The sequence below is a fragment of the Schistosoma haematobium genome, chromosome 3, assembly GCF_000699445.3.
Source record: "Schistosoma haematobium chromosome 3, whole genome shotgun sequence".
In the NCBI taxonomy this organism is placed as follows: Eukaryota; Metazoa; Platyhelminthes; class Trematoda; order Strigeidida; family Schistosomatidae; genus Schistosoma; species Schistosoma haematobium.
The window spans coordinates 41,554,133-41,667,006 of record NC_067198.1 but is presented as its reverse complement, the minus strand read 5'-3'; the positions used below and the strand labels follow the sequence as shown (position 1 = coordinate 41,667,006).

General features: G+C 34.3%; 1 protein-coding gene across 1 annotated transcript; it reads right to left on the bottom strand.

Annotated features, from left to right (window-relative positions):
* Positions 1 to 11,330: 11,330 nt before the first annotated feature.
* On the bottom strand, positions 11,331 to 106,695 carry ARHGEF17 (Rho guanine nucleotide exchange factor (GEF) 17). The gene is made up of 22 exons (XM_051213891.1): positions 105,135 to 106,695; positions 87,868 to 88,136; positions 83,669 to 83,746; positions 77,096 to 77,257; positions 75,318 to 75,434; positions 69,828 to 69,920; positions 66,039 to 66,206; positions 65,273 to 65,323; positions 63,381 to 63,487; positions 61,694 to 61,782; positions 52,816 to 52,931; positions 48,995 to 49,119; positions 45,784 to 45,875; positions 44,788 to 44,855; positions 37,499 to 37,713; positions 32,106 to 32,845; positions 29,740 to 29,824; positions 22,716 to 22,870; positions 21,194 to 21,351; positions 19,573 to 19,753; positions 16,721 to 16,894; positions 11,331 to 14,254 (listed from the first exon to the last, which is right to left on the bottom strand). The coding sequence occupies exons 1-22, from the start codon at positions 106,486 to 106,488 to the stop codon at positions 13,797 to 13,799; spliced, it is 5,055 nt and encodes a 1,684-aa protein (XP_051069910.1). The 5' UTR covers positions 106,489 to 106,695; the 3' UTR covers positions 11,331 to 13,796.
* Between the last annotated feature and the right edge of the window lie 6,179 nt (positions 106,696 to 112,874).

Here is a 112,874-nt window from a genome sequence, read left to right as displayed (position 1 = left end):
GACACGTCGTCGTTAGTGTTGATGGATGCTCCATCGATGACATACCTATCGACATCCCTATTTTTGAGTCCGTTGCGCGCTCTTGTTTGTATATCGGTTTTTTTACTGTCGTATTCCAAGTTAACTGACAGCTTGTTTCGAAGACCTGTCAGTAGGACAATGATGTTACTCAGCAAGACTACTGCGTCCGTGTTGCACGTGACACATACCCACTTTTGGTCTGACTTGCTGAGTTTGTTGTAAGCAGTTGCTGTCAGATTTGTGCATGCTTCGTGAAACCAACCTTTGCAGTTGTCACACTGCATGCCAGTTGTGACAGCAAAACGGCATCCCGGACGTTTGCATGAGTTTTTCATGACGGTGTTGAAGCAAACTATGTTATAGATGCTGGCAAAGCTTAAGACCTTTTTAAAAAAAAACACTAAAATGCACACTGAAAACGGACAAAAACGGACAAAACGAGTGATGTAAACTGAAACTAGTCTATACGTGAAAAACAAAAAAAACCGAATGTTTCGGTCCAAACAGTATAGCAGTCTCAGTCTCAGTTTCAATCCTCGAAGGAAAAGAGCTGGGTGGCTTGTGTTGATCATGTAGCGGTAAATAAATCCCCAAAATAAATAGCTTCGTAAGTCTTCGAGATTGGATGCTGACCACATTAGTTCTAGTGAACTCAGCTAGCTGAAGGCGCTCGGTCATGCATACGCACCAGATCACGAGTGGGAACGCCGTGCTCAACATCCCCTGCAATCGCTAGTCAGCCTAGATCAGTTGATCCTCAATAGATTGATAACCTATCAAATTTATCTTTGAACCTCCTGGCTTCTGTCTTTTGATTTCTCTTGGTGGGTGCGATTCACATTAGGTGTTACTGGTTAAAGCGTTGTCAAACTCCAAATACATGTGGCACCTTCAACCATGGCAATCGTGGTCTCTCACTTTAACCGAGTTTCTTCTGAAAGCGTTGACAGACGAAATAATGAGGTCCATTTGTTGATGACTCGATAGGAAAGTCGATGATCAGCTGACAAGTGAGTTGTTCGGGGCTTGTAAACACCTTACGTATTCTCATAAATCCTCTACTTTGTAAGACAAGAGAATTAAAATAGACTTGTAAGCAAAGATGGATAGTGCCTAGCAGTGGAATCCAGGACGCGCGTTTCGTCCTATTTGGGACTCGTCAGCTGGATGTGCCTGCATCTCAGAGTTGATGTTCACTCTGGGACTCGAACTCAGTACCGTTCGCTTCAAACGCCATCGCAGGTCAACCGACCTTTGACGATGGCCCGTTCAAACAGCTCTAAGCTTCCCCACCAAGCTTCCCATTTCAAAATAACTTTGTAGATGAATTCATCTGCCGATTGGATTCTGAAGATCATCAGAACCCCTCATTCCCAGGGATTATTCTGTCAAAGAAAAACCTCGGAAAACACAAAACGATGTCATCAACCGCTGTCACACTCTCACTCGTTATCCTAATATTCATCATAATAGTAGACGTTCCCAAGCCCCTCGAAGAAGTTCGTCACTAAAAAGATCTATCTCCATATCACGAGAAGCAGACAATCCTGATTGGTGTTGGTATCACAATAATCATTGAAAGTCTTCTAGAAACCACTGAAAGTCGTGCAGTTTCCTAATCTTAAAACCGTAGGACACGGTAAACCATTCGAGAAGCTTCACAGCCGGCATGTGTAACGATAGCTGTAGCCGGCGAACACAGCCGTCCTTTGTACACCACTGATGTGATGATGAACGTATACTAGCCTGTCGATACCGGCGCCGAAGTTGGCGTTCTTTCTGCAAAATCACAACGATCGAATCCACTAGCCCATATTCAACATGCAGGCGCCAAAAGGGAAACCGATTGCCACATACGGTAGACGGTGCGTGCATCATGACGTGGGTTTACTCAAACTCATTCACTGGGCCTTCGTTGTTGCAGATGTTTCAACTCTGTTTATTGGTACAGATCCGCCACAACAGCATAATCTACTTGTCGACACGTGAAAACGAAGTTCAGTAGACGGAACAACTAATATATATCTATTTGTGTTTCTTTTTCCGATTGTAGATTATCCTCAGTCACAGTAAAACACATGATCGATCAATACTACCAAGAGATACTTGTTAAGTACTCTGATCTGTACCAAACGCGAGCAAAATAGTCGTATGCGACCAGCAATGTTGCACACCACATCACGACTACAGGACCATCTGAATTCTCGAAAGCATGCCGACTAGCTACCGAAAAACTGAGGTTGGCCAAAGACTACGTGGGAGGCTTGATAATTGTTCAGCCATCGAACAGCCCATAGGTATCTCCCTTGCACACGGTCCATAAAACGGACACCAACGATGGGTATCCAGCTGGTGACTATCGGTGACTGTATACGAAAACCTATCCTGATCGTTACCGGTCGCCTCGCATTCACGATTTGACAGCTACCTTTAAAGGTACAGCCGTTTTTCTGAACGCCGATCTGGTTAAAGCATATAACCAAATTCCCATGGCTGCTGGCAACATTCCAAAATCCACTATCATCACTCCCTTTGAACTCTACGGGTTTTTCCGCATGCCACTTGGTTTGAAATATCTCACTCAAGCTTTCCAAAGATTATTCGATGACGTTTATAGAGGTCTCAACTTCCTGCATATGTGTGGTGATGACTGCTTGATTGCAAGTCCGGGCAGACATACTCATTCCATCATCTAGAAGTTGTCTTCAAGCGACTGCAAAAGACACGGAATTACTGTGAACATCCAAGAATGTCAAATCGGCACCGACTCACTAGATTTTCTCGGACATACTGTTGATGCTCAAGGCAATCGATCGTTGAAAAGCGAAGTGGCAACCATTCTGGATTGCTTAGAACCGACAACAATCAACAGACAACGCGGGTTCAACGATCTAGTAAGTTTCTATAGACAGTTCATGCTGAATTGCGCGTCTATTATGAGAACTTTAACCGATCATCTTCGTGGAAGTGCGAAACCCATAAATTTAAGCGATGACACGAAGAAAACACTCTCCACAGTTAAGGAACTTGTCGTCAAAGCAACCATGCTCGCACACCAGAACATATAAGCATCCATTAGTATAGCAGTAGATATATCCGACTCGGTAATTGGAGGAGTCCTACAACAGTGGGTTAACCACACCTGGCAAGTTTTGGCATTCTACTCGAGATGGTTGCTAGATACCTGAATGAAGTATTGCACTATAGGTAGGGGACCCATAGCCATTTATTGTGTTGTGCGGCACTTTTAACACTCTGTTGAAGGCCGACAATTTTAGCGATTGCAAACCTTGTATGTTCTGTTTAAACTCATCTTCAGATAAGCACTCTCCTCAGGAGTCTCGAAGACTGGACTACATTTTGCAGTTCACATCAATTATACATTTCTGGGGCAAACAATGTAGTTGCAGACGTTTTGTCTCGTATAACTTCCTTGGACAGTTCCCAAGGAATCGACCATCCCGAACACGCCCAGCTTCGAAAAGAAGACACTAATCTTCAGCACGAGTTATCTTCCACAACGCTGGAGCTGTATATAGAAGAGATGGGAACAGGTAAGTAAACTTTGCCATGCGACACATCTAAAGGTGGGGATCGTCCAATCGCGCCGAAACATTATCGACGCAACGTCTTCAAAACGCCGTACAAACTTTCTTATCCAGGTGTTCGTTCGACCATTTGTGAATGACATTTGAGCGACGCCAGAGTGACCTTCAGAGTGTTTACCTAATAAACAGGATCAAATGAGGCTTGTAAACCTGTGTGAGGAATTCAACCCATGATCTAGAGTTGATGGTTAAGGTCAGTAATTAGATTAAGGCTTTTCATCACGAACTGATATCATCTATAATGACAAAACTCTATTTATTCAAATACACAAGGGAATTTTCCGCCAAACTCTGAGACCTGTTATCTTATATCTGATTACCTCGTCCAGAAATTATAGTCTCGCCTTGGTACCTTTACCTGATCCAAGTGGATACCCTTATTTCTCAACTCGTGTAGACCGTTTCACTCGATGACCGGAGGTAATGCCCATCAAGGACATTACTGCCAAAAAAGTAGCCCACACCTTCGTCGAAAGATGGGCAGCAAGCTTTCGCTGCTCTTCAACTATCACTACAAACCGTGAGCGTCAGTTCGAATCTGGACTTTTCCGTTGTCTTACTACACTACTAGGAATCGTCGTAATTTATTTCGACGACCTCTCGAAACGGCTCACTAAGAACCCTTCGAAGCCTTCAATGTAAACCTAAATACTATGCCATCGATGAAAACGATAACATCAGTATTGACTGCGCACCCTAATAATATTGATTTTCTCTCGGTACACCCGAGTGACACGAGAGCCATAATTACAATGATCAACAAACACGACAAAACTTTGCTGGTTTCTTGAAATCGGTCTGAATCAACGTCAAGTGTGCGGTCAGAGAGATTGTACGCAACTGGTTTGTAGAGAGCTATCACTCTGTTATATCTTTATCTGCAAACTCCAAGATACTTTCAGGTTCATGGTTTCCTCCATTCCTAAGGGCCCATATATGTGTAAATTGTTGTAACTGGTTAAACGTAATGTTAATTTCGGCAAGAAAGTTTTACAGTCGTCGGGTGTTGGTACTATGGCGATCAGTATTTTGCTGTGCATGAGATATATTGAACTGTCCGATTTTTTAATTTTGGATTTCGGCCTTAGCGAATCCTACTGATGCGTACACTTAGCTGACTCTCCAGTATACGTAGGTATTGTATTTTTTATATCAACTAGTCGTATCACTGGCATACTGCACGAAGTGATGAAGGGGTTGCGATGTGAAGAATCAGGCGGTGATAGTGATATGTGTGGATGAGATGCGTAGAGTGCAATGAGTAGAGAACCCGTATAGTTAAATAGAGTATATAGTTACTGTTAAGTATTAGATGGCTTAGTACTGGCCGTGACTGTGGCTATAAAAATACTTTGGAGACAAGGTGTTCAGCTACTAAGTGAGACAGTAACTATCAATTGAACATTAATTAGTATGATCAAGAGATATAAACATGTAAATGTCAGTCACTGGGGACTTGCATAAAACATGAAGGGGAGGTTCGTGGTAAGTATGTATCAACTGTAAAGTATCGTTGAAATTTATTTTTACGGATTAAAAAGATACCCAAAACGCAAGACAGCATGATAATTCCAGTATTATACACCTCACAAGTGAACAAATAAATCCCGACAGACTTGAAAGAAGGATACTTCATCAAAATACCACAGAAAGGAAACCTGGTCAAGTGTGCGAAGTACGCAGGAATCACACTACCATCGGTACCAGAAAATGTTTTCATCAGACCATCCTTGAACCATATGAAAGGTTCAATAGACCTCTAACTTTGGGATCAACAGACCGGATTCCGTAAGGATCGGTCATGAACTGACCAAAACGCGATATCATGAATCATTATTGAACAATTAGTTGAGTAAAACGCGTCACCATCCATCAAATTCCTTGATTACGAACAAGCATTGGACAGTGTGGATAGGATTACGCTTTATAAATTTTCTTCGACACCATGATGAACCTGAGAAAATCATCAATATCATGCGGAATTATTACGACGGACGACACCAGAAAGCGGTGTGTGGGGAGCATCTTGTGGAAACAATAACATAGACCCCTTTAGTAAGTAAATTTTGTCATTATTCATATGGTTCGGAATTTTGCATAAATTTCTAAAATCTGTAAAAATCTGTACCACCCTGACCTTCCATTACGCATTTTACCTCTGCCCCCATTACATCTCGGTTATCGTCTATAAATGCACATGATTCTCGTTCCCACTTGGCCAACTGCCGCACAAATAGATCCTCAGTATGTTTGATATCTACATTTGTATTCCAGTTGTGTGATTGTTCCATGTTATATTGTATCGTGTTCGGGATTATTGATCACTTTTTATAATTGTGGATTATGAAACCAAAAACTCAAACACGTCCTTTATTGACAATTAAAGTCCTATAGTTTTTGTACATTTAATTTTTTGTACATTATCCACTATATCTATACTTTTGCCGAAAGACCCATCCCAAGTAAGGACCATAGTCAGACAAGGCTGCTTACTTTCACCCTTTCTGTTTCTTCCAGTGGTTGACTGGATTATGAAGTCCTCGAAAGATAACCAGTGTAGCAGGAGTTTCTGTATTAGCGGGCCTCAACATACGCAAAGGATAAAGAAAGACCCTCATGTACAACATAGCGAACACCAACCCAACCATACTTGATGGAGAAGCTCTGGAAGATGTGGAGAGCTTCACGTACCTGGACAGCATCATCCATGAACGTGAAGGATCTAACGCAGATTTAAAGGCGAGGAATGGAAAAGTAGGGACAGCATTCCTACAGTTGATGAGAATAAGAAACTCAAAACAACTGTCAACCAACATCAAGTTAGAATCTTCAATACCTACTAGGTAATAAATTAACAAGTCGAACTAAACCCAAAACACGTGAAAAAGTTGCCATTCCCAGATTCGGCTCAAGCATAAAAAGATACTATAGGTATCCGGAGTTTGACAACGCTTTTACACGTAACACCTTTAGAATCAAAGTGTGCCAACCCAGTCAAATCAGAAGACAGAAATGAAATGGTTCGAAAGTGCATTTGGAAGGCCATCGATATGTCGAGAAGCGTATGTTCTAAGCCGGCTAACCGTTGTAAAAGATGTGTATCACAATTTACTTGTGATCTGATGCGAATGAGTGACTGAGCACCTTCAGCTAGATGTGTCGAGTAAAACTAATGGGGTCAGTATAAAATGTCAAAGACTTACGGAACTATTTGTTTCGCGGATTGCTTAACCACTTCAATGTTGTAGAGATTTATTTAGCCGAAAGCATTGTACGACACATGTTATCGATATTTGTGACTCATAAGTTTATTTGATTTCAACATCTTATAATCACATAAGTTCATAGAAGTCGATGTCTATATTATCCCAAACTTGATACTTGCAACTGCCTTGCATACACCATCAACCAGTATGTATTAATATAAATTAGGGGTTCAGAGCACATAAGAACATTGAGCCTAGAGCATGTTCCTCATGAATGCATCCACGTTCAACCAACTACCGTCAGCTTCCTGTCTGACGGTGTTTTCACGTATTTAATGGATTTTCAATAACAGTTCACATGTATTAATAGTATTACTCAATTCTATCGCAGTTAATCAATAACGAGGTCGAGAAAATCTCCCCGTAGCTAAATAAACCGCATCAAACCTGAAATCATTAGTTGGGATTCTTCTTCTCCACGGTTACACTTCTGTATCGGATGGTCAGGGGCCTACTTGGGTTTGACAGGAACGGCGTGACCAACCAGTTGACGTCTAGATCACACCTCACAGTTAGTACCTAACATGGATTACCCTTTCGTCGTATCTATGTACTTTGGCAACTTTGATGACCACACAAGACAAACGACGTCATAAAAGAAATGTATTAGTAAGAATGTGCGCAAGAAACAAAGTGTGACCACTGAAGCATGAGCCAATCGATGGAGTGCAACTGATTGGTGCACGTTGGTTGTCCTTGACCATAACGAGGATCAGTAAACTGCCTTATGATCAATAACCTGACTGCCGGGTAATTTAGCAGGAGCCGTAAAACTGGCACTGCAAGTGTCTCAAACCTCTTTCACTAATACTGAAATATCGAAATTCACATAATGTTCCCTGGAGTAGTTGACAAACATTCAACTGACAAAACAAAAAACGTTTAGTCAATGATAGTTGTTTCCTTATTTACTTAATACAATAACGGAATGTTCAAATTTGTTGTCAATGACAATAGTGGACAAGGATTCCCAGTCATGTTTCCAATGTACAAATATGGAAAAAAAAAATCAGATTTCATATGAACGGTGGGAAAATTTAAAGTGACAGCTTGTGGAGGTAGTTAACGTAGACTTATTTTGTAATTAGTTTTTGTTATCATTCGCATTTTCTACAGGTGAGCTTTGTAGTGGCAGATACTATTTCAAGCCTACATAGAGTATTCTAGCTTCTGGACAGACCAACTTGTTCTTATTGTTACCTTTTCACTTATTGGCTGATTAATCTGACTGTTTTTACATGACCCACTAAAACAGGTCAGTAAATCTATGGTTCATATGGAAGCCAGTCACAAGAACTGAGTTCTTTGTAAGAACCCAGGTGAGCCTATCCCAATCAGTATATTTTACATCATACAGAGTTTACATCCAATACACAGTCAGAAAGACACACATGATGAACCTAAGGAGAAGTACAATCGATTACAGAAATTTGGATTCTTATTTAACCTGTAGTGGTTGTGTCATTTGTACGAACTAATGATTCCTTTATACTTGATTGAGCACTTATTACGAATTACAAATATAATACTTTCACATATACTCATCTAGTTCCACCTGCCTCAAAATGTACTATTTCAAGAATTCTTAGTTAGTACATTAATTTGAAATTCCTTAATATGATCAAGTAAATTATTCTGTTCAAATTATATTGTATTCCTCCTAGGTTCTCTTTTTTCTTCTAGGGACTTTAATTATCTTTAAACTGATATTATCTAATTCTGTCAGATTATGAATTTAATTAAATTTAGAGCAAGAAACTAAAATTAAAACCTGTTCTCATAGTACTAGCTACTGAAGATACCACAGATACTCAGAGTTTGACAACGCTTTAACCAGTAACACCTAATATGAATCGCACCCACCAAGAGAAATCAAAAGACAGAAGCCAGGAGGTTCAAAGATAAATTTGATAGGTTATCAATCTATTGAGGATCAACTGATCTAGGCTGACTAGCGATTGCAGGGGATGTTGAGCACGGCGTTCCCACTCGTGATCTGGTGCGTATGCATGACCGAGCGCCTTCAGCTAGCTGAGTTCACTAGAACTTGTAGGGCCAGTGAAATGTCACTGAGCCCTAGCCAAATCATCCGACAGTTGGATCACTGAATGTCGAACAGATCGTCGCTCCCTGCCAAGGTCATGTACAACCAACGCGCATTAGTTAATCATACGCCATGGACTGGCCCATGCGGCAGTGGTCTTACTTTCGCTTGTATCTACTTTAACTAATATATTTCTGTAATAACGTCCTTTGTGTTGTACAGTCTTCAAAGCATCTATAGTACCTTGTTACGTCAATGGGGGTAGTCCACGTAAGGTGTTGACCACGAGGTGTGACTTCGACGTTAGTTGGTTCGTCACACCATTCACGTCTAACTCGAGTCGGCCTCCAATCATTTCGACATAGATCATCTACGTTGGTGATCTACACTATGGGGGTAGTCCACGTAAGGTGTTGACCACGAGGTGTGACTTCGACGTTAGTTGGTTCGTCACACCATTCACGTCTAACTCGAGTCGGCCTCCAATCATTTCGACATAGATCATCTACGTTGGTGATTTACACTGGTGAGCAAGACTTCGAATAACGCAACCTATCACTATAATCTTTATTATTGTATTCTATACTTATTCTTTTTCATTTTTATCATCGCCTATGTTAATCTGTTACTGTGAACTTTCGTTGCTTCATGTCAATGTTGATTAGCATTTAAACCTAGATAATTCGTTCAATCGACAGAACTAACCAATCAACTACGATTATAATCGGCTATCGTGGTTCTTTAACAAGCATTAGGAGCATGTAAATGCTCCTGTGTAATATGTCTGTTAAAATATCAACCACTCGTGAGTATAGCCACAAGGCAACACGAACGCATATCTCTTTGTACCTTATCCACTGGTATAAATAAGACAAGATTAACTATCGACTATAAATTCATCTTTCTGCTTAACCACTATCCACTAGAATGTTCTGCTTTTTTTTACCACTGCCTGCCTAATTTCCAATTGCTGAGTTCCATGGCCAAACAGAGGATACGAATGCTAGAAATTCACGGTGAGTTTGAACTATAAATTTCCTGCGATCTTAGATCTCGTTTAGACTGTTCGTCAGTCTACAACGCTGTGTTAATCGAAAAATTTAATCAACAGTACCTCGTACATAATCCAGATTCAAACTACTGCCTACTTCATTACTTAAAGGCAAGAGTAACCCAGGCGAGTTTCATAATTTCATTAGATTATTTCGTACTATATTTATGATGCGTGATAACATTTCGTAGTTGCTTTCACGTAAACTAGTCATATATTCTGTCACTGCCGTCAAGTTTTAGTCGAAATCATGTACATTTATGACTCGTTAGTCGACATACTGTGGTAAAACATATTGCATGTACACGAGCACGCTTAGTCCATGTCCCAAGTACACATGTTGTCGTACTTAATATGTCACTTAATGCTAGGTAATAAGCTCTTTGTATCATCCTTTTACGAAATGGCCACGTTACCTGGACCCTCTAAACCTTAGTTACATTGGTGGTTACCATTTTAATTAATGTTTATTATACCCCTTGTATTTGCTAATAATTCACACGGTAAATCATGGCTCGATTTCCTTATTACACAGCAGTCATTTTAATTCTATTTTCGGTTTATTTACATGCGATACGGGTTTAGAAAATATCTAAACGTCCTCGAAAATTCTCCACGAACCCAACCATAGTTTTCGTATATGTTTTTATTCACACATCCAACTGTTACGCTAATCATACCTAAGCGAACGTTCAGTGCAACTGTCAGTATACGTAAGAACGATGTTATTTAGACTTGACATTGTAACACATCTGAACTATTGTAGTTGTTCTACTTCGATGTCGTACTTCATTTTATGAAGTATTGTTTCCTCGTGGCTGTTAATTAACAGATGATTCCGGTACATCAATCGGCTGTTCAACTACTCGACGATTTACAACCTGTCCAGTTCAATTGGTGGTCTGACGACAATATCATTCGCGCGAATCATCAGTTTATGCAGTCGAGCGAATCTCCTGCAAACTGAAAACGATATTGTCGCCTCTATCCCAACACTGACAGCGTTTTTCACGGGTATCATTGACATGAGTCCAGAGTGACACTCTTGGTTTCTTATGTTCTTTTCGATATTTTTCTGTTCACTAACCGAACAAACACGCAGCATTCACCGTTTATCATCTTTTAGAGACTTCATCGTGCCACCTTTTGCTGTCGATTTGTAGCCTTCAACCCTTACTGACTGTAACAGCAGTCATCGACTTTTCAAACTGTGACTACAAGTTGGTCAATAGCTTCGCACAACGAAATCACGACCACTCTTCACTGTTATACTTCTGTACTTACGGTTAGTCTGTTAGATATAGATATAACTAGAATTTGACACTAATTAATAGCTGTCAACGACACTGTCCGACTTACAACTTTAAACTAATGACAGTACAAATATGGATATCGATTGATAATACACTTATCCTACTATCGCTATAGCATCATTACTCTTGCGGCAGACTTAACGTTTGTCATCGGAGGAACTGAATTACTTGTCAAGGCTATATATTTCAGCGCGACTTGATAGAACAATAAAACGTTTTGTTCTTTTCATTATTTCTATGGTTAATCGCTTTACGTTTAACCAACGTCCTAATAACATATTATGACTCGCTGTTTCGCGACCAGTTTCTGCCGCCTCCTTTCCATTTCTTTTACAGATAAGCAATACCTGGAGGATTTATAATATTCGTCTGGCACTCTCCGGCGCGCGACTGCTCCCAACATGTTTGGTACCGATTCAAACGGCCGCTGAATCTGGTGGGGAGTATTGTAGGGCCAGTGAAATGTCACTGAGCCCTAGCCAAATCATCCGACAGTTGGATCACTGAATGTCGAACAGATCGTCGCTCCCTGCCAAGGTCATGTACAACCAACGCGCATTAGTTAATCATACGCCATGGACTGGCCCATGCGGCAGTGGTCTTACTTTCGCTTGTATCTACTTTAACTAATATATTTCTGTAATAACGTCCTTTGTGTTGTACAGTCTTCAAAGCATCTATAGTACCTTGTTACGTCAATGGGGGTAGTCCACGTAAGGTGTTGACCACGAGGTGTGACTTCGACGTTAGTTGGTTCGTCACACCATTCACGTCTAACTCGAGTCGGCCTCCAATCATTTCGACATAGATCATCTACGTTGGTGATCTACAAACTAATGTGGTCAGCATCCAATCTCGAAGACTTACGAAGCTATTTATTTTGGGGATTTATTTACCGCTACACTACAAATATATTTTTATCTACTGACCAATCTATTTTACTTTATCTAAGTTTGAACTCAGCTGTTTGCATGTTGATTCATTGTCGTCATAGAGTTATGAATATTTTATCAATCTGTATACATGAAAATGTTATAGTAGAAAAATAAACATTCACTATAATGATGAAAGAAAATAAAGAAACATATGTATATACATAGTGAATGTAAGTAGTTGGTGAGACTATAATTTATAGACGAACAAATCACGTATAAAACAACGAGTTACGAGTTTTGAGCGTCACAAGACAAGCCCTCACATGGGATTCTCAAGGCCAAGGGAAAAGAGGAAGACCAAAGAACACATTACGCCGAGAAATGGAGATAGACATGAGAAAAATGAACAAGAATTGGATGGAATTAGAAAGGAAGACCCAGGACAGAGTGGGTTGGAGAATGCTGGTCGGCGGCCTATGCTCCATTAGGAGTAACAGACGTAAGTAAATAAGTATGAGTTTTGGCACGAAACTTATTCATACATTGGACTAAATAGAATCTTGATATTATAGCTGATGTCATTTGGTAATGAAAATTCTAAATCTAATTTTTAACCTTAACCATGAACTGTAAATCATAATTCTAACTAGTTTATAATCCTCATTTCATCCTAATCAGTAGGTATCCACTCTCAAGGTCACTTCAGTGTCGCTTAAAGGTCGTCCATAGATTATAGTCTCACCATTCTTTCTTCAACATTTATTTCACTTACTACTGATATCTATTGTAGTAAGCTATATATTTCGTGACAGTTTACTTATTTTAATGGTTAAGATCATGAGTCAGTTGAAGCTAGACCACCATGGAAAACCTGGAAGCACTGGACGGCCGTTTCGTCCTATTGTGGGACTCCTCAGCAGTGCGCATCCACGACCTCGCCCCCTGCGAGATTCGAACCCAGGACCTACTGGTTTCGCGCCCGAGCACTTAACCACTAGACCACTGAGCCAGCTGGCATCCAATGGTGTTAATGTCTAACTTCAACTAATCCACGAAATTGAGCGACACATTCACCATTGTCTTCAGTGAGTTACTATCTCATAAGAGACCTGGTTGAACTCCACTGGTCACTACTTCTCAATAGAACTCCAGGATATATCTCGTGAAGCCAGTCACTAGTGAGCATATGTTGATTAATATCAGATGGGTTTTTGTGGAGATTGTAGTAATTTCAATGGTTAAGATCATGAGTCATTTGAAGCTAGACCACGATGACTAGTTTGGATGTCATGATATCTATTATTGTTCAGATACTAAAATGAAGAGGAGAAAAACGTACGATTAAAGTTTTACTTAGAAAAAAATGGGATATTCAGTTAGTATACATGAGTTTTGGATATATATATGTATATATATATATTCCGTAAAACAGTGAATAGGTTTTATAAATGTCTACTATGGATGATAATTTACAGTAGTTCGATTTGTTTTCATTTGAAAGAAGTGTCTTTCGAATATGAGCTTCTAGAACAAACTTACCATACAGTCATGGAATAGGAATTATCTTTTTAAAAGTGTTTTTTTTTTAAAATTTCTATATGTTATATAATATGAATAGTTATTTCACATCCCAAATAAGAACATAATTATCACTGTCATCATCACCAATAGTACAACAAAGATTATTATCATATATTCCCAATGTTGTTAAATCTTTTTTACTAAATTCTTCACGTCCTTCACCACCGCTAATCACTTTCATTTTTGTATTAATAGTAGTACATGGATTTATTGATGATCTACGACTACCACTAAAATGATGTCTAGATAATTGACCAGATTGACTATGATCAATTGTTCGACTAGAACTAACTAAATGAGATGATGTGTTTGTTTCATTATTATCCGATGATGTTACTTTATCAGAAAATGGGGTTATTGCTGAATTTGATATGTATATTGATTGATTAGATGTATTGATTTTTTCATTTTTACATGTTATTGAATTTTCATCATCTGCTATATTATCCAAAGTTACAAGGAATCGAACTTGTCCAATATGTCCATATGATAAAGCTGAGAAAAGTAAATATAAAATGTAAAAAAAATGTTACAAACTTAGAATAGGGTTCAATTTAATACAATTGATTGATCTCAGACGGATTATCAATGGTAAACAGGGAATACTAGACAACTAAGATCATTTTGTGACGAGTATTTCTTTTAAACTAAAATATTCTTAATAAAGTACCTTTATAAAAAGTAAATAATTATTCCTTCCATGATTGTTATCATAGTGTAAATAACTTAATGTGTAGTCTATACAAACCACACAGGATTAGTGTTATAGTTATCATATAATCATTTCTAAACACAAATTACATCGTCAACTGACTATGGTTGAAAAGTGAAAATGGTGAATTTCAACTAACCATTTAAAAGCTATATATAAATCTATATCAGCTGAATATGCTAAATTTGATTATATACATGTTTGTGAATATACACTGCTAAAACATCTCACTAGTAAATGAAATACAGTTTTGTGTTTTAACTTCTATTAGAAATTCCAATATTCTACCATGTAACTACTCAGGAATACATAAATACGGCGTATAACCTATAAACTTCATGTCTCATGTAAATCTAGATGCAAACCAGTCAGTGTTTGAATCCTTACTTACTTACGCCTGTTACTCCCAATGGAGCAAAAGCCGCCGACCAGCATTCTCCAACTCACTCTGTCCTGGGCCTTCTTTTCTAGCTGCATCCAATTCTTCATTTTCCTCATGTCTATCTACATTTCCCGGCGTAATGTGTTCTTTGGTCTTCCTCTTTTCCTTTGGCCTTGAGGATTCCATGTAAGGGCTTGTCTTGTGACGCAGTTGGGTGCTTTCTTCAATATGTGTCCTATCCACTTCCATCGCTTTTTTCCCATTTCTTCCTTCTCTGAGATCTGGTTTGTTCTCTCCCACAGTAGGTTGTTGCTAATAGTGTCCGGCCAACGGATCCGAAGTATTTTGCGTAGACAACTGTTAATAAACCCCTGTATCTCCTGGATGATGGCTTTCGTAGTTCTCCAGGTTTCTGCCCCATACAGTAGAGCTGTCTTGACATTTGTATTGAAAATCCTTACCTTGACGTTGGTAGACAGTTGCTTTAAGTTCCAGATGTTCCTCAGTTGTAAATATGCTGCTCTTGCTTTGCCGACCTTCGCCTTCACACCTGCATCAGATCCACCCTGTTCATCAATGATGCTGCCAAAGTATGTAAAGGTTTTTACATCTTCCAAATCGTCTCCGTCAAGTTTGATTCGACTAGTGCATGCTGTGTTGTGTCGAAGAATCTTGCCTTTCCCTTTGTGTATGTTGAGACCCACTGCTGCTGAGGCTGCTGCTAAACTGGTCGTCTTCTCCTACATTTGTTGTTGCGTCTGAGATAGAAGGGCCAGATCATCTGCAAAGTCTAGATCGTCCAACTGCATCCTAGATGTCTACTGTATCCCGTGCTTCCCTTCAGATGTTGATGTCTTCATGAACCAGTCGATCATCAGGAGAAAGAGAAAGGGTGAGAGTAAGCAACCTTGCCTAACACCGGTCTTTACTGCGAACGACTTTGTCAACTGTCCTCCATGCACGATTTTGCAGTGTAATCCATTATATGAATTCTGTATGATATTGACTATCTTCTGAGTGTCGAGGAAGCTTCCATAGTGTTGTTCTGTCCACGTTATCAAACGCCTTTTCGTAGTCAATGAAGCTGATGACTATATATATATATATATATATATATATATATATATATATATATATATATATATATATATATATATATATATATATAGGATTGTTAATAACTGTCATCAGAGAAATCATTCTTATTTCAGCTTATCTGGATTTATACGTTATGTATGTCTACTGGGGATTTGAAAAAAATTGTCTTTAAGTAATTCTGATTTACTAAGCTTTTAGATAGTTTACAAGTATTATTTTTCAATTAGATCTTCATATTCATCTTTAAGATAGGCGGTTATGAATTTGTCAGACCTAATACATATTAACATCAAGAAATAGGTATTTTTTGTTATTCTGTAAGCTGCCAATATTGATAAGAAATATCGGCGAGACTATCCTTTATGGACGAACCAATCATATTGAATTTTGGCACGAAATTCATTCATTTGGCTAAATAGAGTTTTGGCATTAAGGCTGATGTCAATTCGTTATGAAAACCCTATATCTGATTCCTAACCATAACTATCAACTGTATATATTAATCCTAATTCCTCACACTGGTTTATAACGCTCATTTAGCCGTAGTACGTAGGTGAACATTCTCAAGGTCTCTTTAGCTTCGCTCAAAGATCGTCCATAAATTATAGTCTCACCGAAATATCTTTTTTTGGTCAGTCCGTAATCTAAATGATAATTCATGATTTATGATCAGAAAAAACATTTACTGTATCTCTCCGCACAAAACACTTATTTCAACATAAACACACAAAAATACACATTTGGACTAAAAAGTAATCTTCCAGCTTACTCTCTAATTGAGGTTGTTTAATGTTCTCGTGTGTAGGTCCTGTACCGAGTTTTGGTATTGCGACAGTGACAATAACTCCTGCACTCGTTCCAGCCCACAATAAATCTTTGCATACTGTTAAACAAGTAATTCTTAGACAAGCTTCTTTATGTCTCATGATAATTTCATCACAATCTAATAAAAGGTAAGCAATTTGTGTTTACGGAGTTTAGAGTGGAAACATAAAATTTGAATTAGGAGTTAATAAGTTGAAATAAACTGTTGGATACTTATCATCCACAAGGAAGTAAAGCAAAATAACTTTTAATCAGGTTGAAGTGAAGAGCTTTATAGCAACTTAGTGATATAGGGAAGTTCGTAGAATGTGTTATATGGTTAGTATAAAGCACCTAGTTTTTAGTTTACCACAACCTGAACTTACTTTCAACATTAGTTATCATCACTTTATGGATGATGTAATTTGTCAGTTTAAGTTGACTTAGTCATGAAATATAGGCGAGTTGGTTTCGCTTCATCAGTTTCAGTCAGAGAATCAGTGTCATCACTTGATGTTTCATTCGGTTATGTAAAGCTACCTTTAAACATCCTTCTAAATATTTAACCATAGTAGGTCACAAGAAGACATGATCGAGGTCCTGAATACACTGAGACTCCTTCTGATAACTGAACCAAAAAGATGAATAAGTTCAGTGAAATAAGGTGATTTTAGCTAAGGACAGGCACATTGTAGAAAATGTCGGAATGCTTATATGAAATTAATGTTGGTGCTACTCATGAACATTTAAAATACCCTAAGCCCATTTAAACATTATTGCACAACTAAAGTGTTTTTTCCTGTCAACATGAATATATATTGCTGGAGTTAAACCATATCTGGTATGAGGCAGTCGCACTACATTGACATTGAAAAATGAGTGGTGACTATCACGGATTGATTGGTAATAGGCATTTAGACCATTGGATATTTCCTTATTTGTTTAAAGGTTGAGCATTCAGCTCGAGACCAAAGGGTCTTGGATTTGATCCCTGATGATTTAGTAGATGTATATCACCGGAAAGTCCTATACACAGATGAAATAGCTATTCAAAACTCTCTTTTTTAATGTTTGTCTGGATGAGATCAGCTCATGATGTTCACTAAAATGTATAGTGAATTCTAGTGCATGTTATAAAGGCTTACAATGATTTTACAAAACAATTACTAATGTCCTTTTTGCATGGTACTAATGCTGTGGATCCTCATTTTAGATTTAGCTCATCACTAAAGCGTTGTTACTAGTCAAAGAATGCGATCTTCATCTTTATTGAAACAAACTTAATTAAAGTTGGTACTAAGTAAATATAACCTATTCAATATGTGTAATTGAACATAATTTTTATTCTGAAATAGGTACACAAATTTCTCTTTTAATATACTGGCTATCACCAGATAAGAATACTTTAGGGTTACATTAGAAATTTGTCGATCCAATGTTGATAAATCTACCAATCAATTGAGATAAAATTCAATGTCTTGTTCACTAAAGATATTCCTTGATTACGACTTCTCACCTGCTAGAAAAATATTATGTCAAATTATGACAATGAAAAGCTCTGGAAAGTATCTCAACCTAAAGAGACTCTAATATTCACTCATTAAAATGGAATGATAAGTAAAATACAAAATAGGATTGTATTTCAAAGGTGATAGTATTTAAATGAACTCCAAGGTCTATTTCTCTTCGAATATAAGTTACTTGGAGTTTCTGAACGTTACAACATTTGATGTTGAATTTTGTTATATGAAGAAATTAGATACTATTTCAATCAGAATATTCACTGCAATGAAGAACTTAACGCATTTATTAGAGTTAGAAATTATTCTCTGCGCTACGAAGCAGGTGTGTTTTGCTAACATTGGAATGTATAAATCATGTTAACTTCTATTAGCATCGAGTTAGCTGGTTAAACATCTGTATACCAGTATCAATGTTCGCAATGAGCCTAGAACCTAGCACCTGTCTATATAAACGTTGATAGCTTCGAAATCTAAATAACCACCAGTTTGTTCAAGAAGTAGTCCTGAATATCAACAACGAGCTAATTCAGTCCCTTCATGATAATATTATAAAGATCATACACATTAGACAAATGGATAATTATTTAAACTCAGTAGCTGAGTGTATAACACGTTGGTGTTTGATGCAAAATGTACTGATGTTGAGTCGCAGTGTGACGTACAACCCTAGGATCCAGGTAAGTTCATCATACCATCAGCAACAAACTACTGTGGGAGAGAACAAACCAGCTTCTAAATGAAGAGGAAATTAGGAAAAGACGATGGAAGCGGATAGAACATACATTGCAAAGATCACCAAACTACATTACGAAACAAGCGCTAACTTGGAATCCTGAAGTTAAACGGAAAAGAGGAAGACCAAGGAGCACAATGCATCGAGAATTAGAAGCAGAAATCAATCTAATGAATAGCAACTGGAAAAGACTGTTTAACCCGAAGTTGGATGAAGAATTCTGGTGGTCAGCCTATGCTCCTCCATGAGGGGTAACAGGTGTAGGTCAGTAAGTAGGTAAGTAAGCAACTTCAAATGAATTCTTTCAATTTATACAACGTTTTGTACTTTATAGCTGTTAAAAAACGAAACATTTGATTTTCACTTGATGCTAGACTACAAAAAGTAATGAAAACAACAAAAAAGTACACTACCATATCTTTGCAGGCATGTCGATATGACATTTGAGAAAATAACATGACATGCTTTTTTTCCTTTTTGGTAGTTGATCCCTTTTGTGTGATCTTTTTGCCACACTTCAAAAAAAAGAAACAATAAAGGCATTGATAGCATAAATCTCACCTTGTAACCTTTGAAGTACAATAGGCTTTAAATCAATCTCCATTAGAAATTCACCTGTTGTAGCATGATATAAACTAATACGTGAACTATTTTCTGTTGCTAACCATACAGTTTGTTTTCCATAAGCCATCAATTGTATTCCACGTGGATCTGCATAATTACCATTCAGTGGGAATGAAAGCTAATGTATTTTGTCAATAAGAACAAAATAAAAGCTTGCAAGTAAAATAAATCAATAATAAATTGACTGAAAGATAAATATAAAGTAATACATTTCGAACAATCTCAAAATATACCTTAAGATACACAGTATGTATGTATGTATGAATAAAGAGTGCTGGTGGACAACCTATGCTCCTCCACGAGGAGTAACAGACGTAAAGAAGAAGGAGAAAGAAGTATTTATCTATTGGTTATAGTTAACAGTTGAACAGAAACATTTATCACAGTACCGTATGTATGTTCGTGATATTCAGGCGTCTTATACTGAAGTTGCAATGATAACTGGTTAGTATTGTATAGACATATTTATGTAATAAATTTGAATATGTTCACATTATGAATATTGAGATAGTGGGGATTTTAACACCATCTACATGCCTGTCAAAAATTTATTTATTAATAAATCAACTGTACTGAGAGGTGGTGGAAAAGATTTGTAACTCAGGTGAATGATTTGGATGGATTTTTGTTCTCTGAGCTGGATGCTTTGATCGTGGAGCTTTAATCGTTCTTCTGAACGACATCATCAGCATAAACTTCAGTTAGAAGTGAAGTGTTTGGATTTTTCTGTATGTGGCTCATAGCTTATCATGTAGACCTCGATGTTGATTGGTTCTCGTTGACCTTAAACCTGTCATTGTTTACTTCTTTATTTTGGTTGTACCTCCTATTGGTTTGATTTTTGGTCCTCTGTCTGTCCATAATTTTTCTGATCAGTTGGTAAATTGGATTGATTTTAATTTGCTTGTTGATTGATGATTGACCTGAGTGCCAAGCTTCTAAAAACTCTCTGGTGTTCTTAAAATTGCCTCTATCCATGATCTCTACATTTTCCCAGTCGAATGTGTGTCAGCAGTTGTCTACATGCATTGATATAAATGAGGACATGTCATGGCGTTTGACCACTAATTGATGTTCACGCAGGCGAATATGAAGAGGGCGTCGGCTTTGTCCGATGCAGTGATTTTCGCAGTTGACACAATTTATTTTGTAGATGATGTTCGGTTATTTTTCTTTTGTCATTTCGTCCTTTGGCTTGCATAGAATTGATTGTAGTGACTTTTTTGGTTTGTGTACTACACCTATTTCGAAAGACTTCAACAATCTCGTTGTGGTTTCTGATATGTACAAGCAACAAAAACTAATCAACATAGAGGTCTACATGATAAGCTATGAGCCACATACAGAAAAATCCAAACACTTCACTTCTAATTGAAGTTTGTGCTGATGATGTCGTTCAGAAGAACGATGAAAGTTCCATGACTAAAGCATTCAGTTCAGAGAACAAAACTCCATCAAAATTTACTGACAGATCCTATTCAAATTATAACTTTATCAGTAACTGAAACATATACTAAATATTGAATAAAAACACCAGCGAATAAACGAATTGACTAACTTCTGAAGTAAGTGTTGCTGGATTTAAAATAAATATTGAACGATGCGCTGCACACCATATTTTACCGGCAACAACTAACATACGTTTTACAATAACTGGTTCATTAGAATTAGGCTGTAATTTCACATGTATCGGTTTATCAACATCCCATAAACCATCTGATTGATAGTTTGAAGAGCAGAAAATATAAAAGAAAAGAAAATTGTTACTAAGTAATATATACTCAAAATAATTGATCAAAAGAATATAATCTATAAAATAGCCAATGATCCTTAGTTAAATGTGAAACATGATCAATATTTACTAGTATTGTGGTTCTATTCATTTAGGCGTTATTACAAAGTATACAATATAACCAAACAATCAGTATGGTAAGTTTTTGATTGAAATTATGAATTGATTGATGTTAGACCACCGTTGAAAACCTGAAAGCACTGGACAGTGGTTTTGTCGTAGTATGAGACATTGGATGTCGGCTCAGTAGTCTAGAGGTTAAGTGTTCACGCGCGAGACCGAAGGTCCCAAGTTCGAATCCCATGAGCGGGATTGTGGGTTCGCACTGCTGAGGATAACCAAACTAGCTCTCACTACTGGGACAAACGATTTTGACTATTACTAACTGAAATTGAAAACATAGGGTTTTTGAGTCCTCTGTGATATTTTTAATTTCGACCATTTCTAAAACATGTAGTGTCAAATAATCTCATCGAACATTTGATCAATTTATGTGTTGAAGCTGTAATTCTGAATGTAATTATTTATAAAGATTTCGGTTTGGATTTACAAAAACGGTCAGTTTAAATTAAGACTGATAAAAAGATGTATGTTATAGTGTTGAATGAACGACATGCAGGATTCAAATCCGCCATCAATTATTGTGAAGTGATTTTTTGCCACGTTGAATATATCTCACATTATATGACTCTTCTAGACAGCTGACTGTTCTCTATTTTATATCCGCTTATCAGGAACTTTGCCTTAATAAATTCGTGTTTGTAAGTTGTGAACACAATGCCATATTATTCAAATCAATTCAGATTATTTTCTACTTAGTCCACATTCTTACAAACAATTTACTTCTACATAACCAGTTACTTTCGAGTAATCAGAAATCACTGAAAAAACAGCCTGATACACGTCAATTACTAACCTAATCAGTCGTACATAAAAAACGTTGACGTCGAGACTACAATTTTTGGATGAACCGATCAGATTTACGACAACAGGTTTCGGATTTTGGCGCGAAATTCACTCGTCCATTTGGCTAGATAGAGTTTTGGCATTCTAGTTGGTGTGAATTGGTGATGAAAATCCCAAATCGAACTCCTAACCCTAACCATCAACTGTAAACTATAGTCCTTATTCTATACACTGATTTAAAACCCTAGTCTGTAGGTGGGTATTCTCAAGGTCATTTTAGCGTCGCTCAATGGTCGTCCATAAATTACAATCTCATCATTTTGATTTATGAAAAATTGAAAAACAGTTAAGAATTTGAAGATCTAGCTGATAAATGACATACCTGAGTTACGTTTGTACACAATAAGATCGCCGTTTGCACAAGCAACAAATATATGCACATCGAAATGCAATATATTATTGATTCCATGGGATAAACTGAGTTTCTGACGTTGTCTACTTGTCTTTAGATTATCAGTTGCGTAAAACATAAAAATACTACAAAAAGAGAATACGAAAAGAGAATCACTCCATTGACAAGGAAACATTTCTGATACTAAATAAATTTTTTACCCTTCCCATTACTATTGAACAGATGGGGGACATTAATGGGAATCTCTGAATAGAATTTTCATGTCATGCGGCCTAACCATTTCGGTAAAATCGACATATGGAAACTTTTAAGTATCTGAGATTACTTGAATATAATTACTTTAACAATTCATTATAAAAGGGTTTTTGTGGATATTTTAGTAATTTCAATGGTTGAGGTCATGAGTCAATTGAAGCTAGACCACCACGGAAAACCTGGAAGCACTGAGATGGTAACCGACTGAAGACAGATTAGTTGAAGTTAGACATTAACACCGTTGGATACTGGCCAGATCAGTGGTCTAGAGGTTAAGCGTTCACGCCCGAGACTCATAGATTCTGGATTCGAATCTCTTGAGGTAGGATCATGGATGCGCTTCGCTGAGGAGACCCACAATAGGACAAAACGGCCATCCAGTGCTTCCAAGTTTTCCGTGATGATCTAGCATCAAATTGACTCATGATCTCAACCATTGAAATTCATTATCATAGTATGGATACAACAACGTTTCACATTATGCAATGTATCATACATGTTTCAACCAACATTTTGTTAATTTCTGTACTGTTTTCTTTTGTAAAATGTGAAAATTTACACAGTATAACCTTTTGTAATTCAACCAGAATGTCTGTTGTGAACTGTTTAACTAATTTTAATACAGACTTTAATGTTCTTTTTTTCTTTCCAGAATAAACATCTTACTTAATTTAAAGAAAGCGGTTGGATCAATCATTTAGTTCGGAGAAAAATGTCTGGTACAAATACAATAACACATAAGCGCAGTATTTTGTTTGCTTATATTATTATTATTTTTATTATTTAAACACATAAACATTGGTACAAGAAAGCACCAAATAGATATGTGCAACATAACTCATTTGATTTGTGTAAGAGCTGGAATACTGCCCGCGTTCCTAAACCGAGGCAGGTGGTTTTCTTAGGGGGCCACACCCGGAGCTTTCGACCTAAAGGTCTGATCCACAAGATAGTGGAGCGACGTAAGGAGATGTAGTCCCATGGTAGCCGGTGACCAATGATTGGTTCACATGTCGTTTGTATCCTTAGAATCAAGGTTCATGGAACAAGTGAAATTTAAACTTCATCATCCTCAAAAAAAGATAAATAATTTCCATTATTTTTGATTACTTAAGGCAAGATTCTATAAGTGAACAAAATTCATCATTGTGATAGTTAGATTTAACGACAAAAACATTTTTAATCAGTCCTTATAGATAACAACTAAAGATGATTATTAACATGTGATGCAAGTTAGTTAAACAGAAAACGGTACTTCTTTTGACTAACAACTGATAGAAAACTTCTTCAATATGTATAACATTAATCAGCCTTTGGTATTTACATAGTTGCTTAATTAACTATTTTTCATCGTGAGAAATTCAGAAACCAAGTGTTCCTCATCATAATTTGCACTGTACTAATTCAGCTTCATTTATACTGCTATATTTTCCTTAGTTTTTGTTAACTTTAACCCCATCTTTCCTTATCAATTTTATTTTCAAATTTCATAAAATTCAGTTATTTCATTCACTCTAGTATTATAAGAGGTTTATAGAGATTCGCAGACTTTGGTAGTTAAGTAACCACTTAAAATTAGGAAGCACTAGACGGCCGTTTCGTCCTAGTATGGAATGCCTCAGCAACGCGCATTCACGATCATGTGCTTACGAGTGACTGGCTTTAAGATGGATTTCCCGGAGTTCCAGTGAGAAGCCGTGACCAGTAGAGTCCAATCATTGTCGGGTGGAGATAAGTATCTACGTCAGACAATAAATGAACGGTTGAGCAAGATCACGAATCGATTGAAGTTGGATACCGGCTCAGTGGTTTAAATGTTAAGCGTTCGTATGCGAAACTGACAGTCCGGAGTTCGGATCACGCATGAGGAATCGTAGATGCGCACCTCTGAGCAGTCCCATACTGAAGCGATGGTCTAGCTTACGTCGACTCATGAATCCAACTATTAAAATCACTACAATCTCCAAAAAACTCCATTCTAAGGAAGTGTATTACACAAATTTAACTTATAATCCATGAGCATGAAAGTTGTTGATAGTGCTCAACTACTTATTTCTGAAATACACTTGAATAGCATTTTCATGCAATTAGTTCTCTTGTTGATTCTAACACCTCTGACCCGTTCTTGTATATATATATATATATATATATATATATATATATATATATATATATATATTAAAAAGAGTTAAGCAAAAAGAATGGATTAACACAGTAGTGATCCCATATCTTAAAGGTAACTCAAAAGACATCAGAAGAAGTTGAACTCGTCAAAATATAAGAGTATTCTTTCGAACAAGCAATACTCTAAGATCAAAACTAGTCAGAATCAAAGATGCAATTCACAAGGAAGAACAACAGAATTGTGTTTATGAAATCAAGTGTAATGACTGTAATGCAGCGTATGTAAATGAAACATCAAGGCAACTGAATGTGAGGGTGAAGGAACACAAACTGTGCTTAAAGCACATTCCTAAATCCTCAATTGATGTAAAAAAGCCTCAGAATAGATCAGCGATAGCATTATACTCGATTGAATCGGGTCATACAGTTGATCTCAATGGCACGAGAATCATTCAAAAAGGATTCAATTCTTACAAAGAACAACTAACAGCCGAAGCCCTACATATATGGGCTAATTCAAACAGTATTAATAGGAGAGATGGAATACAACTAGCTGTCCCATGGCAATTAATAATTAAAAAGTAAACCTGAACTCCTTATTCCAATTTGATATATCTATGTCATAGTAACTAATGTATAGATAATACATTCAACGATTCAAATCAGTTAGCTTGTCTTAATATGTTAAACAATTGACTGGAACATTAAAAATAACACAAACGTTCAATTACACATACATTCCGCTTTGAATTCAGTCTTTTATTTTATTTTGTTTACTTATTTATTTATCTTCATTTAATGCAGGCTGTGGCATTTTTGATTCATTTCTTAATATACACAGACCAAAGTCAATATTTAGTTGATTGAAATTTCTTCTCACATCACTTATGTATACACACATTCGAAATTCATTTGCCCCACGGCAATTTTTTTTAAAAAACCCCCACCCACCCTTTTTAAAAATGTTTTTTCAACCCAAAATTGCAATATTTTTCATCCCGTTTCGTCCAATGAAATGGCTAGTTTTGAAGTTCGTTTTTAATTTGTTAGTTATGTTTTGTCGGATTGCTATAAAACATCAGTACTTGTCGACGAAGTACATTTTAATCATCATTATGGAGGACAGTAACGTGCCTAGTACAAGCGCTGTTGTTTCTCACGTAACAGAAATAGAGGAAGTCTTTTTGACAACGTTGTTTCTCGTTGCGTTCCCATCGGTTGAAGCGTTGAAGTCCGCTATCACAAATTATGAAAGATCAACTTACTGTCATTATGTAGTTCGAAATTCGCATTTGTGCAGAAATGAAAACTCGTACATTAAATTAGTGTGCTGGAGACATGGCCGTATAACATCTAGCGGTTCGTCACAGCGGATTAGACGGAGGAGGTAATTTTATAAATGTTATTAACATTTTTTGTCATGAAGGGCTTCCATGAACACTGAATGTCCGGCCTTCATGTATTGTAAGATTATCGACGGCTACTGGACTGTTTTACGTGGGAATGTGCATCACAATCGCGAGTGCAATTCCCTGAGGTACCAAGGTAATTCATGGGTGCGCAGGTTAACAGAGGCCCAGTTTGAAAATGTGCGACCGCTGCTAATATCTGGTACTGCTTCATTCCACATTAAGAATTATGCTTACCATTCTTATTCATTTGCACACCCATATAACTATTAATTACTGGTACAATCACACTATACAGTTATAAGTCCATAATTTCCATATTTTATAAAGGCCAAAAATATGTCATGGCATTAATGAATTTGACAATGTAATGTATTAACAATGGTGAACGTCTACATCTGTTACGACATATATATATAAATTACAAATTGTAACATTTGCAAATTACAAAGGTCATTCAATAAAGGTCTGGATTATTTGCAGTACAGTGTTCAGTCACAATAAGTGGAAGAGCATTATAGGAAAATTTAAAATGCAAAGAATTTTGTGTCAATGAAATGCATAGTATGACAATTGAATCTTGTCAATTGACATAATAATAATAATAATAATAATAATAATAATAATAATAGTAATAATAATAATAAGGAAAATAAATAATAATAGAATTGTAAATGTTCATTGATACAGTTGACCTTATTCATATTTATACGTTTAAAGTCGACAGATATTTGTTGAGTCAGTCAGACGACGTAGGCTTGTTCATTTACACTTCATGAAACTGATATTTCAAATGCTTGTCAAAAATGGTTACATTCATAATGTCTAGATAATTCAGGTTTCATATTACGGAGGTTAACAATATTCACACATGACTGATTAAACACACTAGTTTTTATTACGACCAAAAAATTAATTTTAAAATACAGAACTACAAATAATTTACAAGTGCAAACAATGAACCCTTTCAATGGATTTCCAAATTAACCACATTCAACTCTAACGTTGTCTAATTCTCATTATGAATGACCATTTACAAAATAATCGTTTACTAAATATTAAGTGTCTATTTCGGAAAATTTATTACTACATTCATATACTGTCAAAGTCAGTTCATTCAATGATGGTCTACGGTTGCTTCACCTGAATCATAAATATTGCAACCAGTAAGTTATCATGATGATTTATTGACATGTTGATTTCTTTTTCCAATTAACACACCATGTGTTACCAAAAAACCTATGCATACACTTTAGTGATAATTTGTTTATTAATTTACTATTAAAGATTTGACTACCTACCTTACTCAGTAATCACTATTATCAAATATTCAAACCGGTTTTCAGTTGCTTTTTTCCAAAAACTTTCTTTTTATGTGATTTATATAAGTACTCGTTACATTAAAATTGTTGATCGGAAATCAAAAATTTATCCCAATACGCATTCAGTGACAGTAGGATTGCACTTAAGTTAGTGTTTTTTTCTTAAAATGTCTAAATTTCTTACAAGACTAAGATTACACAAAAAGATTTATTCATTATCGTTAAATTTCAAATGTAAAAATCAAAATTCTGACATCCAATCACAGCTCTAGATACGATTTCAATTTCAACTAATCACATTGCAAAGATGAACAGTTTACGACCAATTACAAAATTATTAAAGGTGACAAAATGTTTGTTCATTATCACTTGAGCACACACCTGCAAAACAAATACACCAATCACCGATCGCTAAATTTTTCTTTGACACCATACATTTTTTTACAAATGGGTGGTAGGGAATCTTAATTGCCGTGGGCAAAATGTCAACCCACACATTCTGTTATCTTGACACTGTCATAACACATGCCTTGTCCTTATGTGTAATCTTGAATTTACCTTGTAATCCCTAAGCCATTCTATAACCTAGAATAACACGACAATTTCTTATTCTTTCTCTACCCTTGATTATTTTTTAATTGAACTTTTATTTGGTTGACCTTTATTAATTTTCATATAAACATGTCTCTTATACATTAATGCAAATATCTATTTTTAAAAAAAATCTTTCACGTTGATTGGATGACGTATTCAGAATACAGTAAACCAGAGAACCATGGTACCTATTTATATTCGATAATTTTGTTGTTTGATTATATTTTCCTTGAAAAAGCTTGGAAGAGATTGCCAGGCGAAACGTTGGATTTACTTCAAGTTCTTTCGCTGAGATTTTACAAATACATTCTTCTTCATTAATGTCTCATATTAACTCGGCGCCCAAATATTGTGAAACTATTCGTTCAAATTTAGATGAAAGTTGTTATATATATATATATATATATATATATATATATATATATATGAGATGGTGAAGATTTGTAGCTCAGGTGGATGATTTTGGCGGAGTTTTGTTCTTTGAGCTGGATGGTTTGGTCGTGGAGCTTTCATCGTTCTTCTGAACGACATCATCAGCATAAACTTCAGATAGAAGTTTGTGCTGATGATGTATATATATATATATATATATATATAGAGAGAGAGAGAGAGAGAGAGAGAGTAACCAGCAGCTATGTAACTCAAACGAGAGTAATTACATTATCTTTTGTCACAAAAAGATTTTTCTAGAATTCCATTCATTTACTTAAATAAAGAAAGCGCTGATAAACGTGAAGCTCAGATCTTATGTAAATTTTTATCATTTTACTATAAATCCAAAACATACATACATTCTGGTTGAATTACAAAAGGTTATACTGTGTAAATTTTCACATTTTACAAAAGAAAACAGTACAGAAATTAACAAAATGTTGGTTGAAACATGTATGATACATTGCATAATGTGAAACGTTGTTGTATCCATACTATGATAATGAATTTCAATGGTTGAGATCATGAGTCAATTTGATGCTAGATCATCACGGAAAACTTGGAAGCACTGGATGGCCGTTTTGTCCTATTGTGGGTCTCCTCAGCGAAGCGCATCCATGATCCTACCTCAAGAGATTCGAATCCAGAATCTATGAGTCTCGGGCGTGAACGCTTAACCTCTAGACCACTGATCTGGCCAGTAACCAATTGTGTTAATGACTAACCTCAATCAACCCACGAAATTGAGCAACATATCCACATCCATTTCTTACATCATATAATCTCTTTTTTTCGAAAGTAATAAGTAGATTATAAATATAATATATTATGTAATATTTATTAAATATTAAAACATACCTTCCTTCTTCTGTACCCAACCACATCAATGGTTGTGTTGAATTAGTGAGACAATGATTTTTACCATGTGAATTTGAATATTCATCTTGATATTAAAACAAAAGAAAAAGATTATATATATATGTTATATCCCGATGAGAATAATGAATGGTAATTCTTGGGATCCATTTATGGACCGATACTATGAGCATATTTTTACCGTATAACTGTTATGTAACTAAACTATACATATTAGTGTCCCTCTTATCATGAGTTTCATTTTAACCTATGAACTATTATTATACGATTTACCATTCTTGAACTATTCCTTGTCTGTTAATCACTACCTGCCTCATTCACAGCCACTTTTGGCATATTCTTGTACAAATGTTGTTTGTGTTTGATTGGTATATAAACCTAGTATGTTTGAAATATAATGATTCATATTTCAGAGGCTGAGATCGGTGTTCTGGACTTAACCGGCTGGGCTAAACAGGAAGCGAGATCAACCAGGGCTCTAGGCTGCTCGCACGTATTTTATGCGTCACTGGTTCGATCGACCATTCACTGCTCTCTGATTGGTGGTATTGTTGCGTTATACAATAACAGGGAACGCAGGTTCACAAGTTATAACAATATACATATATATAAGAAGTGAAAGAAAAAGAATGGGAATTAATCATGGGAACAATTTGTTCAAGGCCACATAGTGATTTCTTTTATTTTTTTGATGGAAAACAATAAAAAAAATCATTAGCCTATAAATCATGAATATATGAAACCATTTTGGAAATAAAAGAGAAAAAAATAAAAGAAATAATTACTTGTCTACTTAAATGTCATGTATGTATGTATCTATGTGTATATTCATTAAGAGATTAATCAATTCATTATAGAAAGGAGGCTTTATATAAATGACTGTTTAATTGTTTCATTTGTCATACTATTAGATATAGTTAAGATAGACATATATCTATAAAAACATAGTAAGGAAATGAAGACTTATAATGAGGTCAGAATATCAAAGAATGTGAAGAATAATTTGTGGTAACTAACTTTTCAACATCTTGTATAGATCAATCTAAACAATGCTTGTTTCTTGTTTGATCATATAGAGGTTTTTACTATGCTATATATAGGTGTATGGTCTAATAGACATATTTCTGTTATATCCTGACAACAATTATAGAATGGTAACCTTTGGGAACTATTTACGGACCAATACGATACATATATTTTAACTGTATAACTGTTAAGTAGCTAACCTATGGATATTCATCTTCCTCTTATTATAAGCTTTATTTTACCCACTAGATTATTATTATGCGATATACCGTTCTTGAGTTATGTCTACATCGATAGCCGCTTTTGGTTAGATGTTGTACAAATGTTGTTTCCTATTTTATGGTACGATGTGGTCTGTCTGGTTGGTATATAAACCCTGTATGTTTGAGTTAAATGATTCATATCTCAGAGGCTGAGATTGGTTTCTGGACTTAACTGGCTGGGCTTGGCAGGAAGTAGGAGCGATAAATATTCTAGACTACTCGTAGGGGTTTACGCGTCATTGGTTCGATCGATAATTCACTGCTCTCTAATTGGCGGCATCGTTACGTTATAAATTAACAAGGCACACAGGTCACAAGTTAGAACAATTTGCCAGCTTTATCTTTCGTATTTCACTTTAAATCAGTCAGTATTGTTTAGTAATAATGGAAAAGCTTAAATAACTTATTCATTATAGTTTACCATTGTTTTTCAAATTATAAAAAGAAGTTTACGGTGTATCAAGAGAATCCATAATAATCTTTAAGGATTTTAATCTCTGTACTGTAATGAACGAGAACACAAGTGGGGACAATCAAATGCAATCGAATACAAAATTACAGAACATCTTAGTGAAGTGAGGAAACCATACAGTAAATACTTCATTTACAAAATGTAAATCGATTGTTTCAAAATTGACTGTTCCTTTAGTAAAAGTCAATCAATCATCTTAGACTTCAGTGTTCCTTCATTTCCACAGTAATCCTTCTTTATTATCGTTCTCCTTTCTTTGCTCTTCTTAACCTTCTGCTGCCAGATATTTCACTTTCGACTGATGATAATATACTACTTATATCTATCGATGTCAGTAGCATACACAACAATGTTACCGTGTGCTGTATTCGCACGAACAGAAATTTACATTTTTCTCACACTACTTAAACAAATACAAAGTTTGATTTTGTGAATATACATACATGATTGTCTATTTGATAGTACAAGTTACAGTTATTTGTATAAAAGAAAAAATAAATGACAATGAAAATTGATCGCTTGTTCATGAAAAGTTCTAAAGTACTTCATCTTCCATAAATAAAAATCGATTTGTAATGTAACCTTACCTGTCTTGCCATCGTATTCACAAGATGATTGTATATTCTGTTCAGATTCTTTGAATAATGAGTTATCTGATAAATTCTCTGAAATTATTTGTTGTGTTAAATCACCTTCTGTTTCACTAATATCAGAAGAATCTGAATCATTCGATGTAGGATCGTCTTGATCATCAGTATATTCAGCATAAATATCTAAACTAATCTCTTGTTGTGGTTCGTTTTTAATTTTTTCAGACGAATTGGATTTTTCACAGTGTGCTTGAGTAATCAACTCATGACTTTGTTGCACGTTAATTTCACTAGATTCTGGAGCAATATCACATTTCTTAGGTAGATTTAAAATATCATCACCTTTAGATTCATCTCCATCTGAGAGTTTCAATGTAGATTCTGTATTGGTTGGTGTATCAGGTGGAGTAGTTGAATGAGAACTTGTGCTTGTGTCTTGTAGAATGCTACTTTTCCTACATCTTACATCATCATCTAATGTAGTTCCAGCATTTTTGTTTGCATCATTGTTTGTATTTGATTCTATTTTATCCACAACCTTTGAATCAACCACTTTCTCATTTGTAATCATCCGAGATTCTTTTTCTGACAATGCTGCAGACAGTTTTTGTTGACGATTATTTTCTTCTGTTACCTGTTGTTCTACTTCTAAAAGTGGCTGATCCATAGTGGCTGAACGTTTCTTTTCCATTCCATATCTCAACCGAATACTTTGAACTCCTAGACTGTGGGATGTTCTGAAGTTTAAATATAGTGTAATAAAAATGTTATGAAACACATTAAAAGTTTATGTAAATAATCCGGAAAATTCTATTTATATCTATCCTGCATCCAAATATCCTATAACAAATAATTGTCTAAACAAGTAGTAAGTATTGTTTTAATAACGAAAAAAGTTAATCTTTATATTTCTCATATATGCTCAGTTAATCCTATTACTATTGCCCCCAAATGCCCTGGTACGGCCAAGAGTCAGGAGAGTCAACTCTCCCTCTCGAAATGTTCTCACATGGCCACTTGCATACAACCACTGAAAGGGAAGTCATACTCACTGCCTTCTCACGACATAACTGTTGTTTGACAACAGTGACAGATAAAATGTAATTCTCAATATCAATATCTGGGAAATACAAAATACTACTAAGAATAATTTATCTATACTTATATTATTATAAAGAGATATTATATTAAATCAAACCCTTTAGTGTTTTTAGTAGTTCGGGCTCTGACTCTAATTAGATTATATGTTGATTACTATTGAATAATTACTATCGAAATATATATATCGCCTATTCTAGTCTATAATCATCGACTTAAATCGCGTTGATGAATAACAGAATCAAATAAGTCAATAACGTGAATGGAATTTTGAATAAGTATATTTTGTACAATCATTGATAGAAACAGACAATCAGAGGAACGAAGCGAAATGACGCGCAGTGGAGAAGTCGTGTGAGCCAATTCTATTTGATCAGCCGTTAATCAATATTTATGGTCACAAGAAAATAGGCTACAAACATGTGGTGAGTAGGATAAGATGTACACACACATACGCTCATATAAAAACAGTCAGGGTTGATAAGTCAGTAATTAAAAAAGTCAAAATGTAACTCAAGAAGAATGGATAAATTGGCATGTTCAAAAGCTAGAATAAGATATATGGGCTTAACATAATGGCCGACACTACAGTTTAATGTTTCTACTGTTTACTGAAGTAAACAATATATGATTAGCGTGTACTTTTTATTCATAACTGTTTAGGAAGTTCATAAAGTTGGGCCATTTGGGCAGTTTGACAACTTAATAATTATATTTGTTCCAAGCAATAACAACCCGGTTAATCCGTTTTGGTGGTTACATATCTTAAAAACAACATTAATGGTAAATTTAACATCTAGGTTATTATTTTTTGTAACTTGGGTTCAAATTAAGAAATAAATAAAGATGGATGACAATCAGCAACAGAATCTAGCACACACGTTTCGTCCTAATTGGGACTCATCCGGTAGCCGGATGCATCTACATCCTAGAATTCATGTTCACTCCTAGACTCGAGTCCGGTATAGTTAGCTTCAAACGTCATCACATTACTCATTTACCTACTGAATCCTGTTAGCTAATAGCTTTCAATTTATTTAATAACAATTCTGAATAAATTCTATTACTACTATGATGTAGTTCACTTAGTATTGTTTTACTTGAATCTTCCCATTGATGTTTTAGGACTGAAATTGATCAGTATCTTATTGGCACATGTGCATACTGTGCGTATGCCTCGATATTGCCTTAATTTACAAGCATTATAAGCAAAACATCAATTGGAAGATTCAAGTGAAACAATACCAAGTGAATTAAACTTCACTCCATTGCACAAACAAGTGGCTATCAGGACTCAGTAGGTAAGTCGATAACGCGATGGCGTTTGAAGCGAATCGTACTGAGTTCGAGTCCCAGAGTGAACATCAACTCAGATGCAGGTACATCTAGCTGACGAGTCCCAAATAGGACGAAACGCGTGTCCTGGATTCCACTGCTAGCCACTATCCATCTTTGCTTATTATGATGTCGTTTTATCAGAATGTTCACTTGATTAGGATTTTTATAATATTCCGTTCTATTTTTCTCCATCCCATTTATTCACTGTCATAATAAAGTGGCATATGGGGTTAAAAAAATACATAATTTACTTTCACTCTATTATTTATAACTTTGGGATTAAATAGAAACTGTCAGATGACTGAATTAACATGTACATAGGGAAATATTCATTAAATGTTTGTGCCATGTAAAAATATTGACATAACCAAACAAAAATAATAATCTAATAGAGGAATTTTTTGGAGAATGGTTTAATTCGTGGCTTGCATTCATTAAAAGCTGATTTAAGCTAAAGCGCTATTGAAATTCAGAGAGCATTAGACAGTTGTTTATCCCTATTATGTTGACCTGTAATGGCATTGGACCATAACCACACAATCCTCAAAGCTGAACACGAGACTACTCGGAAAACAGACATTCAATATTTAACGCGGAGAAATGTCTTACGATGGAAAAGGTGGGAACAATGAGTTGAATTAATTGGAGTTGATCGAATAGCATGGCTCGGTCATGCAGGCGTGGTCCCTGCTGAATGTTACCTTATATCTTTTATTCATATTGAATATATTGTTATATCCCTAGACTAAGCTTGTTCTACATCATGTATTGGTGATTGTTAAGATACGATGAGTTGGAGTAGATGATGGTATGACGTCTACGTAAGATCTTATAGATAAGGCAGATAGATCATGACAAGTATACAATTTTAGGATTAGGTCTATTATTAGAGTAGTACTAATATCATGGTAGATCATAATTCTACATACTCATTAGTGGTTTATTTTGAGATGTTACTGAAGTTTTAGTGAAAGGTTTGACTGTTAGACTTCGAACATTTCAGGAGTGAGGCATTTGTCACCACCGATATCAGATGGTAATAAATTTGCATTCCAAGTTGAATGAAGTTGAAAATAAACTATTCTTCAACAACGTTTAACATGCAATTTGGAGTTCTTTTGTTCGATTTCTGGAGGGGTAATATGTACATACTTTTGAGGACTCTCATGCTAGGACGAAACAGCTATTCTGTTATTCTTGGATTCCAGTGTTATTTAGAATTAAGTTTAGTTCGAGACGACTAATAATTATTTCTTAATTAGTATAAGTTTGATACAGTAGGTAGCTTGTATCACCAATACATTACTAATTTATCTTAATCTACACTTTCCTTTCAACAACGATATGTGCCTCATAAAACATGTTTCTAGATAAAGACTATCATTTATTTATCTTCAAGCGTAGGAAGTCTTGGTTAGTTAACACAAACTAGTTCTAACATACATGTGGTAGATAAGTTAATGGGTTGTTCCGATGGATCAACGTACTTATATAAATTCTAATTTAACTACGTTCCGGACACTAGTTTACAGGATTTTAAAAGTTATTAGAGAAACATTTCTAGATTTAAAAGATTCATGGTGAAACTATAATTTATGGATGACCTTTGAGCGATGCCAAACTGACCTTCAGAATGTCCACCTAATAACCAGTACCAAATGAGGGTTATTAACCTGTGTGAGGTATTAAAATTATGATTTACAGTTGATGACTAAGGTTAGAAATCAGATTTAGTTTTTCATCACGAACTGATATCAGCTATAATGCCAAAACTCTATTTAGCCAAATGTATGAATGAATTTCACTCCCAAATCAGAGACCTGTTATCTTATACTTGATTGATTCGCCCATAAATTATAGTCTCGCCGGATTCATTACTCATCATTCTAAAACCTTATATGTCATATCATACTCTTTCTTAAATAACTCCTAAAAGACGGATGGACATTGTAGAAGAAATGCCAAATAACATTATTAGCAAAAGATGAACATTTTATCAACTTTATCGACGTGTATGAGGGTTTGGTGAGACCACATAAAGTAAACGGCAATTATAAATGATGTTTTCATCACTAAAACATTCAGGATGCTAATAGGAGATGTGAGGACAATAAGAGGAGATGACTTAACTTGCGATCAACAAATGGCGTTTGACAAGATAAAATTGAAGCTAAAGAATTACTGAATACTGGACAGTGGTTTAATAGCGACTTCCTTGAACATACTGACAAACTGAACGAATTCAGGATAGCTTTCAACAACAGTTTCCAAGCCATACGAGATTTACTCAGAGATGAGGGAACTACTATGGAGAACGATTAGAAAAGGAATTAAAAGCACTAACTTCAACATGCTCGGTGTTGTGCCGCAGGAAGTATCTTCATAAAGAACGAATCTCTATCTAAGCTCTGAGTCAAGATTCAAGAAAGGAAACACAAGAAGTCTTTTATCAATGACAGTTGAAAAAGAGCACAGAAAGTCAATAATATATTTCAGCTAACAGGAGAGTGAAGAGAAGCATTAGAGCCGACAAGCAGAAATAAGTGGAAGATCTAGCAGTGACAGAGGAAAAAGCTGTAACAGAAGGAAATATTAGACAACTATTTGATACAACCAAGATACCACTTTAAAGTTTACGTGAATCAACTATATAGTAGGCCAGAGAAGATTACAACTTGATATCTTGAAATACATCAATCGTTTCAAAGTAATATGATAAGAACAACTCAGAAAATATACAGTAACACTATCAGTTCTGAGAAACAGTTTATGGTTTAATAGGGTAACTAGCACAGTATCTACAGAGGTGAAAACTGAAGCTTGTTAAAATGTAATATTCTCAATAAGTATAGAAATGTAACGTTTTTGTTCACATACATTAACATAGTTATTTCTAGTAATATTTAAATGTATTAGAATAATATAAATGTTTCAGTGAAATGACTATGACTGACCTTCTTAATCCAGGATGAATATAGCCAGGAATAGAGCATATACATGTGATTCGAGATGTACATCCGGACAAAGGAACATTGAAATAGACGTTAGGTTTTGGATGAACTGTCAGTAGGCAAACATAACCAGTATAACCATCAGATGCACATATCCATACATCGCAAGGTGTTTCAGCCACAATCGGAGATGATTCAATCATAGATGCACATGAAAGCTTAATTAGTTAGCAAAATAACAAGAGAAAATTTCGTTATTACGAATAACTAATGGAAACTAATAGTTTTGACTGAGGATATAGGTAATCTTTAATAATATTTTGTCTTCTTAGTGTATAATAGTGATATAAACGAACACCCAATAAATCATTCAGTATTATCTGATTTGTTTATACACAGTTATGAAGTGCAAGTCTGTTTTATTTTCTCAAAATTACCAATTTAAGGTTGACTTATAAACATTTCAAGCTTCTTTTGTCTATAACACTTGTCTAGTCACTTACCAGTTGTACCTAAATTGTATCTTCCTTTCGATGACATCTTTTTTGAAAATACAAATATTTAACTGAATACATCTACATAAAAAGTGAAGTATAGATCTATGACTTTCTGATATTTAACTATGAATCTACTCCACATTGTCTAAATGATAGCGTCCATTTTCAGAAATCATTTATAACAACGTCAGGTGGATGATTTTGATGGGGTTTCTTTCTCTGAGCTGGACGGTTTGGTCGTGGATCTTTGATCACTCTTCTGAACGACATCATCAGTACAAACTTTTGATAGTTGTTGAGAGTTATCCTGAATTCATTCAGTTTTTCAGTATGTTCAGGGAAGTCGGTATTAAACCAATGTCCAGTGTTCAGTGATCCTTTAGCTTCAGATAGTTTGTGCTGATGTCGTTCAGAAGAACAATGAATGATCCATGACCAAATCATTTATAACAACATTTTACGTTGATTAGGTGAAGATTCATTTTATGTCAGTCAGAAGCAGTATAAAACACTTATAAATAGGTGTTTGTTTACGTTCACAAATCATACCACAACAGAGAGTTACAAATATCAAGGCAACTATCAAAATAATAATAATGAAGATGATAGTGAAAAGACTATACAGGGAAAGTATTGTTTAAAACTAAAAAAACGGATTCAGGGAATAAAAGTCAAATAGTTTAAAAATCGATATGTAGAGTGGTAGACAAAGATTGAAAAGATCCAGGCTTTGCAAACAATTCTGTATAATGTCAGTTAGTTTAAAATCATTAATTAGAATAATTTTAATGACTACAACTACATAGACGAAATTTAGCAAAATGTTTAAAATGTCTAAAAATTCCATTGATTCAAACAGTTGAGATCATGAGTCAATTGAAGCTAGACCACCATGGAAAATCTGGAAGCACTGGATGACCGTTTCGTCTCAGTATGGGACTCCTCAGCAGTGCGCATCCACGACCCCGCCTCGCGGGATTCGAGCCCAGGACCTATCAGTCTCGCGCCAGGCGCTCAACCAACTAGACCACTGAGCCGGGTCAGTTGTGAGGTAGTAATTCACTGATGACAATGGTGGATTATTTGAGGTTAGACATTAACACCATTGGATGCCGGCTCAGTGGTCCAGTAGATTAAGCGTTCGCGCACGAGACTGAAGGTCATGGGTTCGAACCCCGCGAGCAGGATCGTGGATGCGCACTGCTGATTAGTACCACAATAGGACGAAACGGCCGTCCAGTGCATCCAGGTTTTCCATGGTGTTCTAACATTAATCAGTTCATGATCTCAATCAAAAACTTAACAATCTCCACAACCCCCAAACCGATAAAAATACATTCATTATTAACTCACTATACAATGCTCAATTTATTTGAAGCTGTCAAGTCCAACCTTATTATTGATAATGTGGTTTGTGCTACTTATATCCACATAAGTAGTATATAACGTTAGTCAGGAATAGAGTGTAAGGCAGCAGAAAGTCAAGAAGATCAAGAAGGTAAGAACAAGAACAGAAATTAGTTGACATGGAAATACAAGAACAATAAAGTCTGTAACGATTGACTGATATTTGTCAAAGGGACATTCAAATATGAGACAATTCATTAACATTTGATAAATAAAGTATTTACTATATGGTTCTCTCATTTTACTAAGACGTTCTGTAATTTCATGCTTGAATACATCCAATTATCCTCACTGATGTTCTCATTCACTACAATACTTATTATCAAGAAATGTTAATTAATTACTAATAATTGCCAACTGTGATCTAATAAACAGTTGTTACAGACTATGGCTTTTTATCTATCTATCTATCTATTTAAAACAGAAACGAGAAGAAAAAAGAAACTACACTTCATAGATATCTGCTATAGAAACATCAGTACCAAACGTGAACATATTAAAAAAACAAAAAATAAATGAAAGATACATATGTATCCAAGGATATGTATATATATATATATCAAAAGCTGGTAAAATATGTTTCGTATTTTGCATTTCACCTAAAGACCCAATAACACCTTTCTAATGAATACACATTTTTGGAAGAAGAAGTACATTTTCTTCATCAAATAATAATATCTCAAATAGAAGCATATGGATAGGAACAAGAACAAGAACAACAAGAACAACAACGAAGAAGAAAAAGAAGCCCAACTGAATATACGTAGTATCTACCTTAAATATTTCACAGATTTAATATCATTGATTATCATTATTATGCTAAATGATAAGATTTGCTCCATTTTTTTTTACTATTCTTCATAGATTGAAATTGATAAATTGTAGATTAAGTCAAATGTAATATTAACAGAATTCTATATAATATGTACAATGTGTACGTGTATTTTTTGTATTCTCTGTCTGGGCAAATTACACCTGTTGTAAATTTGTTTGTACATATTCTGCTTTTCATCTAAATTCATAGAGAGATTACATTTTAAAGAAGAAGAAGGAGAAGTAGAAGAAGAAGGAGAAGAAGAAGAAGAAGGAGAAGAAGAGGAAAGGGGAAAGAAAAAAACAACGTGAACAATTTGGTCTACTAATATAGTTTAAATGAAAGCAGCTGTTAACTTATAAAGAAATTGTTTAATTAAATAAACTTATGGATATAATTTTGTAAGAAATATTTTCATTTCTTTTATAGAATCTACAATTTACTAGTTTCAGTATTTAAGAATAGTATCTCTACAAAGGTTTGGTGATATTATGGTGTGTACTATTTATATCTGCATAAGTAGTATATAAACTCCGCTTGGAGTCCCTCCGGGGGCTACTGCTGGTCCCAAGCCCGGATAAAGCAGGAGGGTTGAGCATGGGGTTAGCGACCCCATCCCGTAGAAAACTAACTCGCTAAAAGACGCTAACCATTAAAAAATTATTCAAACCCTTTAAAATCTGCTCTGGGAGTCAGTAGGTCTTCATTTAGAAGAGTTATGACGCCTCATGATGAAAGCCGAGTTCATTCGGAAGTCACGAGGCCGATGCCCCTTCTGACAACCAGAGCAACCATGGAATGTTCGTACAATGTGGGAGACTGGGAGAGTCTTCCAAATTGCTGAGTAGTATATAACGTTAGTCAGGAATAGAATGTTGGACCGTAGAAAATCAAGAAGATCGAGAAGGAAAGAATGGGAACAGAAAGTAATTGGTATAGAAATGTAGGAACAATCAAATTTGAGATAATTAATGGATATTTTGTAAATGAAGTATTTACTGTATGGTTCTTATATTTTATTAAGAGATTCTATAATTTTGTGTTCAAATACACTCGATTGTCCTCAATTGTGTTCTCGTTCACTACAATATGATCGAGAGAAATTAACGTTTTAGAGTCTTTATCGTTGATAACTACTATTGTGATGTGTGCTACTGACGACGACATATATAAGTAGTATGTATCATCAATCGACAATGAAATGTCTAACAGCAGGTCAAAAAGATTTAAGAGAAAAGAACGAGAACAAAGAGCGATCGATATGGAAATGCTAGAACACTGAAGTCTGGGACAACTCATGGATATTTTGTAAATGAAGTATTTACTGTATGGTTCTTAGATTTTACTAAGAAATTCTGTAATCTTATGTTCTCGTTCACTACAATACGATCGAGAGATGTTAACGTTTTAGAGTCTTTATCATTGATAAGTGCTTTGATAACTACTATGGTGATATGTGCTACTGACGTCAATAGATATAAGTAGTGTGTATCATTATTCGTAAATGAAATGTCTAGCAGCAGAAGGCTAAAATGACTAAAGAGAATAGAACGATAACAAAGAGCGATTGGTATGGAAATCAATGAACAATCAAGTTTGAGACAATTGATTGACATTTTGTAAATGACGTGTTCACTGTATGATTTTTATATTTTACCAAGATATTCTGTAATATTATACTTTGTTACTAATCCGAACTCATGGATTAATAAATATCTGTTCAAACACAATTTACCAATATTATACAAATGAATGAATTTAATTATGTTCTTACTCTTTGAACACTAATTTGTATGGTTCTATAAATGTAACTAAAAAAAATCTTTTTCCATATCAACTTCATGACATTTGTCATTAACTTGGTATTGTTTAGCTTGTATCTTCCCATTGAGGTTTAAGACTGCAATTGATCAGTCTGTTATTGGCATATGTGCATACTGTGCGGATCGCTTCGATATTGCCTTAATTCACAAGCTTTTTTTAAGCAATGGTGGATAGTGGCTAGCAGTGGAATCCAGGACGCGCGTTTCGTCCTATTTGGGACTCGCGTCCTGGATTCCACTGCTAGCCACTATCCATCATTGCTTCCAACAGTTTGTCATTAAGTTTGAACATCTCAATCGTTCCAATTCATATCTATTTCAGTTTACGATCCAGTTGAACAAACATACAACTTTGACGTATCCATTTAAAGGTTCGATTACTAGATTATATAATTCAATCAGTCATTTTAATCGTTATATAATAAATGAGTTTAAGAAATAGATCTACTTATATTGAGTTACTCATTTACTTTTAAGCCTAGAAACTTAGAATAATAGATTTTCATGTCTTATATATGATATCACAATCATATGGGGTTTATATTTCTTTTCAAGATGTATCTGGGTTATCATTAATGGTTTTTTCGAAATGTTATTACCTTACATATGAAGTTGAATTTTCACAAGTGTTTTCGATTGCTTGTTAAAAAAATTATGAATAAAATATATTTCTTGTATTGTTGAATATTCATAGTCTATGTTCTTAGTTAGACAACTATTAAAAAACAGGAAGCACTGGATAACCGCTTTGTTTTAGTATGGGACTCTCCGGTATTCCATTTTTTCTTCCACTTTGCTCAGCTATTGTCCATCCCAATGGGTAGTTGATTGAAGGTATGTCTCTTACAATTGTTGATAGAACATATTGGCGAAGACACTTGTGAGAAAAATACAGTTGTTCTCGAGTGGAAGCCTGCGTTTTGGCGAAATTCTCCCATTTTCGAACAATAAGAAGCGTATTACGCTTATATGATTTTGAGGTGGTGGAGAACATTTGTGGCTCAGGTGGATGATTTTGATGGAGTTTTGTTTTATCTGAGCTGGAGAGAATAAAACTCCATCAAAATCTCTCCGGTATTCCCTTTCTTCTGCCCCGTCGGGGATCAGATTCGAGAAATTCACATCTAACTTACTTACTTACGCCTGTTACACCTCGTTAAAAAGAATAGGTCAACCACCAGCATTCTCCATCCAACCCTGTCCTGGGCAATCCTCTCCAGCTCCTTCCAGTTGTTATTCATCCTTTTCATAACTGCTTCTATTTCCCGACGTAATGTGTGGTTTAGCCTTCCACTTTTCCTCCTCCCCTCAGGATTCCAAGTTAGGGCTTGACTTGTGATGCAGTTTGATGATTTCCGTAATGCATGTCCTATCCATTTCCATCGTCTTTTACTAATTTCTTCTTCAGCTGGAAGCTGATTTGTTCTCTCCCACAAAAGACTGTTGTCGATGGTATCCGGCCAATGGATGTTGAGTATCTTGCGTAGACAGCTATTTATAAATACTTGTACTTTCCTGATTGTGGTTGTTGTAGTTCTCCAAGTTTCAGCTCCATACAGTAGAACTGCCTTGACCTTGGTATTGAAGATTCTCACTTTGATATTGGTTGACATACAGTTGTTTTGAGTTCCATATGTTCTTCAATTGTAGGAATGTTGCCCTTGCTTTGCCAGTCCACGCCTTAACGTCTGCATCTGAACCTCCTTGTTTTTCGATGATGCTTCCCAGGTATGTGGAGGATTCCACATCTTCCAGAGTCTCGTCATCAAGTGTGATTGGGTTGGTGTTCTCCGTGTTGAATTTGAGGACCTTGGTTTTCCGCTTGTGTATGTTGAGGTCTACTGATGCAGAGACTGCAGTTACACTGGCTGTCTTTATTTGCATTTGTTCATGTGAATGAGATAGGAGGGCTAGGTCATTTGCGAAGTCCAAATTGTCTAATTGGTTCTCAGCTGTCCATTATATGCCGTGTTTTCCCTCAGATGTCGAGGTCTTCATTGGAGCCGGCCTATTCAGGATTTCTTCAATGTACTCTACCCATCTGTCCCACTGTTGTTGAATATCAGTGATTGGCCTGCCCACATGTTACTACAGGCATTTAAACTACAGGTCACTGAATTCACTTTTATTGGTTTACATCTTTTACTTCAATAAATTTGCTATATAACCCGACTATTTCCATTGCCTTTGTGTATAACTTATCGCACTTAATATGGTCATAACTTCTTACAAGAACTAAGGGAATTAACTCTAGAAGTTAATTACTAGGGGTTAATAAAACTGTCGAACATTATATTCTGGATCGTTGCTTGATCTTGATTAGATAAACATTGGTTTGACATGGACGTAAACACTATCAGATCTCGGTTCAGTGGTCTAGTATGTAAACGTTAACCGTGAACTAACGGTCCTGTGGTCAATCTTTGAGAGAGTCCTTTATACTCAAGTCTAAGACATTTCATACTTGAACGAAAGAGAGACCAAATGCTTCCTAGTTTTTGGAAGGTTGTCTAGCCAAGAACAGTCAGTGAAATAAACTATATTTATTTCGATTCGGCAATCACAGTCATTCACTTATTAATATATATATATATATATATATATATATATATATATATATATATATATATATATATATATATATATATATATATATATATATATATATATATTTGATTGGTAGTGCTCTACGGATGAAACTTGATGTATCTACATATGTATATATTGGAAGTAATATAACAAATGACTCACTTGTATTCCTGGTAATGTACGTGGAATTTGAACAGCCTCATTAAATCGTGCCATTCTTTTAACAGAACCTTAAAAAGTAACAATTAAAATAAAGATACTTAAATCACTTACATGTACATTTTTAGAAAAAAAAAATCATTTTTACAAGTCATTCCCTTTATTCCATTCAGTCAGTTAGTCAGTTACAACGTAGGACCAGGCACATACATGCATCGGTTCAAGTCTTCACACTTCATTAGTACAGCAAGACAATCAAAAAAGGGTATGCTCTTATTTCTGTATTTTTCAAAAGCTTATATACATTTCAAAACTTATCTTATTATACTATATAACCTAGTTATGTAGTTATGATCCACGAACTACTTTCTAAGACATGCTTTCAACGATTCCGATATAACCTAGTTGGTGCGAATCATAGTTATATTCTTTTACTTCAATAATTTGTCATGTTTGACAAATCTATATAGCAGAATATGCTAACATGTATATATACAATTGAACAGCTTTAAGAATGAGATCATCGTAAAGAGATCTCTTCATTAAACTACCGTCTTGTTCAAATGATGTATCTCTAGTAAACGTTATTGAAATATGAAGCGAGTTACCATTCAAAAATAAAAAAAAGAAAGAAAAAGTGCTCTTTCACATGTGAATCAATGTCACAGAGAAAAAATATTTTCGGTTTTTTTCAGCGAAGAATCTTTTTAATGAACTGCAGATAATCTTCTCTATCTTGGAAAACAGTTGTGATGTTTATTTGCGTTGAATAAATGTACTTACTTACTTACGCCTGTTACTCTCAATTGAACATAGGCCACCGACCAGCATTCTCGAATTCACCCATGCCCGACCCTCCGCCTTTATCCGGGCATGGGACTGGCAGTAGCTCCTGAGGAGGCTCTAGGCGGAGTTTTCAATAGATATTTATCAACTTAATTTTGATTTACTGTGATTATATTTCATTTTCTGTATAAGAGTCATATTAAACAAACTTACTTAATTGACGTTTTAATTCGAGTATTGTTCTTTCCCATTCTTTTCGTTTTGCACTATTTGGAAACATTAACTCATAACGTTCAACACCTTCTCTAGAAGAAATAAAAAAACAGATTTGATTTATCAGGTAGAGAAAAATTGTAAAGAGTTAGCTTTGATTGATTATATACATGGTTTCTATGATGAATATTTACGAAAAACTTGAGAAAATGAAAGACAGATTGCTTATCAATTGGTACATATTGTATCTATCATGCATAATAAAAGGAGTTAGACTTGTGAAGATCTGTAGGTCATTCATGAAAATAATTTGCGCTCTCTATATCACGTAGATTAATACATATAGACTGTTATGGACATCAATTCTCGTAGAAAACTTCGAACTCTTGGTCATAAACAACTAGAATAAGTCCAGATAGTTTTTAGAATCTTTAAGTTCAAATTAGTCAGCAGCCATGAGTAAACCAACTCGATGCATACTTAGCTTATCAGTCAATAAAAAAACATTATGGTCAAGAGATAGGGGAGATGAAAATCAAACTACGTATACAAACAATGACAAGACGTGTAAAGAACACTCAGTAAATAGAAATAGCGATAGAACAGATTACAAGCGACTACCATAACATTTCTAATACCCTAATGCTTTTAAAACTTATTCCAACAAAACTGTTTTTATAGTGTTAATTAGTTGAAAGGAAACCATTCTAATGACCTTTAAGGACTTTAAGAAATGTGAAACCGACATTACTATCTGTAAAAAAATTATTGTTAAGTAACCACCTAGAAACTAGGTAAGAGTTATTGTTAGGATTTAGGGTTAGAGGTTCGAAATTACGCCAGAAAATCAGAACAAAGTGTTAAAATTTATAAATATTAGTGAGAAATCGAATAAACAAATGTACAGTAGCCTGAAATAGACAGAAACTAATAAATTTATTTCGTTAATTTTAAATATCAAGAATCTTTGTGATTCATATGAATACTCATGAATAGCGGTTGTTATTCTTTAATATTATGATGTTGAATAATTATAAGTCAGTAAATATTACAGCATGTCTACAACTGAAGAACATCTGAAACTCAAAGCAACTCTCTGTTAACCAACACCAAAGTCAGAATTTTCAATACAAATATCGACACAGTTCTACTGTATGTGGCGGAAACTTGGTGAACTACGAAAATCACCCAAAAGATACAGGTGTTTATTAACAGTTGTCTACGCAAAATACTTCGCATCCGTTGTCCAGACACTGTCAGCAACGACATACTTCTGGAGATAACAAACCAGATTCCAGCAGAGGAAGAAATCAAGAAGAAACGCTGGAAATAGATAGGATACATATTTAGGAAAGTACTTAACTACGTCACAAGGCAAGCTTTCACTCGGAATCATCAAGTTCAGAGGAGAAGAGGAAGACCAAAGAACACATTACGCCGAGAAATGGAGACAGACATGAGAAGAATGAACAACACTTGGATATAACTAGAAAGGAAGGTCCAGGATAGAGTGAGTTGGAGAATGCTGGTCGGCGGTCTATGCTCCACTGGAAGTAACAGGCGTAAGTAAGTAAATATTTCTATTGTTAACTTAACTCTCATCAGGTTAATAGCTGACCATCATTTAGTTGTAAATTCGCTGACTGATTCGTCACAACTGTTAAAAAAATTGTTCTTTGATAATTACTCCATTCCTTGTTATGGGGACTATATTATCTGAAAGCGTTATAAAATTATTACTTCTTTGAAATTATCTCTAGAAGTTGCTTTCATTAAGTTGAGTAGATTATCACCGTGTTGTTCTATGGTTCATTTAGGGAATATATACAATAAATCTTGGTATCATAATGTAACGCAGACAAAGTTATGTTGAGGCCTGTCTTCGACTTAGGATACTGACAGATTAATATTGTAGTGAAAGAACACTTGTGTAGGGAAGAAGAACTTATTACTTAATGCACAATCACACAATTATGTAGTAAAATATGGAAATCATACATCAAATACATCATTTGCACATTTTCTTCGGATGGTCTCTTACTAGATTGAATATCCCTTCACTCTTATTGTTATTTTCATTGCTTAACTTTTCCTTTTTCTCTTCCCTTCATTTCAATCTTTTATCAACCTACTACTCGTAGACATTCCACTTCTGATTGATGTTACATACTACTTATAAGTAGCATAAACCACAATTTGTAAAAGGCTTTATCTGAATGTAGCATAACCTATCACATTTTTCTTATTGTTTATCAATCTATGAAAACAATTAATTCTTGCCATACTGTAGTGATAGTAAACGATGGTAATATGAACTTTCTTACTTGTATAAGTGTTTTCATATGTTATTTTATTGAGTAAAAACGAGATCATAAATTAGAATACAATAATAGTGAAATGTTCACAGATTGAACTCATGAGTCAGTTGAAGCTAGACCACCGTTGAAAACCTGGAAGCACTGGACGGCCGTTTCGTCCTAGTATGGGACCCCTCAGCAGTGCGCATCCACGACCCCGCACCACCCGGGGCTCGAACCCAGGACCTACTGGCTTCGCGCGCGAGCACTTAACCATTAGACCACTGAGCCGGCATCCAAGGGTGTTAATGTCTAACTTCAACCAATCCACGAAGTTGCGCTACCGTACACCATTGTCTTCAGTGAGTTCCTATCTCACAACAGACCTGGTTGAACTCCGCTGGTAACGACTTCTCACTGGAACTCCAGAAGTGTCTCCTGAAGTCAGTCACTAGTGAGCAGGTGATTATTATTATCAGAATGTGTTTTGTGGAGATTTTTAGAAATTAGACATTAACACCGTTGGATGCCGATTAGCTCAGTGGTCTAGTGGTTAAGTGCTCGCGCGCGAAACCAGTAGGTCCTGGGTTCGAGCCCCGGGTGGTGCGGGGTCGTGGATGCGCACTGCTGAGGAGTCCCATACTAGGACGAAACGGCCGTCCAGTGCTTCCAGGTTTTCAACGGTGGTCTAGCTTCAACTGACTCATGAGTTCAATCTGTGAAAATTTCTAAAAATCTCCACAAAACACATTCTGATAATAATAGTGAAATGTGTTATATTTGTTCTCTATAATAAACCAATGTAAATCATATCTTGAAGTCATATTAGTTTAACGATACGTACTTAATTTAAGTAGTATATTGAAAATAAACGAAAAGAGTAGTTAAAATTATGTAACTTAATGAATACTTACTTGCTAGTAGCGGTAAAAATTGATATATTACCAGGCATAGGTGTTGTTGTATTTCTAGCTGTACGTAAATCTTCAAGCTCTTTTTGAATAGACATATACATTTTACGCACAACAGCATCTAGATCCTATTTGAAATAACAATAACATTAAAACTATAAATATATTTCATTTTGTTTGAATTCACAACATTCATATTGTAAACAATAATACTAATAACAAAATATCACAGATTGAAATCATGAGTCAATTGAAGCTAGACTACCATGGAAAACCTGGAAGCACTAGACGGCCGTTTCGTCTTAGTGCGGGACTCCTCAGCAGTGTGCATCCACGAATCTTGCGGGGTCTCGTTTCAATTGACTCATGATTTCAATCTGTAAGATTTCTAAAACCTCCACAAACCTCTTCTGATGATAATAATAAAATAATAAATGGCTATATGTTTGTAAACAAGTTTTGTTTTTTGTAATGTTTTAAATTGACATCTTATATTATGACACTAAATAATGGTAGTACATAATTTGGTGTGACTATAATTTACGGACGAACCAATCATGTATAAGATAATAGATCCCGGATTTTAGCACGAAATTCACTCATCCATTTGAATAAATTGAGTTTTGGCATTATAGCTGATGTCAGTTCGTGATAAAAATACCCCGAAATCTAATTTCTAACCTTAAACATCAACTGCAACTCATAATCTTTATAACACTCATTTAGTACTGGTTATTAGGTGAACACTCTGAAGGTCTGTTTGGTGTAGCTCAAATGTCGTCCATAATTTATAGTTTCACCTACAATTTAGTATATTAGTATTTCTGAAAACATTGAATATAGACACTTTATATTTATATTTGACATACATACAATAATTGACTATGGAAATTATGTTTATTAAACGACTAGTGTTAGGCAAAGATAAATAATGGCTAGTCGTTGAATCCAGGACGCGCGTTTTGTCCTATTTGGGACTCGTCAGCTGGATGTATTTGCATCCCAGAGTTGATATTCATTCCGGAACTCGAACCCAGCACCGTCCGCTTCAAACGTCATCACGCTATCCACTTAGCTACTGAGTCCTAATAGCCACCTGATTGTGCAATTAGTGTTACGTATTTGTTTCCCTACAGGCCTATTTGAAAAGGAAATTAAAGTATATAATCTTAGAATTTCTCTATAATAAAATGTTTTCAGTATTATGTTTCATATCAGTCAGCATATTGCAAATAACAGGAATTTCATGACAAAATTTCTTGTCAGACTGCAAGAAAAAGATTCATATTTTATAATAAAGATTTTATGACTACTCAGTTATGTTAATGTCAATATGATATCAATAGTATGATGATGAAATGTCCAATGATGAATACGGATACTTCAATTACGTCAAGTTGCGTAGCTCACCTGTAAGTTCTCAGGTTGTGTAATTGAGAGATAAGTGTTTGAATTCATCACAGGACAACCATCCACTGTGAAAGTCCTGACTAACCGTACTGACAAGAACCGAATAGAACAAAACTTTGGTACAGGGTGTCCTGTTAACTATCTATAACTATCTAACATCTCAATATAATACAATTGATGTAAAGTTACTATGAGCCACATAGTAACTTGATGAATAAAATGCAACCAATAAGGACTAAACAAGCATAAAGGTGGTCATTACTCAATGATCAATCAGTTGTTAATCGTCGACTTTTTTTATACAGAAGACATAAACTGACATTCGTTATGTTTGACAGAATAACAGTCTTTTTTATTCAGATTCTTAAGAATGTATTTTGCAATAAATTATTATCACTTGATAAATACCAAGTGAAGTATATTACGGTTATCTTGATGTGCATACAATGTCTCTGTAACCTTCTTTATGACAATTAGTTCAGTGTTAAATGTGAGCGAATCAAAAGTAAACGATTATTAACGTAATATTACATGATTAGTCACATTATTTACACCTGTTCCACCTACCTAATCATAGTTAACCATCTACTCATCATCGATATTAATGCTATAATGTTTGAGGAGTACACAGATAAAAATACGGACTATTCACTATGTAGGTTGAATCAACGCTTTTTTTTATTATGTAATAAAATGGGACAGATAACGATAGTAATAGGGTTTTAATGAAGATTGCAAATATAAAAAGACGACTATCTTTAGCTACGTATCTATCTATCTATCTATCTATCTATCTATCTATCTATCCACACATCTATCTATCTATCTATCTATCTATCGAAAGAAAGAAAGAAACAGCAGGAATCCATCTGAAATATCTTATAATCCATTGAGCGATGAATGCTGCGACAACTAACAAAAACATTTGGCATGTTTATCTGTTCACACTACAGAAATATATTGAATATATAAACACATTGTTTTACATCATTTTATACATGTATGTAGATAAAAACATACATGCCATGATTATGAAACACAGAAGCGGTTACTTTCAATGTCTGGCATAAAGTTTAAAAAAATGTAATCAAATCATCATACATTGTCAGCTGAAACATGTGTTTTATCATGGGGAATAAGTTTATTTGGATGAACCTATGGGTTTTTTTTGGAAAAAGAAATGATGGAAAACACTTGTGTATTTATTATTTCATTTTATATTTTGAAGAAAATAATTAATGAGGGTAAGAAGTGATTAGTAATTTGTCCTGCTAATTGATTGCTGATTAATCTAGTCCTTAGTTCTTATCCATTTATACTGACAAGTGACCATGCAACTATTCGTTGAACTGATTCGGTATCAAGTAAAATAATTTTATGAGATTTGTTGGTTAAATGAAACTATAGTTTCTACGAGTTTACACTCATCAGTGATTGTAATACTGAAGCATTAAGGTTTAACGCAGGCTATCTAACTACGATCCAATAAGAGTCACTGTAACATCTCTGACTGTACTAGTAAATAGTACCATTTTAATCATAAAGACAGTGTCATTTCAAAATAATGCAGATACTACATGATGAAGAATGTCTAGTAGCATAAAATAAAGGTTCATGCCCATTTCCATTAATTCTTTGAATCTTCCCATTATATCTTTTTGATAGATAGTTGAAAGTAGAAAACATTAATTTATTCACCTATTATCAGATGAGTTTTGCGGATATTATAGTAATTTCAATGGTTAAGATCATGAGTCAGTTGAAGCTAAACCACCATGGAAAACCTGGAAGCACTGGACTGCCGTTCTGACCTATTGTGGGACTCACCTATTAGTTGAAAATCGCTTTCTACTTTTTTTGAGTAAAAAAACCAAAAAAGGACTCATAACCATCTTAAGTAGAATTCATATGAAGTGCAACGTAAATATGTTTAGACAGTATATAGTAGTAGTTGATTTCCTCATAGTCAACTGTCAGGTAACTGTTCATTTCCATTATTTTATTCATTCACAAATCTCTTCATTATAAACAAATTAAAGGGTTTGTTCTGTGGTTGTGTAATAGGTAAAATTACTTTGAATTGGAAATGTAAACCATTGAATGGTACTATGGTAGTTTACAGGTTACTAGCCCGATGTGAAACCTGGGAGTCTTGGTGTGATCTCCAAAGAAACCATCTATGTGTATTGCCAAGGATGATTCGTCCAAGTAATAATTCCTTTCTATTTGTGTTTCTAGTTTCTTCAAGTTGACCTTCATAACCTTCTGATATTTATATTGACAGATATAAGTAGCATACATCTCAGTATTACTTCTACTAATACTATTAGTACTTCAGTCACTAATACGTGTAAATCAATAATGTATACATTGAGAAGATAGAAAGTCAAAGTAAACATTACATAACATCTTACATAATGTCGAAAATCTAATCTCGCTGAAATATTTTCAATTTCAGCTAGTAATGCCAAATCTTTTTTATCTTTTACCTCTTTATGTTGTCCAGTTGGTTCAATGCTAACTTCTAAACCTTTAAAAGAAAATGAAATTAAAAAAAAATTAATAGTCATATTAGTAGTATATATATAGAAAAATATGAACAAAAGTATAGTATAATATATATGTATATATAATTGGATGAAGGATGGGACGTAATTTTGAGAGACTGATTGAGGAAAAGTCTAGCGATGATGAGAAACAGTGAAACTCATTAACTGCAAACTCTGCCTGCAGCTCTTATAGGGCTACCGTCGATTCCAAGACCACACAAAGAAGGAGGATTGAGAATGGGGTCGACAACCCCATTCTGCAGAAAAAAACTTTTCTCAAAAAACGCTAACCAGAATATATGGATTGAACCGTTTAAAATCAGCTATTCGCGTTGAAGGATCTTCATGCAGAAGAATTATGACACCTCATTATCAAAGTCGAGATTTTCGGGAAGTCACTGAATGTTCGTTGAATGTATGCCATCATCAACAAACTACTATGTGAGAGAACAAATCAACTTCTAACTGAAGAGGAAATTAGGAAAAGACTTTGGAAGTGGATAGGACACACATTTTAGAAATCAACAAACTGGATCTTCATGTTGAAGGGCATCGGAAAAGAGGAAGACCAAAGAACACACTGCATCGAGAATAAGAAGCAGAATATCAATGGAATGAATATCAACTGGAAAGGACTATCGAAACCAGAGTTTGATAGAGAATTCTGGTGAGTGGCTTAGGCTCCTCCATGAGGGACAACAGGCGTAAGGAACTAAGGACATTTTAAAATTATCTCAAGTGCTGCTACTGAAATCAGACAGCCAATGGCTTGTTCAATGTGGTGAATTAGTTAAATGGATAACAAAATGACTCTCGAAGCAAACAGTAATGGGTTCCAATCTTTGAGTGAACATCAACTCTAAAATGCAAAAGCAAATACGACGAAACTCACCTCTTAGATTCCATTCTCAACCATAAACCACCTTTACTTATACATAACTTTTTTTTATCAAGAAATCTACTTTAGTAAACACTTACAATAGATAACTATGTGTTAGTAAAGGTAACTAGAATGCATTCTTGTGATTGTTTTGATATTTAAATCAATATCATAGAAATTAATCCAAATCTACCAACTACAGATATACATAAGAGTTACTAGAAATATCTAATACTATTCTATGCAAACGATTGGTGCTACAATGAAAGAGCATGCAAATTAATATTAGCTTACAATGCTTTCTGATAATAATATTTTCAATAATATTATGTGCAAGTTGAAATAATGTCATTCCTATAAATTTGATAATAAATGGAAATACTTAGTTGATTTACAATGAAAATGTAATGCTTGTTAATAGTTGAGATCATGAGTCAATTGAAGCTAGACCATCATGGAGAACCTAGAACCTAGAAGCATTGGATAGCCGTTTCGTCCTATTGTGGGAATTTTCAACAGTGCACATCCACGACCCTGCCTCGCAAGATTCAAACCCACGACCTATCGGTCTGGCGCAGGAGCGCTTAACCACTAGACCACTGAATCGGCATCCAACCGTGTTATTGTCTAACTTAAACTAATCCACGAAATTGAGCGACACATCCACCATTGTCTTCAGTGAGTTCCTATTATCTCACAACAGAACCGACTGAACCCCACTGGCCACTGCTTCTCACTAGAACTCCAGGACACACCTCTTGAAGTCAGTCACCATCGAGCATATGTTGATTAGTATCAACACTATAATATTCATACCATAATATCCACAAAACCCCTTCTGAAACGAATTATTTTTGATTGTTTGTCTTTGTTTTTTAACTCTCTAATGAAATTGAATTATGTTAGGTTAGTATCTGCTGGGATCACCGGGTAAGTAATAGTGAGGTTAAACGTAGCGTATTAGGGAATGATGATAAATCAGTTGATGAGGTTGTGAATCTTCATCGACTGAGATGTTTGGGCCACGTGTTGCGTAGAACATTGCTATTAGAAATGAAATATCTGTATTATAACAATCATTGAATGAACTCTAAACTTATTATAGGCTCTTTGCAATTAATAAATTTATTATTAAATAGGAATCATGAAATAATGGCTCCATTTAATAAAGCACCCTACAAACCTTTCTAACCCATATACAAGTTGTTTACAAATTTAGCATGTCTACAATTTAGTTCAGTAGAATGAGAGAGGAAGCATATGAATATGCTTATTAATCAAAATACTCATTTTAAAGACTGTAAAGAGTAACTTATTTTTAACAATTTGTCTACAGTTTGTTTATGTGATAAACGTGTACTTTACGAACGAATCAACCACATTAAAGATAGTGACTAAAACATTTCGTGGATTGGTTAAAGATAGACAATAACAACGCTGAGTGCCGGCTCAATGGTCTACTGGTTAGGTGTTCTCGCGCGAGACTGAAGGTCGTGCTTTCTAATATCGCAAGCGGGATCGTGGATGCGCACTGCTAAAGAGTCCCACAATAGGACGAAACGGCCATCCAGTGCTTCCGTGTTTCAACATCAGTTGGTTCATAATCGCAATCAAAACATTTTTGGGAGAAAATTCAAAACACGATGATGATTAGCTTATGTCCTATTAAGATTGAGTTACTTACAACGCTTAAAAGTGATAAAGTTGTCCAAGTGATTAAATCAAAATGAGAAAAAAATAGTAGTAAAGAAAGTGTATTAAAATGCACAAAATAGTTTGATATTGTTACTAACTTTCTTAATGATTCATTAATACAACTTCAAAGTCTTCCTCTACACTGTTCATAAACCAAGATCTAAACCTTAATCCTGACATTATTGGAATTTTTAGTAATGAATAGTTCACTTATATCACCTAATTTTTAAGAGTGAAAGAGATTAGTTAACCTTTTCAAGCTTTTTAACTGTTTATGTTTTTATTCATTTTGTATTGTTGTGATGTGGGTTACTTATATCCACATAAGTAGTATATAATGGCGGTTAGTCAAAGAATGTATTTCAGTAGAAGATCGATAAGGAAAGAACGGGAACGGAACGCAATTGGTATGAAAGTGCATGAACAATGAAATCTGAGGCAATGGACTGATATTTGCGAAACAGCCAAGTTTGACACGATGGATTAGTATTTTGCAAATTAACGATTTACTATATAGTTCTCAGATTTTAATGAAATGCTCTGTAATGCGTTAACAGATTGTCTCCCCAGTCGTGTTCTTGTTCCCTACATTGTTTGTTCAAATCGTTCAATTTATGTCTAGAATTGTAATTGATCAGTATCTTACTGGCATATGTACATCCTATGCACATTGCCTTGATACTGCCTGGAGTGAACATCAACTCCGGGATGCAGGTACATCCAGTTGACGAGTCTCAGTCAGGATGAAACGCACGTCAATGATTCCACTACTAGTCACTATCCATCTTTGCTTATAATATTTACTTTTTTCACCTAAATTTCGTCATTCTATAATCTCATTAATGTTTCATTTATCTCTTCATAACATGGTAACGCATGCTTTGATTGTACAAGTTTTTAAAAAAAAAATATAGCATCACTTCTGGACCTGTAATTAGTAAAGAAAAGATGGTATTTAATAAGAAGTAAATATGCCCTTAGTCCGATACGTCATTTTAATTAGATTAATCAAAGGAAAATGGTTACTACAGCAGCATAATGTTAAACCCTATAAAAAGAATAATCTAGACTTATTCAGCAAAACATAAAGAAAAGAATGGCTTGTATAGTATTTTAAAGAGAAAATATACTATACAAGTCCACTGGTTGTAATAAATACATAAATAGGTGTGTTCAATGGTGAAAAAGATCAAAGAAATCGTTTATCTTCTGCATGTTTTCGTTTTGTTCTACAATGTAATGACGAATATGAACAATGGAGTAATACTAACCACTTGAAAATTTATCAATCACATAGTAAAAGGAACAAAATAAACTATGAATATTTGTAATTAGAAATGCTTTGGAAACTATCTAAGAGGTTTTGTTCAGTCTTGTGTAACATCAACCAACTGGAAAGAAAGTCATACTAAGACTTCTGAAATTCCTGACGTAGATGGAGGTACAAAGAGAATTAAACTGTTAAATGACTGACATTTATTCTACTACATCTTAATAAATAACTCATCTTTAATGAATGATATTCAAATAAAGATATCTCGATTATTCTCATTTATAATTTGAGTTATTGTTGCAATGTTTCAAAATCAGTTAACTAATTTTATGTTATCGTTGTGTAACGTGACTAATCCATCATAAAAAAAATATCAGCCCATAATGAATATATTGCAACAGAGACTAATTATCTATAGTACTGAACATTAGGTAGCAAAATCCGACCTAAGGCTACCTTGTGGCGCTGCTGGATAGTGGAGGTAACCCTACAAGCCAACTTTGGCGGTCACAGAGATTGGGCTAATCACCCACTCTATCGTATCTTATCAATCTCTGGTTGTATAATGGGAGCTCACTTTACCGCTCGGGCTACCCGTTATGTATGCTTATACATGAGAATCGCAAAAGTTCTCGGATTTATTCAGTTCAAGTATGTGGGTATATACAAAGGGTAGCATATGGTGTTGTATAAAGGAAACGTTGAGCTGCAAAAAAGTCTTCCCTATGTCTAATAAAATCAGTGGACTATACATCAGGTCGAAGACATAATAAAAAAGGTGATAGCAAAAACTAAGATGAGGTGAACATCAACCTACCCTCAGAGAGTGTTTATGCTTATGTGTGTGACAAGAAATTCTGCGTTAGTAGCCATGGTATGAATGATATGCATATAATATGTAAGAGCCTGTCTGGTGCAATAAATACATTTTCTTTGGGAGCGGTGAGCATCTACCCTCCAAGGTGGGTGAATAAACCTAAGTGTATACTATGGGATGCATAGGGTAAAACCTGTGCGTTACTGATGTGCATATAACGTATATTTACTCACAGGGTATGTATACCTGCATGTATGCAAAGTGATACACGGATGAAAGTTCTTGTGTTAACTAGTATAAAATTAGACTATACATATCCAGGGTAAGTTCTCAAACCTTTTTATTTGTTCTTGATACAATACCATTATGTATACAAAGACCCGTGGGGCCGCGGTCTTCACTAAGTCACACTCTCGCGGTAGGTTTGTGGGTTTCAAACAAAAGGAATTTGTTCCAGAAAGACCGCTAGTTCTCCCCAATAGGCTTCATAAGCTGTTTCTGGCTGGAACACTACACACATTGAACATTAACAACGGAGAATATTATTATTATTATTATTATTATTATTATTATTATTATTATCGCCATTACTACAATATTATTCTTAGACAAATTGACGATGAATAAGACACTAAACCGGTAAAATGAACACAATGATTGAAATAATGGAAACTAAGAAGGGCAACACGTTACATAAGATTTAAAGGAAAATATGTCGTCATTTAATTTGTTGAATCACTGAGTATTTTAATGCATATTAAGTATGGCCTGAATCATCTATTCATATATTCAGTTGATTCTATTTCGTTATATATTGACTACTGAAATTAGTTTTGATTTTCAGCTTCAATGAAGGAATGTATTCTCTGGGTGATGATCATTGTCATGTATGTCACGTCCTTCTTAGTGCAGATCGAATGCTATAGACCAAGTTGCAATATGGCCACTAGTCCAAGTGACTGGACACAACGAAGAAGGACCTGACACACATGACATTGATTACCAATTAGTGAATGACTGATTGTGAATACATCTCAGTCCTACAGGAGGTCAGCCGCTGCTCGTATAGCCCAGCAGTAACATCTCTGACTGTGAAGCTGGGTGACACGGGACCTAATCCGTCAGGGAGCACCAGTTTCCTCAAGATTACAAGTACACCTTGCTGAAGAGTGCGAAATAGCACGAAATCGGGTCCAGGGTTTCCTGTTGACTGCCCGTAACCACTATATTATGGAGGAATCTCTTGTGTATGTTTGAAACATTTCGATATTAAACAATGACTTTTTATGATAACTACAATACCTTGGCGTCCGTTTCATGACAGCTGAATAAATGTTACGACTATTATATCATTCATTCAGTGTTCAAAATCAGTATAGTTGAGGGAATTTATGCGATAAAATGAAGTACAGTCCCGAATGACACAAATCTTTGGTCCACTGTTTCATGTCAAAAAATTCAGACAAACCACTATTGAAAGTTGGATGAAAGTTTTGGAATTCAATAAGAACAAATGTTTCAATCAATATTGACTTTTAATATGATGGCGAGTTTTAGATATTTAGAATGTTTATATCCAGTTTCATGATCCATAATGATTATATTTCCCATGGTTGGGTCACACTAAGATAAATTTAGTGCATAATATATAATTCATAAAAATCAAGTCAACAGTAATTTTGGTTGAAATCATGAACTGATTGATGTCAGACCACCATTGAAACTTGGAAGCACTAGATGGCCGTTTCGTTCTGTTGTGGGACTCCTCAGCGATGCGCATCCACGAACCCACTCTCAGGATTAGAACCCAGGACCCTCAGTCTCGTGATCGAACGCTTAAACCCTAGACCACTGAGCCGTTATCTAACGGTGTTAATGTCTAACCTCAACCAATCCACGAAATTGCGCAACCATCTTCCATCGTATTGAGATAGATACTTGTCTCTACCCGACACGGATTAGCTGCACTGGTCACGGCTTCTCACTAGAACTCCGAGAATCCATTCGATCTGTTTTTTCTATTAAGTACTAATCGAATTCATCATTGAAAGACAATAATGAGTTTTTTCCATTCACATTTTTAACTTAATCACATAATATTTGGCGTAAATTACTAATACCCTCAAGTTGTAATTTCTATTTCTCCCTTAGTGTATAGCAGTTTTGTTTTAGATTATTTAAACAACTCTTTTTCATATTGGACAAGTGTTATTAGATCTAGTTTGTTTTATTTATTAATCATATATGTGGTAGATTTTTAGTTTTTGTTTTTGATAGTTGAATTCATAAGACACTCTAAGCTACACCGTTATCCACTTCAAACAATAGATGAAAGGTTGTGCTGAAGTTAGACAGAAATACCGGTGGATGACAGCTCATTGGTCTAAACGTTAAGCCTTTGCGCGCTCGGGGCCGAAGGAACTGGGTTCAAGTCCCGCATACGGGGTCCTGAATACACTTTGATGAAGGGTTCCATAATAAAATGAAAAGGCCGTCGAATGCTTCCAGGTTTTCAATGGTGGTCTAGCTTAAATCGACTCATGAAGTTAACTTTCCAAACTACTACAAAATCTACAAATCCTCATTCCGTTTTTCAGTTTATTAAGTACGATACAAAATTGAATAATTAACTTCATGAAATGATGTAAAGTGACTTCAACTTATTCACATTATGGATTATTTTCTTTTGTACACTTAATAATAAACAAACAAAGATTAATTGAGGAAAGCAAATATTAATCTAAACTGTTTATATTAAGGAATAGTCAGATGGATCTATTCATTGATTGATAAAACATCAAAGTAATTGAAATCTCAGTAATAAAATAAAATTATTTTTGTAATAATCCAACAAGTAGAAATCACGGTTTCTGACGTAATACCACATAATACAAGTGGTTTAGTGAGAGGATAAATAAATCAATAAAACCGAAGGTTTTGTTTGAGATCATGATCCAATTGATGTTAGACCACCATTGAAAACCTGAGAGCACTGGACGGTAGTTTCGTCCTATATTAGGACTTCTCAGCGATGCGCAACAGGAATTAGTTGGGGTTAGACATTAACACCGTTGGATGCCGACTCAGGGATCTAGAGGTCAAACGTTCGTGCACAAGACTGAAAGCCCTGGGTTGGAATCCCGAGAGCGGGATCGCGGATGCGCACTGCTGAGAAGTCCCACAATAGGACGAAACGGCCATACAATGCTTCCAGGTTTTCAATGGTGACCTAATATCAATCGATTCATGATCTTAATTAGAAATTTAATAATCTTTACGACCCTATACTGAACAAAACCTAAGCTTGTTTACTAAAACAATGGAACGAATTGTGCATTGATTGATTACCTAATTTTATAACTCTAATCTGCTTAAATTTAGCTTGATTGATACCAAATCAAATCACTTATTTACACGTATGTACTTATTAGATTTTTTCAAAGATATCTTTATCATTGATAAAGTGTATATAAAATGTATCATTTCCAAGGAATAAACATTACCAGTCAACACTTCACTCTGCGGTAATTTATTCCTTTATGTATATTAAAAGGCGCACAAATTCGCATCTATGATGTAGTTTGATATAGTAAATAAGCAACTTTAAAATTATTATCATTACCATTAGTAGTGTAAGTGTACTTCATCTGGTCATTGAAAATACTCCATAGTTTTCTAAGATTTAAAGTATAGAAGAGATAAACTCCTAAGAAATTCGTTTAACTAGATAAGTTTGAGGGGGGGGGAGAGAGAGAAAATTCTTACATTGTGTTAATAGTTTGACAACAATTAGATGACATAAACATTTTCATACCCTTCAAATAGCTGAGAAGTTGTTTAAGCTCAATTTATCATAGAACTGAATGTTCTAGATTGGAATTTCAATCTGAATAATAATCAATACTAAAATGCAAGTAAACCGAAAATGAACAATATGAAAGAAGAATGAAACAAGTGTTCATGATTACGTTGCTGGTCATAAATCAAGTCACTATATCATATGATGTATTGAATGATCTAATAAACATTTACATTAGGATAATCATAATGTAGTTCGGTTAAATGTATATCAACTCACGTGATTCCAGTTCTATAGCTTCAATGCCTAATCGATGATAAATTTTATATTTAATATTTTCAATGGCATCAACGCCACGAATGGACTGCCTATCATTTAAAAAGAAAATCATAAATGAATAGAATTAGTGTAGAGTTTCATTGATACTTTTCTTTATCAAAAAAAAAGGAATCAGTAAAGTTATTTTAAGAAAAATATGTCAAATGTTTGAATTAATTCAATTCTATGTGATTAGTCAAGTTATGTAATGTCTTTTTGATGGTGTTAGGTTCGTTAACCTTGAGGATACTACTGATTCGACTTATTCGGAACGGAACGAAGGCTCAGGATTCAGAGACTCAATAGACTATTCTGGTCCGTTGTCTTCGACTCAGCTAACTCGATCAAGAAGTCTTGGTAAGGCGTAGAAAGTGTATTCTACAAGCAACAGCAGATACCAAGTCAGGTCAGGCAGATCAGATCAAGCATACAAGTCAAGCGTATTTATACAAATATATATATCGATTTTGTCATAGGAAATTTTTTTAAAACAATAATCAATGAGTCATCAATGGTCTGCTATTTAAAAATTTAATCGATAAGTCCATCAACTGACTGCCATTCAAATATTTAAATATTTAATCGATAAGTTAATCGATATGATAAAATTACAAATATGAGTTTGGGGATATGTCGGCCCCAACAGATGGATTTTTGTTCTCTGAGTTGGATGGTTTGTTTTCGTGGAGCTTTCATAGAAGACTTCTATCTGAAGTTTGTGCTGATGATGTCGTCCAGAAGAACGATGAAAGCTCAACGACCAAACCATCCAGCTCAGAGAACAAAAATCCATAAAAATCATCCACCTACAAATATTCTCCATCATCTATGTAATGTCTTGTTGTTGAAATGCAAAATTAATAATAATGAATTGGTTGAAGTTAGACGTTAACATGGTTGGATAATAGCTTAACGGTCTATAGATTGAACCTTCGAAAGCGAGAATGAAGGTTTTGCGTTTGAATCCCGCAAGCGGGATCATGGATGCGCACTGATGAAGAGTTCCTTACTAAGACGAAGCAGCCGTCCAGTGCTTCCAGTCAATATCGAGGCAATACACACATTATGCACACATACCATTAGGAGACTGGTCAACTGCAGTCCTAAACAATATTGGGAAGATACAAGCAAACAGTACCAAGTGAAGTTAAATATTATTTTATCTGTCAAAATGTATTTTTCAACAGTAACTAATGAGCAAATGACAATTTGACTTTGAGAAATATATATAGTCAAAAATAAGCCCATACATAGTTTATGGTCTTAGAATTTTAATAACAATATAGAAGTTATAAGTAACCAATTTTAGATGGATTCGTTTTCATATTCATCAGTTTATCACATTTAATTATGGCTTGTATTAGACGCTGAACTTGGTTAAAAAAACCATGAGAACCGGAAACTCTGGATAGCTATTTCATCCTATCGTGAGACTTTTAAGGAGTGGACATTCATTGCCTCATTGAGGAATCATGCTATAACTGTGAGAACTTTATTTGTATATAATGTAGATTTATTTGATGAGAACTTATTATACACTGAGTTACATTAAAGTAATGTAAGATAGCAACTCCATTATACTGAATATAATTTTATTTCCAGAACATTAAAATAGGAATGAAACAATATAAAATATAATGTGACCTACAAACGAAGAAATATCGGTTTCTTGATCACTTGACTTCCTCTGCGTCTTGCAACTGTGAAGACAATTTGATCTGTGAACATAAATATACATACAGGATCTTTTCGTTCCTAGATTATAGAAAGAAAGGGATATTACTTAATTAATATCTTTGCATTTAGTAATTTAATCTGTTTATGAAACATCTATTAGAGAAGTTTAACGTGCGATCAACTGTAGACTACTCGTGTGCTCATTCTGAATGTCTAGATTCTCATAGAAAGTTTTAAGTGGTTTTATACGGAGTTTTTTAAACGTGATTGGCAAAAGGTTGTTGTACTAATCCTTGGGATTATCTTTTATACTTGACTGACTTAATTAACATACAAATAGTCTTTGTCAGTCAGTTGAATTAGTAGAAAAATATTACCTAAGTTTAAGTGGAATCTATGTGTTTTCCGATTAAAACTATACATAAAGTACTCAAAATGTTTAAATATTTCTTTAGGAATTGAGGAAATTACAAAGTATGTTTAATGATTCGGCTTACCCCTGAGATAAATTAAACCGAATTCGATAGTATTTAAAGTATTCTATTAGTCTGTAAACTATTCAAACATCTCTATCCATCAGAAATTCTTACATATACAGTCTATATTATTCAAGACGGCGTGCTTGAATCTCTGGACTACCTGTTCCTGCCATCTAGATATTTCAACAAGTTGTCTGTTTTCTTGTTTGTTTTAACATATCATTACGTCTATTACTCACATAAGCTATTCAGGTGCGTTTATGAAAAGTTTACGATATTGCACAGTACAAGTTATAAAAGGGCCTAATGAGAGACAACGTGGTTGCTGACGATATACATCGAAAAGAATACACATGATTCAGACGTCGATTGCTGAAATACTAACATCTAACTGGTGACTACTCAAGATTTATCGCAATGGTCGATCAAGAAATAAGCAAAGGAAACTTGTTGAAATGCTTTTTATCAGAAGGGGGTTTTGTGGAGATTTTAGTAATTTCAACAGTTGAAATCATGAATCAGTTGAAGCTAGACCATGATGAAAAACCTGGAAGCACTGGACGGCCGTTCCGTTCTAGTATGAGACTCCTCAACAGTGCGCATCCACAACCCTACCCCCAGCAAAATTGAAATCCAGGGTCTTCAATCTTGCGCACGAACGCTTAACCATCAGACCGCGGAGCCGTTTTTCAACAATGTTAATGTTTAACCTCAACCAATTCACGAAATTGCAGCCGTCTAATGCTTCCAGGTTTTCCATGGTGGTCTAGCTTCAAATGACTCATGATTTCAACTATTGATGTACTTTTTGCTGAGAATTCTACACGGTACCAAAAATATAATATTGAATTAAGCTACTAATAATAATAATAAAGTTTGATCTTTCAACTTATTACATGAGCTAGATTATTATATCATTCATTCAGCTCCAAATATACATCTCAAAGATAAATGGTATGCATTATATTTATGACTAAAGGAAAATACTCACACAAACAAACAAAGCTCAAAGTAAACTCATTGTTAGTACTAAGAAATGAATGTTAGTAAAATATAGACAATATTTGAATTATCCAGTTTAATAGTGCTTGACAACAAAATTGTTTTCTCACAATAATCGATAAGCATACTTAAACTTTTTTGACGAGGTTTTTTTCTCTGAACTGGATGATTTGTTTTCGTGGAGCTTTTATCATTCTTCTGAACGACATCATCAGCACAAACTTCAGGTGGAAGTCAAATAGAATTTTGTGCTGATGATTTCGTTCAGTAGAGTGATGAAAGCTTTACAACCAAACCATCCAGCTCAGAGAAGAAAACTTCATCAAAATGAAAAAAATTATCCACCTGAGGTACAAATCTTTCCCACTATACTGAAACTTACTTCAACTGAAACAATATCATGTCGGACATATTGACGTGTTGGTGTTAAAGTCTGAAAAAATTTAAATATGAAGAAAGAAATTAGACAGTAGGTTGAAATACTGGAAAATTGTCATTTTTTAATGTAGCCAGTAGAAACATATTTCTACAATATTTTCAGTATGGGGTTGTGGAGGTTATTACGTTTTTGTAAATGTAACATTCATACCGTTTGTGTCATTGTAGTTTTACAAAAGGGTTGACATTAACTCTTATATTTTGAATAATAACAATTTATGTGGTTGAAATAAAATCTTCATCAGAATACAAAATGAATCTCTACATCAAAATTCTTGTGAACATACTGAACACCTTTGTTTTAATCTGATGTTTAAACTTTAAGAGGAACAAAGTAATGAGATTCAAACTAACAGGAGACATCAGTATGGTATTATGAAGATTGTGTGTTTTTGATTGAGATCATGAATCGATCAATCTTAGACCACTATTGAAAACATGAAAGCATTGGATGGCGTCGATTAGTTGAAGATAGACATTAACACCGTTGGATGTCGGCTTATTAGTCTAGAGGTAAAGCGTTTGCGCTCAAGAGCTATTTTCTTCGGTCCAAATCCTACTTGTGAGATCGTGGATACGTACTGTTGAGGAGTCCCATACTAGGACTAATTGACCGTCCAGGTCTAAAATTGATCCATTCGTAATATCAATCAATTATGTACATAAAATTAAAGTCAAATAAAAAAAATGAAAGTTTTAATTTTACTTACAGCAGGTGCTAAAAGTTTTTCAATTAATCGTATACCATCTACAATATTTTCATCTTCACCAGCAGCATGTACAGCATTTACTCTTAAAGCCAATCGATGTATAGCACTTTCTGCTTCAACAAGTAATGCATGGTCTGAATAGTCTTTAGGAGTTGATTCTAATAAACGCTATATAATAAATTATGTAAAGAAATAAAGATAGTTGATTACAAGAATAGTATTTATTGATGTATAAAAACTAACTAGAATTAAAAAACTCGTTTGAAAGACAATGATTTAGATAGATAGAAGTGATTTGAATGGTAGTTAGTTTCCTGTCTTTTAATGGGTACAAAGCATCAGGGTATATTAGAAACTATCAATCTATGATGAACACTACATATTGTTAATTCAATAATGATAGAAATACTTACAGAATCATTAAAATTCAGTTCATTATATAGGTATCATTGCAAATGTTTGAACCCATATTTGGACAAAATACTCATTATTGTCAAAATAGAATAGTCGAACAGTACTTATGGTTGAATATCAATGCAAAAAATTGATATAAAATCCTTATTGGGATAGGAATCAGTTTGAAATGAATACAGGATAATCGGGAGTTACTTCATCTAGATAACTCACGAAAAACTGATTAAAAACATTGTTCAAAAGAGCAAAGATTTAGTAGTGTGCATATTTCAAATAGAGAAATGAAGAGTAGTATCTTATGACTCCCTACAGTTAAAGAACACATGGAACTCAAAACAACTGTCTCTCAACCAACATCAAAGTCACAATCTTCAGTACAAACGTGAAGGCAGTCAGTCCTACTATATGAAGCTGAAACTTGGAGAATTACCACAACAATCATCAATAAGGTATTTATAAATAGTTGTCTACGCAAGATACTCAACATCCATTGACCGGATACCATCAGCAACAGTCTTTTGTGTGAGCGAACAGACCAGCTTCCAAATGAAGGTGAAATTAGTAAAAGACGATAGAAATGGATAGGATATACATTACGCAAATCACTAAACTACATTACGAGGCAAGCTGTAACTGGGAATCGTGAAGAGAAGGCCAAAGAACACATTATATCGGGAAACAGAAGCAGAAATGAAAAGATTGAATAACAACTGAAAAGAACTAGAAAGGCTTGCCAAGGATAGGGTTGGATGGAGTGTGCTGATGGTCGGCCTATTCTCCTTCACGAGGAATAACAGGCATAAGTACATACATCTTATAACTCCTTCTCAAAAGTACAGTTATTCATGTAATTTCCATCAAAAATACTAATCCCTTAAGAAAAAAAAACTACATAAAATACAGAAACAATCAAACAAATTATACTACCATATATGAAAAACATTTCGAAACAGATTATTGACGCTATTCACGTTGATTGTTAAGTGAAATATATAAATAGCCTTAGAAAACTAGAAACATTCTAAACGTTTGACATTTACATTAACCAGTAATTAAACAGATATATAGAAACAATTTATAAATAGAATACAAACTATGATAAACTAACAGAACTAAATGAAAAGAGAAGACAATCATAATTAATTTTCTGTTAGTGATAAGACAAATGTTAACAACAATAATAAATGGACAAGTTGTTATGTAATTGTAATAACACTTTTAACACTTTAATTACATCAGATAGTTTATATTGACATGGTTATTTAGAAGGAAAACAAAACAAAAACAATTAAAGCTTCATAAATATACTACTATTATACAAAAACACTAATTTGGCTCCATGGTAACAATTGAGATTGCGAAAATATATGAATCAGCTTCTGAATTTTTTTTCATTATATTATAGCATTGGGCCCTAATCAAATAATCCTCAAAGCTGAATAAAAGACAACTAGGAAAGTAGATATTCGACATTTAACGCGTAGGAAAATGAAACGATGCAAAAGGCAGGAAGAATGAATTCATTTATATCGAATTATATGGCATAGTTCAGCCTTACAGGCGTGATTGTTCTGCATAACTTGCTTTTATCACAAGGGGACTTTGTGGAGATTGTAGTAATTTCAATAGTTGAGAGCATGAGTTAATTGAAGCTAGACCACCATGAGATTCCTCAGCAGTGCGCATCCGTGATCCCGCCTCTCGCGGTTCAAACCTAAGCGTCCCATTATATACATATATATATATATATACATATATATATATATATATATATATATATATATATATATATATATATATATATATATATATATATAGGTCTCAACATACGCAAACGGAAAAGGAATATCCTCCCATACAACACAGCATGTACCAGTCGAATCGCACTTGACGGAGAAGATTTGGAAGATGTAAAAACCTTTACATATCTGGGCAGCATCATTGATGAACACGGTGGATCTGATGCAAGTGTGAAGACGCGGATCGGAAAAGAAAAAGCAGCACTGAATGTTCTTTACGCATATCCGGTCATTATTTACACATATACTTTAATCTTCCCCTTCTTGAATTATGAACAAGTTGCTTCTTTGTTAGTTGCAAAATTCACTTTCAATAAGAACACATGACGAGCGATGTTCAACCGTGTCAAACTGACGGACATCATTAAAATGCTGACTCAATAGTCAAGAGGTCTATGGTTTGATCCCCGGTAGGGTCATTATTACTAGAAACTGAGGAGTCTGACTCTAGCATAGAAGGGCTGTCCAGTATTTCTAGGCTTCCAGTGGTTAATTAACTAATATCGCTTTGTGATCTTCATATCATTACGTGCTTCACTTTAGTTTTAGGATGTACTATTGCATGTCACATATTCCTTATAATTTATTGCATCACTTATGGTGATGTTATACAAATAGAGCTGATATGATTGTGTAAAATTTTTATGATTACTTGTGTTTATTAAAAAGCTGATAGCCGTATGCATGTTTTACAGCATAGTCATAGATGTAAAATATCTAATTTATAAAAACTAGGCTGCATATAAAACCCTTAGGCTGATGATATGAAATAGTTTTCTCACTCTTCACATGATGTTTCGCTTACTATTGTGATCTTGTCAACTGTGTACCTTGTATTCGCTGTATTTAAACAAACTTGGTGGTAATTAATTGGTTAGTAACTCGATATTAAATCATGGTACTTTCATAAAGTGACTATGTAAACTAGATATTTGGTTTATTATTATGCTCAGAAGGGGTTTGTGGAGATTTTAGAAATTTCACAGATTGAAACCATGAATCAATTGAAGCTAGACCACCGTGGAAAACCTGGAAGCACTGGACGGCCGTTTCGTCCTAGCATGGGACTCCTCAGTAGTGCGCAGTCACGATCCTGCACCCCGCGAGATTCGAACCCTTCTGATAATAATCATCTCCTCACTAGTGACTGACGTCAAGAGATACTCCTGGAGTTCTAGTGAGAAGCCGTTACAAGTGGACTTCAACCAGGTCTGTTGTGAGATATCAGCTCACTGAAGACAATAGTGTACGGTGGCGCGAATTCGTGATTGGTTGAAGTTAGACATTAACACCATTGGATGCCGACTCAATGGTCTCGTTGGTTAAGTGCCTGGAGCGAGACTGATAGGTCTTGGGGTCGAATCTCGCAGAGTGCGGGATCGTGGATGCGCACTGGTTAGGAGTCCCATACTAGGATGGGACGGCCATCCATTGCTTCCAGATTTTCCGTGGTGGTCTAGCTTCAATTGACTCATTATTATTATGCTTTTAAAAATATTAATTTATTGTTTCCAGGGATATTTTTAAATATTGGTTTATATTTAATGTTAGGTGACTAGTATAAATATAAACTTACCTTAATAAGTAACTCATATCGGGGTATCCGTTGAACAGGTTGTACAAGAAGCGCTTTCAATGGAAGTTTATTACGATTCATCCGTAACTTCATCTAATATTTAAAAATGTAAAATTAATTCTGATTTTTAGTAATGAGGATGATAAGAAATGAATTTATACACTAAAATGTAATCATTGAGCACTCGTGTAGAAAAACCACATTAACAATATAATCGCATATAGATAAACTTGTACCTTCATATTCATTCTCAATGCGTTTTGATTTTCTTGCCTTGTCACATCGAAATGAATATACAATATTTACTTCTTGATGCATGTTATCAGATTGGAGTGTAGAAAGAGTCAGTATACAAAAACACCATCTATCAATCGGGAGAATATGATATTTGTTTAAAGCCAATAACTACCTTTGGTAAATTTCAATAATGCACTCTTTCTAAGTTAGAACATTTGCCGGCTTATTAGTTGACTTTAATAAGCAGTCCCATAATAAAACGAAATATCTATACAACAATTCCCAGTTTTCACTGATAGACGAATTAAGCTGAATTCATGATATCAACCAACTCCGCCTGGAGTCCCTTCGGGGGCTACTGCCGGTCCCAAGCCCGGATAAAGGAGGAGGGTTGGGCATGGGGTTAGCGACCCCATCCCGTAGAAAAGTAACTCGCTAAAAAAGCGCTAACCAGAAAAATGATATCAACCATAAAATGTCTTACATAACTATTGTTTCTAAATACTTTAACGAAATAATTAATCAAATATCTGAGTCTGTTAACTATATTATTTGTGAAAATTATATTTGAAATAATCTTAGCGACTGAAACTTAAAATAATTCCAGTGTTTCGTCCCGCAGACTTGTCTAGACTTCTTCAGGGTACTAATTAAAATCAAGATCATCAAAGAAATATATAACGTTTAACAATCAAATTAGATTTATACTATGCTAATCCAATCATATTTAGATGCTGACTTTGGTAAATAGAATGTACACGATGTGGAAATAAATGACTGAACAAATTGTGTGTGTATACATGCATGTATAAGATTGAGTAGTGAATAGGTGATATTAAGTAGTAAATGAAGGAAAAAAATAAAAGTGAAAGTTGAAGGTGGAAAAATTGTTTCTGAATCATCGATGTGCATGTAAAAATGAGAACCATCAAGTATAAAATTGTATTTTTAAAATATTATAAATTAATTTGTCAGAATAACGAACCATGTGTGGTAAACAGATAAGTTCCAATTATTTGTCAATGAACATTTGCCATGTGGTAGCTAGTTGAATACCTTCTACCATCTGTTTAGGCTGTTCTTATTAGCCCATGTATACAGGCGCTTCTGCCACCAATCTTCCTTTATATATGCTAAATATTTTCTGAAGTATTTTGGGCCCTCCGAAAATGATCTTGTGCCTTATTTCTAACTCATGTAACGCTATTACCAACCTATTCTCAAGTTTCTTCAGATCAACCGCGGATTAAGAAACACTTTTTAAACATTGTTTATATTCCTTCAACCTCATATTCAATTATCTTGAAGTTTCTCCGACGTACGCTGTATCACAATCCTGACAGTTGATTTCAAAGACAGTATTCTGTTGTTCTTTTTCAGGAGACTTATCTTCAACTTTCGATGATGCTAATCTAATGGTGTCACTAGCCCGAAAATAAACTCATATATCTGTTTAGAACCCTCCTAATTTCTACTGATGTGTGTTTACGGTATGAGATGACCACAGTAATCTTACATTCTTTCGTATTCACTCTAATTTAGTTTTTCTTTATCATTTCTAATAATTTTCTTTGAGGTGAATTATCTCAAAGTGTAGACGATGTTCCATTCAATTCAGCCTGTTGGTCTTCCTTCTCTGCAATCAGACATTATCTACTATCTTATATAATAACCATTTGTCCATCTTAAGTTAGACATTTCATAAAAGCATAATGATGAACTTTTTATCTGAGGTTTCACGAAATTTATTTCAATAGTTGAGATCATGAGTCAATTGAAGCTAGATCACTATGGAAAACTTGGAAGCACTGGACTGCCGTTTCGTCCTATTGTGGGACTCCTCAGCAATGTGCATCCACGAATATCTGCTTTTATAATATACGAAATTGATAGGAAATGTTAATATTTACAGTTTTGTTTAAAGACAATGAATGAGTAAGTGAATATTAGTTCAAAATGTTTGGCGTAAAGTTTATGTGAACATCACGACCGAATCAATTATCTTCTCAAATATATTAATGGAAGTAGCTATAAATAGATCAGTTCTTTTATAATCCAATGTAAGTTGAGGTTATCTTACAAGAATTTACCATCTCTTCAATCAGCTTGTGTAACTGATCAACAATCTATAATATGTATGATAGGACAGATTTAACCTACATTAACTCAATGTTTACTGTTTATCAAGTGCTAACAGATACAAATACTCGTCTTCCAAATAGTTCGAGTCCTTTGTTAAAAGCATTTGAAATAATGTTTTTTAGGGATAATTTATGGAGTTTACACGAAGCAAAGGTAAGTATTGAACGAACATTTTGGTTAAACTACAAGTTATTAATTCTTTTTTGCCAACTGAGTTATTAGAAATGGCCTCAAAAGTTGAATTTTTCCATTAATGTCAGATAGTAGCTAGTACTTCAGTTCAGTACGAACGTTTCTTCCAGCTGCCAGATTTAGTGTAGATGTTTAGACTGTCACTTGAATCGATAATCTATCAATTTAAGCACCCAAAGTGTTATTTACTTAACCATTGAGTCTAAACAATTACTAAGTCTTGTAACCAAATGATCCACTTAAAATACATCTACTCAAAAAACAGTTTGATTGTGTATAACGTAAAGTTACGAACCCTCATAAAGTAGTTTCTTTATTGTTTTGACTGAACATCTCTAACTAATTTACCATTGCCAGTATAAACAACAACACAAATAGTGGAACAGTGAATATGGTGTCATATAATGTAAGAAAAAAAAGAAATATGTAGTAAACTGAATATTACAGGTATAGAAGAGATTGTTTGAACAAAGATTACACGTGTCACAGTTAACTAAACTATTTCTAGTTTTTCCCATACAAATTATCTATGGAATTCACAAATATACATATATATAAGATGTCTGGACGTGAATTAAAACCCATAAAGTTGTTATCTTAGGAAAATTATATTCTTAGGATTAAAAAAAAGCAGTTTTCCCCTAACTGAGGAAATATAATGCAGTAAGAAAATAAATGGTTAGCGTTTTTTTAGCGAGTTAGTTTTCTACGGGAAGGAGTGGCTCACCCCATGCCTAACCCCCCCTTTTTTTCCAGGCTTCGGGCCGACAGTAGCCCCAGAGGGATTCCAAACGGATAGAAAATAGACACCACTGAGTGATTCACAGTTATGTTGGTCCGGATTTTACTAAGAGATTCTGTGATTTGTGCGTTCAAATACACTTGACTGTTCCTAATTGTGTTCTCGTTCACTACAATTAAAAATGATTAAGCACAGCTAAGTTGAGTTTTTCAAGATGCATATGCTAGGTTTGAAGCTATCATGAGTTCACTCAATCTGCGAACGAGAACAAGACTCGGTGACCAAAGACCAGTAAGCTAGCTATTCGATGCGTCGCAGCCCCGCTAACTAGAGGGAAAAGTCCAAGCTTGGAATGGGAAGTATATTCTGCAAAACAGCTAGAAACGGGCGATAATAACAAACACAATTCAAAACGTATATATACAGTGCAAAACCGTCCTTAGGGAGAGTTACCAAATAGCATACTAAAAGACGCAACGGACCAATAGGATTTAAGAAGTTTCCCAGTGGGAGATACGACATGAAGGTGACAAGAGCGCCTTTGGCGCGAAAACAAAGAAATTCAAATTTTCTAAATAAAATTACAAAATTAGGTCCTTTCCCAAGTGAGTTCTGGGGATCTAACGTCCCCAACAGCATAGCTAAGTAATTATCAAAATAAATTGCAAGATAAAACTCAAATAAGCAGTTCACCATTTACCTTGTATAAAATGTTCAATCTAAGACTGATGGATAGTTACTACATACAGGAGCATATAATGCAGCTTACAGACTGAGATATTTATTTCGTTAAAAATCTTTAAAAACAATAGTTATGTAAGATACTTTATGATTGACATCATGAATTTACCTTAATTCGACTATCAGTGAAAACTAGGAATCGCTATATAGATATTTCTATTCTAGTATGAGACTACTTATTAGTATCGAATAATAAGCCGTTAAATGTTTTAACTTAAAAAGAGTGCTCAACATATAAACCACTAATCAGGGGATTAGGGGACTTAATTCATACATACTGTATTTCTATTAATATAAAATTTCTATGAATGCAAGTGAAGTTGAATGTAAGCATTGTTTAATGGATTTTATCATTTAACTGATGCTTAAGTCTAGTTGGTTAAGCTCCTGGAGTGAGACTGATAGGTCCTGGGTTCAAATCTCGCGGGGGGCGGGATCGTGAATGCGCACTGCCGAGAAGTCCCATACTAGGACGAAACGGCCATCCAGTGCTCACAGTTTTTCCATGGTGGTCTAGCTTCAATTAACTCATGATTTCAACCAATGAAATTTCTAAAATCTCCACAAAACCCATTCTGATAAAACACATTTGTTTGATAGAGTATGATTATCCTCTAAGAATTATTAATAAAGTTCAGATATATATTAATTAGAATTAAAAGTTTGAATATACAAGAATAATGTATATAAAGGTATTCAAATGACCTTAAAATAAATAGTTCTAAATTTTTTCAGAGTGATAAATTTTATTTCATTGAATGAGGCTAGATATTAACACTGTTCTATGCTAGCTCATTGGTCTAGAGGCTAAGTATACTCGCATAAAACCAAAGGTCTTGGGTTCATGATCTTGAATGCTCGATGTGGAATTATTCCACGCTAGGATCTAATACTTTCAGATTTTCAATGGTGATCTAACTTATATCCGAATTTTGCATCAAAAACAAAATAGTGGAGAGCTATGATGTCGTTTTCTTATACAATAATATTTCACATGATATATACCCAGTAAAAGAGCAATATATACATATATATTGTTAACTGATTCAAAATCACATCAAAGACATGCTTTACCTTACTGCTTGACACTAGTTTACTTGAATTATTTGGTTAATTAAGTTCCATTATAGTCAAACTACCCATATATATATATATATATATATATATATATATATATATATCATATGATAAGGTTTCATTTCCTTTCTATTAAATCTCTTGTCTTATATTGTTACAGAACTATGTTATTCAGTTGACATAGTACTTCCTAAAGATTTTTACATCTAATTTTTGTTTGACTTTGGAAAACAATTTAGGTAACTGACTGAAATAACTTTCCTACAATACATCGTTATCATTTTCTAAAGCAACTCAATTCTTAATAGTAATAGGGATAGTAATAATAATGCAATTAAATAATCCAAATATAAGCTTACTTCACAGAATTTTTGAAATGATGATTTTGTATTCCAGCATGTTTCTAGAGTTCTTTCAGAATTGGAAAAATTATCTACAAATGTACAATAGCACATTGCAACTGCTTCACGTGAAAACTGGAAGTAGAAATGAGGAAATACAAAAGAAAAATAAGATAGAATGTTTTCAATATTTAAAGAAAAATATTTTCATAATTGAATTCATAAGTCAATTGAAGCTAGACCACTAGGAAAAACCTGAAAGCACGGGACAGCCATTTCGTCCTAGTATACGACTTCTCAGTAGTGTGAATCTACGATCCCGCTTCACGAGATTCAAACCCATGATCTGTTAGTCTAGTGAGCGAACTCTTAACCTCTAGACTACTGAACCAGCATAAAACGGTGTTAATGTCTAACTTCAACCGATTTCATGGTGGTCTAGCTTCAATTGACCCATGAATTCAACTATAAAATTACTAAAATCTCCATAAAACCCCCTTCTGATAAGAATAATCTTTACTAAAAAATAGTTTCTTAAGTTTGTTTATTTTCATTATTGTTTATTTTTTTTATTTCAATGTCCTATCACGTTGAGAGTAACTTTGATAAAAAAAGCGCATTTGTTTACATTTACTTATTATATATAGTGATTTATTGTTTAGCAAATTAATTCTATAATAATTATAGGTTATCAGAAAGGGGTTTTGTGAATAGTATAGTAATTTAATACTTACGTTCATGAGTCAATTGAAGTTAGACCACCATGGAAAATCTGAAAGCACTGAATGACCGTTCTGTCCTAGTATGGTACTCCTCAGTAGTGCTTATCCACCATCCCGCCCCGCGAGATTCGAACCTAGGACCTATCAAGAGATACTCCTGGAGTTCTAGTGAGAAGCCGTTACCAGTGGAGTTCAACCAGGTCTGTTGTGAGATATCAACTCACTGAAGACAATGGTGTACGGTGGCGCAACTTCGTGGATTGGTTGAAGTTAGATATTAACACTGTTGGATGCCGGCCAGCTCAGTGGTCTAGAGGTAAAGCGCTCGCGCGCGAAACCAGTATGTCCTGGGTTCGAATCTCGCGAGTCGGGATAGTGGATACACACTGTTAAGGAGACCCATACTAGGACGAAACGGCCATCCAGTGCTTCCAGGTTTTCCATGGTAGTCTAGCTTCAATTGACTCATGATATCAATCAGTGAAATATAAATATATGCTAATCATGTCGTAACATTGTAAAAGATTCATAAAGTCGTTGAAAAACCGCTGACTTCAGGGTGGTGTTTGAATGAACAAATGTTTCCTTTGTACTTGATGTGTATCTGATTTTAAATTCCAAATACAATACGTTCAGTTTTACTCATCTAGTACTACTTGACGTAAATTGCGTTATTTCGGGGATCCCTATTTCATATAATGACTCTTCTCACTCAATAGTACATACTTCGACTAATTTAGTGATTGAAGTACATACATACGAAACAGTCGTTAAGAAAACACTCAAGCGGCTAATAATAATACCATTTTCCGTCAATCTGTAGTGTTCATTTTTCCTCGCTAACAATTTTTTCTCCGAATATTAGAAAACAATTGAAATTATGCAGTAACACTACAAAACATAATTGAAATCATAATATGTAAGTCAATAGATCCGCCTTGATTTCTGATGCTTTGTATTGAGCACTCACTGATCTTTAGAACCCTAGAGGTAGATACTACAATGACGCCTAACAACCTTAAGTTTTATATATTAAAACAGTTTGTCAAGTAATTTGAATATAAACAATATTACCATATCAAGTAACTTATCACCAACTGTATTTGTTAATTCCCACATTTGAAGTGTATTTAAAAAACTCATATGATACATGAGTAATTCTTGCACTTTAAAAAAGATAGTATCCACTTGTTGATCATCTAGAATCTTTTCTTGCTTCAAAGGTATCATGTACATCTAAATAAGATAAGAGAAAAACCAATACAAGAATGTGTAAAGAATATACATATATTGAATATTATTGATGGTAACTACAAAAGAGTACCTAGAACAGCATACATCTAACTGCTCGAACAACTTCAATGTTCCTTTGAATTCCTAATTGTTGACGATAAAATATTCTACTCAGTCAAAAAACGGATGAACTAAAATAGCATTTACTAAAGTCTTGTTAGTTTATTACCACATCCGAATATTTCATAATGACTAATATTGTGTATACAGTTCATTCTAATAATGAATCATAGATCATTGTTTTATTTGACTTTTTGTAAATAATTATTGTTCTTTTGTTGTTTTGCTTGTGTGGTGTGTGCTACATAAGTAGTATATGATGTTAGTCATGAACAGAAAGTCTGGCAGCAGAGAAACAAAAGGATCGAACAGTAAAGAATGGAAACAGAATGCAATTTTCATGAACATGCAAGAACAATGAAGTCTGAATCATTTTGAGACTATTAGTGGGCATTTTGCAAATGAGGCATTTACTTTATGATTATTAGATTTTATTAACAAATCGTTTAATTTTGTGTTAAATACATTCGACTGTCCCCACTGGTGTTTTGTTCACTACACTTGTATCCTGTTTATTTAACTAATTCATATTTCAATGGTTGATATCATGAGTCAGTTGAAGCTAGACAACCATGGAAAACCTCGAAGCACTGGAAGTGACTGGATTCACGAGGTATATCCTGAAGTTCTAGTGAGAAGTGGTGGCCAGTGGAGTTAAACCAGGTCTGTTGTGGGATAGTAACTCACTGAAGACAATGGTGGAATAAATCAGTGAAATTATTGACACTTATTAAAGAAACTCTATGCGTTATCAATTAGTCAAATTACATATAATTAAACTTTTGAGATACAATTAATCACTGTAATGTTGCAGATATGTTCCATTGATAGTACAGAAACAAGAAGAAAACATGTATTCAACTGAGATGGTGGAGAAGATTTGTAGCTCAGATGGATGATTTTGATGGTTGTAACACAACCAAAACAAAGAAGTAAACAATGACAAAGTTCAGGTCAATAAGAACCAATCAACATCGAGGTGTACAGAATAAGCTGTGAAACGCATATGGAGAAATTCGAACACTTCACTTCTACCTGAAGTTTGTGCTGATGATGTCGTTCAGAAGAACGATGAAAGTTCCACGACCAAACCATCCAGCTCAGAGAACAAACCTCCATCAAAATATATAACATTGCGCATCCACGATCCCACGCTCCGCGAGATTTGAACTCAGGACCTATCGATCTCGCGCGAGAGTGTTAGGACGCAACGGCCGTTCAGTGCTTCCAGGTTTTCATGGCGGTCTAGTTTCAACTATTGAAATTACTAAAATCTCAACAAAACCCCTTCTGATATTTTTTATTGTTTTTTTTCTTTACGATGTAATATGTTTACATAAAATGGTTGACGAAATTTTTTGTTTGTTTGATATTGATACACATGAATTATTCATGTACATCATTGATACCCTACTGTGCAGAAACATGTAACCATCAATTTTAAATTTCTTTTGTAGTTGAATAGAAAATTCAATTTCAGAAATAAAAATTACTAATTCGTAAACAGATTTTGACGTGAATAAATATCCGGAAAGAAATCAGTGTACATAGAAACAATGTCAGTGTTGCTATTGTCACTGTTGTACACATGTGAACAAGTTATGTTGGTATATGTTCTAGGAATTTGTATATTCGACCTTGTGACCACATTCTAGTGTGGTTAAGTAAAGGTGTATAGTTAAAATGTCAGTCAGTCAGTCAGCTACAACGTAGGATCAGGTACATATATGCATCGGTCCAAGTTACCATACAGCATTAGCATAGCAAGATGAACACCGGATTCATAGGAGTAGTTAAGTCAATGGTGGTAATATATAAAAGAAAGATTGCATATAAGGACATAATACAGGAAGAAAGAATTATTTCGTAGAAAGAAAGATATGAAGCGATTTTAATCTCTTAGTTTAAGGGAAGACAGAGAGTGTATACACCTACGTCATTGTGATAGTTAAAATGGTTAATAACTCTATTTTAGTTCATTACATTCAAACGGAACATACAGTGATCGTGAAGCATTCTTTCGTAATAATATATCGTGTTAATAACAGTCTACCTAATTCCGTTAGACTGAGAATCCTGTAGACGGTTGAAACAATTGCTATTCGGATAAAAAAAGGCCAGAGCTTTACATCCAAAAGAAATATGTTCAGTCACTCCTTTTACCCTGTTCATCTTCGGGTCCAACTGGCAAATAATCAACTTTATAATGTGATGACGTAATTTGATTAATGTTCATTTTCATATCCTAAATTTATCTTAAAGAAGAATGTATTTGTAAAATCTCAGTGAATGAATTTCGAAGTGAATCCAACGTTTCGCCTGGCAATCTGGTCCAAGCTTTTTTCAAGGAAATATAATCAAATCGAATAATTATTATTCGATATGGTTGATGTTTGATTATATTTTCCTTGAAAAAAGGTTGGATCAGATTGCCAGGCGAAACGTTGAATTTACTTCAAATTCTTTCTCTGAGATTTTACAAATACATTCTTCCTCTTTAATGACTCACATTAACTCGGCGCCCAAATATTGTGAAACTATTCGTTCAAATTTAGACGAAAGTTCCCATCTAAATTTATCTTATCCACGCATCTTACCATTGTCATTATTATTATTATTACACTTGCCAACCTTTTTGAGAAATGTATTCAGCATCCACCTCTATCTACTAATTCTTGTCCAGTTCGTATTACTCTACATATTACGTAATTCTCGATTTGTAATTACATTATTCTCTCTATCTATCTATCTCAAACTACGTTCATCATATTCATTCTGATCATTTGTCTCACAATTTCAGTTCACTTATATTACTGAGTCGAGTTAACACTTCAGCCGAAACATTAACGATTTGGTTTTATTTTATATGACAAACAACAATCCTTGATTCACATATTACCATTTTAAATGATGTACTTTGCATTAAACCTGACTTTTTTTATGGATTATTAATTTGGATATAATAATTGTAGAATCTGATGATACACAAGACAAGGAATAAAGTTGAGGTGTTCTTGAAAGTATAATCTCATTTAGATGCTTAATCATAATACAGTGATTACATTACAGTTTTTGATAAATTACCTTTCTAACACTATATTACACTCTATGTTAGATGGTCTCTGTACCATCTTGGCTTCATTCATTTTAAAGTGATGCACTAGTAAGGATATACATTATTAGTTATTCGCGTGTTTGAACGAAACAAATCCAGCAATTAGAAATGAGTTTCCATGTCGTCCCCTTCCAAAAAAATGAAACACTATTGAATTCAAACCACTTTTATTACACACAATTTTAAGTTGATGGAAAACTCAATTTGATCCATTCTACTTGTAGTTAGTTACATCAATAGGAATTTTGAAAAATAATTTTCATTTGATGATTTGTCTAAAACAATCACTTTGTTACATGAAGTGTCTTTATCCCTTATATAATTGTGAAACTGTCGTCGCTCAGATGGTAGAGAAGATTTATAGCTCAAGTAGATGATTTTAATAAAGTTTTATTCTCTGAACTAAATGGTTCGGTCATAAAACTTTCATCGTTCTTTTGAATAACATCATTAGCACAAACTTCTACCTGAAGTTCAGAGAAGCTCAAAGAACAAAACTCCATAAAAAAATAAAGCTATCTTTATTATTTTAAATAATAATGAGAGGTAAATAATCAAACCATTCAGTTGAGAAAATGTAGAAACTCCCAATCTTTTTACTTCCTTACTTACTTAAGCCTGTTACTTCTCGTAGAGGAGCATAGGCCGCTCACCAGCATTCTCAATCCAATCCTGTACTGGGCAATCCTTATCAGCTCTTTCCAGTTGTTATTCATCCTTTTCATATCTGCTTCTATTTCCCAATATAATGTGTTCTTTGACCTTCCGCTTTTCCGCTTCCCTTCACGATTCCAGGTTAGGGCTTGACTCGTGATGCAGTTTAGTGATTTCCGTAATGTATGTCCTATCCATTTCCATCGACTTTTCCTAATTTCCTCTTTAGATGGAAGCTGGTTTGTTCTCTCCCACAGAAGACTGTTGCTGATAGTATCCGGTCAATGGATGTTGAGTATCTTGCATAGACAACTATTTATAAATACTTGTACCTTCTTGATGATGGTTGTGGTAATTCTTCAAGTTTCAGCTCCCTACACTAGAACTGACTGTGTTGACGTTCGTATTAAAGATTGTGACTTTGATATTGGTTGAGATCCAGTTGTTTTGAGTTCCATATGTACTTCAATTGTAGGAATGTTGTCTTTGCTTTCCCATATCTCACCTTCACATCTCCATTCAATCTTTCTTGCTCATCGATCATGCTTCTCAGTTACATGAAGGATTCCACATCTTCCAGAGTTTCGCTATCAAGTGTGATTGGGTTAGTTGTCACCACATCTCTTAGAAAACTAACTCACTAAAAAAAACGCTAACCACAAAAAAATAATAATTCCCAATCTTTTACATTGTTTTAATGGAATTTACCATTAAAGTTCCATTATTATTGATCTATCAATGAATAAATGATCATTTAAAACCGTTGCACGGTTCATTCATGCTTACTATAAACTATAGTTCACATTTTTCCCTTACACTATAAAGGAAAATTAAATAATATGAAAACACTAGAATCATATACTTGGTGATTATTGATTTTATGAAAAGTTTTCTAATTTCTTCGATTATTTTATTGGAAATAGAAAGAAAAAAAAAGAAGAAAAAGAAAGAAAAGAAACAAGGATACAATCAATAAATTTGATGTACATCGGAGTGCAGGTAGAAAAAGAAGAAGGAAAAAAGTCCTTTTCATTGTGTGTTTATATATATTTCATTGGAATGAAAAAGAAATATGCACCTTTATACATTCCTATATATATACTTCAATGTAGTAGTAAATGTTCGCATGCGTTCACATGTATCTATCTATCTATCTATCTATATATGACAACACACAGTTTATACGTACACAATTCTGTTATATTACAAAGTTGTTGTGTTTTTCTTTTCTTTTTTCCTTTTGGTTGTTGTTGTTGTTCCTATTATGTACAAATATGTACAAACTATAACTATAAAACCCTAATTATTAATGAACATTTATCTTCTATATTTATTGACTAAGACAAATGAGATTATTACATAGAACTAATATGAATGTCAAAATTATCATATTCATATTTATAGTAATAATGAACTATATGAATCGGTTATTAAATTAGTTTCTATGTAACCTTAAACAAAATTCATGTGACTAAAATATTTCGATTGTATAATAAACTAATAAGAGATAAATTTCCTTTTCAGATCGAAGATGTTTATGAACTGTATCAATTGGTTATTTAAAATCAATCAAAATGAACCTTCAGCAAAGTTCTAAGTTATAAGCTTTAGTGGTAATATTGTAGTATGTGTTATTGATGTCGATGAATATAAATAGTATATATCATCCATTGAAATTCTCGGAGTTCCAGTGATAAGACACCTCAGTGGTCCAATAGGTTAAGCATTCGCGTGTGAGACTGAAGGCTCTAGGTTCGGATCCCGCGAGCGGAATTGTGGATGCGCACTACTGAGGAGTCTCACAATAGGACGAAACGGTCGTCCAGTGCTTCCAGGTTCCTAACGGTGGTCTAACACCAACTGATTCATGATATCAATCAAATACTATATAGTGATTGGATCAATAAAATAAGATGTACAATAGATAGTTACATTTATATAGATTGAAGAAAAATAGATGGTTTAAATTATGGTGACTAACAGTGAGATCCAGGATGCTTGTTTCATCCTATTTTGCACTGGTCAGCTGGATGTATTTGTATCTTAGAGTTGATGTTCACTCCGAGACTCGAACCCGTTACTGTTCACTTCAAACGCCACCACATTACCCACTTAGTTACTGAGTTTAAATAGCTAATAGCTTGTGCAAGGAAGTGAAGTTTAATTTATCTTTGTATTGGTTGCTTGAATCTTTCTGTTAATGTTTAGGACTGAAAATAATCAAACTCTTATTGGTATATGTACATTTTGTGCGGATTGTCTCGATATTATCTCCAGTCACAAGAAGAGATTGATCAATTGTAGTCCTAAACATCAATGAGAAAATTCAAGCAACCAATGCAAAATAGTAAATAGTTGTTTATCTTAATTTGTAGGGACAATGTATTGTTATAATATTGGTGTTTGTATGATAGACGTATATATTGTTTACCCTTTTGTAATACACCTATCTACGGTTAACTTTACTGATTATATATTTAACTACATTTATAAAATACATGGTAAAGCTTTGAATGATAACCTACATTGACTAGAGTAGTTAATGCATTCACATATTCTTTTTCAACATGAATAAGTTCTTTGACAGCATGTCGCCTTTTCGACTAAAAAGAAAGAAGAAAAATAATGTAAAGTCATTATGTATCCACATATCCCTCATATTAAATGACAGTAATTCAATAAGAATGACAATAACCAAATGCAAACTCATAATTCAACTAATAACAAAAATTTGACATGTTAGTTGAATGTATAATTGGAGTAATTAAAATACTTATAGGGTAAGTTCAAAGATGCTTTTATTTTAACTTTTGATATAGTCTTATTAACATAGATAGATAGTGGCTAACAATAGAATTCAGAACGTGAGTTTCGTCCTAATTAGGACTCGTCAGCTGAACTTACCTGCATCTCAGTGATGATGTTCACTCTGGTACTCGAACCAAGTACCGTTCGTTTCAAACGCCATCGCGTTATTCAATTAGTTACTGAGTCCAAATAGCCACTTACTTGTGCAATGGGGTGACATTTAAATTCACTTGTTATTGATGTACTTGAATCTTCCTATTGAGGTTTAGGACTGTGAATGATCAGTCTCTTATTGGTCTATGAAGTGAATGATTCGAGTCCCGGAGTGAATATTAACTCCGAAATGCGCGTACATCCAGCTGACGAGTCCCAAATAGGACAAAACGCGCATCAAACTGGATTCCACTGTTAGCCATCTTTTTTTCGCACATCCTAGTAAGGAACTGATCAATTGCAGTCCTAAACATCAATGAGAAGATTCAAGTAAACAAAACCAAGTGAATTTTGATAAAGTCATTTTATAGAATAGTCGGCTGACCTAACTTTTTGCATTTGAGAAACTATTAACAAAATAGGAAGTTTTATTCTTGTCTCATAATGTAATGTAGAATCCAGTAGAAAAAAGGCAGAATGATTTTTGAAGGAACCTTTAGATAAAAAGTGACTTTCCTAATTAATCCCTCAACGTAATTATGTAAGAAACACGTTGTGTTGTTGTCCCATGAAGGTATTATTTTTTAAGACGGATAACTTATGAAAGAAGTAATTATGTTTCAAATTACGGCGAGACTCTAATATATGGGCGAGTCAATCAGAAGCGTCTTAGGAATTTTAAGGTCACGGAGCCAAGTTCAACACCTGATGCTCACATACGATCGCTTTACAGCGGATTTTAGAGAAGAGGTGATTATTGAGCGGCTACAAGAGATGAAACTACTAAGAAGTTCCTGTACCTGTGAATGCGGTTATCAAATGACTGCAGTACAGTGTGCACACTATCGTGATGAGATTGTATTTCGTTGTTCTTTATATTGGAGAAAAAAGTCTGCTCGAACGGGGACTTTCTTCGCTCGATCGCGACTGAGACTGAAGCAAATCATGATAACAGTCGCAAATTGAATTATAAAGGCACCAGTAACACTGGCTGCGGCGTTTGCAGATGTTACTGAAACTTCAGCCGTCCAGTGGTATGAGTATTGTCGTGATATATGTACACTTAAAATGACACGTCTACACGAATCATTTGGAGGAGTCGGAAGTATTGTGGAAATAGATGAAACAGAAGTGCGAAAGCGAAAATACAGCAGGGGACGTAGTAACAAGGAAGATTGGGTAAGAAGCACTTCCGTAAATGTACTTGACAGGTACTTGGAATTTATGATCGCTCAACGCAAAAGGGGCATTTCAAGGGGGTGAGAAACCGTCAAGCAAGCACAATAATACCAATTATAAAGGAATACGTGCAGCCGGGCACTACGGTATATACAGACGATTGGAGAGCGTATAGATGCCTTCATAGGCTTGGGTATGTCCACCATGTCGTAGTGCATAAACGCCACTTTGTCGACCCTACTACCGGCGTTCATACTAACAACATGAAAGCCATGTGGTCGAGATTGAAGGGATTTTTAAGACCGTACTACGGCTCCAAAGGACGACTATTATGGAGCCATATGGACGAGTTCCTATATCGCATGCATTTTGATTTCAGAACATCTGAACATTTATCAAGCCTTAACAAGTTTTTAAATCACGTAAAAGAAGAGTATCCACTGTAATTCATTAGTTTCTTATAATATATTTTTACTTTATACTAACTGGCTTCTGATTGGTTAATAACCGTCAAGGTCACTTAGGATTCTTTCAAGGTTCGTCCATAAATTAGAGTCTCGCCGAAGTAACTGACTAGTGTTGTGATATTACTCTTAATTATGGTATATTTTTTCATTCATAATTTTGATAATCGTTCTCTCTTAAAATCATAATTAACTTATAATGGTTTGTCATTTATTGGGCAATAAGTAAACCAATCCTCCGATGTTTCAGTTCTAAAAAAGCAATCAGATCAGCCTGACCTGTTTCATCTCCCTCATACTATCTTGTTTCAAAATTCGAAATAAACATTTGGTTAAGGAGAACAAACATAGGATTTAACACTTGAAGCAAATAAATAGTGTTGTATTTCAAATCATTTTGTAGTGTCGGTTGCTATGTTATGCCCACATAACTTATTCTAGCTTCTGAATAGGCCAATTTATCCATTCTTCTTGGGTTACGTTTCTCGGTTCTGACGGACAATGAGTAGACGTGGCAAAGGTGGGAAGTCTCGTGCTAAGGCCAAAACGCGATCAACCCGTACTGATCATCAGCTCTTAGTTGGTCATGTCCATCGTCTCCTTCACAACGGGTAACTCCACAGAATGTGTCGGAGCTGGTGCCGCTGTTTGTTTAGCAGCTGTCCTCGAGTACCTGGCGGCTGGTAATGCTGCTCGTGACAACAAGAAAACCCGTATTATCCCTTACCACTTACAACTGGCCATCCTCAAGGACGAAGAGTAGAACAAACTCCTCGATGGCTTAACCATCGCTCAGGATTATGTCCTTCCTAAATTCCAAGCAGTGTTACTTCCCAAGAAGACCGACAAGGTGAAGCCTTAATTGCTTCGACCGTGTGACTGGATAGTCAGGATAAGTTATGTGGGCTTAACATAGTAACTGACACCACAATTCTTTCAATATTTTTATGCATTTGAAAAAAGCACACATTACTTTTTTTAAAATTTAATATATCTTTATACAAACGGAAATCCCTTTTATTTATCCAAATTTGTCATTGTTACAACAATTAAACATTTACTTTGAGTTTATGTTTTCTCAAGTTAAGCTAATCTGATTTATTCCAATATTTTTTAAGGAGACACCACTCAAAATCAAAGATCATTGGACATCTGTTCAGTTATAGAATAATTACCCAAACAATGAGCATCAACGATCTCATCAGGGATCAAACTTAGAGTTACCAAGTTTTCCAGTAAACCGTTAAAACCACTATAATACAGTTTCAACTTGGATCATTTTCTATATAGCGCAATGATCATCCATTCCTGTTGACAAATGTTTAACTCTGTTTTGTTTTATTATATATACATATATAATTAGCTGACTAAACACATTCAGTATTATTATACTTTTCACTCTACAATTTAGCAAGAACCGTTTTGGACATAAATCAGATTCGAAGATATTTTTTTTTAAACTGACAAACGAAGATATAATTTTTTTGGTGGAGTTTTGTTCTCGGATCTGGATGGTTTGATCGTCGAGCTTCCATCATTCTTCTGAATGGCATCATCATTGGGAGTTGACTTACACTTGAAGTTTGTGCTGATGATATCATTTAGAAGAACGATGAAAGCTCCACGACTAAATTATTCAGCTCAAGGAACAAAACTCTACCAACATCATCCAGTTGAGCTATAAATCTTCTCCACCATCTCGATAACATAATGATAAAAAACGGTAACAATTTTTTCATTCTAGTCTAACCCAAAGTAGTTTGGTTTTCATCTTCGATCAAATTATATTTGAAATGTAAGTTTTGATTTTCCCTGAAACTGTAATTACTATCTATATTATGTTATCCAAAATACATATACTATTGCTCAGATGTGTTAGTTAGCTTTTCCTTTAAATTCAACGTCATCATAGATATAACCAGTAATATTATAAGTACTTCGAAGTGTTTACAGAATGCAAGTGTTCAGTACTCTTGAGATAGTGGGGAAGATTTGTAGCTCAGGCGGGTGATTTTGATGGAGTTTTGTTCTCTGAGCTGGATAGTTTGGTTGGTACTCTTCCATAACCATCTCAATTAATAAAATCAATGCAAAATAACAAGATTTTCCCGTAAACCTACCAATATTAACACAGTTTTATCAGATGATACATTATCTGACTGAAGATTTTTCGCTTCATCTGAATGTAACAGTTGAGAATTATGTTTATCACACTCATTATTATTTTTTGATATTTTGGAAATGGAATGTAAAATGGTGGTATTAGCTGAATTCAATTCATCTCCAATAGAATGATCTTCATCTGCTGTTTGTGTGTGACCACTGCTACACCCTCCACCAGTTGAACTACTACCTCCAGTATCTAAAGATGGCAGTGAACTCGAAGAACCTAAACAAGAAAAAAAATACACTAAATTAGTCACGTTTTATAGTTTCAAGTAAGAATATGCAACTGTAATCACCAATCTCTTGTCTTTTGAGAGTCCAAAGTTTTTAGTTTATTCATAAAAATTTCAGATTCATGTGCAGATTTTATTAGCATAAACAGTATGTTGAATTTATCCATTTCATAGTTTATGTCTTGAATCGACTTTATTCAGATAACCACTGTAACTTTATCATCAATTGCAGTAGAGAGACATAACCAATGGTAATGGATGACTGGATTTAGACCATTGGACACTAGCTAATTAGTATGAATGAAAAATGCTCTTTATGGAGTCTAATATTCAAAGTTTGATCGTCGAATTTGTGGGTGCTCATTTCTGAGAATCTCCATGCTCAGATGAAATAGTTATTAATTTCTTTCTGTCTTCTAACAGTTCTTCAACTAAAGCCAGTATTTTATGCTGATAACATACATTCTATTAATTGGCATGTTACAAAATAGTTCATGTGAGGTAAGCATGCCAACTAGTTTAGATTATTTTATCAATTTGTTTGCAAAACTGTTTGTCTAATTGATAACCAACAATATAACTATAGTTCACACGTTCGAATTATTATAATCACTGATGTATTACTGATTCAAATTTATATATGAAGTCATAGTGATATCTTTTACTGAACATATAGAATATTAATTTTGATAGTTGAGATCATGAGTCAATTGAAGCTAGACCACCATGGGAAACCTGGAAGCACTAGGCGGTCGTTTCGTCTTATTGTAGAACTCCTCAGCAGTGCGCATTTACGATCCCGCCTCGCGATATTTGAGCCAAAGACTTAACATTTAGACCACTGAGCAGGCCGGCATCCAGCGGCGTTAATGTCTAACTTCAACTAATCCACGAAATTGAGCGACACATTCACCATTGTCATCAGTAAGTTACTATCTAAAAACAGACCCAGTTGAACTCCACGGGTCACTTCACTGGTCGAATCTCGCAAGGCGGGATCGTGGATGCGCACTGTTGAAGAGTCCCGCAATAGAGAATATTAATTGAAATCTACAGATTAAATCATGTCCATTTACAAACTCAGTAAGTTTTGGCTTAAGAATTACGAGAACAATCAAAACTTCGCTTAATAATTTTGGGCTATTGATTATCAAATGGAAATTTTACAAAATGCATAAAATAACTTGTTATTGAAGGAATCAGAGTAAAAGTTAACAGGATTAGGCTTAAACTTGAAAAAATGCCCATGTAATATGAATGTTGAACAACAGTATTGAGTTGATACATCTTCTAATATGATGAGGATGATAATAATAGAGTAATGTATGTAATATATGACAAAAATATCACAGATCTAAATCCCAGGTTGATATGGAATTAACCGATTGTTTCTGCAATATATTTTAGGTTAATGCATTAGCCTCTCTAAACCTTTATGTGGATATTGTAAATGATGTAAAAGAAACTAAATTGGAGCCTGAATATCCTAAATCTACGATGTATTACAGAAGAGTTAATTTTAGTAGTCCATTTTGTTCTTTATTTAACTTAGATGTATGGTGCAAAGAGAAATACAAAAGCCATCATCCAGAAGATACAGGTGTTTATTAACAGTTGTCTACACAAAATACTTCGGATCTGTTGGCCAGACACTATCAGCAACAACCTACTTTTGGAGATAACAAGCCAGATTTCAGTGGAGGAAGAAATCAGGAAGAAGCGCTGGAAGTGAATAGGACACACATTGAGGAAAGCACCCAACTGCGTCACAAGACAAGCCCTCACATGGAATCCTCAAGGCCAAAGGAAAAGAAGAAGACCAAAGAGTACATTACGCCGGAAAAGGGAGATAGATATGAAAAAAATGAACAGGAATTGGATGGAATTAGAAAAGAAGGCTCAGGACAGAGTGGGTTGGAGAATGCTAGTCGGCGGCCTATGCTCTATTAGGAGTAACAGGGGTAAGTATGGTTCAAAGGGAGAAGATAATATCAATGACCCACAAAACCTACCTCCTCACAAATAGTTGAATATATGTTTCTATTAAAAAGTATAAAAGTCTATCAATGCTTACTGATTTATGTTTAAAATACAATACTTGTAAAAACAAATAAACATTCTGCATCACTTTGCATTCACACTGTTGTTTACAATCTCAGTACAAGAAGCTGTATTCTTAAACACTCTCAGAATATATCTTTTTCAAAGTTACTTAGAAGATGCATAAATAAAGTACACAGACTTTTTTTGGTTTGTATCTAAACTGAAAGTAAGTGAATCTATGACTCAGTTATCATATAGAGTTTATTTACTTGCGTGATTGTTAAACAATGATGAAAAGTTACATTTAATCGTTGTGTTCCATTTAACGGCCCAGGACAGAGTGAGATGAAGAATGCTAGTCGGTGACCTATGCTCCATTGGGAATAACAGGCGTAAGTAAGTCCCATTTAACATCAAGCCGAGGGAGGGCAATAAACGAAAGAAAATAGTACTTTTCTATAGCTGGAAATATATTTCATTTCAAATGCAGTAACTCTGTACAGATTATAATATTAATAGTTTAAACAAGCAGGATGACATTTTTATCATCTTAATCCATAAGTAACTTATAAATGAATTACCACTCATAAACAGTTTATTCAGTGCTATTCTCAGAACTCATTGAATATAATTTTCTGTTAATTGATTTTTTTCTGAATCCATATACTCTTTGTGTTATGCCCCGATAAGCATAATGAATGGTAATTTTGGGGTTCCATTTGTGGACCAATACTATACGTACATTTTTACCGTATAATTGTTAAATAACTAAACTATTCATATTCATGTCTCTCTTATCATAAGCTTTATCTTAACCTATAAACTGTTATTATACGTTTTGCCATTCTTGAGTTATAACCAGTATATTAATTACTACCTCCCTCATTCACAGCCACATCTGGCTAATTCTTGTACAAATGTTGTTTCATATTTTATTGGTACGTTGTGGTCTGCTTGATTAGTATATAAAGAGAGTATGTTTGAAATATAATGATTGATATTACAGAGGCTGAGATTGGTGTTCTGGACTTAACTGGCTGGGCTAGGCGGAAAGCAGAGCTAATCGGAACTCTAGGCTGCTCGCATGTGCTTTACGCGTCATTGTTCCGATCGATAAGTCACTGCACATTAATCGGCAGTCACAAGATATAACACTCTGGCTTTTAATCCCTATGCAAAAACTGACAAATGAAAGCTGACTATTAATTCCATTATGATGGCGCTTAACAATTTTCAATTCAAACGATTACAATATATTCAAAAAGACCATATGTATACAATATTAACTATGGAGATTTCAAGCTTATTTTAATGACGATTACACAAATAGTATAAACGTATATTGGAAAATATTAAAGAATTTACAGGCAAATATCTCTATTGTTGATCTAAACCATGTAATCTTGATGATCCTCAGTTTAATGTAAATGACTTCAGCAAGTTAAAATACATCCATAATTCTCTATGCCTTGTATATTCTACGTGTTCTATATATTTAATTAGCTAATTATACTAATTCGCCGATTGATCGCTTATCATTAGCTCTTTATTGTCAACATTAAAGTCAGTTTTACCGATACGCCTTATATGATAATCTACAGTAATAGAACAATTTTGTCAAGTTCTATATCGTTTATTACCTTAAATTATATTTAACTCAAGTTCTTTTTTACAAGCCTCAATAATATCTTCAAAATGAATATTACATAACCAAGTTCGTTAACATAAATATTTTATTTGATTAAGTTCATGAATCGAACTCAGGTCCTAGGTTCGAATTCCGCAAGCTGGATCGTGAAGTTCCACAATAGAAGGAAACGACCATCCAGTGCTTCCAGGATTTCAGTAATGGTCTAAAATCAATCAGTTCATGATCTCAATCAAAACTTTAATAATCTCCACAACCCTATACTGATAAATATTTTATCTATTGACTATAACAGACTAAAAATCGTTATACCTTCAGTAGATCAATTAATTCAGGCTTATTTTTAATAAAACCTACATTTTATCCTTCATCTTATGGTATATTAAGTACAATCCAAGTTTGTAGATAAGTTTTTAAAAAATGAAACATAAAAGGTTTTCTCATTATAAATCATTCTGTATAAGAAGAAGAAGAGATTAAACTAATATCTTACATAATATAAGAAGATTTGAGTAGACTGTTGAATTGTTACAATCAAGCACTAGAGATATGCTTCGTCCTTACATAGGATTCCTCAGCAGTATACATTCATAACCTATTAGAGAGTTGAACATAAGACGTTCAAATCTCATCAAGTTGGGCAATCGATAGTTTAAATGTTTAGCTTCAATCTAATACTACTACTACAAAACAGTCTTTCAATGTCTGTTAGTGAGTAAATGCATTGAAATCTGCTTGTTTAAATCTTACTGGTCACAGTTTCTTACTGGAACCAGAGGAATTATCTCACAAAATTTTCTACTAGTAAGCTCATGAATACTTTTACTATATAATGAGGTGTAGTGAACAAAAACACGGGTGGGGACAATCGAGTTACATTTAGCACAAAATTACAGAGTTAATTGGTAAAATAGAAAAACCATACTATAACACTTAATTTGCAAAATGTTTGCAATAATTGTCTCGAACTTCGTTATTCTTGCATATCCATACTAATTGCTTTCTATTCCCGTTCTTCCTTTCTTGATCTTCCCTATCTTCTGCTGTCAGACATTACATTTCTGAATCGCGTCATATACTACTTATATCAATATAAGTAGCACACATCACAGAGGTTTTTGAAATTTTTAGATCTTTCAGTTGGTTCATCTTAGTTAAATAACTATTTTAACACATTTTTCCGCGGAATTAAAATGAATTCTTTCTCTAGTTTTTTTTCTTTCTAAATACATTTCGATTCTTTAAATGTAGAAACCTTTTCTTCCCAAAGTGTCTATCAATGATTACAAAACTTATATTGAACTGCCCTACTTCCATTTCACCCTTTTCTGCTTATGTCCATGTATATATATATATATATGTGCATATCTTAGTGTCTTTCTTTTCTGTCAGACAAAAATATTTTTCCTAAAAGAAGAAAAGATGTCTGCATGCAATAATTTAGTTTATACACAATTTTTTTCAAACATTTGGTCAATTTATATTAGTAAGCTTTAAAAGATGGACACTTCATACAAATTTATGCATATAAACCTTTTTGTCAACGTTAAATTATTAGAATGTAGGTTATGGAGATTGTAATAAGTTTAATAGTTGAATTCATGTGTCTATTTAAGCTAGATCACCATGAAAAACATAGAACCATCGGATTGCTGTTTCATCTTAGTATGAGACCCCTCACCAGTGCACCTCCATGACCCCGCATGTGGGATCTGAACTCAGGACATTCGATCTCGCACGCGAATGCTTAACCTCTAGACCGCTGAGCTGGCCAGCATCCAACTGTGTTAATGTCTATCTATCTATGATCTTGCGCGACACTTCATCCACTATACTGAGTTAGATATCTGTCTCTACTCAACACGAATTGCAATTCACTGGTCACGGCTTCTCACTGGAACTCCAAGAAATACCACTTGAAGTCAATTACAATTAAGTACATGATGATTATCATCCGAATAGGGTTTACGGAGATTGTACCAACTCCAATAATTGAATTCATGAGTCGATCTAAGCTAGAGGTTAAGCGTTCGCGTACGAGAATGAATCTCATGCGCGGGATCGTGGATACGCATTGATGAGTAGCCCTATACTAGAACGAAATGGTCGTTCAGTACTTCCAGGTGTTCAATGGTGGTCTAGCTTAAATAGATTCATGAATTCAACTATGTTAAATTATACATAAATTTTACTTCTAAAATCTTCCTGATTTTTTTAAAACAATGGAAGTTAAAAGTTTAGTCTGTTTTACTTATCATTTTGTTATATTTTAAGTTCCCTTAAAATGTCAACTATCTAAAATTAAAAGAATGAATTATTCTGACCAACTCTTTAATCCTATAGGTGTTTATATACTCAATATTAGGTCATCTATTCTTCTATGAGAGACAATAATAAAGTATGTGTAATCAGCTTTCAATAAATCGTCTAACAATCAAAACTGATTATTTATTGGGCAACACTATAATTTATGGATGAGCCAATCACGTACAAAATAACAGGTCTCGGATTTTGGCGCGAAATTCACTTATCCATTTGACTACATAGAATCGTAGCATTATAGCTGATTTTAGTTCGTGATGAAAACACGAAATCTAATTCCTAACTTTAATTATCAACTGTAAATTATAATTCGAATTCCTCACACTTATTTATAACCTTCATTTGGTCCTAGTTATCAGACAGTCACTTTGAAGGTCAGTTTGGCATTGTTCAAAGGTCGTCCCTAAATTATAGTCTCATCATTTATTGGTATCTCAAGTAGATTCATTAATTTCTTCAAGGGATTTACGCTTATTATCATGATGATATTTTGAATCATATAAAGATATTTGAAAAACGTAATAACCTAATTATTTGTTCACAATGAAACGACTTTTTTTCGGATAGTCAATCCTCTTATATCATTAGAATAAATTACATGTGAGGATTCATTTCCACTTTATTATTTTATAAATATATCTAACTTGAGACATAGCAAAGTTTAATTTTGATGAAGGTTTGTTCACTGATCTGAATGATTTGATCATAGAGCTTTCATTGTTCTTCTGAATGACATCATCAACACAAATTTCAAGTAGAAATGTAATTTATAAAGCATAGTTGAAGTAAGATATCTGTGACGACGGATCACGGGTGAACTCGAGGAAGCTGTAGGAGGCTCAGAAGGAGCCAAAGATATTCCATCCAATCACCTTTTGGTAGAATATTCTATAGTTCCTACTTGTAGCTTCCTGATTGGACAACGCTAATAACCCCCTGTATGCAGATTGGTGGACTGTAATGATGATTTCGTTCTTACTAAAAACTACAAATACCTGACAATTTTGTACTAAAATTGACACTGTCTGGGAATAATATTCCTTTCATTAGTCTTCTGTCTTCTTATTGCGACTTGGAAGGGTTTTGTTGTTCTGGTGCTCAGTTATAAGCGGTATATCAAGAAAACAACCTTCAAGATATAACAATATCATGCCATGAACATTTTGTAAATTGTTTAATAGTAGAATTCAAAAGCGTTTTTTCTATTTAAGATTCTCTAGCTATAACTTCTTGTGTAATAATAATGACATATAAAGGATCAAACCGATCACCTATCGTTTCAAATGATTCAACTCCAAGAAATCCTTCAAGTACAATTTATTATTACAACCTACGTAGAATTGTACAGTTTACATAGCATAAAGCAAGTTACCTTGAATATAAAGTTTATTGACAAATATTTGAGATTTTTTTCAAATATTATTATATTTATTAATAAGTACATTAAGATATTAACTCCGCCTGGAGTCCCTCCGGGGGCTTCTGCCGTTCCAAGCGCGGATAAAGGAGGAGGATTGGGCATGGAGTTAGCGACCCCATCCTGTAAAAAACTAACTCGCTAAAAAAAACGCTGACCAGAAGAAAATTATTCGAACATTAAAATATTCCAGTTATTATAAGTGTTAGGACATCATTTGGATAGTTATGAAATGTATGTCATTAAAGGTTATCTTCCATTATAGAGTTATGTCAAATGGATTAAAATTAATAACCAGAAAGTACTAGATACTCATTTCTTTGTAGTTTAAGATTTTATAGTAAGTTAGAAGGAATACATGTGTCAATGATGACATTAAGTGATGGTTACGATACCTTACAAAATAGCTATAATTGAAAGTAAATCTTATGCAGATTTATGAGATAGTCTGGCTATTAGTGAAAACTCAATGAATCTGGTTTATTCTCATTTCGTTTAATGTAAAATGTCTTTCTTGGTAGTTCGAGCTTTAAACAGGGAAACTTTACAGGAATACTCGGTAAGGAATTGTATGGTCGAATAATAATATTTTTTAAAGTTTCAAAGGATATCCCTGTGACATGAAACTTATTAGGTATCAATACCAGCAATTTTAGACGTATATTAAGGAGTTGAAATAATTTTATGTTTTGTATGAAGACTAACAGAAACTTTGATTTTCCTCTTTTTATACAAAAGTCTATTAAGTCGAGCTTAATAATTACTTCCATTTAATTGAATAGTAATCGCTTACGAATTCCATCCACTATGTCTCAAGTACTAGTCCGAATTCATCTGTTTCATATTACGCAACCCAATGTTATCTCTAACCCTTATTTCTATTGTCCAGTTCAAAATCAAATGTATAAACTTACTAACTACAAAGTAAAGCTGAATTCTGAACAACATCTACTCCAACAAGTCAGTATTATACTTATTGAACTAGAAACTTATTTACTAAATAAGTTTCAGTTTCAATTTGAAATACATTCTGAAGATTTCGTAAAAATATCGTATTACATTTCTAAAGTACCTTTATAATAGATTTAATAAATGTGATTGTACTTACTCAGCTTCCGTTTATATTGTCTTTGAAAACTAACCAATAGTACCTATCTTAATAAATTAACTAGGCCCAGGAGAGAGTGGGTTAGAGAATGTTGGTCAGCAGCCAACAGTCCACTGGGAGTAACAGGCGTAAGTAAGTAAATAAATCAACCGAGATAATGGAGTATTCAAACTTATAATCTACTGGGTTGAAAATGTTAAATTTATTCAGTATAAGATTTTACGATCTAAAATTAAATGAGTATCAAATTACAATCAAAATTGTTTAGTTTAATAACTTCATAAAATACTCTCTTTCTTTTTTAGATGAAGTTTCATTTGTTTAAATTGAATAGTTTGGTTATGAAGTTTTCATCGTACTTCTAAACGACATCATCACCACAAACTCTCTACCTCTAATAAATATCTTGAAAATATTTCATATAACATTTCAAGAAATTTATATATATATAATATCCCAGCTGAGGAAGAAATCAGGAAGAAGCGCTGGAAGTGAATAGGACACACATTGAGGAAAGCACCCAACTGCGTCACAAGACAAGCCCTCACATGGAATCCTCAAGGCCAAAGGAAAAGAAGAAGACCAAAGAGTACATTACGCCGGGAAAGGGAGATAGATATGAAAAAAATGAACAGGAATTGGATGGAATTAGAAAAGAAGGCTCAGGACAGAGTGGGTTGGAGAATGCTGGTCGGTGGCCTATGCCCTATTAGGAGTAACAGGCGTAAGTATATATATATATATATATATATATATATATATATATATATATAATAGTTGAATTCATGAGTCAGTTTGAAGCTAGATCATCATGGAAAACCTGGATGCACTGGACGGCCGTTTCGTCCTAGCATAAGACTCCTCAACAGAGCGCATCCACAATCCTGCCTGTTGAGACTCGAACCCAAGACCTAACAGTTTCGCACGCAAGCGCTTAACCACTAGAACACTGAGTCGGCATTAATTCACTTATGAATTCGACTATAATATCCATAAATCCCTCTCTGATATATATATATATATATATATATTGGTTGTGTATTATGTATAGGCATGATTTAATTTATCATGATTCATTTATATATAACTAATATAGAAATGTAACTTACTATCTTTCAGTATATTTCTAATATCCACAATTCTAATACAATTTTAATATAGTATACTTGATGGAAATGAATTTGTTTTGATATTATATATCTAGTTTATACATACATGTTGTATATATATATATGCCACTTCTAACTAAAGATACTAATAAATAGATCATATGTAAATGTCAGTATAAGCAACTTTACATATGTTGTATGAAGATATATCTATGATTATAACTTGTAAAGGTTTGGAAAGTATCTATATGGTGTTGTTGTTTTTTTTGAGGGGGTGGGGTGTTGTTGTTACTAATCACTGATAACTGAACTATAGAAATTGTTCATTCATAATCTCCATCATATCTAAATTTTTTTTAATCATTCAATACATACATCAATGTCTAATTACTTTTCTATAAAAAAAAATTAGTATATAAACAAGTGCATACTACAACACATTCATCTAATCATAGGCTTTCAACTAGACACTATAGTGAATGATAATAGTAGTAATAGTAGTAATAATAATTATAATTATTGACTTATTTCACGATGATCTTTATTCAACTAATCTATCACCGATACAACATATAGAAAGTTTGTTAAGAAACTGTAATTATCCTATCTAATGTAATATACATTAACAACTCAACTATTATTTTTTCCCTTATATCTTTCAACATGATTTCGTGTGTGTGTGTGTGTGTGTAAGTGTGCGTTTATAGATATGTAGATATATAACAAAACTAGAAATACCTAAGAGGTGGAGGATATAAATTTCTGTGTAATTACAATTATACAATGACGTATTTTCATGTATTTATGAATATTACACATATGTTAATATACACATGTTCTTTTGTAGTTTTGTGTATTCCGTCAAAATGCATAATCAGTCATGTTTCAAAAAAAAAGAAAAAAGAAGAAAAAAAACAAAGAAAAAAAAGAAAAGTAGTGTTTTCTACAAGAAAATTTAGTAACTAGGTATAAACGATGTTTGAAATGAGTTAAAAAAGAAACTGGAAAACCATTTAAATCATATCTCCATGTCAACATTATCTTATTTTTTTGGTTTTACTGAACTGAAATCAAATGAAAACTTGATAAATGATTATTAATTCTTCATAAATAATAAAGTAGAAAAGCTTTAATAATGAAAAGTATATTTCATTAGATTAGTTGTTCTATTTTTTTGTTGAAATTGTAACTAGCTATATTTAGTATAAATGAATGAAAGATGTATAATTCAGTAGTTGGTGAGACTATAATTTATGGAAGAACTAATCAAGTATAAGATAACAGGTCATGAATTTTGGCGCGAGATTCATTCATCCATTTGGATAAACAGAGTTTTGGCATTATAGCTAATGTCAGTTCGTGATGAAAAACCGAAATCTAATTCCTAACCTTAATCATCAATTATAAATCATAATTCTAATTCTTCACACTGGTTGGTAACTCTCATTTGGTCCTAGTTATTAAATGGACACTCTCAAGGTCACTTAAACGTTGCTCAAAGGTTGTGCATAAATTATATTCTCAATCATTATTCTATATTGATCATGAGTGTAAGTTCTAGTCAAATGATATCATGAATTTATGTTTTCAGTCATATATCATCAAATTCATCTTTAAGAAAATGACCTACAGTTGTCAAACACTAACTCATTCTTACCTGTCCTTTTCTCAATCATAACGGATGATATTCTGTTATACGATGATATACTTGCCTAATTGTACGCCCTATATAACTGGCTCTACAGGAGTAGTTGAATCGATAAATACACATGAATATGGTGAATTCAATATTATCTGTCTTTATTAGCCGTTCTTATTTTGGGGTGGTTGTAGTAGACGGCACTCAATCCATCATATTCCATCAGATTTGCCACATGGTTTACCAGTACGTCTTTTGCACATTGCTGAAGTCATTGCAATCCATATTCACAAACCTAACCTTTGCATCCAAATGAAGTTTGTACAATCACTGTCGCTACCTTGGCCGTTGGTATAGGGGAGTTTGTAACAGAACTTTGACAAACTATTTTCGTACTTCTTCCGTTTTTTGCATTTTTTGTATTTTACTTATTCTCAACATTCGTCTCTTGATTCTTACATAACTACCATACTACTGACAATTCATTAAAGTATTTCGGTAGTTCCTTCTTCTCTTTTTATATATCATGTAACGTAGCAACTACTTGATTTTCGATTAATTACTTTGAATATTATTATAATCTTCTTACTTTCAATTACTCAATGTTTATTTATAATCGATATATCACTACATAATTATTACATAACGTATCCACTCGATGAGTATCATTTCATTATTGTAAATCGTATAGATATATAATAGTGTAGAGCCATGATGAAAAACTAATTTACTTTATTTTGTTCATAACCATACTACATTATTGATCATTATAAGAAATAGTAGTTCCTTAATTATAAACATTAAGTGCTATAGACTGTAAGCAACTGACAAGAACCTAACGAATTAAAATGAATTCATTTCCTTCTACTTAAATCTTTACTCTTGCTCTCCCTTCAATGTAACATGTGAATCAATAACACAATGAATCAAACATTCAATCTTCAATTATTAGGTCGAAAATCCAAACTATAATCAACTTCCTTTTGGTTAGATAAGCTCTGAGGTCAACTGTTTGATTTCAAACCCTTCCTTGTAGTTCTTATAGAAATCGAACACTACGTCAAGTTTTTGTTTTCGGCTGGTATAATGGAAAACTTCAGATAGGAAACACTCCCTTTATATTAACTTTTCTAATATTTGTGAAAATATCTATTTTCATTTTGTTCAGCATTACAAATATTAATTAGTCTTGCATACCACTGAGGATCAATCTTGGAATTAAGGAACTTCCTTTCAAAGCAAAGAGATATGAATTGTAGGCAGAATATATGTAGTTTCTATAGCCATACACTCAAATTAATGCTTTAACGATAATAACCTACCGATAGATTTTAAGATGATACATTTAAAGTACTACGTAACGAATTATTTGTTGGCTTAAACATTTAATAAGATTCAAATGGTATACCGTTTTATGACTTTCTAAATGAGGTAACAAGAGATTTGTGATTTCTGCCGTTAACTATTTCTTATTGTTAACTATTTTAAGCATAGTTTAATCATGGTTGACACTGGCATCTAGAATGCCCGTTTCGTCCAATTTCATACGCGTCAACTGAATGAATTTGCATTTCAGTGTTTATGTCTACACCGGAGCTCGATCCCAGTGCCTTTTGTTCCGTGTACCCAAAGCACTATTCACATAGCTTCTTAGTCTAGAGAGACTGCTTGGGATGGAGTCTAATTCATTGGTAAGGGTTAAAATCACACATTTTTAATGTTATGAACATCATTTGTTCATTCACTCTTTCGACACATAAACATTTTGAGTGGATCCTGCAGATGATGCCCTAATTCGAAGAATTCCGCCATCCACCACTATCCAACTTTGTTTTTAAAGAAAAGCCTGTGACTATAAGGTAATATCGCTCAGGAAGCACATAATCCAAAACAGAGTCCGATTGATTGTAGTTCTTAATATCAATAATGGGAAAATTCTTACCTTAACAATTGAATAAATAGTCTCATTTTTATATAACGTACTATGTTAATTTGTATCATCCACCCAGGATCTCCTATTAGTCACATGAAATCTCTACAATACACATCGTTATAGGGTTAAATCTGTATATCATTTAATTACTAGTCTACTTCAATCATTGTTACATAAAGATAATCAATATTATCATGACTAGTGGGTGAATCATAGGTTATTTTTATGTTGACCTATTTTATAGGTGGAATTGTGTTTATCACAAAAGTCGGCTATCAAAATGGTTGGTAATATTCGGTAATTTTAGACAGCTAGATATATATATATATATATATATATATATATATATATATATATATTGTGTACATATATGGGAACATAAACTTTCCACATCATATCCAATGTCAGTTGTATTAAAATGCTAACTGAAAATGTTAATTATAACAGCCGAATAAATTAAGATTATCAATTTAGGGTGTGTGAAGATTGTTAAGTTTTTGATTGAAATCATGAGGCAATTGAAGCTAGATCACAATGGAAAACCTGGAAGCACTGGACGACCGTTTCGTCCTAGTATGGGACTACTCAACAGCGCACATCCAGAATCCCACCTCACGAGATTCGAACTCAGGACATATCAGTCTCGTGCGCGAACGCTTAACATTTAGAACATTGAGCTGGCTGGCATCCAACGGGGCTAATATTTAACATCAACCAACCCACGAAGTTGCGCCACCATCCACCAGTGTCATTAGTAAGTTACTATCTCACAACAGACCTGGTTGAACTCTACTAGTCACAGCTTCTCACTGGAACTCCAGGAAATACCTCTTGGAGACTGTCATCAGTGAGCATATGACGATTATAATCAGAGAGGAATTTTATGGATATTATAGAAATTTAATAGTTGAATTCATGATTATGATGCATTATTTGCTGGATGATAAGTATTGTAATGATCCAAAGCTTATTAAACAGTTTGATTATAAAACACCAAAATATGATGAAAATACAGCAATATTTACAAGTAACTAAAAGATAAAGAGCAAATAGTAACTGTTTCACTGTGTTTGATTTCAAACTATATTTCTAACCATGTATAATAGCTACTTTGCTGAGGCCAATCTGATAATTTGTGACTGTCTATACAAATCAAAGATCAAGCTATTGACTTTATGAACTTGACATAATTCCCTCACCCCCATCCCTTCAAGTCTTCCAGCCTGCTCCCAATCAAATCTGAATAACGCATCTACATAGGCGTTGACTATGTACCGCTAACATAAACCTGATTAGATGAATCAGTTAGGATTAACAACTTTCTTAGTTTATTTAAGAGTTCTGTGTAGAACTTTAACCCGCATCTCAACGATACACACAATATAGTCCCATTGTACACCAGGAATAATTTAAGGACACTTATAATTAAATAATTGGAAAATTTACAAGTCTCCTGCTTTTATTGGCAGTAATTCACAGTTGTCAGATGATACAAAACATTTCTTTGATAATTTTGATTGTGATTATTACCCTGAAGAAGTCCAGACAAGTTAGCTGGACGAAACGTTGGAATTAGTTAAATTTCAATCGCTGAGAATATTTCAAATATAATTTTCACATATAATGACTTCTCTATACTCGGCGCTCAATTACTGTCAAACTATTCGTTCTAATCTTGACGAATATTCGTATAAACATAGTTCTTGTATAAAAGCCAGATAAACTTCTAATCTACTACATATTTAGAACAAATTAGCAAAAAACCACGACTAGTTTTTGTTAGATCTCTGACTACCATAGTTTATTTATTGATCTACTTTGAGTCTAAAACCTGATTGAGTTTACGTTCTATTTTGAACAAGTATAACATACTGACTAGTCTCTCACAGTTTCTTTATAAATAACCAGCGTTCGCGCGCGAGACTGACAGGTCCTGGGTTCGAATCTCACAGGGCGGGTTCGAGGTTCTGAGGAGTCCCACAATAGGACGAAACGACCGTTCACTGCTTCCAGGTTTCCAACGGTAGTTTAACATTAATGGGTTCATGGTTTCAATCAAAATAATCATTAAGTTGCCTTCTTATCAATAAAAAAAATATAACTTTTATAACATCTGCTTAATACTAAAGTTTTGAAGAGATATGAGGATTATCAGGCAACTTAATTATATATACGGGTTAATAAGTGATCGATAAAATACTACCGACAATAAATCACCAAATAAACATTAAACTGGTCACTACTCAGTGGTCAATTAATTGTAAATATTTCAGTCATAGAGCATGTCAGTTGTGGCCTGAATATCATGTTTGTAACGTTTCAGACTGTGAAACTGGACCATGCAGGCTCAAACTCCAAGGAGGACATTAGTTCCTTAAAACTTAGGGGTTTCCTTTGCTGATATGTGCCAAATAGAACCACAGTTTCATTTTTCCAACTTCAAACTAGCTAATAACACACGTCATACTACTTTGTAGATAAGTTGCATATATGTTTACAAAACTTTTAGATTACATAAAGCTATTCATTGGTATTGTATGATAGATGAACTCATTTGATTGAGACCTTAACATAAAAAGAAAATAAACACATACTCACTAATAACTGACCACAAGAACAATTCTAGAGACTCTGTTGTGTAGCTGTGATTGATGAAGTTTGACATATTACGAATAGGTCCGTTGTCATTGATGGTTATAAATGCTAGTTGAACCTTATAGTAGATTAATCAAGTTTACAAATGAAATACTCTTGGGTGTTAACTTAATAATATAAATTTATTGCGATTGCATACAGATCTGAATGTTTAGGGTTCAATCTGTGATGAAGTATTACGTTGAACTACAAAGCAATTCCATTCTGTGAAGAAAAACCAGTTTTGGAGCTTCCTAGTTTATAATGATTTTCTAACTGATGTTGATCCGTAGTGCAAAACAGTATAATAATGTAATGCAGATGATTACTTTAATCAAGTCTTTAAAATTGAGAAACTTGCATAGAACTAAATGATTAGTAAAAAGAATTAAACCTCTGTCGTGATCTAATTATCAAATGTCAAAATATAACTGTGATAAAGAATAGGCTATTTTCTGTTCAGTGTTGATAACAATTGATTTGTTACGAATTAAAAGTTACTTAAACATTCATTTTTAGTAATTCGTGAGTCAATTGAAGCTAGACAACCATGGAAAACCTGGAAGCACTGGAAGGTCATTTTTTCCTATTGTGGGACTCCTCAGCAGTGTGCATCCACGATCCCGCCTCGCGAGATTCGAAACCAGAACTTACCGTTGTCTCACGCTAGCGCTTAACCGCCAGACTACTTAGCTGACCGGCATTCAAATGTGTTAATGTCTAATTTCAACTAATCCACGAAATTGAGCAACACATGCAACATTGTTTTCAGTGGGTCACTATCTCACAGCAGACCTGGTTGAACTCCACTGATCATTGCTTCTCGTTAGGACTCCATGAAATACCTCTTTGGGACAGTCATTAGTGAACATATGATGACAAGTGACTCATGAATTCAACTATTAAATTAATATAATATCCACCCAAACCCCTCTCTGATTATAATTTTCTAATCACTTTTAATTATCTTAATCATTACCTGTTTCTGCATCGTTTATTACTCTGAGCCTTATTAGTATCGGGAGATTGATAAATTTTTAAATTAACAAAGTTCATTATTGCTTCGATATCTTACTAACATCACACCAAATGTGATGCTCAAAAGTATACAATTTGAAAATTTTTAAAAGCATACCTTCTTCTGAAGCAGTAAAACCACTGCTTGGACCTTGAGAATGTGATATATTTTCATGGGCTAAAAGAGGTGATTGCCTGTAAACAGAATCAGTGCCTTGTGAACTAGGTTCCGATTGATGTCCATGACCATATCGTTGTCCTCTTTTAGTTTGTGGTAAAGTACTTAAAGCACTTTTACTACGAAATACATTACTATTTCTATTTTTATTACATCCTGTATTAGATGAAGAATTAACATGATCAATATCAGTATTTTCTAAATTAGTATATTCCAAATCAAGAATAGTTTGAGTTTGAGGTTTTAAAACATAATCTTGTAATGTTGCTATTTCATCACTATGAAATCGAGCATGATATGTATCTTTCAATAAATTCTTTTGTATATTTTTATTTAAATCAGTATTAGAATTAATCTCTGTAAGATGTGCATCTTCAAAGCTTGCTTGACGTTTAGAATCTGTAAATGGACTAAGTTTTGCAGTAGTTGTTCTAATTGTTCGTTTACTACTTAAATTACTTTTATTCAATTTAGCTATTTGATTAAATTGTTGTGCGATACTTTCTGGTATAACATTTGAACTTAATAAATTTACAGTAATCAGATCAATTTTAGGACTAGTAATAGGTGTAGAAATTGTAGTTATCATATCAGTAGTATTTGTTGTTATATTAGTAATAACAGAACTAGTAGTAACTATCGTTGTTGTTGCCGTCGTCGTCGTCGTTGTCGTCGTCATCGTCGTCACACTAGTATTGGCAGTTTCGACATTAGAACAATTCGCATCAAAACTTGTCATTATCAATTTAGATGATTCATTGATTTCTTCTTTTGAACACTCTTCTTTATTCATCACATCATCATCATCATGACTATTCATTAATGATTTACCTAAATCATATAAAATTTTATCTGATATACTATTTGAATTCGAATCGGTTAAAGTAGTAATAAATTCTTTTCCTAATATTTCATTAGATGTGTTTGAATTCCCTATGGCTAATGGAAGATAATATATATGTTCCGTTGATTTCTCCTCTTTATGATTATATTCCAAATCATCATCATTATCATGATCTTCTTCTTCTTCAAGGACAATATTAAATACTTTTATATTAGATGTATCATTTTGTTGAAATACTAATTCATTATTGATTTGTACACAATTATTTGGTTCTATAATAGTTTCTATAGTATTATAGTCTTGAGTATTATTATTATTATTATTATTATATAATTGTTGATCATGTAATGTATTTATAATATTGATTGATTGATTTTCTTTAGAATTTTTTGTATGCTCTTCTAAATTTGTTGCTATGGGATCAAAATTTTTATTTAATTCCTCATTCATTCTATTTTCATAACATGATACATATAGATATCTCTATAATTGTTATATTAAATAGAATAATTGGCATTCAATAGTATAAAATATCATTGAATTATAAAGTTTGTTTTGTTTTGTTCTGTTCTGTCCTGTTCATTTTTTTTTGCTCATTTATTCGATGAAATAGTACTAGATCTATCAAATGTTTGACGTAGAAAGTTTTCTATTATCTATCTAATGTTGTATATTTGAAAGAAGCAAATAACAAACTGAATTTATCCTAATTGTATGTGTATACAAGAGTATGTATGTGTGTGTGTGTGTGTAAGAGAGAGAGCACATACGAGTGTGCTTGCGCGTGCGCGTACGCTAGCGACAACGAGAGAGAGAGAGAGATTAACACACCCTATCCATATAGATATTCAAGAAAAGTAATCAATCAAAAGTGAAGTATAACCAAGAAAAAAACAATAAACCAATTAGAATTCATGTTTGTGTGTATGTGTATATGTGTGTGTAAAATATTTTCCCAATTGAACGCCTACTTGTTTAAAATAGCACAATATGTTATTTTATGTTTTAAATCATGTGAATTTACAGTGGAAATTTCTGATTAGTTAATGTAATGATAGTTTGTTGATGAGAAAAGAAAAAGAAGATAAACAACAGAAATAAAAGAAGAAAGAAAAATGAAATATAACTGTTTATCCTATCAAAAGAACAGTGAGAATTTGTGTATATAATTTATATATAGGTGTGTGTGTGTGTGTGTGTGAATGTACGTATAGTATAAACCATGAACTTTCAATGAGTTTTCTGATAGACAGAAATGAATAGACATGTGTAACTTTTGTGTCTACCAGACGATTTATTTTGGTGTTTTTTTGGTTGTTGTGTAGAATGATGTAGGATAATCAAATTACTTTGTATATATTATTACTGGTTAGCGTTTTTTTAGCGAGTTAGTTTTTCCACGGGATGGGGTCACTAACCCCATGCCCAACCCTCCTCCTTTATCCGGGCTCGGGACTGGCAGTGGCCCCCAGAGGGACTCCAGGCGGAGTTGTATGTATTATTACAAATGAATATTCCATTTCCTGTTAATTGTGTGTTATAGTACGAGTGTGAACTATGTAATTCTAAGTGAATTATTGTTCATAGCGATAGATGAATAATATGTCGGTTTACTGTCAAATGCTTTATTTTTTAATTATTAAACCTGTTGATCAACACTGTTTAATCACTTTGTAGGTAAAGATGATGTATTTATATAATTGTATTATGTGAGATATATGACCTGTTGCATTGAATCAATAAAGCCTGTCTAATCAGTACTTCTTATACGTCACAAATGATTGGCCAATGGGTGGCGATCAATGTCATGCGCGTCTAGACCTTATTAGCGCGGATCGGATGCTACCGACCATGTTGCAATGTGGCCACCAGTCTAAGAGACTCGACATTCCGGGCACTATATCTTGAGATTAAATGGTTCATTCGATCCGCACTAATAAGGACTAGACACGCATGACATTGATCGCCACCCAGTGATCAATCAATTGTCATTACATCTCAGTCCTACAGGAGGTTAGTCACGGCTCGGATAGCTCAGTGGTAACGTCTCTAACTGTGAAGCTGGGTGACACGGGATCGAATCCAACAGGGAGCACCAGTTCCCTCAAGATTACAGGTACATCTTTCTGACGAGTGCCATGTAGCACGAAACCCGGGTCCAGGGTTTCCTGTCGACTACCTCCAACCACCATCTAACTTCCTATACGTCTTTTATAATACATGTTACTCCTCGTGGAGGAGCATAGGCTGCCCACTAGTACTCGCCATCCAACCGTGTTTTGGGCAATCTTTTCCATTTGTTATTCATCCTTTTCATATCTGTTTCTAACGAGAATTGAAGCTGAGTAAAGTCAAGTGAATAAAGGATTCAGTAAAGAAAATAGGATTAAATACTTGAAAAGATTTTTCATTTCGAAGATAGTTGATATCAGGGAGGGAAGTGATTTCAGCTCGATAATTAGTAAAAACCAAGGAGCATTTGATAGGGCTTCCATTTAGTTTATTGTTAGTGGGCAGTAATTATATATAAAGTGAACTAGTAAATGATAATCTGTTCAAAAGTTTGGAGGGTCTAACAGGTAATGATGCAATCAGCTTGTTTGATAAAGAAATGACGTTCAAATATGTAAAACATCACTCAAATAGCACGTATTTTGTAGAGTGAAATAGAAATGACTCTGTAGTGACTCACTTTTATCACGAAAACACGACTGGTTTATTGAAAACAATTATTATTATAACCAATTGTACCAATGACTGTTTTAATGTGCTTTTGTTTAACTGTGCTAAAAAGCATCCATCATTCTTACACTTTGATTGATTGTATCCTGGCACGATCTCGGTATCCTTTCGATACCACGAGATCGCCAGTGAATATATCTCGATTTGGTCCATTAACTGCCTTCTGATATTTGGCTTCCGGTGGATTTTATGGATTTATTTGTCACGCGTTCCTTTGTAGCGGTGTTCATAATCAATTTCGACTCGACTCCACGCTACAAGTCAATTGAAGCTAAATCACCATGGAAAACCCGGAAGCACTGGACGGCCGTTTCGTCCTATTGTGGGACTCCTCAGCAGTACGCATCCACGATCCCGCCCCGCGAAACTCGAACACAGGACCTATCAGTCTCTTTAAGCCTTCAGCATTTGATGCTGACCACATTAGTTTTAATGGACTCATCTAGCTGAAGGCTCTCAGTCACGCATCTGCACAAGATCACTAGTGAGTACGCTGTGCTTCACATCTCCTACAACTGCTAGCTTAGATTAGTCACTTCTCGATATATCGATATTCTATCAAATATATCTTCGAAATTCTTCGCTTCTGACTTCTGGTTTCACTGGGTCGACAAGTGTTACTGGTGATACTGGTTAAGGTGTTGTCAAACTCCGAATACTTGTGGCATCAATAAGCTAACCTTATCTTATGGACATAATATTTTCATCCTAACAGCAGGTAATCGATAAACGCTTAACATTTTAGCATCTGGCGTTACAAGTTCTTGTTATTTTTGTTCGTATGCTCAAGTTTATTTCGATTTGAAAAAAATTACCATTGTTTGAGTTAATGAAGCTAGATGTGCCTTTATAATTAGTGTTTCAAAATGAATTCCTAGAAGGTTCAACTCCAATTGTCCTTATAGTGAATACATTGACTGACGCTAAGATTTCCAGCTAGAGTGTTCTCTATTAACACTCACTGTACATAGCATAGTTCCTTAGTTGCGATAATCCCACTGTGCTGAATAGATAACTGGGAGTTTATATTTGGTTGTAAATAGGTACACTTATTCTAAGGCAATATGATTACTAGAACTATCAGCTAACATAGTACCAGGAAGCAGTTTGGCTGACTATTTAAAATGACAACTAGTAAAGAGATGAAAACGATCAGAACAAGTAAATGATTAGTTTCCACAAACAATGTGACCTTACAAAAGTACGAGACTAATAGACAGACTGAGTCATGAAACACTACATCAAAGTCCCATGGTTAAAGTAGAGTTAAATCTGGCATGACTGGAGAAAGCTTGATCGCATCGAATATTATTGTAAACAATTTACCAATGTCAGACTACCACGATCAAACAATAGACATTCGAATATTTATAAAAAAGTTGTGGCATTCATTTATGGCTTCTTAGCAGATGATCATACAAGAGTTCAAACCGGAAAATTGTTAAGAATTATATAAAGAACAATGAAATCGTCGAATACTGACCATTTATACTTAAAATAATCCCAGGGTCAAAGGAACAACGAAATCTCCATCCGAAGTCACTAGAGTAGAACCCAAAATTTCTCTAGAAGAAAGCATGAAAAAAGCCGCCCGGGCCAAGCTGGAAATCTGTCTTCAAAACGATGAACAAAACTTCCGGTTGGTAGATCTTCGAATAATCAGCCCTTGAGAGCGAATACTACTGGAATGATAGAGCTTATCCCAAAAATGTAGATTTGCTATAATGTGACCACCTACTCTATGAGATCTCACGTGGAAGTCACATCATTGTTTATACTGACTCGTCCTACACGATAATCAGTAATATGATATTCAGCACTTTTGAATAACACAATTGAGCTGGTAACAGGATAATGTATTTAATGTGAAGTGGAAAAAGATACTTAGGGTGACGACGCTTATATGGCTAACCTCCTTTGTGGTGTTAGATGTTGAATAAAATCTTCTTAGTTATCGTGCCTTCAGCCTCAAGGATCTTGTGATTGAGAACCAGTAGCATTTGCAAAACAAAGCGTGGTTACTGTGTACCAGTGGTCACTTGGAGATTAATGCGAATCCTCCTGGCAATGCTAGTGTAAAAGACAAGTCAATAATATAGCAGCAGCAACTGATCGGGAAATACACATAATAATTTCAAAGTCCTTGTTTTATTTCTTAACACGTCTAAAATAAAACTTACTCAAGGACTTGTTAAAAGTTAGGTTTTTGTCCTAATAAATCTTTGTAAGATGATGTACTATGAGTGCTGTCCATGTGATTACCATGGAGCGTATAAGTTATAACCAAGGTGAGTACAACTTCCAACACACGTCTATGATAATGGCATGAACTTTCATCACTGATGGAAAGTTTCGACGATGACGCTTTCAAATCTCAGGAGATTTGCACACTGGTGATTTTCACATATTTTTGTGTCGCGAAACCCGCAATTAGACTAACAAGGTCCTAATATGTTCAGTAAATAAGCAAGCGATAGAAAAATACATTGAAATAATCTACGTTAGACAAAGATAACCATAACAAAACACTTGTCAGTCAATTTATAGACCGGGTTTTAGATATTATCTTCAACAAATTTACCAGTCATATTACGTGACTGTTTAGTTGTGACAAAGCTTTACAAAGATATTCGGAATTAATCATGAATAACTGGTCATGGTGTTGATCCGGCTTTAGGTGGTAAGAAATAAATATTGTTTTCCTAGTTACTTAAAACTCTTGATGGTTGGAAATTTACCCAGGTCTAGGGACTCGTAAGTGCTAGAAAGTTTAAATTTTGTTTGCAAACTCAATGAATTAGATTTGTGTGATTATATTACTGTTAGGATATTCAGGAAAATATACCAGTAATTATCATGTTAAGTCTAATGGTGGCCTTGGACGTTAAATGGACATTCCCTATTGGTCGATATTTGTTTCACTTGTTAAATATTGTGCAAATGTTGTTTTCTATTTTATGGTCCGATGTGGTCTGTTTGGTTGGTATATAAACAGAGTATGTCTGAAATATAATGACTCATATCTCAGAGGCTGAGGCTTGTGTTCTGGGCTCAACTGGCTGGGCTAGACAGCGAAGCAGGGCCAATCGGGACTCTAGGTCGTTCGTACGTGTTTTACGCGTCTTTGGTTCGATCGATAATTACGCTGCGTACAAATCTGCAGTTCTCACGTTACAACAATTACAAATCAGGGTGCAGAAAACTGAGCTTAGTTTAAAAGTAGACTGAACAGCTATTCTGAGCATTCGTATGACTAACAACTAAGTTCTACTCAAGTTGTCACGTTAGTGCACTACGATAATATCTTAGTGATGTAGCTTTGATATATCATATGGGTTTAACTATATTAGACGTCGATAGTAACTAAGTTGGTAGGCTAGTCTGTAAACACAAATGCGTATAGCAAAAGCAACTATGATGTTCTTAGTGGGAAATATTAGTGGAGATAATTAGAGAGGTAACTAACAGTGCTAAAAGCGCTTCAATGACCCAACTGCCGGATGATTTGAATAGGGCTTAGTAACATTTCGCTGGCCCTACAATGAATTTTAGAACCGTCATTTTACCCAGTTACCTTGTTTTGGTTTCAACCGGGCAAGAGCGCGTATCTAATCCACCTAGACAGCTATTCTTCAGTCGAAACCTTAGTTTGTATCTTACAGTCTTATGGAAACGATTTGGTGTACTATGTAAAATAAATCAGAAGTGAACGAAGATTGGACACCGGAGGATGCGCTATTTCTTGGTGTCATGGTTTTTCAGAGAGGCCTGCTTATAGGTATGAGGAGAAGTCTCATGTAAAAATCATTCTTTTACATGATGAATAAGGGTTGCGATTAAGTACAGTAAACATAGTCTGTTCAGCTAGAGTCTCGGTCATCTATCGGCTAACACCGAAGGAGACAATGAATGGTTTCCATGCAGAAGCTCCAAACGCTAGCTCCAAAAACTATTTAAAAGCCGTTGCACCGAAAAGCGCTTGAAAAGTCCACTTTGGTGGTTTTTGACCGTTACAATATTCGATAAATCTATCATATTCCAGTAATCTGCCGTCTAGCGATTCACTCAGATGAACTAATCTGCTAGTGCTCAGT

What these genes read in the sequence shown, in the direction of transcription:
- ARHGEF17 (XM_051213891.1), bottom strand. Translation starts at nt 106,488, where the DNA reads ATGAATGAGGAATTAAATAAAAATTTTGATCCCATAGCAACAAATTTA. An exon ending in AAAAACTTTTAGCACCTGCT is followed by an intron (nt 65,324 to 66,038) that starts GTAAGTAAAATT and finishes AAATTTTTTCAG; the next exon opens with ACTTTAACACCAACACGTCA. An exon ending in TGAATACGATGGCAAGACAG is followed by an intron (nt 29,825 to 32,105) that starts GTAAGGTTACAT and finishes TTTAATATCAAG; the next exon opens with ATGAATATTCAAATTCACAT.